This window comes from Bufo bufo, chromosome 8 (assembly GCF_905171765.1).
Source record: "Bufo bufo chromosome 8, aBufBuf1.1, whole genome shotgun sequence".
Taxonomy (NCBI): Eukaryota; Metazoa; Chordata; class Amphibia; order Anura; family Bufonidae; genus Bufo; species Bufo bufo.
This window is the reverse complement of record NC_053396.1, coordinates 25042934-25164829: the sequence shown is the minus strand read 5'-3', so window position 1 is coordinate 25164829 and position 121896 is coordinate 25042934. Positions and strand designations below refer to the sequence as shown.

General features: G+C 46.7%; 1 protein-coding gene across 7 annotated transcripts; it reads left to right on the top strand.

The window, feature by feature from the left end:
- The first annotated feature begins 4824 nt into the window (after window positions 1–4824).
- AKNA (AT-hook transcription factor) lies at window positions 4825–62425 on the top strand. Of its 7 annotated transcripts, none has more exons than XM_040405179.1 (22): window positions 4825–4843; window positions 13802–14181; window positions 14586–15484; window positions 18234–18308; window positions 20121–20277; window positions 24281–24417; window positions 25184–25243; window positions 25961–26073; window positions 27755–27935; window positions 28085–28224; window positions 28625–29143; window positions 36538–36757; window positions 37750–37847; window positions 42467–42666; window positions 43572–43707; window positions 51848–51952; window positions 54213–54304; window positions 54397–54486; window positions 54567–54668; window positions 56483–56584; window positions 58731–58857; window positions 60922–62425. In XM_040405179.1, exons 2-22 carry the CDS (start codon window positions 13851–13853, stop codon window positions 61160–61162), a joined length of 4125 nt encoding a protein of 1374 aa, XP_040261113.1. In that variant the 5' UTR covers window positions 4825–4843; window positions 13802–13850; the 3' UTR covers window positions 61163–62425. The 7 variants fall into 7 exon arrangements, with proteins under 7 accessions (XP_040261113.1, XP_040261114.1, XP_040261112.1 ...); XM_040405180.1 differs by having other exon boundaries at window positions 4829–4843; window positions 13805–14181; XM_040405178.1 differs by lacking the exon at window positions 4825–4843 and adding an exon at window positions 13365–13450.
- Window positions 62426–121896: the final 59471 nt, after the last annotated feature.

Below are 121896 nucleotides of genomic sequence, written 5' to 3'. Positions count from 1 at the left end.
AGAGGGAGCAAAACCATTCATGTAATGCAAAAATAAGAGCAAGACGCCGCTGCAACGTAGGCCGAAACACAAAAATGTTGCAGTGCTTTTAGGATATCAATAGCCTATCCTTAGGATAAGCCATCAAACCAGATGAGTGGGGGTTCAGCTCTCGGCACCCCTGCTGATCCGCTGTGAAGCCCCTTCACCTGCAGATCATCTACATATTAGCAGTGAGATGACAGCTTCATCCACTTCACTAGAATGAGTGGAAGCTGTAGATACTCTGCACTGCTGACACGGAGGCTGCGGGGCTAGTACGAGCACCGCACCCTCTTCGAACAGGGGTGCCAGGAGTCATACCCCCGCCAACCTGATATCCGTGGCCTACCCTGAGAATAAGCCATCTTTTGTAGCTGGTGCATTATGTTTATATGTGGTTTACCGTTTCTATATAATAAGCTTGGCCCGCTCCCCTATGCTGTATGTAGTATGTATGTGTGCCCGCTCCCCTGTGTTATATGTAGCATGTACTGTGTATGTGTGGCCCGCTCCCCTATGTAGTTTGTATGTGTGGCCGCTCCCCTATGTTGTATGTAGTATGTATGTGTGGCCCGCTCCCCTATGTAGTTTGTATGTGTGGCCGCTCCCCTATGTTGTATGTAGTATGTATGTGTGCCCGCTCCCCTGTGTTATATGTAGCATGTACTGTGTATGTGTGGCCCGCTCCCCTGTGTTATATGTAGCATGTACTGTGTATGTGTGGCCGCTCCCCTATGTAGTTTGTATGTGTGGCCGCTCCCCTATGTTGTATGTATGTGTGGACCGCTCCCCTGTGTTATATGTAGTATGTATGTGTGATGTAGTATGTATGTGTGGACCGCTCCCCTGTGTTGTATGTAGTATGTACTGTGTATGTGTGGCCCGCTCTCCTATGTACTGTATATGTGTGGCCCGCTCTCCTATGTACTGTATACATGTGGCCCGCTCTCCTATGTACTGTGTATGTGTGGCCCTCTCTCCTGTATATGTGTGGCCCTCTCTCCTATGTACTGTATATGTGTGGCCTGCTCTCCTATGTACTGTATATGTGTGGCCCGCTCTCCTATGTACTGTATATGTGTGGCCCTCTCTCCTGTGTATGTGTGGCCCGCTCTCCTATGTACTGTATATGTGTGGCCCGCTCTCCTATGTACTGTATATGTGTGGCCCGCTCTCCTATGTACTGTATATGTGTGGCCCTCTCTCCTATGTACTGTGTATGTGTGGCCCGCTCTCCTATGTACTGTATATGTGTGGCCCTCTCTCCTATGTACTGTATATGTGTGGCCCTCTCTCCTATGTACTGTGTATGTGTGGCCCGCTCTCCTATGTACTGTATATGTGTGGCCCTCTCTCCTATGTACTGTATATGTGTGGCCCTCTCTCCTATGTACTGTGTATGTGTGGCCCGCTCTCCTATGTACTGTATATGTGTGGCCCTCTCTCATGTATATGTGTGGCCCTCTCTCCTATGTACTGTATATGTGTGGCCCTCTCTCCTATGTACTGTGTATGTGTGGCCCGCTCTCCTATGTACTGTATATGTGTGGCCCTCTCTCCTATGTACTGTATATGTGTGGCCCTCTCTCCTATGTACTGTGTATGTGTGGCCCGCTCTCCTATGTACTGTATATGTGTGGCCCGCTCTCCTATGTACTGTATATGTGTGGCCCGCTCTCCTATGTACTGTATATGTGTGGCCCGCTCTCCTATGTACTGTGTATGTGTGGCCCGCTCTCCTATGTACTGTATATGTGTGGCCCTCTCTCCTATGTACTGTATATGTGTGGCCCGCTCTCCTATGTACTGTATATGTGTGGCCAGCTCTCCTATGTACTGTGTATGTGTGGCCCTCTCTCATGTATATGTGTGGCCCGCTCTCCTATGTACTGTATATGTGTGGCCCTCTCTCCTATGTACTGTATATGTGTGGCCCTCTCTCCTATGTACTGTGTATGTGTGGCCCGCTCTCCTATGTACTGTATATGTGTGGCCCTCTCTCCTATGTACTGTATATGTGTGGCCCTCTCTCCTATGTACTGTATATGTGTGGCCCGCTCTCCTATGTACTGTATATGTGTGGCCAGCTCTCCTATGTACTGTGTATGTGTGGCCCGCTCTCCTATGTACTGTGTATGTGTGGCCCGCTCTCCTATGTACTGTATATGTGTGGCCCTCTCTCCTGTATATGTGTGGCCCGCTCTCCTATGTACTGTATATGTGTGGCCCGCTCTCCTATGTACTGTATATGTGTGGCCAGCTCTCCTATGTACTGTGTATGTGTGGCCCTCTCTCATGTATATGTGTGGCCCGCTCTCCTATGTACTGTATATGTGTGGCCCTCTCTCCTATGTACTGTATATGTGTGGCCCTCTCTCCTATGTACTGTGTATGTGTGGCCCGCTCTCCTATGTACTGTATATGTGTGGCCCTCTCTCCTATGTACTGTGTATGTGTGGCCCGCTCTCCTATGTACTGTATATGTGTGGCCCTCTCTCCTATGTACTGTATATGTGTGGCCCTCTCTCCTATGTACTGTATATGTGTGGCCCGCTCTCCTATGTACTGTATATGTGTGGCCAGCTCTCCTATGTACTGTGTATGTGTGGCCCGCTCTCCTATGTACTGTATATGTGTGGCCCGCTCTCCTATGTACTGTATATGTGTGGCCCTCTCTCCTATGTACTGTATATGTGTGGCCCTCTCTCCTGTATATGTGTGGCCCTCTCTCCTATGTACTGTATATGTGTGGCCCTCTCTCCTATGTACTGTGTATGTGTGGCCCGCTCTCCTGTATATGTGTGGCCCACTCTCCTATGTACTGTATATGTGTGGCCCACTCTCCTATGTACTGTATATGTGTGGCCCTCTCTCCCGTGTATGTGTGGCCCGCTCTCCTATGTACTGTATATGTGTGGCCCTCTCTCCTGTGTATGTGTGGCCCTCTCTCCTGTGTATGTGTGGCCCGCTCTCCTATGTACTGTGTATGTGTGGCCCGCTCTCCTATGTACTGTGTATGTGTGGCCCGCTCTCCTATGTACTGTATATGTGTGGCCCGCTCTCCTATGTACTGTATATGTGTGGCCCGCTCTCCTATGTACTGTGTATGTGTGGCCCGCTCTCCTATGTACTGTGTATGTGTGGCCCGCTCTCCTATGTACTGTATATGTGTGGCCCGCTCTCCTATGTACTGTATATGTGTGGCCCTCTCTCCTGTATATGTGTGGCCCTCTCTCCTATGTACTGTATATGTGTGGCCCTCTCTCCTATGTACTGTATATGTGTGGCCCACTCTCCTATGTACTGTGTATGTGTGGCCCGCTCTCCTGTATATGTGTGGCCCACTCTCCTATGTACTGTATATGTGTGGCCCACTCTCCTATGTACTGTATATGTGTGGCCCTCTCTCCTGTGTATGTGTGGCCCTCTCTCCTGTGTATGTGTGGCCCGCTCTCCTATGTACTGTGTATGTGTGGCCTGCTCTCCTATGTACTGTGTATGTGTGGCCCGCTCTCCTATGTACTGTGTATGTGTGGCCCGCTCTCCTATGTACTGTATATGTGTGGCCCGCTCTCCTATGTACTGTGTATGTGTGGCCCGCTCTCCTATGTACTATGTATGTGTGGCCCTCTCTCCTATGTACTGTGTATGTGGGGCCCGCTCTCCTATGTACTGTGTATGTGTGGCCCGCTCTCCTATGTACTATATATGTGTGGCCCTCTCTCCTATGTACTGTGTATGTGTGGCCTGCTCTCCTATGTACTGTATATGTGTGGCCCTCTCTCCTATGTACTGTATATGTGTGGCCCGCTCTCCTATGTACTGTGTATGTGTGGCCCTCTCTCCTATGTACTGTGTATGTGGGGCCCGCTCTCCTATGTACTGTGTATGTGTGGCCCGCTCTCCTATGTACTATATATGTGTGGCCCGCTCTCCTATGTACTGTATATGTGTGGCCCGCTCTCCTATGTACTGTGTATATGTGTGGCCCTCTCTCCTGTATATGTGGGGCCCTCTCTCCTATGTACTGTGTATGTGTGGCCCTCTCTCCTGTATATGTGTGGCCCGCTCTCCTATGTACTGTATATGTGTGGCCCTCTCTCCTATGTACTGTATATGTGTGGCCCTCTCTCCTATGTACTGTGTATGTGTGGCCCTCTCTCCTGTGTATGTGGGGCCCGCTCTCCTATGTACTGTGTATGTGTGGCCTGCTCTCCTATGTACTGTGTATGTGTGGCCCTCTCTCCTATGTACTGTGTATGTGTGGCCCGCTCTCCTATGTACTGTATATGTGTGGCCCTCTCTCCTGTGTATGTGGGGCCCGCTCTCCTATGTACTGTATATGTGTGGCCCTCTCTCCTATGTACTGTATATGTGTGGCCCTCTCTCCTATGTACTGTATATGTGTGGCCCTCTCTCCTGTGTATGTGGGGCCCGCTCTCCTATGTACTGTATATGTGTGGCCCTCTCTCCTATGTACTGTGTATGTGTGGCCCTCTCTCCTATGTACTGTGTATGTGTGGCCCTCTCTCCCATATACTGTATATGTGTGGCCCTCTCTCCTGTGTATGTGGGGCCCGCTCTCCTATGTACTGTGTATGTGGGGCCCGCTCTCCTATGTACTGTATACGTGTGGCCCGCTCTCCTATGTACTGTGTATGTGTGGCCCTCTCTCCTGTATATGTGTGGCCCGCTCTCCCGCTGCCGGCGCCGCGTTGCCATGGTTACACCCAACCAGTGAGTGACTCTGCTTTGTACAGCGCTGCTCCTGGCAACCTGACGGGATCCGGGCACAGAGAGGCGGCGGGGAGCTCAGCGCCCGGTACAGTGCTCTCTTCTCCCGGAGTCTCTTCTGTTCCTCTCCGGTCCTTCTACTCTTCTTTTGCTGCTTTCCTGCCGTCTCCCTGTCAGCAGCTTCCCCCTCACTCCTTATTATCCCGCTGCTGCACGTCTGAGCTCACACTCCTTCTCCCCTATCGCTGTCCCCCTCTCCTGTCTCCTTACTTTTCTATATTATGTAGTTTTCTCTGCTTCCGTTAGCGGAGCTGATCGGTTTGCCTGCTGTTGTGTTGTGTACTGCTACTGACCGGCTCTGATCCACACAGAGACTACTTGTGAGGGAGCAACCAATCAGAATCCAGCTGTCATTTCCCCAGAACAGGTTAGAAAATGAGAGCCAAGTGCTGATTGGTTGCTAGGGGCAGCTCCTTCACTAGAGCTGTTTTTATATGGGAAAATGTAGGGAATCTAGAGCAATGCTTTGTGATTGAGCAACCAATCAGAATCCGGCTTTCATTTTCCTATACCTGGTTAGAAAATGAAAGACAATTGCTGATTGGTTGCTAGGGGGGCAGCTGCTTCACTACTGTGGCTTTTATATGTGGGAATATAGTAAATTTATAGCAGAGCCTTGTGAGGGAGCAGCCAATCAGAATCCAGCTTTAATTTTGCCAGAACAGGTTAGAAAATGAAAGACAAGTGATGATTGGTTGCTAGGGGCAGCTGCCCCATATTTTTTTTGATATGGGGTAATATAGTAAATCTATAGCAAAGACTTGTGAGGGAGCAACCAATCAGAATCCAGCTTTCATTTTCCTATACCTGGTTAGGAAATGAAAGAGAAGTGCTGATTGGTTCTAGGGGCAGCTGCTTCACTACAGTGGTTTTATATGGGGGAATTTAGTGACTCTTGAGTAATTGAAGAAATGGTCACGTGACTGGGTTCGCAGGGTTCATTATTCAAGAGGTCACGAAATATGATTTCTACGGGCAACTAGTCATGTCTATGGTCGGTAATACTGTCAATATGGAGGCAACAACGTATCTGCTATCCATAGGAAAGGTGATCAGTGGGCGTCAGACCCCCACAATCACTTATCCCCTGTGCTGTGGATAGCGGATGAGTTGTTGTCATGGCTCTTAAAGGGGATAGGTCATCATTTGTAAAGGGTTAAACAACCACTTTAAGGACCCTTTCACATGAGCGTGACAGATTGGGTCCGGATGTGTTCAGGGTGCATTCAGTGAAACTCGCACCATTTTGCAAGCAAGTTCAGTCAGTTTTGTCTGCGATTGCGTTCAGTTGTTCAGGTTTTTTCCGCGCAGGTGCAATGCGTTTTGATGCATTTTTCACGCACGTGATAAAAAACTGAAGGTTTACAAACAACATCTCCTAGCAACCATCAGTGAGGAAAAACGCATCGCACCCGCACTTGCTTCCAGATGCAATGCCAGGGCTGCGTGAAAGACGCAGAATATAGAACGTGCTGCGATTTTCACGCAACGCAGAACTGATGCGTGAAAAACAACGCTCATGTACAAAGCACCATAGAAATAAATGTGTCAGTATTCTGTGCGGGTGCTGTGTGTTCACGTCACCCATTGCACCCGCGTGGAAAACTCGCTCGTGTGAAAGGGGCCTAAAGCTGAGTTCACACAGGCGTTGCGGGAAAAGGTGCGGGTGCGTTGCGGGAACATGCACGATTTTTCCGTGCGAGTGCAAAACATTGTAATGCGTTTTGCACGCGCGTGAGAAAAATCGCGCATGTTTGGTACACAAACCCGAACTTCATCACAGAAGTTCGGGCTTGGGATCGGTGTTCTGTAGATTGTATAATTTTCCCTTATAACATGGTTATAAGGGAAAATAATAGCATTCTGAATACAGAATGCATAGTACAATAGCGCTGGAGGGGTTAAAAAAAAATAAAAAATTATTTAACTCAGCTTAATCCACTTGCTCGCGCAGCCCGGCTTCTCTTCTGTCTTCATCTTAGCTGTGTGCAGGAAAAGGACCTGTGGTGATGTCACTCCGGTCATCACATGGTCCGTCACATGATCTTTTACTATGTTGATGGGTCATGTGATGGACCATGTGATGTCAGGAGTGATGTCACCACAGGTCCTGTTCCTACAATCAGCAAAGAAGACAGAAGAGATGCCGGCTGCGCGAGCAAGTGGATTTAGGTGAGTTTAATTATTTTTATTTATTTTTTAACCCCTCCAGCCCTATTTTACTAAGCATTCTGTATTCAGAATGCTATTATTTTCCCTTATAACCATGTTATAAGGGAAAATAATACAATCTACAGAACACCGATCCCAAGCCCGAACTTCTGTGAAGAAGTTCGGGTTTGGGTACCAAACATGCGCGATTTTTCTCCTTCGAGTTACTTTTTTTTTTTAACCCCTCCAGCGCTATTTTACTATGCATTCTGTATTCAGAATGCTATTATTTTCCCTTATAACCATGTTATAAGGGAAAATAATAATGATCGGGTCTCCATCCCGATCGTCTCCTAGCAACCGTGCGTGAAAATCGCACCTCATCCGCACTTGCTTGCGGATGCTTGTGATTTTCACGCAGCCCCATTCACTTCTATGGGGCCTGCGTTGCGTGGAAAACGCACAATATAGAGCATGCTGCGATTTTCACTCAACGCATAAGTGATGCGTGAAAATCACCGCTTATGTGCACAGCCCCATAGAAATGAATGGGTTCGGATTCAGTGCGGGTGCAATGCGTTCACCTCACGCATTGCACCCGCGCGGAATACTCGCCCGTGTGATCTCAGCCTAAGGGTATTTCCACATGTAAAAATATATAGGATAAACCAGGCACTCAAGTATGGAGTAAATTGATAAGGATATTTATTCCTACAATGACAATAGAATATAACAATAAAATTCACCAGAAAAAAATCGCACCCAGTGGTGCTGATTCGGCGCATATTTTGCTCTTTGCATTGAAATGGGTGAAATTCGCAATGAAAATCCACAGCATACATTGACATGCTCAAGATTTAGGGTCCAGCTACACAGCGGCCAGGTGTCGCCCCCCAGGGATCTCAGTGTAGCAGGGCAGCCATAGAAATGAATGAGGTCGCATGTCCCCAGAATAACAAAAAATATGACAAGGCTGTTTTTCTTTGACGATTCTGGGGTTGTGTGAGTCGGAATGCGACCCCATTCATTTGTGAGGCTACACTGCGATACTTGGGCGTGACCCTTATCGCTCGACCAAGATCACCATGAAGCCGTACCTCTAAACCAGGCATGCTCAACCTGCGGCCCTCCAGCTGTTGCAAAACTACATCTCCCAGCATGACCGAACAGCCTACAGCTATCAGCCTACAGCAGGGCATTGTGGGAGTTGTAGTTTTACAACAGCTGGAGGGCCGCAGGTTGAGCATGCCTGGACTCTAAAGTGTTTTATCAATCAGTATCTGAGCGATTATAAGGTCAGAGATAAGGAGCCGTCAGCTGAGCTGCCTGACGGAACAGAGTGCAAAACATACAGAAGGGTAATAGAGAATCTCAAGGCTGCACAGAGAAAAGGGTTTAACATTTTTAACATTTTTAATACAGCAGTGCTCCAGACTAAAAAAATAAATAAACAGGAGCCATTGGCTCCTAAACTAAAAAAAATTTAGTCGCCAAATTTAATTTTTAGTCGCCAAATTGAAAATATATATAATTATAACTAAAAAAAAGACTTTTTTTAAATTTTTATAAATCTTTATTTAAATTTTACCAATATTACAAAATGTATACAGTATACAGTTATATATACATATACTTGAGTCCCCCCCCTTTGCGTGACGCTTGTTCCCTCTCTAGAAGGAGAAGGAAGGAAAGAAAGAAAAAAAAAAAAAAAAAAAAATATATATATATATATATATATACGGTATATACATATATACCCATACATACAATTGGTCTCAAGAATATATCAATGCTTGTTACACCAAAAGATTAAGAGAAGAGCAGTCGATAGTCTAATGAACAAATGGCAGAGGGACCTAAACCCTTCAACGGGAAGATTTTTGGGAACTGGCCATACAGGCAAAAAATAAGGTCTCAAGGAATTTTTCACATAGAATCATTCAATTTAATATATTGTATCGTCTATACTACATATATATATATATATATATATATATATAAATAAGACTTTGAAGAAGATGAGACACAGGTCGCAGTAATGAACCAGCACTACTTATCGAAGAATACAGCACCACATACCATTACATCCAGTGACATCTCCTGTCATGTAGACCTTCTCTTTCCACTTCTCCTCTGTTGGACCCAGACCTCCATGACAAATTCTTTAAGCCGCATCTCGTCTCTACAGAGTTTGTTACGGACATGTTAGATTTTTTAATTTTTCCATCAACCCCACCATCCTAGTGTCTCAACAATGTCATCCTGCTGCCATTCCCAATACTGTGCCCGTGGTGCTCCCCAATGCCCCAGGTACTGTACTGCTGAAAAAATAGTAATCCCACTAGAAATAATGTCCCTATATTGTCTACAGCAATTATAAATGCCACCTAGAGTGCCCCCAGTAATAATAATAAAACCTTAGATTAATTGCCCACACATAGTAATTTCCCCCCACACTGCCCGCACAGAAGTAACTTCCCCCCAGACTGCCCTCACGTAGTAATTGTCTCCCACACGGCCCCCATATAGTAATTACTCCCCCACTGCTCCCACAGTATAAATATGCTCCACAGTAGTAATTTCCCCCCATACTGTCCTCTAGTGCCCCCCTTTATGGCCAGCAATGTCCGCCCAGTGCCCCCCTTATGGCCAGTAATGTCCCCCCCAGTGCCCCCCTTATGGCCAGTAATGTCCCCCCAGTGCCCCCTTATGGCCAGTAATGTTCCCCAGTGCCACCCTTATGGCCAGTAATGTCCCCCCAGTGCCCTGCTTATGGCCAGTAATGTCCCCCCAGTGCCCCCTTATGGCCAGTAATGTCCCCCCAGTGCCCTGCTTATGGCCAGTAATGTCCCCCCAGTGCCCCCCTTATGGCCAGTAATGTCCCCCCAGTGCCCCCCTTATGGCCAGTAATGTCCCCCCAGTGCCCCCCTTATGGCCAGTAATGTCCCCCCAGTGCCCGCCTTATGGCCAGTAATGTTGGCACTTGATGAAAAAAATGGTGTGACGCAGACGGGCACACCTTACTGCTGTGCGTCCCAGCACAGGCGGACGTGATGATGTCATCACGCCCGCCTGCGCTGGGATTTCATTTCCAAATAGACCTCAGGCCTGTAGTGTAGGTGATCGGCTGCGGGGCAAGGAATTATTGGTCGCTATCTGGAGCGCTGTACAGACCAACTGAAAAAAGGATTTTAAGTTCAATACAGTAATAAATAAAAAATTCCCCCGAGGGTGTCCATAGCCTTTAAAGGGGTTGTCTGGGCTTTTACTATTGATGACCTATCCTCAGGATAAGGCTACTTTTACACTAGCGTTAATGTTTCCCGGTATTGAGATCTGTCATAGTATCTCAATACCGGAAAAAAAAAACGCTTCTGTTTTGTCCCCATTCATTATCAATGGGGACAAAACGTAACTGAACATAACGGAGCGCTCCCAAATGCATTCCGTTCCGTTCCTATACCGGAAAGAAAATTCCGTCCTGAGATGCAGAGCAAGACGGATCCGTCATGACCCACAATGCAAGTCAATGGGGACGGATCCGTTTTCTCAGACACAATCTGACACAATAGAAAACGGATCCGTCCTCCATTGACTTTTAATGGAGTTCATGACTGATCCGCTAATAACAGATGCAGACGGTTGTATTATCAGTAACGGAAGCGTTTTTGCTGAACCCTGCCGGATCTAGCAAAAACGCAAGTGTGAAAGTAGCCCTAGTCAGATATCAGATCGGCCAAGCCCATAGACCGTAGCAGTGAACAGGGAGAGATAAGGGAGACAGCACGTGCGCACTGCGCATGCCGTCCCCTCTTACAGCTGGGTGGCGGACCCCCGCCGATCTGATATTGAAGACCGAACCTGAGGATAGGTCATCAAAAGTAAAAGCCTGGACAACCTCTTTAAGGGAGAATTATTTGGATGCTGCATAGTATTTGGGCACTGTGTTATGTAGGCTATACTCTATGTGGCAGTATTATCTAGCATGGTGTAGCGGTATTTTTTGGCAGTACACCTCTAAATGCGCTGTTTTATCGCAGATCCCCTCAGTTAGCACAGGTGTGGCTCTTGGAGACCGTGGCAATCCATGGTAAAACCTCATCCGTTTTTTGCCGTACAGGCAGCGCCCCTGGTTTTATAGCAGCTTACCCGCTATATGGAGAGCGCGCCAGCCTGATGGATATTAGCCGCTAGAACCGGCAATGTGTTTTAATAGGTCATCGGCAATGTGCTAATGCCTCTATTGTATCTGCCGGACCCATATGGCGCTATAGTGGGGGGGGGGGCATGAGCAAATCCTACTGAGCCAGATAGCAGTTTGTCACACGTGTGGAGACTATGGGGGCAGCTGGTATCCCAGTCACTGCTTTATCTGATTTATTATGTACAGCACTGCAGTTACTCTGAGGCGCCCGTGCAGCATCATTTTGCTGGTCGCCGCAGAGGAATGGTTAAGTAATATATGGCAGACGTATTAGAGCGCCCCCCACCCACTTCAGACCATGGCAGGTAGTAACAGAGGGACCCCCCCGAAATCAGCAGTTTTCAAGGGCTGATCTCAGAGATAATAGGCTAGCTGCAGGGGGTGACTAATTGCCTGTCACCATGCTACTTGCCCGTGCAGCGACCAGCAGGGGAGTGTGTTTAGGAGGATAGGAGTGGTAGTTATGGCTCTCTCCGGCTGTCCCTGGGGCTGAGCAGTGAAAGGAGGACACCCCTGTTCTTTTCCCCCGGGGCACTCCCTGAAATTGGGGCTCCTGCCTAGTGGTAGTTGGGGTGCCCTTGATGTTAGGTGTTTGTCTGGGTGCAAGGCAGGAGGGCAGGCGACAAGGACGGTGAATGGTGGCGTCAGTAACCAGGCCACTTGTCAATAAATAAAAATAAGTCTTTCTTTACTAAAGTGCAGAATGGGAGTAGTAGTACATCCAGCGGTAACAAGGCACAGTTCCAAAGCATATCAAAGTAAAATCCTGTCCCAATAGCAGCATGTGGACAGCAGCGATGATGGAGGTTGTAGTACTCCTTCTCTCTCTCTAAAGTCTCTCAGCAGAAGCACAGGCATGTAATGAGCTTCATGTTACATGCTTCTGCAATTCCCCGACTGAGGCACTGTGGACAGCTTTGTGGGCGAGAGTGTGGGGTTTAAAGGCGACGTACACCATCAGAGGCAATTTTTGTTTATGATTGCATTTTACTCATTTTTGTCTAAAAACGATTTTTTCAATTGGCCTTTATTAAAAATATCGAGCCGTTCTGTCACAAAGGGTTAACTGTTTTTAGCTGTGTGGCTGGTTCTTTCACTTTGTGCCCGGTCATCTAATAACCCTTATCTCTAAACTCCTAAGAGGTCATAAACACTTATTTAAGCCACATTCTTATCAGTAAGATAAGAACTGAGCTATAATGAGTGTTCAGGAGGTCAGAGATGAGAGATATGGAGTCCGTCAGCTCCTGGTCTGAAGGAAAAGATCCATAGGCTTTTACTAGAGCATCTCGGCTCTGTACAGAAAAAAGGGCTCCATATTTTTAATAAAGACCAATAAAAAAAAGATTTTTTATCACAAAATGAGTACTATGCAATAATAAAAAAAATGTGTCCAAAAAACTCCAAAATGACGCTGATTTCATTTGCCCTGCACAATTCAGAGGGGGCGATTTTTGCGGGTGTCTTATTGCTGATAGATTCCCTTTAAAATCCCCAATCTATAGGGAACATTAATTAAGAGCGGCATATTACACGCCGGTCTTACTCCATCCCCCGCACTTATCAAGAAGTGCACACGTCGTAATAATTGTGGATTTTATATGCAGGTCCGTGCACCAAAACAAAATACAACCCCTGCAAGGGAGCTGGTGTCGATTATAATAAATGTGCCAGGCTGGCTATTTCCATCCCATTCTGCTCCCTTATTGAAACGCGGAGAACGAGGCTCTAAACCCCCAAATATCACAAAGTTTTTGTGCACCAAATTTACCATGAAGGAAGCCGCTAACAGGGGGTTGCTTATTACTTTGATTAACGTCTGCTGCAGCTCGTACAACTGCGCGGTACTCGACCGCTACCGCGACACGACCGCGGCGTGCGGCCGTAGCCTTAGAAGGAAATAAAACGTGTCAGTGCGATTAAGTAATTTCTTCCAAGCACAGGAAACTCTGAGCCCACTTCACTATAACACTGCGGCTGCCAGTAAACTACTGGTTAGTAAATGGGAGGGCGTATGTGTCAAAAAAAACTCTCCGGTCCGCACAAAAGCAAACACGTCTCAGGATGTGGATTTTGTAACTGCAATCTGCGCAGGTCAGCCATAAGGTTTTTGGTGGGTCTCGTAGTCTTACATCACATGCGGAGGGGAAGTGAAGGGGGGAAGCTGGCGATGTGGTAAGGAGGGGGAGGAATGCTAAGAAGAGGCTTTTCTTTTGGTCAGCTGACTTAGCCGGGAGAATCAACAGAAATGGCTGTAAGCTGGACCGAGCACACGCAGAGGTACGCGAGACCGAAAAAAAGAGGAGAGGAGAGCTGCAAATAATCTGCTGCAATAAAAAAGAAAAGAAAACTTTGCAAGAAAGGAAGTAGATGCAAGACAGGCAAGTGCATGAAAGAAAGCAGAAGAGAGTAGAGAAAGAAAGGCAGCGAGGACTGTGAAACAGAGCGATCATACAAGCAAATAAAAACTAAAAGGAGAGGAAGAAGCAGACAGGAAGGTTAGAAATAGTGGAGGCGAGAAACAGGAAGGCAAAAACGAAAAGGGGAGGTTGCGCTTCTGTTAGAAGAGCCCTCATCTCACTTCGATGAAGTTACTTCCAGCTTATGGTGTTTTCGATAATTGTGTCCCAGCAGGTGATATGGTGGAGGACGTGAGCTGCCCGTCTCACTCCCCCTGACCATGGACAGTCATAATCGACAGCAGCCGAGCGACAGCAGCGATGAGGAAGATAATCGTTTTTCCCAGTACATGGATGAAAATGGAGTCATTGGAATGGACGAAGAAGAGCTGCTGGAGGTGGACAGTCAAGGCGATCTAGAAGGAGATGAGGAGCAGGTGCTGGCTTTTGATGAAGAGGGCATGATGGAGATTTATAAAGATGCAGGAACCCCATCAGAAGATGAAAGATTTGGGGTCCCTAGCTGGCAAGAAGATTTCAGTTTGTCTGGGGGGGCAGAGGAAAGAGCCGAAACGTTGAGGAATGGCGATGGTATCGTCAGTCACGATACAGGTAAGCGAACCTTTGGCTGAGCAACCTATTTCTGGAGGTGCTAGACCCACCCGGCGAAGACTGTCGGGTCTTTGTGGGATGGGTCTAATGTAAGTGCATAGGAAATAGAGTAGCAATTCTACATTTCCAGTCTATTTGGTATGCAGGTATGGCCAGAAGCCATAACTGTAATGTTGGGATATTGACCGATGCATGGGTCAGCCAGCTGGTTTCGACCTGTAGATTAGTATATTAAGCTGAAATGAAACCTGGAGTACCTTGTCTGCCGAACCATGTAATCAGATTTCTTATGGCGACCAATATGTATGGCCAAACCAAGCATAAGTTCTACCTAAAACATAGTCATTTGGCATTGAATAGATTGTGACCACCATAACAAAATGGCGTCTTTTTCGTTCTTACAGAGGTGTACAGCTCAGTGGACAACCCGAGTAGATCAGTTACATTGCCATCTGCATTAGATCGTCATCCCCCAAGCAGAGACCAACAATTGGATATGACTGAAGATGAGGTGGATCGAGGGAGTTCGCTGGGAGCGTGGGATGAAGATGATAATTGGAATCAAACACAGTCAGAACTTCTGGATGAAAGTCCCGGACATAGAAGGTATGAAGAATATGACCAAACATCATTGAGAGAAGAGCACTTGGACGAAAACCCTAAAGATGAGGTGGATTATTCTGAAAGCCTAGACGATCAGGAAGATCATGGTATCGCCGAATCCCCATCTCCATCATCCCCTCCCGTTCCCAGCACTTGGGACACTAGACTCATGAGTCGTTTCGGTAGGTTAAGCATTACCCCTAGGATAGAAGATGAAACTTTGCCAGAGTCTTCATGTACAGAAAGTGGGGGAATCCCAGAAGCCATCCCGGGTCAAATCCCTACAAATGTCTCCAAACTTACTAGGGACTCTAAACAGGCCAGGAACGTAAGATCTAAGCCCATGTCAGCACCTACCAGGACACAACATGTGGACCCCTCCACTGTGAAGAGAGGCAAACATTCAACCACACCTCTGTATGGAAGAGGACAATTGAACTACCCCTTGCCTGATTTTTCCAAAGTTGGGCCCAAAGTCCGATTTCCCCGTGATGAAGAGGGATATCGTCCTCCTCAGCCTCGCAGACAAGAAAAGCAAAACCTAAGAGCTCCTGTGATCTTCAAGTCTCCAGCAGAGATAGTGAGGGAGGTTCTGCTTAGCAGTACAGAAAGGCCTGCTCAAGAACCTGTGGTACCGCCTGCTGTACCACAAGAATTCAAGACTCCGCAACAAGCCACTGTGCTGGTCCATCAGCTGCAGGTCGGTACTATACAAGTTCATTTTTTTAATATTTTTAGATGATTTTACAGCCTTATTATATACTTAGGATAGGCCATCAGTCTCAGATTGATGGGGGTCTAAGTCTACTTTCACACTGGCGTTTTGGCTTTCCGTTTGTGAGATCTGTTCAGGGCTCTCACAAGCGGTCCAAAACAGATCAGTTTGCATTCTAATGCATTCTGAATGGGAACGTATCCGCTCAGAATGCATCAGTTTGCATCAGTTCAGTCTCCATTCCGCTCTGGAGGCCGACACCAAAACACCGCTTGCAGCGTTTTGGTGTCCGTCTGATGAACCTGAGCCAAACGGATCCGTCCTGACACACAAAGTAAGTCAATGGGGACGGATCCGTTTTCACTGACACAATCTGGCACAATAGAAAACGGATCCGTCCCCCATTGACTTTCAATGGTGTTCAAGACGGATCCGTCTTGGCTATGTTAAAGATAATACAAATTGATCCGTTCTGAACGGATGCAGACGGCTGTATTATCTGAACCGATCCGTCCATGACGCGAGTGTGAAAGTAGCCTAACTTGCACCACCTCCACCGTCAGCTGACTCAATTGTTTACTAGGCACAGCGCTGCACATTTTGTAGTGGCTGTGCCTGGTATTGCAACTCAGTCCTATTCACTTGAAGAGGACTCATCACCACAAAATGCAATGCAACATGAAAGCACCATGTTGTAGAGCAGGAGAAGCTGAGCAGATTGATATATAATTTTGTGGGCAAAGATTCAGTAAAACCTGTATTATATACATTTATATCATTGCTTTTTAAACCTCCTGCGAACAGCTATAGGTACAGGAGGGAGGTGTTATCAGTGACTGACAGCTATCTCTGTATGCAATGCTATCAATCACTGATAACACCTCCCTTCTGTACCTATAGCTGTTCGCAGGAGGTTTACAAAGCAATGATACGAATGTATATAATACAGGTTTTACTGAATCTTTTCCCACCAAAATATATATCAATCCACTCAGCTTCTCCTGCTCTGTAGTGTGGTACTTTCAGATTGCATTGCATTTTGTGGTGAGAGGTCCTCTTTAAATGGAACTGAGCTGCAGTACCAGGCACAGCCACTGCCAAATGTACAGCACTGTGCCTAGTAAACAATCAGACAGTGATGAACCCCCAGCAATGTGATACTGTAGGGATGAGCGAACTGAACCTTACGGATCCGTCTGATTTCCGTTATGCAGGACTTTGTTTTCCGTCCTGCGTAATGGAAACCAGGACGGATCCGTTATGTTTGGCCATAGACTTCTATTATGACGGATCAAAACGGAATGTCGCTTCTGTTTTGCATTCCGTCTACGAATCCCATTATAACGGAATCCATAACGGAATTCCTACACCACCTGAACCTGTAAAGTTCGGGTTCGCTCATCCATACTAATGGACCCCTTTAAAGCTAAAGTATAGGGCCTTGTGCATCTACCATAGATATGTTTTATACAGCGCCATAAAAAGCAGCAGTTCTCTGGAGACCTACAGTACCGCCATATGTCTCTGATTTTATACTGATTTTATTTTCTGGTGGATTCCTTATGAAATGATGTGGCATGGATGCCTTATTACAGGGGTGTGTGGCCTTACAGGCTCCGTGTACCAGGCTCTGCGTGCACATAAGGCATTAGCCTGTGCAATGTCCTTTTCAGTGACGTAACTAGAACTGATTGGGCCCCACAGCAAATTTTTCAACGGACTCCACCCCTGCAGATCTCAGACCGGGCCAAAAAACCCTTACCTCTCTTCTCCTCCTGTGGGCGGCTTCCGCTCTTTGTGCACACACTACACTGTGACCTGACATTGCACAGCGTCAGGTTGTAGCGCACGCCTACACACACACTATGTCCTGCCCTGAAGCTGTGCGCTGCCAGGACTTAGTGTAGCACAGGCGCCTAGAGAAGAAGACATGAGTATAGTGCTCCTAGCACTGGTATTACTCACCGCTTCCTGGCCCTGAAAATAAATCTAATTGTCCTGCACCCAGGCCCTTCCTGAGTTTGGGCCCCGTACCAGCCGCTTCCCCTGTTTCCATGCAAATGAGCCTCTAGGAGCAACGGGGGCGTTCCCATTACTCCTAGAGGTTCTGCTCTCTCTGCAACTGCTGTGCCCTCTGCACTTAGATTGACAGGGTCAGGCGTTATGATATTTTCCCTGTCTGGCCTTGTCAATCAATGTGCAGAGGACGCGGCAGTTGCAGAGAGAGCAAAGCCTCTAGGTGTAATGACAACGCCCCCGTTGCTCCTAGAGGCTCATTTGCATATATTAAAACATCATTTTTTTTCAGCAATGCGGGCACATATGAACATGGGACCAACACAGATGTCTTCAGCTGCCAAGTGCACATGTAACAGGTCAGCCAGTGTCATGGGTACAAAACTGCTGACAGATGCACTTCCTATGGGAAACAAGGCCAATTCTTATGTTACACTATTTCGATAAATGAGGATCTAGGTCTTTTGGGTAAAGTCACCCTTCAGTATATCAGAAGAGAATCACTGGGTATTTGTTTTTTATTGATAATATTTTATGAGCATTATATGGGAATGAAATAAAAGAGATGCATTCGGAAAAGTAAGATTTATACAATTTAGTATGTCTCTGCTCCATTTCCTCCGTACTCCTCCGTTGCCTTTTAGATTTTGTATCTATTTTTAATTGTCTATTACCCTTAATACTTAATCACCTTCCCGTTTCTCTTACTTCTTAAAAGGAGGATTACCACAAGCTGCTCACTAAGTACGCCGAAGCTGAAAATACCATTGACCGCCTGAGACTGGGAGCTAAAGTAAGAAATATAGCACATGCTCGTAAGTGGTAAACACCCGAGGCTATGTGAAATGTTTTAAAGGGAATCTGTCAGCAGTTTTTTGCTGCTAGGTTCTAACAGTTCCAGCGCATGACAATGAATCCTCATATTTATGCGCTCATGGCTCTCCCGCCCACCTGCCTCTGATTGACAGTTTTTTCCCCCATATGAATCGGCAGCAGGTGGCCGGGGAATGAATATGGGGACTCGTTCGGCATGTAGTGATCCAGCATTTTGCTAAGAGGATCTGTCACTAGTTTATGTTGGAAAGTGATCTTTTTCATGAAATCAGTTCTGTACATGTGGAGTACCCCAGTACAGGGGGCATCTGCAAATGGTTTGTTCCTATTGTTATCTAATGTTATGTACACCCAGCATGACCCGGTATGGTTGGCTGGCAGGGACATAGTTAACCACCCTGTTCCTCCCCTCTTGGCAGGAGTGGGCTGGTCCGACTTCCTGTCTGGATGGGGTGTTCTAGTATAGTGAGTGAGGAGGGAGGAAGTAAGTCTTGTGCTCCTTCTGCTTAGGCCTCAGGATGCAGAGACTAACCGATCTCTGTGAAAGATACTGTTTCTGCTAAAGAAAGAAGGAAAGGAAAGAGCTCAGAATCTACATTACATTAGAGTATGTAAGGTAACCTGCGACTACAGATAACCAGATTTTTCTGCTTTTGAGGGATTGCAGTTAAGACACCCATCACACTTAACCACGTACTGGCCAGACGTGCCTCTAAAGCCTGTATACTGCAGTGGACACTACAACCACAATTTCCAGATTACAGTTACCAGCCAATGATTCTAGATAGAGAGACTTTAGCAAGATAGCATACCAAGAGTACCATTATTTGCCACTGTGGCAGCCTCCATACGTCGCCATCTGGGAAAATGATTTTCACTGTGTACAGATTGTTGTTGCATGTACTATAACTCCTATTTTGCACTCAAGTAAAAAGAGACGTTTATTCTTTACTCTGGCCTAGTTTTCTGACTCCTACCACACTATACACTGGCCATTGCACTACTACACCTCCTGCCAAGAACCCATACAAACAACAACATCAAGGGCACCCCAAACTACCATCAAGCAGGAGCCCCAACTGCAGGGAGTGCCCCGAGGGAAGAAAGGGTGCACACTCCTTACGCTGCACTGGCCCTAGGGAGCGACAGCCTGAGGGAAAACACATCCTATAGTCAGAGCCACTACCACTCCCATCTTCTGTTTCGGCTCCTCAAGGGCTTGCTACGCACATAGTGCCATAATGTAAAGGGTTAGAATCAACTTACTAATATTTTACATGAAAATGGCACTGCCAGTTTACAATCACTTCAGTGAGGAAAACTAAGGGTCCATTCACACGTCAGTATTTTGTAATCCGCATACGTTCTGCAAATTTGCTGAACGGAATGCGGACCCATTCATTTCTGTGGCCCCACAAAAAATGCAGACAGCACTCAGTGTGCTGTCTGCATCCGTTGTTCCGTTCTGTTATGTGGATCCGCAAGAAAAATAGAGCTTGTCCTACTATTGTCCGCAAAATTTGGTCCGTGGTCCCATTTTAGTCAATGGGTCCGCAAAAATGCAGATAACATGCAGAATGCATCAATATGTCATCCGTATGTCATCTGCAATTGCGGATCCATTTCCAGGAAATAGAAAGAAAAAAAGAAAAAAAAATTGCTGAAAAACGGAATGGATGCGGATGTACAATTGGTAAAAAACAGAATGAAAATCTGGAAAAAAAAATGCTGACGTCTGAATGGACCCTAAAACGTACTGTTTGTTTTTCAGGTACATCTCTACTCGGACCCACCGCAACCAAGTCACAGTATTGAGATGGGAACAGTCACCCAGGGCACAAAAGTTATGGAGTTTTCCATACCACACGCTCAAGCTGCAACTTTCAGCTCAGTAAATGATCATCATGGGGCAACTGAAGTGGACTTAGGTTAGTAAAAGGATTTTACAGTATCTTCACACAGGGCGGGTATGCTAGCTGCGGATTTTCTGTCTGGATTTTGTGGGCAGAACATCTGCAGCGTATTACAGGGTTTTTAACAAATCTCATCCACGTGCTGCAGAAAAATGTGCGCGGCATCCATTCAGAAATTCACTCATGGTGCAGTTTTGAAATCCACAGCTCCGTCCACTGTGTAGTGGATGGACCTGGATACCACAGGACTAGTGTTGAGCGAACTTCTGTTTTAAATTCGGCGTCTAAAGTTCGGCTTCCGGTTAGCGGAGAATCCCGATATGGATGCCGAATTCCGTTGTGGTCCGTGGTAGCGGAATCAATAATGGCCGATTATTGATTCCGCTACCACGGACTACAACGGAATTCGGAATCCATATCGGGATTCTCCGCTAACCGGATGCCGAACTTTAGACGCCGAACTTAAAACAGAAGTTCACTCAACACTACACAGGACTACTCCCACTGAAGTGAATGGGAGCAGTGCTGCAGTACCCTGCCCATCCACTACACACTAATGACTGAGCTGTGTAGTTCCAGAGCTACTCCTGAACAGTTGATCTGGAAGGAAGTGCTGGGCGTCAGGACCCTGACAGTCTAAGGCCCCTTTCACACGGGCGAGTATTCCGCACGGATGCGATGCGTGAGTTGAACGCATTGCACCCGCACTGAATCCTGACCCATTCATTTCTATGGGGCTGTGCACACGAGCAGTGATTTTCACGCATCACTTGTGCGTTGCGTGAAAATCGCAGCATGCTCCTCTTTGTGCGTTTTTCACGTAACGCAGGCCCCATAGAAATGAATGGGGTTGCGTGAAAATTGCAAGCACCCGCAAGTGCGCGCAGCCCGGCTTCTCTTCTGTCTTCTTTTTTTGCTGTGTGCAGGAAAAGGACCTGTGGTGACGTCACTCCGGTCATCACATGGTCCGTCATATGATCTTTTACCATGGTGATGGGTCATGTGATGGACCATGTAATGACCGGAGTGACGTCACCACAGGTCCTTTTCCTGCACACAGCAAAAAAGAAGACAGAAGAGATGCCGGCTGCGCGAGCAAGTGGATTAAGGTGAGTTTAATTATTTATTTATTTTTTTTAACCCCTCCAGCGCTAGTTTACTATGCATTCTGTATTCAGAATGCTATTATTTTCCCTTATAACCATGTTATAAGGGAAAATAATACAATCTACAGAACACCGATCCCAAGCCCGAACTTCTGTGAAGAAGTTTGGGTTTAGGTACCAAACATGCGCGATTTTTCTCACGCGAGTGCAAAACGCATTACAATGTTTTGCACTCGCGCTGAAAAATTGCAACGCACCCGTACCTTTTCCCGCAGCGCCCGTGTGAAAGAGGCCTAAGGGCTTGTTCACACGAACGTGACGTATTTTGCAGTCCGCAAATTGCTGATCCGCAAAACACTGACTGTTTGCCTTCCGTAATTTGCGCAACGGACTGCCCTTTATAGAAATGCCTATTCTTGTCCGCAACACGGACAAGAATAGGACGTGACTCATAATTTTTTTGGGGCCACAGAATAGAGCTAGGATGCGGACAGCACATGGAGTGCTGTCCGCATCTTTTGCGGCCCCATTGAAGTGAATGGGTCCACATCCGAGTCGCAAAAAATGCGGCTCGGATGCGGAACCAAACCATGGTCGCATGAATGAGCCCTAATATTGATGACCCATCCTGTGAATATAAATATATATGATTACTTTCATTACTGGATTGGATCTTATTTGGCAAATTTTATACTTTATGCTTTTACTTTTCCATCCAGATGTGATCCGTTTTGTTAATGGACATCATCTGGACTGAATCTTGACCCATTCATTTCAGGCTACTTTCACACTCGCGTTTTAGCTTTCCGTTTGTGAGATCCATTCGGGGCTCTCAAAAGCGGTCCAAAACAGATCAGTTTTGCCCTAATGCATTCTGAATGGAAAAGGATCCGCTCAGAATGCATCAGTTTGCCTCCGTTCAGTCACCACTCCGCTCTGGAGGAGGACACCAAAACATTGCCTGCAGCGAAGCGGAGCCAAACGGATCCAATGTAAGTCAATGGGGACGGATCCGTTTTCTCTGCCACAATCTGCCACAATTGAAAACGGATCCGTCTCCCATTGACTTTCAATGGTGTTCAAGACGGATCCGTCATAGCTATAGAAGACATAATACAACATTTTGCTGTCCGACCTGGGATGCGGAGCGAGACGGATCCGTCCTGACACACAATGTAAGGCAATGGGGACGGATCTGTTTTCTCTGACACAATAGAAAACGGATCCGTCCCCCATTGACTTTCAATGGAGTTCATGACGAATCTGTCTTGGCTGATCCATTCATGACGGATGCATGCGGTTGTATTATTGTAACGGAAGCGTTTTTGCAGACCCATGACGGATCCGCAAAAAACGCTAGTGTAAAAAGTAGCCTCAATCGGTATGTGCACATTAGCCTAGTTTTTCACGCATCATCTTTGCGTTTTAGGGAAAATCGCAGCACGTTCTCTATTGTTCATTTTTCACGCAGCTCTGGCTCCATAGAAATGAATGGGTCTGCGTGAAAAATAGAAGGCATTTAGATGCAATGCGTTTTTCACTAATGGTTCCTAGGAGATGTTGAGAGTTATTCTTTTGTTCACGGATAAAACCTGTCCGGGAAAAAAAAAAAACGGAAAAACTCATTGAACTTGCATGCAAAACTCTCAGTCTTTTCACTGAACCGACCCAGACACATTCTGTACCGCTCATGTGAAAGGGGCCTTTTTGGGTGTGTTGTAAAGAGAGGAGGAAGGATTTATATGTTTTCTTCCTGATGGATTCACTGGCTTTGGCTCAAAACAACTGCACCGAAAATTCGGAGTCTTCCCTAATATGAGACGCTTGTCGCTTGTTTTATACATTTAGCCACCTGTTTCACATCTCCAAATCTCTACTAACTTTTTTGCTCAACTTCCTCTTCCTGATTATACATACTTAGATTAGTCACAGCTCAGACAGAGAACATTTGCATTGCAATATGTAGGTCAGTGTATCATAGGTTTATCCAGGACCCTTCCTGAGCAAATGCGCTGACCAGCTTCCAGGATCAGATCAGGAGTGCAGTCCATTCTCGGGATCCCAAAGCTGTGGATTATTCTCTGGATAGTGACAGATATTTCATATGATGAATGTTGTATTTAGGTTACGTTAACCCTATGTCTGGATTCTGCATATAGCAGATATGCTGGAAATTCTCGTATATGCCTGTCTTTAGTCTGCCATTAGCCAAATGTGTGCCGATAAGTGTCCTTTTGGCATACATTTGGCTGGTATACTTTGGTATAGCCATGTCTGTTAACTGCACTTTTCAATGTAACTGTATGCAAAAAATGGGAGTCAATGGGCTTACAATTGCCCAGGTCTGTGACACAAGCTCAGCAGACCTTCTCGGAGGTTTCGCTAGTATCATCCACCTCTGGCCCCGGCATGTAGTCGAAACAGGGTTGGGAGGGTGCGCATTCTAGAGATAGATACTGGTCCCAGAGGTGAAGCTGAGACAGATGTATGTTGGCTGAACCTATCTATGTAATGTATATGGGAGCCCCCCGACTCTCTGCCATTGGGGGAGAGAAGAATCAGGCTGTTGGATTTTAACATGCTGATCCCTTTGCTATCTAGGAGATAAGCCGCTGCCAGGGGTGTCCGGTTATTCCCCTCTCCCCATTCAGAATACACGCATGCTTGGCTGAAAGCTATCTGAAAAGTACAGCCAGATTTAGGAGGACAGGCTCAGGCTTGGAGCCTCTAACTTGAAGTGGTCATCTTTTATCATATAAGTAATGTGTAAAAAAGTTTTTCACATTCTTGATGGACAATAGCGAACATACATAAAGCAACTGATATCATATCAGATGTTTGATCTTTCGGGTGTAGTTTCCAGTAAAGTCAAGGAAACTTAAGGGTAATCTTGGATCTGTGTTTTGATGTAGGTTCCTCTGAGCATCGGAAACCCTCTGTGACACCCCCAGTCTATACCTTACCAGAACCCTCAGGTTCCTCCTCTCTTCATCCACCTGAAGACGTTGCCTCCACTCTGATGTCACACTTAGAGACCCTTCACCAAGAGGTTGGTGTCACATTCATTACTTTACAGTATTTGACTGCAGTCATTTGTGTGGCTTTATGTAGCACTTCTCTTAAAGAGCATCTGTCAGCAGTTTTGTACCTATGACACTGGCTGACCTGTTGCATGTGCGCTTGGAAGCTGAAGGCATCTGTGTTGGTCCCATGTTCATATGTCCCCACATTGCTGAGAAAAATTATGTTTTAATGTATGTAAATGAGCTTCTAGGAGCAATGGGGGCGTTACCATTACACCTAGAGGGTCTGCTTTCTCTGCAGCTGCCGCACCCTCTCGATTTTGACTGACAGGGCCAGACAGTGAAAACATCATAACACTTGTCAATCAAAGTACAGAGGGTGCAGCAGTTGCAGAGAGAGCAGAGCTTGTAGGTGTAACAGCAACTTCCCCGTTGCTCCTAGAGGTTCATTTGCATATAATAAAACACAATTTTTCTCAGCAATGCAGGCACATATGAACATGGGACCAACACAGATGCCTTCAGCTGCCAAGTGCACATGCAACAGGTAAGCCAGTGACATAGGTACGAATCTGCTGACAGATGCCCTTTAAAGTCACATTTACATATAGTAATATAACGGAAGTCATCTCAGGGACTGGGATTACAGTGGCTAGAAGTGTAATGTAACTCTAATAAGGCATTTCTAATGAGCTAATATGGATGTTATATTTTATACATATCACTGAGTGGGCCATCGTAGAGTGGGCACTTTAAACTACAAATGGTAACTCATATGCACTAATCTGACAGGTCGAACTTTTTGAAGAATTGCTGCGCAGCGAGAACCTGACTCCTGAAGAACAGCGGCAGGTAACATTTCTGTTTCCAAGCGATCTGAAGGAACATACTACTACATCTGCACAAAAGAATTATTTTACTACTAGAAATGACTTCTTACAGAGCCACAACCTTTACATGCACTGTACATTACTAATATAATCTTCAGTTCATTGCGATCCGCAAGACCTTAGCTCAGGGACCACATGTGTCCATAGTGTAGAACTTCTGCATGTTGTGTTCATTCAGGGGCGGACTGGCCATAGACCCTACAGGGAACTTTCCCGGTGGGCCTATGCCTTGGTGGGACCACCCAAGCTCTCTTCATGGCCACCGGCTGAGTACATAACGATCTGATTCTCTCCTATGCACCTGGCCAGTGGCCGCAGGTGCCCTTCTGAATTTAACTGTATTTCTGTCCTCAGGACAGCGATACAGTTGAAGACTGTGGCACAGGTGGCAGCATTTTGTGCTGCAGTGTGGTATTTGGTTGTGCTGGGGTGGTATATTGTTCTGCATTATGGTATTGCTGCCTCTACCTACATGCGTTATCCCTACCCACTTGTGTTGCCCCACCTTCTGTGAATTTGGACCCACCTACAACATGGTGCCCAGTCCGCCCCTGTGTTCATTTATTTCATCATTACATGTGGAAACTACAGAACCCTTATGAATTGACTCTTCTTGATTTTATAAAACTTAGAATAATGAAATAAAATCTTAATTTTCTGAACTATGATACCATTCCAGGCAGTGCAGGAATTGTGTGGTTCCCTGGATGTGCTGGAAAGAAGATATTTAAAGGCTCAAGAACAGCAACGTACTGGTTCTGGGAACCTGACTGGCGAGCTAGATCCACAAAGGTAAATGCAAAATATGAATATTACTACCAGCGTAAGGCTCTGTGCAGGTTTTCCTTTTCTGCCACATCATTGCTTCAATCAAAACTACCTTTACCTAGATGGGGCACAAGGTATTTATCACACAACAGTGGCATGAAAAAGTTGCAAATTATGGCACATGCCATATTTTACGACTCTTAGAGGTTCTCGCCACTTTTCTAAGGTGGTGACAAGGTGTGGATGGAGATTTATACGGCCCACATGATTTACTAGAACTTATGCCAGAAACTGGCAGAAGTTATAGCTGAAGTCTCTGCCATCCCCTTTCTAGCGTAGACTTCAGTTTCTGGCGCACAGGCTGCCAGAAATGGGATTAATTTGCTAAAAATTAATAAATAAAGGCACATGTCACTCCAGCGTACAGGGATCAAGACTGGCGTTTGGGAACTTCAGTCTTGATAAATGCCCCTCATTGAGTCAGTTTGGGATTTGCCGGTCTCCATTTGGAAGGAAGCTGGCTTACATTTAGACTGGTGCTGGATACGCCAAAGTTATGTACAGGCCTGCGCCTCTTCATGACTTCAGCGGATCCACCGCCAGCTATAGGTCTAAAACGACGGTATTAATAAATTACCCCCTATATCTTAATCTACTCTGCTCATTCTGTTAGGTCTCTTTCACACGGGCCTGTCCGGATTAGGTCCGGATGCGTCCCGGTGCATTGCGGCAAACCTGCGCGAGTAGGAACGCAATTGCAGTCAGTTTTGACTGCGATTGCGTTCCGATGTTCAGTTTTTATCGCGCGGGTGCAATGTGTTTTGCACGCGCGTGATAAAAAAACCGACTGTGGTACCCAGACCCGAACTTCTTTACAGAAGTTCAGGTTTGGGTTAGTTGTAGTGTAGATTGTATTATTTCCCCTTATAACATGGTTATAAGGGAAAATAATAGCATTCTGAATGCAGAATGCATAGTACAATAGGGCTGGAGGGGTTAAAAAATAATAATAATAATTTAACTCACCTTAATCCACTTGTTCGCGCAGCCGGCATCTCTTCTGTCTTCATCTGTGAGGAATAGGACCTTTGATGATGTCACTGCGTTCATCACATGGTCCATCACATGATCCATTACCATTGTCAAAGGTCCTATTGCTCACAGATAAAGACAGAAGAGATGCCGGCTGCGCGAACAAGTGGATTAAGGTGAGTTAAATTATTATTATTATTTTTTTAACCCCTCCAGCGCTATTTTACTATGCATTCTGTATTCAGAATGCTATTATTTTCCCTTATAACCATGTTATTTTCACACCATTCATTTCTGTGGGGCCTGCGTTACTTGAAAAACGCACAAAGAGGAGCATGCTGCGATTTTCACGCAACGCACAAGTGATGGGTCAGGATTCAGTGCGGGTGCAATGCGTTCAACTCACGCATCGCATCCGCGCGGAATACTCGCCCGTGTGAAAGGGGCCTTAGACTCATGATGCTAGGAGATTGGACAGCATTTTCATAGTGACAGGTTCCCTTAAAATCCCTTTTTGAATTGAGGTGCACCCGAGGTATTTTTTAATATGTCGATTATAAAGATTATAAATCCAGTTCCACATAATCATGTATCAGTAACATCTGCTGTCATTCACCTCTTTGTAACCAAGGTGATGCTTTGTGATGTATAATCTGAATATTGTATTTTACAGGGAACTCGAAGAAGCCATATTCCAACTGGGCGTCCAACTGGAAGAGATACAGGAACGAGTAGAAAACTCTTCACAATCAGAAAATAACTTGGAAGACAACCTTACAGCTCATCATTTAGGAGGTGCTCCAGTTCCATCAGCCTCAGTGCCTATGCCAGCCCTTCAAACCCCATACCCTCAGGTGAGGGAATGAAAACATATATATTTTTCATATTATATATTAATTATGCATCATTTAATAATAAACCTATTTAGAATCTAATACTTTCTGTGCAGTACGCTGCTCACTGATACCATCATCCAAGACTTCTCAAACTGCTGTCCTTTCAGATCTCATCTCCAGAGCCCCCTGGAATGTCTAAAGCAGATGCTGAGACATTAAGTAAGGAAGATCCAGCAGAATATCTACCTCAGCCTCTACTCTTCAAGCACAAGCAGGTGGAGCGAGACTACGGCACCTTGCTATCTACGTGAGTTCCTTTATGTTTCTTTATATGGGAAGCCAAGACATAGTGGCGGATCCCTCGCACAACGCTTGCTAGCATCTGACGGCCCCACTGAATTACAATGGGGTCTGTAAGGTTCTGCGGTGGTGTCTGTCATTGTGACAGGAAGAAATAGTGCTGCCTGCATATTCTTCCTGCAGAAAACAACACAAACTGCTACTTAGACTGATGGAGCTTCCAATGCATACGTTAACAGTGGTGAGACGCTGGACAATTTTGTTGGTATGTCCTAATTCGAACATATAAGGCACTATTTGAAACAATACTGCCGTCATCATCTTGCAGAGATGATTACCTCCAGTACTGCGATCGCATCCACCGTCTTCTACCAGAAGTAATACCCACTTTTTTTTTTATTTAACAGATACAGTAGCTTCAAGTCTCTTCCTGAAGCTCTTGGATTAGAGCAAGAAGAGTGGCCCCAGCAGCTTCCTCAGAATGCTAAACCACATAACCACCCCCAGGATGTCAATACTCAGGGACGCTCAGATCCAGTTAGATCACAGGATGTCGCACAAAAAGGAAGACCTGCAATTCACTCAACATCGGTCAGACCACAGGAAGCCAGGCAAGATACAAGACCGTTAGATCCTATCACATCTGTTAAGTCACGGGATCATGAGGACCATTTGCAGACTGTCAGTCTGCCTGACCAACCCCTTCACAGGCTGGAACAGCACCCAGGTGGTCACCAAAACCATCCATTAACGTCTACACCTCAGGCGCATCAACCAACAGAGCGCTCCTTCAGCAACCTGAATGACGTAGCCCGCCGGACCAGTGCCGGACACACACCATCACGTACAGAGTTACGCAGAGCGTCTTCTGTATTAAGTGGACAAAGAGTCTGTCCCGATGAAGAAAAACCATCAGCCTTGAGAAGGTATATGGCTAAACAATGAGGGATGATCATAGATCCTTTCTTACTAAGACTGGGTTCACACTGCATATAACTCTACGCTGGGCTTTCAGTCTGGGGTATACATTTCAGATTTATACCGTGACACATCCATTCACTTCAGTGAGGCAAACAGAGTGCAAAGCATTCATCTTTGGACTCTGTTGACCTACTTTGCATTCATTTCCTTTTTTTATTTTATTTTTTTGTGGATAGAGTAGCATTTTCTACCAAGCTGTTCCATCCAGCAAAAATGCTGCCAGAAATTTTGTAAATGAACAGCAAACTTGTCAAATTGAATCCAAAGATGAACATTTGTTTTATTGAAGTGAATGGATCTGCTGCAGTATACTTTTGCTCAGCAGAGGGCTAAAATGCTGTGTACCTGAGTTTTCAAAAAGAGGTTGCATAATGGCTATGCTTCTTTATACAATCATAATTATGAAGGAACAGGTCTTTTTTGGGCTTCCTTAATGTCTTCCTCAGCCATATTATTCCACGTGTTTACTTGCACAGCTAGATGCATTTCTCTCACAGCAGGCACATCTCCCTTCTGTGGAATCTGCCGGTACTGAATGCAGTGACCTCACTATGTTTGTTTAACGGCGGCTGCTGACCGCCAATGTTCCCTTACTGACCACCGCGGTGCCCGGCAGCACTGTCCTCCCTGGCTGCCTCTGTCATTGTCCACGTCTGGCAGCATTGTGGGGCAGGTAGCGGCGGTGATCAGCTGCCGGTGTCTTCCCATTCACTGCTGCGATCCAGGGGTCTGTCCTTACAGACACCATGCTTCCTGGAATCTGCTTCACGGTTTCCTTCTAGCCCTGGACGCAGCATGCCTTCCAGCCTGTTCCCTGTAGCAACTCATTAAAGAGGACCTTTCATCTGTTTAGCCCTAGTCTAATTAGGGTCTTACCTTATAGGGCAGCCCCCACTAATGTCATCGCACTTTCTTTTTTTTTCAAAGACCCCCTCGTTCGTCCGCTGTTGTCCACCCGTTGATTTCGCCGCCTTATTCGAATATATAATAATGAATGAGCTCCTCCCTGGCTATGTGCGGTGCGCTCTGATTGGATGCTCTCACAGCCAGGGAGAAGAGAACCGCTCCAGTCTCTGCCTAGTATAACCAAGTCGGCTAATTAGAATATAGGGCACCAAAATCAACGGGGGATAACAGGGTTCTTTGGGGGAAAAAAAGTGCGATGACATTAGTGGGGGCCGCCCTATAAGGTAAGACCATAATTAGACTAGGGTTAAACAGATGAGAGGTCCTCTTTTTTTTTTTTTTTTACTCGTTTTATTAAAGGAATATAAGACAAGTATGGCACACAAGATATCACAGTGACCCACGCAGGGGCCATTCAGAAATGCAGATACAATGCTTATTAGAAGCACGATAACATGCAGCTGGAGTCACATATGTATGATTTACATAATAGTTGTACAGGTGATGCATTTATAGAACATAACTATACAGGTACGTGACATACTCAAATGATCATTTAAGTGTGAGTAGTTTACGCAGGACTACCCATCAAACCCCACCTCGTGTGTCAAAAGGACTCCTAAGGGTCGCCAGCCGTCGAGTGCAGGCGCAAATCATGCATAGTAAGTGGAGATGAACACCAATCACCCCAGACCCTATCTAATTTTTGCGGGCATCCTCTATGTTTATAGACTATGTTCTCCATGGAAACCGCACTATTCACTAAAGAGAGCCATTGTCCCTTTGTGGGGGGAGTATCTCCCATCCATCGCAGGGCGATCGCCTTTCTGGCCATAAACAGTGTTCTTTCTAAGAAAATTCTGTGGTAATGTGACCAAGACTCTTCATCCACTATGCCCAGGATGCACATCTTGGGGAACAGTTGCAATGTCGGAGGTACCAGGGCCTTGAGAATCTCCAATACCGATACCCAGTACTGATGAATAGTTGGGCAGTCCCATATCATATGCCAAAAGTTGGCGCCCTCCGCACTGCATCTGTGACACCTGGAGTGATCAATCCTGCCCATCTTGTGAAGTCTAGTGGGAGTTAGATAGCTGTAGTGTAGAATAAAGAGCGGAATCATTCTGTTGTTAATAGAGGGGGACACTCTAGTTGGAGCTATCAGAGCCTCTTCCCACTCCTCAGAAGTCAAGGAGGGTATGAGCATTTTCCACCTGCTCTCGACAGCCAACGGGGTTACCAGCATACGGCGATCGAGCAAATGGGTGTAAAGAACTGATACTATCCCTCTAGGGCCTTGAGATCTCAGAATCCCAATGATAGGGTACTTAGATATGCTTCTATTTCCACCTCGAAATTGGGCTTGAAGTGCATGACGCAGCTGAAGGTACCTATAAAAAAGGGTACTCGGCACCAAAAATTTGTCTTGGATTTGAGAGAATGTGATCAGCTGGCCTCCCTCATATATATCCCCCAATACTTGAATCCCGTATATCCTCCACTCCGATACCCCTTCTAACCTTGATAAATGGGGGAACATGCAGTTATCCCAAATGGGGATCTCACTAGGTAGATCTTTATACGTACTCAACTTGGACGCCTGCCATATCTGGTGGGCTAGTTTGTGAATTGGAAGAGTGCACTTTTGTAAATGTCCCGAGCCTTCTAGTACGGGCCATAATGTGGAAACCTGCAGATGCTCGTGCAAGTAAGATTCCGCATTGGGCCTTGGAGCCTCAGTAACCCAGCACCTCAAAAATCTTATCTGACTAGCTATGAAGTATAGAAAAAAGTCAGGAAGGGCGGCACCCCCTTGCAGTTTTGACCTTTGAAGAACCGGGAGTGAGAGCTTCCTTCTGGCCTTACCCCAGACAAAGGCAGTGATCAAAGCGTGAATGCATTTAAAGAATCCTTGGGGAATCGGGGTGCAGGCATGAGACAACAGATATAAACCCTTGGGTAACAGAACCATTTTCACCAGGTTTAGTCTACCCATAACTGACAGAGGAAGGGACTCCCACGTTTTCATTTTATCTTGAAACATTGTTTCTAGGGGCTCACTATTCAAGGTATAGGAGAGCTGTGGTAACTTAGTGATCACTACCCCAAGATATTTGAACCTATCAACTACAGGTAAATTGTGATGGCAATTCGGCCAGTCATGTTCCCATAGAGCAGTGCTTCTCAATTATTTTCTGTCATGCCCCCCCCCCTGGGAAGAAGAAAACATTTCGCGCCCCCCGCGAGACTGTAAATAGTATCATTTGTCGGGGGCTCCCTCTCTCCAGCCGTAGAGTTGCTAGGCAACCGACGCCGCGTGGGACGCCGCTTGTGGATGACGGACACTTATGGATGACGGACACTTATGAGGGGATCTGTGGATGACGGACACTTATGGGGGGATCTGTGGATAACGGACACTTATGGGGGGGATCTGTGGATGACAGACACTTATGGTGGGGATCTGTGGATGACGGACACTTATGGGGGGGATCTGTGGATGACGGACACTTATGGGGGGATCTGTGGATAACGGACACTTATGGGGGGATCTGTGGATGACAGACACTTATGGTGGGGATCTGTGGATGACGGACACTTATGGGGGGGATCTGTGGATGACGGACACTTATGGGGGGGATCTGTGGATGACGGACACTTATGGGGGGGATCTGTGGATGACGGACACACACTTATGGGGGGATCTGTGGATGACGGACACTTATGGGGGGATCTGTGGATGACGGACACTTATGGGGGGATCTGTGGATGACGGACACTTATGGGGGGGATCTGTGGATGACGGACACTTATGGGGGGATCTGTGGATGACGGACACTTATGGGGGGGATCTGTGGATGACGGACACTTATGGGGGGGATCTGTGGATGACGGACACACACTTATGGGGGGATCTGTGGATGACGGACACTTATGGGGGGATCTGTGGATGACGGACACTTATGGGGGGATCTGTGGATGACGGACACACACTTATGGGGGGATCTGTGGATGACGGACACTTATGGGGGGATCTGTGGATGACGGACACTTATGGGGGGATCTGTGGATGACGGACACTTATGGGGGGGATCTGTGGATGACGGACACTTATGGGGGGATCTGTGGATGACGGACACTTATGGGGGGGATCTGTGGATGACGGACACTTATGGGGGGGATCTGTGGATGACGGACACACACTTATGGGGGGATCTGTGGATGACGGACACTTATGGGGGGATCTGTGGATGACGGACACTTATGGGGGGATCTGTGGATGACGGACACTTATGGGGGGATCTGTGGATGACGGACACTTATGGGGGGGATCTGTGGATGACGGACACACACTTATGGGGGATCTGTGGATGACGGACACTTATGAGGGGATCTGTGGATGACGGACACTTATGGGGGGATCTGTGGATGACGGACACTTATGGGGGGGATCTGTGGCTGGCACTGTTATATATGTGCCATCCACAGACCCCCCACCCCATAACAGTGCCATCCACAGTGCCCCCCCAGCCCATAACAGTGCCATCCACAGACCCCCCCCCCCCCACCCCATAACAGTGCCATCCACAGACCCCCCTATTGCCGTTCCAGTACAGTTATAGAATGTGTAAAATTAATAATGATTCTATTCATGAGGCGCCCTCTGTAGTAGAACATTCAATATATCCATCCTACTCACAGGGCTGTTATCGTAATCCAGGCCGGCCGGGCAGACGAGCGGCAGCGTCACTGACTGACGTCACGTGCCTGCGCCGCCTGCTTCATTCATAAAGTATGCCGGGCAGGCACGTGACGTCAGTCAGTGACACTGCCGCTCGTCTGCCCGGCCGCCCTGGATTACGATAACAGCCCTGTGAGTAGGATGGATATATTGTATGTTCTACTACAGAGGGGGCCTCATGAATAGAATCATTATTAATTTTACACATTCTATAACTGTACTGGAGCTGGGGGCCGGGGCACAGTGAACGCACCGGCCCCCAGCTCCTCCTCCCAGTCCCTCCCCGCTGATACATCGCAGCCTGCGATGCTGGAGCATGGCAGGCTGCGATGTCAAAAGGTGGCGGAACGCCGTTCCGGTGCGTTCCGCCAGAAAAAAAGCCCTGCATTTTATATTAATATACCGGAGGGAGCGGTGGGGCGGGGCTATAGTACAGTGACCGCACCGCCCCACCGCTATTGCCGGCCCCCAGCTCCAGGCCCTGAACGAGCCCCCCTTTACGGAGCCTGGCGCCCCCCCTGGGGGGCGCGCCCCACTATTTGAGAAGCACTGCCATAGAGGCATGATGGCAGACTTCCCCCAGTTTATGTGTAGGCCCGAGTATCGCCCGAAGGACGCAATGACCTCGATCGCTCTTGGAAGGGACACTTCCGGGTCAGACATAAACAGGATCAGGTCATCCGCATACAGTCCTATTCTATCCTCTCTGCCTCCTACCGACATCCCTGTGTATACTGGATCCTGTCTAATTCTTATTGCCAGGTGTTCTATCGCTATTGCGAACAAAAGAGGTGCGAGCGGGCATCCCTGCCTAGTTCCCCTATGTAAAGAGATCTTTTCAGAGTATGAGCCATTGAGCTGGATACTTGCAGAAGGATTATTATAGAGTATACTAATCCATCTAATAAAATTGGGACCGAAGCCAAAGCTTCTCAGTACAGCTATTAAGAAGGGCCACTCTAGGGAATCAAAAGCTTTAGCCGTGCCTAGAGAGGCTAAAGCCCACCTTTCTTTTTCTGCAACGCCCACCTGCGCAATCGCTCTCCTGATGTTATCCGAGGTGAATCTCCCTGGCATAAAACCTGATTGGTCAGCGTGAATCACGGATGTTATCACCTTGTTCAGTCTGTTAGCTAGGATCCTAGTCAGGATTTTATAATCCAAGTTCAGAAGCGAAATTGGACGATAAGATCCACAGTCCAGCGGATCCTTGCCAGGTTTTAATATCACAACAATGGAGGCATCGTACATCGATTACGGCAGTGATCCGCCGGAGTGCACAGCCCTATACAGCCTCAGCAACTGCGGGCTCGAGAGGTCCTCTTTAAGAGCCGGCACGTGTCACTTTCTGTGATTTAAGGCTTTTGCACATGTGACCTGTGTGACCAATCCCAGCCATCCTGCACCTATATAAGTGGTCCAGCCCTCTTCTTAGGTACCTGAGCGTCAAAGGTCCTTGTGTCCTGTTTTTGTGCCTGTTGTTTGAACAGCCGAATGCTTCCACTGCTTATGGGAGGATTTCTGAAAATACGATTTTATTAATATCTATGTATTTTCTCTAAAATGAAAGGCACAATTGTAGCTCTGTGCAAACTCTTCATGACATGTCCACTCTTGTTGCTTGGAATTTATATTCAGTATACCAGTACCTAATAAATAGCCCGCAATGGCATGCCTGCCACAAGAATCCACATGTTACTTATAGAGAAGGCTCGGCGTGAGGCTTTTACACAGTGATCCCTATTTGGCTCCCACGTAGCGGACATGCTGCAGATTTTCCATCGGAATTTGCTTGTGGGAAAAGCCAAAGAATACAGTAGCGGCAAAGTGGGTGAGATTTTAAAGGGGTTTTCCCATCTCAGACAATGGGGGGGCATATCACTAGGATATGCCCCCATTGTCTGATAGGTGCGAGTCCCACCTACACTGAGAACGGAGGCCCAAAAGCCGCACTGTTGGCTCGGCTATTTTCGTCAGCCCCTTAGCAATGAATGGGAACGGTGGCCACGCAATCGCGGTGCCCTCCCATCCAGCACTTGGTGGTGGCCAAACCCGGCGTCCTCCGGGCACCACTTTCCCTGCTCCGTTCTCTGTGTAGGTGCGGGTCCCACCTCTGGAACCTTCTAGCGATAGGCCCTCATTGTCTCAGATGGGAATACCCCTTCAGCAAAAAATAATAATTCCAAGCAGAAATTGACGAGGTACAGATTGTGTATATATCCACAGCATGTCAATTCTTTCTGCAGATTTCATTGCAATGCGTAAGGTGAAATCCAAGGCAAATTCACTACAAAATCTGCATTTCATACATGCAGATTTTGCAAGAGATCCACGACGAAACTAAGGTTTTTTGTAGGTCCTGTGTGGACGTATGTATAGTAATACTTTTCATTTAGTTGACCCAGCCTTCACTTCAGTCCCTCCATTTTTAATCATTACTCCTGACACGGGGGATGCTACATCTGCCTAACTGGCGTGAGGAGTCTTATAGGCCAGGCAACGCTCCTGTGGAACTCTGGGAAGATGGCATGCTAATAGGCGCTACTAGATGCCATTACCCCTGACATCACCTTCCATAATGGTAGGAAGGCATACCCTAGTATGGAAAGGAATTTGCAGCTTCAGCTGCATTCATCCTTCATTCTGCATTTACGCTGTCTACATATAACCACATCTGTGTTCTTTCAGGATGTCGCATGGCTCCAAAACTTTCCCACAGCGTGTTTCTCTGAGTTCTTCATTACCCCACGCAAGAGAGCAGCAGCACTCCAGGATCCCCACAGCCGTGCCTTCTGTCACCGAGGAGAGCGCACGCAGCCGACAGTCACCTAAAAGTAGCAGCAGCAGCAAAAGTGTTAGCCCTTCGGCCCAGAAGAGACCGCTGAGGGCTAACGGAAATATTGCACAGGTAGGTGGCTTCATTTATACACATAGGGCATAACTGGATTTACCACTGAGCTGGTACTTTCTTGGTAATAGTAATAGGTCTCCCATGGACACGGGGACAATAGAATGAATTCCACCGCTCAGCAGTGGTGGATATCATATGTTTAAAGTCAATATACAATACATAAATTGTTAATTTGTTAGTTAAAGGGGTTGTCCCACGAAAAAATATTCTACAGTTTTCAGACCAGCACCTGGATCTGAATACTTTTGCAATTGCATGTAACTCAAAATTTAGAATAGCCACTGAGTTATTCAATAAAATCTATCTGTATAGCGCCACCTGCTGTTTGCTCTTTAACTTATATCTTTGACCTTCTCACTGAGATGGTCGCACATGCTCAGTTCCATCCTTTAACTGCCCCCTGATCTGTAATAGGGAGAGCACAGACACGCCCCCTGAGCTGTGATAGGCAGAGCATGGGCACGCCCCCTGAGCTGCAGCAGAAAAGACACGTCCCCTTGAGCTTTTAGCTTGATATACATCTAGCAGAGCAATGAATGGGGAGATCTCTGGATCCATGTGAGGTTCAGGGCTGGTTCTGGCTTTGTTAGAAAGAGATCGTCATGTCCTATATGATGTCTGATTTTCATTTTTTACATAAGTCTCTTTAAGGAGGTTGTCTCACCATAGACTGCCCCTCTGATATGTGAGACTGTCGCACAGCAAACAGCGGATTTTGCCGGGTGCTGCTGCAACCTGTTCCCAGGCAAATGACATTTTACATGGTAGTCTTTCAGATGAATGAATGACCATGTAGTACATGGATGGAATCAGTCCCCCTGCTTGGTAGAGGCTCTTCGCTCTGAGGGGTTCCCAATAGAATACCCCGTTTATGACATCTATAAGCCCGATTAGGGGTTGTACTGATGCCTTTTTGTGCTTTCAGTCAAATTTTAATGATTTTGTTATTGTTATTTCTAAATTGTCTTTTTTTTTCTGTTCTGCAGAAGAGAATTTTGTCCCCAGAAACTGACAGCGGGTTTCTAGGATCAGAAAGTGGTCGGTCCCAACTCATCCGAAAGCAGAGAGATCAGCTCAGCCTCACGCGGTAACCAGTCCCATCTCATTTCTGCCCTCCGATATCTTTCTCATTAACACGTCCACATGAATGGGTCCGTATTGCGAAACGGGTGCGGACCCATTAATTCGGGTGCGGACCGCGTGCTGTCCGCATCTATAGTTCCGTTCCGCGGCCTAGATAGAGCATGTCCTATTCTTGTCCGCAGCCACGGACAAGAATAGGCATTTCTATCCTAGTGCCTGCCATGTGCGGTCCGCAAAATGTGGAACGCACATGGCCAGTGTTCGTGTTTTGTGGATCCGCAATTTGCAGGCCGCAAAACACTTGCGGACGTGTGAATGGCCCCTTAAGTAAAACCTGAAATCTATTTAAAATGATCTTTGCAAAATCTTTGTACTACACATCTTTTATTATATCATATGTTATTCTCTAGTACATTGTGAGCGCTCAGATGACAATTGCATAGTCAGAGCTCGGTTGTTAGGTCATATGGCATATCTGCGGAGTGTCTGGCTTATCTTTAGGATAGGCCATCAGTATTCAATCAGCGGGGGTCTAACTCTCGTTAACCCCAGGGTCCTCTGGGGAGCGCCATGTTCCCTTCATTGTAGTAACTGGGCCTGGTGTTACAGCTAAGTAGCCTGTGTCCCCTTCTAACAGCCAATAGGGGTGGATTGGTCATCAACTTTAAAGAACTGTATAACTCCTTAAAGGGCTTTTCAAGGCTTAGGATATTGATGGCCGATGCTCAGGATAGGCCATCAATATTACATTGGTGGGGTCCAATTCTCAGCACCCCTGCCAATACGTGGTTGGCCTCTTGTGCAAGCACCGTGGCCTCTTTATTGTTTACCTTGGTCCATCTACCTGCACAATGTGTGCATAGTAGCAGCTGTGCTGCAGGGTATTGCAGTTCCATCCCATTCAAGTGAACAGGGCAAGTGGACAACATGCAGGTAGACAGCTCCAGGTAAACAGTGCTTGCAAGAGGACCACAACCCTTTCAGACAGTTGATCAGCATGGGTGCTGAGAGTCCCACCCCCAATATTCTGATATTGATAGCCGAACCCAGAAAAAAACCTTTAAAGGAGTTATCCAATAGTAGTAGAAATACCCCCCCCCCCCCCCCCCCCCCCACACACACACAAATATATAATATTTATATAATGCCCAGGCCCCTCCTTACCTGGTCCCCGGGACCTGCGTCCCTCCGGATCCCTGCGTGGTCACGGCTGCATCTGCCCGTCGCACAAATCAAAACATCCGGCGACAAGGGGAGCAGCCAACAACAGGCCGTGACAGTGACCAGCCTCCTTAGCGTCACCTGTGATGCTAGGGAGGCTGGTCAACATCGCGGCCTGCTATTGGCTGCTCCCCCCGTCGATTGATGTTTTGATCCATGCAATGGGGTGATGCAGCGGCGGCCAGGCGCGGAGACCAGGTAAGTATCATCTATAGGAGGGGCCCGGGCATTGTGTGTGTGGGAAAGGGGGTATTTCTACTATTGGATAACCCCTTTATGTGGTGCATCCAGGTTTTGCACAGGGGTCTAGGAGCTATCGTATGTTCCGAATGTCGATTCCTTCCAGTATTGACCACTTCTGACTTCTTATTGGATCAGTATCTGAGGTAAAGGTAAGAGGTGAGAAATGTGATTGCAGCTTTGTAAACCCATATAAAAAAAAAAACCCAGAAGGATCAGTTTCATTAAATGGAATTTTACAATTTGTTAGAAACTATTCCATATCTGATTTTGAGTTCTTCCATCTGGATCATTAGTAGTGCCTGCTATTCCCATAGAGAGTGTAATCTATACCAGATCACAGAATTTGGCTATTTGTGGCGTATGACCTCCGCTGAGACAAATGATCTCCAGATGTTGATGTTTAGATCTGTGGCAGTGAGGACATTTCTAAAATAGAAAGAAAGGATAAAAACGGTGTGGGGTGCCTACCCTGCTCATTGTGTGTTTCCCTTTGAAGGTCCTCTTACACAGCATGATGTCGGGCCAACAACAAGTGATTGATGATATACAAGTTGGTCTGCACTTGTATAACCCCTTCGCTACCAGCGCTGTACATGTATGGCGCTGGCGTGATGGGCAAAACATGGCGCTCGCGCGTGCAGCGGGTGCCATTGCTAGGGGGTCTCCTCTGTTTCAAAGAGCAGAGACCCGCGGCTAATTACTGCGACCAGCAATAATGCTGATCGCTGTCATTAAAGCCTTTAGATGCCGTGATCAAGTGTGATCACGGCATCTAAGGCTAGGTCTACACGACGACATGGGTCGCGCAACAATAAGTCGCGCGACACATAGGGCACAACTACACTGCAACATTTGTCGCACCAATGTCGCGCGACAATTTTTATAATAGTACTGCATCTCGAATTGATTTTTTGAGACTGTCGCGTTGCAGTCGCAGCATGTCGCAGTGCGACACCATAGACTACCATTATAAAAATTGTCGCACGACATTGGTGCGACAAAATGTCGCACGACAAATGTTGTCGTGTAGACCTAGCCTAAAGGGTGAAAAACCCAGAAGCTCGCGCTTCTGGGCTTCTTACCGGCATCCTCTGCGGCTAATGAGGATGATGGTAATTGATTTCAATATGCTGGGTCTCTCTGAAGAGACCCAGGGTATTGAAGATGCAATTGTTATTTTGGCCAGCAGGTGGCAGGCCAACATAAGAAATGAGCAATTCTAGTACCAATATGGATATATAATAAACATAATGGTACAGAATAAAAAAAATAATAATATCGTTTTGTACCCTCAAACATGAGCTACAAACCCCTAAAAAAGTTTTTAAAAAAACTGTTAAAAAATATATTAAACAATTAAAAAAATATAAAAGTTTAAATCAGCCCCCTTTACGTAGAATAAAATAAATAAATACATAAATTACAAAAAATCACGGGCATCACCGTGTCCGAAAACGCCCATACTAATATAAAAATATTTTTTCAATACGGCGAATGGTGTAACAGAATAAAGGGTCAAAATGGCCGATTGACCATGTTTTCATCGCTTCTCTTGCCCAAATTTTTTTTAATAAAATGGCATTAAAAAGTCACACACACTCCAAAATGGTATCAATAAAAACTACAGATTGTCCCGCAAAAAATGAGCCCCCACACAGCTCCGTAAATATAACTATAGCAAAACCCGTAAAATGGTGGAGGAATTGCGTTTTTTTTCCATTTCCACCCCATTTGGAATTTTTTTCCACTACATTGTATGCCATATTAAATGGTGGCATTAGAAAGTACAACTTGTCCCGCAAAAAGTAAGTCCTCATATGGCTGTATGAACGGAAAAATCAAAAAGTTCTGGCTCAATGAAGATAGGGAAGAAAAATGAAAACGCAAAAATGAAAAAAACTCCGGTATCCTAAGGGTTAAAGTGCTCAATGGGACATTGCAAAATGAACGGGGGACAAATGCTTATTATTACGATCGTTTGTCATCCATTCACTTTGCATATTCTCTGCGCCATATCCGCCGTTTACACAAGGCGATGTGCTGCAACATGAGGGCTCACCCGAAAAACAAGCAATTTCCTCATTAGTCGCGCGATCGGCAGCACCTTTACACAGGCCAATTATTGGAAGGAGCATTCATACAAATAATTGTCCTGACCCGTGGCACATAATACAGGACCCTAATACAGTGTTGGCTGAGTGCTGCGTCTCCTCTTAAAATAAATTATTAAAGTAACTGTATTAAGAATATCAGCCTTAAAGGGGTTCTGCACTTTGTTTAAACTGATGATCTATCCTCTGGATAGATCATCATCATCTGATCGGCGGGGGTCCGACACCCGGGACCCCTGCCGATCAGCTGTTTGAGAAGGCAGCGGCGCTATAGCAACTCCGCGGCCTTCCCACTGTTTACAGTCGGCCCAGTGACGTCACGACTAGTATCAACTGGCGTGGGCGGGGCTAAGCTCCATTCAAGTGAACAGAGCTTAGCCGCGCCCAGGCAAGTTGATACTAGTCGTGACGTCACTGGGCCTGCGGTAAACAGTGAGAAGGCCACGGCGCTCCTGGAGCGCCGCTGCCTTCTCAAACAGCTGATCGGCGGGGGTCCCGGGTGTCGGACCCCTGCCGGTCAGATGCTGATCATCTATCCAGAGGATAGATCATCAGTTTAAACAAAGTGCAGAACCCCTTTAAGGGGTTGTCCCACAAATAATATTCAGTAGTTTTCAAACCAGCACTTGGCTCTGAATACTTTTGCATGTAATTAAACATTTGTTATAGCTACCGAGTCATTCAATGAAATCTATCTGTATAGCGCCATCTGCTGTCTGCTCTTTTGTCCTGCTCACTGAGATGGAAGGAAGCACATGCTCAGTTCTATCCTTCAACTGCCACAAGCTGCAGCAGACAGGACGCACCCTCCTGTGCACGCCCCCTGAGCTGGCAGCTTGAAATAAATCTAGCAGAACGATTAGGGCAATGACTGGGGAGATCTCTGGATCCATGTGAGGAACAGGGCTGGTTCTAGCTTTGATAGAAAGAGGTTGTCATGTTACTAGACTATGTATTGCTTTTGTTTTTTCATTGATCTTGGGATAACCCCTTTAAGGCAATATTTGATTTATCTAATATTCATAATCTTATTATTTTCACCTCCCAGAGAAGATCCAGAAGAAGTGCCAGACTCCAACTCCAATTTGCCAAGTAAAGGCGAGAGACGGTCGTCTGGTGACTGCAGAACACGCAAGGCATTATGGGACAAGAGAAAACCAAAGAACCATTGGACAGGTCCCTCAGAAGCTAGCTCGCCTTCTCCAGGCCCCAAGAGCCTCACTGAAAGTGAGAGTAGAGAACACACGGGTGAGTCTTATATTTCATATAGGAGTTCAGGATATCGGGTTTTTTTTTGTATTTCAGCAGCCATGTCATTATTAAACCTCATGCACACGGACGTTGCCCGGCTGTGTCCGTATTGCGGCCCGCATCACGGATGCAGACCTATTCACTTAAATGGGTCCGGAAGGTCCTGTGCAGAACCGAGGCATGGAACCCCACAGAAGCACCATGAAGTGCTTCTGTGGGGTTTGTGTCCGTGCCTCCGCACCTCAAAAAAGTAGTTAAATGGGTCTGGATCCGTCTGCGGAATCCGCACAGCTGTTGCCCGTGCATTGGGGACTGCAAATTGCGGTCCCCAATGCACGGAACGGCCGATCAACAGCCATGTGCATAAGGCCTTACATGTAGTGTTGAGCGAACTTCTGTTTTAAGTTCGGCGTCTAAAGTTTGGCTTCCGGTTAGCGGAGAATCCCGATATGGATTCCGAATTCCGTTGTGGTCCGTGGTAGCGGAATCAATAATGGCCAATTATTGATTCCGCTACAACGGACCACAACGGAATTCGGAATCCATATCGGGATTCTCCGCTAACCGGAGGCCGAACTTTAGACGCCGAACTTAAAACAGAAGTTCGCTCAACACTACTTACATGCTATCCTGCGGTCTCCTTTAAGAAGAGCTACAAGGCAGATGGCATTGGAAATACTGGATCCTACTTGATCATTTAAGAAATACCAAGTCTTTATTGTTTCTATAGAAATGTGAAACTCCATGCATACAAGCAGCATCTCAGAGGAGATGTAGTCCTAGCCTTAGGTTATTTACAACTTTTTACTTAACATTTACTTTAATTATATACATTACAAAATTTTCCCAGACTGAAAAAGTACCACCCGACATTACTGTACCTATCTTTCCCTTAACCTCAGATGAATCGGGCTCTGAACAGGAAGCATATAATGATGTCAGTGCTGAACCTTCTCCTGGTGCCTCCCAGCTGCTCTCACCTATGGAAGACCTGACCCAGCCTCTTGAAGATGTTCTGCAGTCCCGTACAGCAAGAGAGTAAGTCTGGGCAGAGTCTTATTGTCCCTGCTCTAATTGACCTTTACTTTAGTGATATCTTTTATGAATCCCAACTTAGGCCCGGTTCACATCTGCGCTGTGAATTCCAGCAGTCTGTTACGGAAGAGGAACAGACGGCCGGAGTTTACCGTATCTGCCACAGCCGGATACCACTGCGCACCGCCAGACCCCCATTTACTGTAATGCTTTCTGGCATATATGCCGGCTTTCAGCCGGACATAAAGTGCTGCATGCAGTATTTTTTTTCAGCATGTACGCCGGTTACAGTGACCAGATTACAGTACCAGAGTTCACAACACAGATGTGAACGCGGTCTTAAAGAGATTTTCTAGATCATCAATATCAGATCGATGAGGGTTGGGCACCCTACTGATCAGGCTTAGTGCTGGAAACTATAAAGTGTATGGAGCGATAGCAGAAAGCTGCATGGCCACTACACAGTGTGTGGAACTGTATGCTTCCAGCCAGAGGGCGGACTGGGAACTTAACTCTTTCCCGACCAGCACCGTAATAGTACAGCACTGGCCGGGTCTTTAAAGATGGCGCCCGCTCCTGAGCTGAGCAGGTGGCCTGCTGTTTCTTATAGCAGACACCTGCGGCTAATGTCCGCAACCGTCAGTAATGCAGATTGCGGACATTTAACCCCTCAGATGCCGTGGTCAATCCTGACCACGGCATCTGAGCGCGTGAAACACCGGAAGCGTGCGCTTCTGGTGATGCTCCGGCTCCCCCGTGTGGCGATCGGAGGAGCCGGAGCTTGTGTGCAGCTGCCCCTGTCTTTGTGAATGACAGGAGGCTGCTGCATAGTATTCCCTTGCCTGTAATAGGGCTCCATAGGAAACTAGCAATTTTCTCATAGACTCCAATACTAGTGCATTGGGGTCTATGAGAATAGCAATCTAATGATTGCTTGTTATAGTTCCCTATAGGAACTATAAAAAGCGTCCAAGAAAATAAATAAATAAATAAAGTAAAAAAAAATAAAAAAAAGAACATAAAAATTAAAATCACCCCCTTTTCCCAAAATAAAAATAAAATAACAAAAAAATTTCAAAAAATACACATCATGGGTGTCGCCATGTGCCAAAACACCCATATTATAAAAATATATCCCCCATACGGCAAACAGCAAAACGAAAAAAAAAGCGTCAAAATGGCCAATTCGCTGTTTTTGGTATTTTTTTTTTATAAAAAGTGATTAAAAAGTCATACACACCCCAGAATGGTATCAATGAAAAGTTCAGATCTCTCCACTAAAAAAATTCTCTGTACACATAATGATACAAAAGTTCTAGGGGTCAAAATATGGCGGCGAAAAAATAAAACTGATTTTTTTTCCCCACTTTTTTATTATTTTATCACTATCAAAATGCAAGAAAAACTATACATATAAGGTATCGCCAGATTCGTACTGACCTGTAGAATAAAAGTTTTATCGTACATCGATTGTCGTAAATAAAAAAAATGTAAAACTGTGGTGGAATTGCTTTTTTTTTGCAATTTCACCCCATTTGGAATTTTTTTCCCGCTTCCCACTGCATCACATGCAATATTAAATAGTGGAGTTGGAAAGTACCACTTGTCCTGCAAAAAAAACAAGCCCTCATATGGCTATGTGAACACACAAATAGAAAAGTTATGGCTCTGGAAAGGCAGGGAGCGCAAAACGAAAACGCAAAAACAAAAAAACCTCCGGGGTAGAAAGGGTTAGAGTGGCTCTGGAAAATAAAACCTAAGCATGGCCCCATGCTGTAGGCAGGTCCAAATTGACAAAAGGTGGAGCAACGCAAGTAGGCAGGGACAACAGAAGTAGGCGGGGCCAGTAATACCATAGCGCAGGACAAAATACTGCCGCTAGGGTGGCCACTGGCTTCACTCAATAAAGCCGAACCTCACCGTCCATGCCCCCAAACTGATAAACCTCTGTGAAGCCACGCCCCCAACTCCGTGAAGCCGCACACCCCTCGCCACCAGGGAAAAAAACGGAAGAGGGGGGGAGAGGGAAGAAGTTTCTGAGGGGAAGGTGAGCGGGGGCAGCCGGGTCGCTTCTCTCCCCCTCAGTCAGCTACAGAGCCATGTCTGCGGCTCTAGTGACTGGGGGGGGGGAAGCCTCAGTCAGTTGCTGCAGCTCATGCTCAGACAGCGCAGTGCTGCTGTCTGAGTGTGAGCTACTGAAAGGGTGGACATCCCTGTGTCCGTCCAGACCCTGCGCCGGACGGAGGACAGGGAGCTTGAAAACCGGACTGTCCAGCCTAAAACCGGACGTCTGGCCACCCTAACTGCCGCCCCCGCTGTAATATTTAACTATATCATCATCCTGAGGATGGCGATACAGCTGAATTCAGTAGGGCACCTGCAGCCGCCAGCCATGTACATAAGTGCCTGATGCTCCTAGCATTAATTAATGCTTACAGCATCAGATTGTTGCATACCTGACTGGCAGCCACAAGCATCAGCCCACCAGGAAATTTTCCTGTATGGTCTATGGCCAGTCCGCCGCTGCTTCCTGCTCCAAAGTAGAATTTCGGGTGACAATATAGTCGCTGCTGGAATGCAGGACTTTGTTAGGCACAGATGCGAGTGATGACTCCAAATCAAAACTAACTTAAAGCTGCTGTTTTTATCGCAATCTTTAAAAATACTGTGTTTTTTTAAGATATACCTGCTCTCCTGTAACTTGAAAAAGGCTCCTTGGATCCCTGAAACGCGGTGTAAACAGGGCACATGACACCGACAATATGCAAACTGTATGGGGATGAATGATCGTACGTAGCAAAGGTTCATCCCCCTTTCCAGTTTGCACCGGGCTGTGTTATATCGTCGATCTGCACTCTGCAGGGAACTCGACCCATGTTAAAGAGCCCTTATGGTAAGGCCTATTTTACACAGGCAGATGAATTGCTTGAATAGGCAACGATATATAGGAAGTCAGATGGTTATTGTTTGCTTTGAGATGTACAGTACAGACCAAAAGTTTGGACACACCTTCTCCTTCAAAGAGTTTTCTTTATTTTTATGACTATGAAAATTGTAGATTCACACTGAAGGCATCAAAACTATGAATTAACACATGTGGAATTATATACATAACAAACAAGTGTGAAACAACTGAAAATATGTCATATTCTAGGTTCTTCAAAGTAGCCACCTTTTGCTTTGATTATCGCTTTGCACACTCTTGGCATTCTCTTGATGAGCTTCAAGAGGTAGTCCCCTGAAATAGTTTTCACTTCACAGGTGTGCCCTGTCAGGTTTAATAAGTGGGATTTCTTGCCTTATAAATGGGGTTGGGACCATCAGTGGCGTTGAGGAGAAGTCAGGTGGATACACAGCTGATAGTCCTACTGAATAGACTGTTAGAATTTGTATTATGGCAAGAAAAAAGCAGCTAAGTAAAGATAAACGAGTGGCCATCATTACTTTAAGAAATGAAGGTCAGTCAGTCAGCCGAAAAATTGGGAAAACTTTGAAAGTAAGGGCTATTTGACCATGAAGGAGAGTGATGGGGTGCTGCGCCAGATGACCTGGCCTCCACAGTCACCGGACCTGAACCCAATCGAGATGGTTTGGGGTGAGCTGTACCGCAGAGTGAAGGCAAAAGGGCCAACAAGTGCTAAGCATCTCTGGGAACTCCTTCAAGACTATTGGAAGACCATTTCAGGGGACTACCTCTTGAAGCTCATCAAGAGAATGCCAAGAGTGTGCAAAGCAGTAATCAAAGCAAAAGGTGGCTACTTTGAAGAACCTAGAATATGACATATTTTCTGTTGTTTCACACTTGTTTGTTATGTATATAATTCCACATGTGTTAATTGATAGTTTTGATGCCTTCAGTGTGAATCTACAATTTTCATAGTCATGAAAATAAAGAAAACTCTTTGAACGAGAAGATGTGTCCAAACTTTTGGTCTGTACTGTACATGAACAAGACAAAAGACTGAGGACTGCTATCTGATCTGTTTATCCTGAGTCAGTGTATAGTGCTGGTACAGTACATCTAATTAGCACCGCTGCGTATGACGGCTGCCGCTGTGTGAGTTCTCCCATTGGATTTTCTCCTGCAAGACCATATATACAGGTAAGTGGCTTCCCCGGAGTATACGCAGGATTTATTTTTGTTGCTGTTGTCTTATAATAAATCCTCGGTACAGGGATGTACACCATTCTATATACTTACATTCTGAGGCCTCATGCACATGGCCGTTCCGTGCATTGGGGATCGCAATTTGCGCTCCCCAATGCACGGGCAATGTCCGTGCGGCGGCTGGGACGGATCGAGACCCATTCAACTTGAATGGGTCCGTGATCCGTCCGCACCGCAAAAAAAATAGAACATGTTTTATTTTTTTGCGGTGCGGAGGCACGGACAGCAACACCACAGAAGCACTACGTAGTGGGTCCGCATCCGTGATGCGGGGAGCACACGGCCGGTGTCCGCATTATAGTCTATGTGGTCCTAAGGGGTCCGTTCGGCTCAGTTATGTGCCTTTTCCGTCCTTTCCGTTCTCCTGCTCCTAAACAGAGCAGGAGAACGAAAAGGCTGAACGGTGATGTGAACGGAGCCTTAGTGAAGCTTAGAACTGGCTCGATCTGTATACCAGTAAGCTAAGGCCTCGTTCACATCTCCGTCAAGCAGATCCAGCAGAGAACAGCCTGCCGAATTTCATCCGATTCAGCATTTCTGGATTCTCTACCGCCAGATCCCCATTGACTGTAATGAGGTCCGGCGGTTATCAGGGTTTGCTGGGTTTTGGCTACACAAAAACAGTTGCATGCAACTTTTTGTTTTGTTTTGTCGAGCCGGCATTTGTGCCGGATCAGGCAGCCAGATCTGCTTGCAGGAGATGTGAATGACCCCTAATAGGTGCGACTGCACTCAATACTTGGCCTGAGTTCCCAATGAGGGAAGTAGTAAGAGGGTGCCTATGCTATTCTATAACAGCTCATCCAGAGAGGGGTCACTTGACCAGGTATCCTTCTTGAACAGTGGGGTGAACTTACAAGGGCCCCTCAATCACGATTTGGGGCAGGGGGTGCATTCATAGGGTACAAGAGCACCCACTGGCTCCCTTTTATTTGTTTTTAGATACCAAGAGAACCTCATTGAGTGGGTCTAGTAAGCCCAGGACATATCATGAGCACTGACCATGATGTCTTACAAGTCATATACATTGTGTAGAATGAACGATCTGGTGTATCTGCATCATCTTCACACTTCTAGACAGCCCTCCTCCATAATCTCCCCTCTCCGTCCTCTGCCTGCGGGTGTGTGCTGGTAACCAGGCGTATCTGTGTTGTAGAGACGGGAGCGTTGCTGTGCCTCCTATGGACGTTTGGCATTTATGATAATGCTAGGTATTCCTCCGCCGTATGTTTGTCAGTGCCCATGAGGGTGATTGCATATAACATAATCTTCCTAACACTACGGGGATATGGAAGACGTTGATGATCTTGTCCCGTGAGTACACTGGATGATTAACCCTCTGCTCTTCCTCTTCTCCTACTACCAGGACCCTGTATTAATGCAATATTACTCCAGGGTTTTTACATGTGCCACTGGGTACGAGTATGACCATGTACCCTTTCCTGTCTACCTACCGTATTAACAGCTACGTGAGGTGTCAAAAATAATACCAACATTGGCTTTATCGTATAAAACTGTAACTAAAACTCTCAAAAATACCCTTTGGCGACAGTTTGCTGCTAATTTCCCGAAAAATTATTGTCTGCCAGTTACTCAGGGGTTAATGTTAGTCAGGTACCACTCGGAACTGAAGCTGAGTTCGGATCCAAGTTTTAAAGTGTTTTTCCACTTAAAAAATCAAATACCAAAGTTATTCAATGAAGTCTTGTGCAACTTCACCTCATCTGAGCCCATACATTTTAATACTGTGCAGAAACGGATTTCCGTACAGCATTAATCCGAAGTTTTGGACGAAGCGACTTTTGGATTTATGATCCGAAGCTAGCTTCGCTCATTACTAGTTAACATGTATGCATAGCTGAACAGAGCAAGCGTGTTAGCCTGGGGGCCGGGTGTAACCAAAAGATTTTTAGGTCGAAGCGACGTTTTTTTTTGTCGGGCGAATGATACCAGAAACAGGCCGGATCTCTGCCCGCTGTTCACTTACATTACTTGCAGAGTGTCGTGGAGAAAGTCCACCTTAGGACTCATGCACATGACCACATGGTGACTCTGTACAACAACCTCCAAGTATAAGGCGCCTATAGGAGTCTGTGGGACCCTGATACTCCTCTGTAATGCCTGTGAAGCATGACTTTTTTTCCGTTGAATTCCATATGAATCAGACAGACGTGGTCCAACAGATGCATTTTCTGGTTGCAGACTTTTCAGAGTAAGCCTCCAGGAGTAATGTTGAGCGAACTTGTGTTTTAAGTTCGGCGTCTAAAGTTCGGGTTCGTTGGGTTTCAATAAACACAAATTGAACCATAAAGTTCGGGTTCGGGTTATCGAAGAATCGCGTTTTGGATTCCCCTACCACGGACCATAACGGAATTTAGAATCCATAACGTGATTCTTCGATAACCCGAACTTTAGACGCCGAACTCAAAACATAAGTTCGCTCAACACTATCCATGAGCATGCATTTCTGACCATGATATGACTTGTATAGTTTTAGGCTCTGTTCACATCTCTGCTTCTTTCGTGGAACATCAGTTATATTAGCTGGAAAAAGTAGCGCAGCATGTAGCACAATTTTTTCCCAGTAAAATAACCAACACCGTGGTAAAACATTAACTTATACATTAAAAGGGGTTTCCAGAACTTAGATATTGATGGCCTATCCTCAGGATAGGTCATCAGTATCAGATTGGTGGGGGTCAGACACCTCGCATCTACACTATTCGGCTGTTTTAGGCAGCCGCCAGCACTGGAAACTATATAGTGGACGGAGCTGGAAGCGCAAGGTTCCGTCCACCATGTAGTGGTTGTGCCGGCGTGACATAGCTCAGCCCCATTCAAGTGAATAGGAGCTGCAGTACACCAGCTCTGGGAACTACACAGTGGACTCGATCCACCATATAGTTTCTGAAATCAGCAGCTACCCAAAACAGCTGATCGGTAAGAGTATGGGGGTGTCAAACACCCCCTTTGCAATCAATTGGGGTCTATCAGGAGCCGTTGGTGTCCATCATTCATTTTTCTGCTCTTTTGACGGAAAGACATATAGAATTCTTAACAGAGATGTAAACTTAGCGTTACCCCTCTGTGTACTCCATTTCTAATTGTCAGATGTCCCTGACCTCAGCTCCTGGAAGGGCAGAAACTAAAGGGTGTATTCGACACCCCAATTCTGTCAGGCATTGTCGGGAGGAAAGCTAGTTAGATAGCTAGTAGAGGATAAAGGGATGTCCTCCGTGGCATGGGGAGGAGCAATCGTTGTGCCATCGCTCGTTCCCATGCAGGGTGGCGTGTCCCAGCGGCAGATCGCTATTACACAGTGTGATCTGCCGCGGGCACCATTGTGATTTTTAAGCATTGATTACACTGCAAGATGATCTCTAATGAGCGTCCAGAAAATCTGGCAGTCTAATACACCCTTAACTGCTGTAAAGTCCCATACACTGCAGATAGAAGAGAATATACTGCTCCTCTGTCTCTCGCATACACAAAACCAGCAGCAGTACTCAGCAGTGTAGCTGTGAATCCAGCTCTGGATGGGACTTACTGTCAGCCTTTATGTATGTCTGCACCTCTTTCTCACTTGGCAGCTGCTCCTCCTCCACTTTCCATCGCCGTAGACTTTTTTTGGCAGCTACTGTAACCTGATCTCTCAGTGAAGCTGATAATCTGTCTTTATCTCGGTAATAAGATATAGTACAAAATTTAATATCATCGCTTGTACTATTATTTCTTGAAAATAAATTGTAAGGACCATTAGTCCTTAGAATAGCTCCAATGGCACTATTATATGCGCTGTATAGATTGTCTGTTGTGATTGTTACTGTAGTTATGGTATCTGTACAATTTGGGTTCTTTAACTCTAGCTTTAATTTTTGTGCAATTTATCCATCCTTGATGATTTTCCGAGGCCTCAACTGACTTTCATAAAACTATTTAGCATTTTCTGTACCTGTGTTTGTTCTCTCCTTTCAGCCAGGCGATCCACAGTCTGCAGAAGGAAGTCAGTCAGCTGCGCAAGCATCTTGAAAACAGCTTGCATCGCTCACCAATCCGAGGGAAACAGACAGCGGCAAATCAGTGAGTGGTAGTTGTTGCTTAGGATGTGCTCTACATGCATTTGAGATCTCCAGCAATATTAATGATCACTATCTACTCTGACCTCTCTGAGGGTTACTGTATGCTATCTAGGATTCTGCACTTTAGTTTTTCCTTTGCAATAGCCAGAGGCGGACTGGCCATAGACCCTACAGGGAAATTGCCCAAGGGGACGCCCAAGAACTCCTCATGGCAACTAGTCAGGTACATAAAGATCTGCTGGCGCAGTATTTTATACTGCACTGGGCTAATTGACTCTGATGGCGCAGTATTTTGTGCTGCACTGTGGTATTTGGCACTGATGGGACAGTATTTTGTGCTGCACTGTAATAATTGGTTCTGCTGGGGCAGTATTTTGTGCTGCACTGTAGTATTTGGTTATGCAGAGGCGGTATTTTGTGCTTCACTGTGGTATTTGGTTCTGCAGGGGCAGTATTTTGTGCTGCACTGTGGTACTTGGTTCTGTTGGGGCAGTATTTTGTGCTGCACTGTGGTATTTGGTTCTGCTGGGGCAGTATTTTGTGCTGCACTATAGTATTTGGTTCTGTAGAGGTGGTATTTTGTGCTGCACTGTAATATTTGGTTCTGCAGCGGCAGTATTTTGTGCTGCAATGTAGTATTTGGTTCTGTTGGGGCGGTATTTTGTGCTGCACTGTGGTATTTGGTTCTGCAGGGGCAGTATTTTGTGCTGCACAGTGGTATTTGGTTCTGCAGGGGCAGTATTTTGTGCTGCACAGTGGTATTTGGTTCTGCAGGGGCAGTATTTTGTGCTGCACTGTAGTATTTGGTTCTGATGGGGCAGTATTTTGTGCTGCACTGTAGTATTTGGTTCTGCAGAGGCGGTATTTTGCGCTGCACTGTGGTATTTGGTTCTGTTGGGGCGGTATTTTGTGCTGCACTGGGGTATTTGGTTCTGCAGGGGCAGTATTTTCTGCTGCACTGTGGTACTTGGTTCTGTTGGGGCGGTATTTTGTGCTGCACAGTGGTATTTGGTTCTGCAGGGGCAGTATTTTGTGCTGCACTGTAGTATTTGGTTCTGCAGAAGCGGTATTTTGCGCTGCACTGTGGTATTTGGTTCTGTTGGGGCGGTATTTTGTGCTGCACTGGGGTATTTGGTTCTGCAGGGGCAGTATTTTCTGCTGCACTGTAGTATTTGGTTCTGCTGGGGCAGCATTTTGTGCTGTACTGTGGTATTTGGTTCTGTTGGGGCAGTATTGTGTGCTGCACTGTGGTATTTGGTTCTGTTGGGGCAGTATTTTGTTCTGCACTGTGGTATTTGGTTCTGCAGGGGGAGTATTTTGTGCTGCACTGTGGTATTTGGTTCTGCAGGGGCGGTATTTTGTTCTGTACTGTAGTATTTGGTTCTGCAGGGGGAGTATTTTGTGCTGCACTGTGGTATTTGGTTCTGCAGGGGCGGTATTTTGTTCTGCACTGTGGTATTTGGTTCTGTTGGGGCAGCATTTTGTGCTGCACTGTGGTATTTGGTTCTGCAGGGGCGGTATTTTGTTCTGCACTACAGTACTGCTGGCCCCGCCTACTTCTGTTGTCCCTGACTACTTGTATTGCCTTCTCTGAGTTCGCACCCACCTACAACATGGGTCCACTTTAAGATTTTTTTCCCAGGGCCACATTAAGTTTCCAGTCCGCCCCTGGCAATAGCCATCAAAAAGCCATTTTGTAAATACTGTAAAACATTTGTAATCTATTGCTAAGGAGGAACTGAAGAGCAACTGACAGACTTTAAAACCGCAAAGGGTTAAAGGGGCTGGCCCAAATTTGAGGCCTATGACCTATCCACAGGATAGGTGATAAGTGTCTGACTGAACTAGGTAGTTTAAAAAGATGAAAAATGGGATCTGCTGGCGGCGCTACTAGTGGTGACGACCCAGGAGATGGGTGAATACAGGCTCTACTGGTGATAACACAACGCGTTTCGGGATCGAAATTGGACTTTGCTGGCAGATCTAGCCACATTTCAGTGGAGTCTGCCAACCATTCTATATCTTTGAGGCCATTGTGAAGGTTGGATTTTCTACTGCTCATCCCTTTCTTTCACCCAGAGGTAAGTGGTGTCCAATCTGCATGGCTGCCGCTTATGAAGGTACCCTTCCCGTTTCACCCTGCCATCACGTTCATGGGGAGTCTAGCTAGTCGTCAGTTGTCAGTTATGTGGATGACTGGTCGACCTAGGTAGTCCTCCATCTTGTGTTCATGCAAACTAACCATGGTTATTACTCTGCAGGAACCTGCATGAGGGGAGAGTTCCTAATTTCGTCTCTGACCTGGGTAGCCCTATCTCTAGACGTGGGCCTCCAGTGAAGGAATCAAGGGAAGGTAAGTGACGTCCTTGGAGGAACAGAGAAGATGTGGTTGCAGATGGACTCTTTCTTCCATGAAACTTCACTATTTTCTCTCCCGCCACCCAGAACACCTGTTGGGCAGTTTTGTGCCACGTGACCACGACCCTTCTTCTTCAGACGCACAAGGTGGACGAAGCGTCCGGGGAGCTTATACAGGTGCCCTCTGAAATATCACGTATGACACACATCTCCTTGTATTTTTTTATGTCACTAATACAGTCTATTACTGTTATTAGGGACTCAATATCAAGTCTCAAGATCCCCTCCTCCTCATCACACTGAGCGTTTTACTGTGCCGCCATGTCAGAGATGTCAAGAAAATGAAAGGAAGAATACGGGTATGGGCAGTGCCACTGTACAAATATGGTTAGAATAGAAGGATATGCCAGGTGTGAATGGCAGCTTTCAAACTCGGTCAATTGGCTTTTCATGTTAAAGTCTGGTGCTAAAAATTCTGGGGGTCATTTACTATCCAGAAATAAGCCTATATTAGGGTCCATTCACACGTCCGTATGTGTTTTGCTTATCCGCAAAACACGGACACGGCATTGTGCGTTCCGCATTTTGCGGACCGCACATCGCCGGCACTCTCATAGAAAATGCCTTTTCTTGTCCGCAATTGCGGACAAGAATAGGACATGTTCTATTTTTTTGCGGAACGGAAGTGAAGACAGCACATTCCGGCCCCATTGAAAATGAATGGGTTCGCACCTGTTCCGCAAAATTGCAGAACAGATGCGGACCCATTTTGCGGATGTGTGAATGGACCCTTAGGCGTATTTCTGGCGCAGATTGTGGCGCATAGGTTATTTGTGCCGCAATCTGCGACTTTTCGCCTCTCACGCCATGTCTTAAAAAGTGGGCTGGCAGGCCCATCTCATTTACTATTTTCTACGCCTGTTTTAGGCAAGGAAGCTGTCTTACATTTAGACTGGCGCTTGGGATACGCTGAAGTTATGTAGATGCCGGCACCTCTTCATAACTTTGGCGTATCCACCACCAGCTATAGGACTGGCGTCTAAAGCGCCGGTCTTAATAAATGACCCCCTCTGTTTTCAGACGAAAAGCAATGGTTTATATAGTGCGGATTCAAACAATGTACTGAGGTTTAGTATCACTTGATCCATTTTAGGGCTGCTCATTGACTAAGAGGGATCATGTGACGCACCATGTGACTCCCCAGAATCGGGACACGCTTCCTTGTAAGATAGTTGGCGGACATCATACCGATGTTCTTTTAATAGGTCCTTTTTAAAGAGGATCTGTCAGCTCTCCCCCGATTTATCTGTTTCAATGTATTCTCCAAGAAACGACAATTCAGGATCAGTGATGGTCAGTCCGCCAGCAAACACATGCGGGCTGCCATCTTTAGTAAGGTAGACTCACCCGTCCGGCGATGCACAGGTAAGCCCTTACCTGTGCCTGTGGCGGGAGCCTGTCTGAAATCAAATGCGGTCACCGGGAACAGGCAGTTCCGAGAACAGCCCGATGAAGGCCCCCGGCGGCTGTTCTCGGAACTGCCTGCTCCCAGTGACTGCAGACCCGCACCGGCACAGGTAAGGGCTTACCTGTGCATCGCCGGACGGGTGAGTCTACCTTACTAAAGATGGCAGCCCGTGTCACAACTGTACACAAACAGAATCTTCAAAAGCTTTGAACAACTGAAGGAAGAGTTTCAGCTATTACTAATACAAACTTTTATCAGTACTTACAATTATGGCTGTTACCATGGGTGTGTCCCTAAAGAGTCTCGTACTGGCAGCACTGATTGGACAGTGTAGGTCGCGCGGCACTTGTGACATGGCCGTGCTGCGTTCTTCGAGTACCACCCACAGCGGACCCTAATTAAACCAATGAGATGGCACTGTCCTGTATTGTTAATGGCAGCGCGGCACATTCAATACTGTTCAGCTTTTAACAATACGGACCGGCTAAATAGTGGGGCTTCATTGAGCTAATAAAGCCACACGGTGCTCGATCATAGTACAGGGGTCACAAGCGCCGCACCACCGCACCAAACCAAGAGTTTGTAGGGACACAGTTGTTGATTTATTCATGATTTTTTTTCTTTAGGAATAACAGAGGAATTAGCAAAACACAGAAATATGACTGCAAAATATTTACACAAGATTGCTTTTTTTACTGCTTGCAGAATCCTCGAAACCATCAAAGAAGGAGAAAACCCCTCCACTAACACCACCAGACTGTCCGCTCTGCCATGGGAATGATGACTCTGATGACGCACCGAGAACTGGTCAGCCTTTTACTGTGTGAACCCCTCACAGGCATTAAACATTGACCCTCAGATAGAAATGGGCCCTGTGGGTCCAGACTACACGTGGAATATGGCTGTGTGTGTCCAAAGTTAGAACGTCCCACATTCACTTATGTCATCGTGCCCAGACCTTGTTGTGAAATTCGCCAAAATCTGGCACATTTAAATTCTGGCACATAATGTTGAATCTAGTTTTAGACCCAAAAGAACAATCCACTGCATATCTCTTGGTGAGGAGACGTGGCCTTGCCAGGCTGTGGCTTAGTGGACAATGGTGTGGCTTATGATGTCACAACGTGCACCAAAACTTAGCCATAACATTTTGGTGCAACTATCAGACATTGATAGTCAGTCATAAGCCAAATTGCTATCCAACATGGGCCACTTTGATCAATTTGGAACATATTTAGGCCTCGTCCACATTTCTGTGTCAGTGTCACGTCCGTTAAAAAAAGTGTACGTGTTTCATCCGTGAAGGATCCGTGGTTGGTCTGTGTGTCCGTTTTTACCATTCGTGTGTCATCCGTACTTCACAGACGTTGCTCAGCTGAAAATAAATTTCCCAAGAATCTCCTATCAGTCTTCAGTGAAAAACAGACGCACCACGGAAGCAAGACTTCTATGGCGTGCTTGGTCCGCATCACAGATCAAAGTAGTGCATGTCTCCGTCATTTTTTTACTGACCCACGGTCAGTAAGAAAAATACAAAAATGTGAACAGACACATTTTAAATAAATGGGTACGTGTGCTGTCTGTGGAAAATGCGGACGGCGCACCTCAGTGAAAAACGGAAATGTGGACGAGGCCTTAGACTGCCTAAACCCGGCCATACATGTGAGACCATTCATTTCTATGGGTCCGCAAAAATACTCCGCATCCGTATTTCCGTTCCGCAGTCCCCCAAAAAAGATAGAACATGACCTATTCTTGTCGGCTTTGCAGATAAGAATAGGCATTGTTACGATAGGTCCACAAAAAAAACTGATGCAACACGGACGTCACACCGGTGAAATTTGTTTTTTTATGCAGATCCGTGTTTTTTGCTGACCGCAAAATAAATGACCATATCCGTTGGGGATCGGATCGTCTTTCTCCTGTGTAACAATGCCTAATCTTGTCTGCAATTATGGACAAGAATAGGACATCCTATATTTTTTTGCGGGGCCACGGAACGGAATTTACACGATGTTCTGTCCGCATCTTTTGTGGCCCCATTTAAATGAATTGTTGCGGAACGGATGTAGACAGAAATATACGGTCATGTGAATGTGCCCTTAGACTGACATCTATCTCTTAATGCATGTGTTGTAAATGGGAGAGGGGAGACACTTCTGGCAGACAGCTTTACCTCCACGTTAACAAAAGGATTGCGCATGTTAAAATCCAATATGCACAACCCTTCTCTCCTCCTACACATCTGCTATCAGAGACGTGTCGGGAGGCCCCCATACACATTAAATGGTTGGTTGATCCTGCCAGTGGGTTCAGCTGACATACATTTAAAGGGGGTTTCCAGGCTCGTGATATTGATGACCTACTGTCAGTACCCGATCAGGGGTGGTCCCACACCCCGCACAGTGGTGGTCCGACGTTGGCTGCTCCCTGCTGCCTCTGTTGCTGGAAGTAGCACTTTGAACGGAGCAGGAAGCACAGCTCCATTCAAAGTGTAGTGGCCATTCCAGCAGCCTAGCTCCCACTCAATTTAAAATTCCAGCTGGAGCCTGGACTAACCCAAAGGCCTCATGCACACGACCGTTCTGTTTTTTGCGGTCCGCAAACCGCGGATCCGCAAAAAATGGAAGCCCCCCGTGTGTCTTCCGCAATTTCCGAAACGGAACGGGCGGCCCATAGTAGAAATGCCTATTCTTGTCCGCAAAACGGACAAGAATAGGACATGTTATATTTTTTTTGTGGGGCTATGGAACGGAGCAACGGATGCCGACAGCACACGGAGTGCTGTCCGCATCTTTTGCGGCCCCATTGAAGTGAATGGGTTCGCATCCGAGCCGCAAAAACTGCAGCTCGGATGCGGACCAGAACTACGGTCGTGTGCATGAGGCCTAAGAATGTATCTGTATATACTCAGATTTTTAGTAAATTGATATCTGACCTTTTTTGTGTACAGGAATGTTTACTTGTGATTATAACCGGCGTTCTCGGAGACGTCCACACTGCAAGCATTGGATCGTGAGCCACACACCACCAGTGAGCTATGTACAGACCCCTGTTGTGCATTACAGCCCTCCAATAGTGTAAGCAACCATAAGCTATCATACAGATAGGGGGTCACTAGGTGCCAGGCACCCTTCTCCCATAGCACCCAACACTGTCTGTGCCAACCCTTAGTAAAGTCATAGATGGTTCAAATAATTTAGCTGCTAACCTCTGCTTATTTAGGGCTCCTGCAAGCGGACATATTTTCGCTCCGCATCCGCATTTTTTGCGGATCGAATGCAAACCCATTCATCTTAATGGAGCTGCAAAACATGCGGACAGCACACCGTAAGTCCGTGTAGAACGTGTCCTATTCATGTCCGTTTTGCGGGCAAGGATAGGTCATTTCTGAAGGAGTAAAAAAAAAATATGTCGGCATGCTCTCAGCCAGTATCTGTGTTTTGCGAATCCGCGATTTGCAGACCAGAGAAACTGCAACAGCTGAGTGCATCAGCCCTTATTGTACCAAACTGATAATACTGCATGCGCCACTGTGATAACTGTCTAAATATTACGCCCCTTTCAGACAAGTGAGTCCCACGCATTGGACTTGCAGCGTGTGTCAGGGAGAGCACCTGTCCTGACCTCCCAGCACTGATGGGTCACGTAGCATTATATTGATTTTATGATGCTATGTAACCCTTAGGCCCCTTTCACACGGGCAAGTTTTCCGCGCGGGTGCAATGCGTGAGTTGAACGCATTGCACCTGCACTGAATCCGGACCCATTCATTTCTATGGGGCTGTGCACATGAGCTGTGATTTTCACGCATCACTTGTGCGTTGCGTGAAAATCGCAGCAAGCTCTATTTTGTGCGTTTTTCACGCAACGCAGGCCCCATAGAAGTGAATGGGGTTGCGTGAAAATTGCAAGCATCCGCAAGCAAGTGCGGATGCGGTGTGATTTTCACGCACGGTTGCTAGGAGACGATCGGGACGGGGACCCGATCTTTATTATTTTCCCTTATAACATGTTTATAAGGGAAAATAATAGCATTCTGAATACAGAATGCATAGAACAATAGCGCTGGAGGGGTTAAAAATAAATAAATAAATAAATAAATAAAAATTAACTCACCTTAATCCACTTGTTCGCGCAGCCAGCATCTCTTCTGTCTTGTTCTGTGAGGAATAGGACCTTTGATGACGTCACTACGCTCATCACATGGTCCGTCACATGATCCATCACTTCTGTGAAGAAGTTCGGGTCTGGGTACCACATTCAGTTTTTTATCACGCGCGTGCAAAACGCATTACACCCACGCGATAAAAACTGAACAACGGAACGCAATCGCAGTCAAAACTGACTGCAATTGCGTACCTACTCGCGTGGGTTTGCCGCAACGCACCTGGACCTTATCCGGACACGCTCGTGTGAAAGAGGCCTTACAGTTCTGGAATGTATTGGATAACACTGCCAGCATTATGTCTGTGTTATCCAATACATTCCAGAACTGTAAGGGTTACATAGCATCATAAATCAATATAATGCTATGCGACCCTCGTCAGTGCTGGAAAGTTCAGGACGGGAGCATGACATTCGCTCGTGGGAAAGGGGCCTTAGATAGAATTAGTAAATCTGAGGTCTCATGCACCGGAACGTATTTTCTTTCCGTGTCCGCTCCGTTTTTTTGCGGACCGTATGCGGAACCATTCATTTCAATGGGTCCACAAAAAAAACGGAAGTTACTCTGTGTGCATTCTGTTTCCCTATAGCCATACTTCCGTTCCGCAAAAAAATTTAACATGTCCTATTATTGTCCTCATTACGGACAAGGATAGGACTGTTCTATTAGAGGTCAGCTGAATGTCATCCGTTTTTTTTTTTTTTTTTTTCGGATCCGTGTTTTGAGGACTGCAAAATACCTACGGTTGTGTGCATGAGCACGGGGTACTGTCCACGTTTTTTTGCGGACCCATTGAAATGAATGGGTCCGCATCCTATCCGCAAAAAAAGACGGAACGGACACGGAAACAAACAACGGTCGTGTGCATGAGGCCTTACTCCTATGAGCCAATGGGTAGTCAACTCCTCAGTATCTGCATATGCGACCGACATTTATAAAATGCGTGTAAGCTAAAGTCTTCTCTTTCTTTCTTTAGATATGGTACGCCGGCCAGTTTGTACCCCCCTATGGTATATAACCCGCCTGAGCTACGTCGTCCACATTCTGTCACTCCTCCGCCGAGCTCAGATATCTTACAGCTCGTTGATTTAATGTGGCCTCTTAACAAGGCACTCGAAGCAGCCAAAGAACTGAAAAGCACCAGCAGGCGGATGTGCCGATCTCTTACCATGGATCTCAGCGCGCAGCGGGACATTCGGGGCTCCTGCCTTTTCTAGATTGGAGAAATTACCGTTACCTAGTGCCTGGAACTGAAGTTAAATCTGTGAATCAGCTTTATGGCTATTTTTTTTTTTTACTTAACAATGTATGTACTTGCGTCTGATGATTAAGAAAAATCTCTAAAAATGCAGATTACTCCTCAAAAAACCTAATTCCAAATGTATCCATGCCCTCCCAACCAGTCACAAGAACGGGGGTCCTCCTGTGTCCCCCTGGTGGTCAAGCATGCGCACTGCCACTCTATTCGTCCCATAGAAAATAAATGAATAAAGTGGGAGCGTGCACTCCTGACCGGCGCTGCATTCATACAGGACCTTATTCTTGTGATTGGTGGGGGTCCCAGTGCTCAGACCACCCCTGATCAGACAATTATCCTCACGATAAAGAATAGTATAAACCTTGGCACGATCCCTTTAAACTGGAACAAATGAAAGCCACTCTGTGATTGGTTGCTACGGCCAGACAGCTTTGATAAATACTGGCCGGGTTTTCCGGGAGGTTAATGTTGATGGCTTTTTATCCTCAACATAGGTCATCAATATCTGATCAGTGGGGGTCTGACCCTCTGCACCCCGCCAACCAGCTGCTTGAAGACAACAGAGCGCCATGGCCTCCTCACAGCTTACCAAGCACAGCGCCATCCATTGTATAGTGGCTGTGCTTGGTATTGCGGCCGAGGCCCATTCATTTGAATGAAACTGAGCTGTACATAGTCCATGTGACCACTGAACGTGACATCACTGGCCTAGGAAGAACCCGCGGGGTTCACCGGAGCTCCACAACCTCTTCAAACAGCTGATCAGTGGGGGTGCCAGGATTTGGACTCCCACCGATCCTATGGATAGGCCATCACTATTAAACACTCGGAATGCCCCTTTAATACATGTTACATAGCGTGTTTCTGGGAGAGCTGGGAGACCACTTCTATGGCAGCTATTACATCTTTCACCAATGTTGTCACCAATGTCTCCTGAATGACAGACCCGTCTATGTAGCAGTATAACCGTCTTTTTTGCTGGTTTGAGGACTCAAAAAATTTCAGGGAATTATGCTTTTAAAAATATCATAATGACTTTTTGGACAAGTACTAAGGAGTAATCAGGTTCTTATCAGATAGTAAAGAGCCTTTTGCACATGAAGGTCCAAGATGTTGGCACCTACTAAGAACAAACCTGTATGGTCTCGATCTCCTCATTCCTTACCTCTTGGAATTGTCATCAGGCCCCTGCTACAGTTTATTCTTGTCCGTTTTGCGGACAAGAATAGGCATTTCTACAATGGGCCGCCCGTTCCATTCCGCAAATTGTGGAAGGCACACGGGCGGCTTCCATTTTTGGCGGATCCGCGGTTTACGGACTGCAAAAAACGGAACGGTCGTGTGCATGAGGCCTTAGGAAACCCATACTTACCATGTATGCACATTAAATATGAATTGTCTACTCTCCTGACATGTCTGTTTAGTAAGTACTTGTTTTTTTCCCCATAAAATATCAATGCACTTTTTATTAGAACTCTGCATTGTAATGTCCCTCTGTTATTCCTCCTGGAGATGTATGAATACATGTACAACAGGATGTTACCATTACCCTTAGGGTAGGGTATGTCATACATATACTGAGACTCGGACAGTGTCGGCCTATATAGGGACACACCTCATTGACAAGGTAAATGGTAGCATCCAGTTGTTCATACATTGCCAGGAGGAATAATCAAGGGTCAGCACAATGCATAGTTCTAATAAAAGTATTTACTGAAACAGACATGTCAGGAGAAGGTGACAGGTCCTGTTTAAGTAAACTAGCAGGGCGCCTGCTGACGGGTACTGGTTAACCCTTTCCTAATGTGTTTCAATGATTTACTGTAGTTATTTCCCAAGTTTTCTTATCACTCGAGCACTGATTGTTGTTTTCTACAAATCGCTTTGAAGAATTTGTACTTTTATAATATTTATATTTTTGTATCCGGAACGTTGGTGGTACGAAAATGATAACGTCTATTTATATGTATGTGGTGAAGCGCCTGATAAAGTGCCCTTAAAGGGGTTACCCAATTTCAAGAAACCCCCCCCTTCACATGTGCCGGGTGACGCTAGGGAGGCTCGTCTCCACCTGCCATTGGCTGCTCCCCCCCGACACCGGATGTTTTCATCCGTGTGCAGGGAGAAGCAACAACGGCGGTGTGGGGAGCGGGGTAAGTATATTACCGGTGAGGGGCCCGGCACATGTGGGGGGGGTTTCTTGAAATTGGATAACCCCTTTAATCTGAAGAACATGAGCTGTAATAACCTGATAATGCGGCTGTAATAATGTGAAGATCATCCAGAATATGGCAGAAGTGAAGACGCAAACTGAGCCACATGTCCTTCAAATGATTTCTATTGTGTGTTCACTCTCTGCAGTCATAATAATTTATATGTTAGAATTACGTTACAAAATGTATTGTCTGTTTCCTTGTGATTTTTTAGCTTCCAGTTTTTAAGATCCACTTTTTGGGTTTTATTTCCAATGCAGGATTTATTGGATGGGTATGTTCATATGCAGCAGATTTGTTGCCGAAGTTTCTGTGGCTAAAAAAATAGAAAACTTATCTTACCTGTAATTTTAATTTCCTCGAGTCCAAAGGCAGCACAGAGCGGAATGTACGTGCTGCCTGGTGACAATGAGGTAATAAAAAATTTGCCTTACCAGTAATTTTACTTTCCTCGAGTCTGAAGGCAGCACAGAGCGGTATGTACATGCTGCCTGGGGACAGTAAGGAAACAGAAAATTTGTTTTACCTGTAATTTGACTTTCCTTAAGTCCTCAGGCAGCATCATACATACCGCTCTGTGCTGCCTAAGGACGATGAGGAAATCTATTTTAAACACGTGAGGTGGATGTGAGAAGTTTGAGGTGGATTTCTCCCTGTAGTCGCAGAAATGTCTAATTGGCAACGTGTGAATTTACTCTTAAAGGGGTTATGCCATAATTGATGCAAAAAAAAATATGAAAATCAGACATCATATAGTACATGACAATCTCTTTCGAACAAAGCTAGAACCAGCCCTGCACCTCCCATGGATCCAGAGATCTCCCCATTCTCTACTTTTATTGTTCCTAATTCTTTTCAGCCTGGCAGCTCAATGTGGCGTGTCCTTTCTGCTGCAGCTCTCTTCCTGTAACTGCAATAGCTTCTAACAGAACATATGGCAGGTTGCAGTTGGAGATTTAAACTGAGCATGTGCGACCAGCTCAGTGAGACGGACAAAAAATAAGGAAAAGAACAAACAGCAGGTGGCGCTATACAGATACATTTCATTGAATAACTCACTGGTTATATTACATTTTTAATTACATGCAACTACAAAAGTATTCAGATCCAGGTGCTGGTTTGAAAAATGTAGAATATGTTTTGTGACCCTTTAAATAGTATAGGACTCAAAGTTCAAAGCCATTGCGCTGTTTTCATGTCTCATCTCCTTATTGTGTAAAGCTTTTATACTAATCTATTTTTTCATTAAAAGATTTTTTTTCTTTTGTTAAAAATTATAAATTGTCTTTCTTTAAAGCGAAGGTTATCTGATGATCTTATAGGATATATCAGTATAAATAAGCAGTCTGTGCCTTTAGTGTGATTGCACTGTAGATATGGAGAACTTACAGTGTATTCATTCCAGACAGGAAGCATTCATGATATGTAGGTTCCCCCTGTAACAGGGAGAAGTCTGTCAATCAGGAATACATTAGATTCCTGTTGCTGGCATTGGCCTGAAACAAGTAAACTGTATGTTTTCATATATGCAAATGAGCCTCTAGGAGCAACAGGGGCGTTTCTGTTACACCTAGAGCCTCAGCTCTCTCTGCAACTGCCGCGCCCTCTGCACTTTGATTGACAGGAGAAGGCAGAAGGGTCTGGGATCCAAGGAGTTATTGTGATTGCCTGGAGCCGGGAAGGAATTTTTACCCCTAAAAGCATGAAAATTGGTTTCTACTTCATGGAATTTTTTTGCCTTCCTTTGGATCAACTTAGAGGATAACAGGCTGAACTGGATGGACGGATGTGTTTTTTTCAGCCTTATTAATGTATGGGGGTAATACTGATCTTCCTACAGTGGTCTGTTAGTAACAGTACGGTGGTAATATTCAGTCACTATTTAGCTGTATTACTAGTAGTCATGGTGCGGCATTATCTGGATTGGGGGCCACTCAGGTGACAGGTGCTGACCCCCTATCTATGCCCCAGAGTCATGCCACCGATGACATCACAGATAGTGTTTCTAAGGAAACAAGAAGCGTTATCGTGCCAGGATTCTAATGATGACATCACAAAGGGTGGCTTAGCATCAGAGCAGCCATCTTGAATGTACTTTATTAACCTACCCTTAATGGAGTATTACCTGGGGGGATCATTTATTTTGAGACTTGTACTACTTTTCCGGCTATAATAACAGTCACAAACTTTAGCACATGCAGATTGTGTGCAAAAATGGGTGACTTTAAATATTACGCTTTTAAATATTGGTCACTCGCCCCTTCAGGATCCAGCTCTGAGCTTACTTACTATACCCTTAGGATACCCATAGAAAATAGGGGCTGAGTACGATTTGTGCAATTTGATAATTAAGAGAAATAAAACACAATTTTTAAAAACATTTAAAAAAACACTATGTTTATTTATAAAAGGTTTTAAATGAATTTTCTGCAGCTCAGGCTCCGTCTTCAGGATTGGCTGGATTCAGGTCCGCTAACTTGTAGAGAGGAGGTCGGGGGTCGCACCTCTGGCAGATTTTCAGGGACAGAATATTGTCACCAGAGGTTCCTGATGTTATTTTGTAGTCGGATCCTAGAAGAGAAAATACCTAAATAAAAAAACGGTTTACAAAAACACAAGGAAAAGACGGAGGGAAGCGGCTAAACTTACCGGACCTGGTGGTGCTCTGCTCATCTTCATTGGAATTTCAGATGGTTTGGATGGTAAAACCATCTATAGATGGTAAGTGGGCCCCAAGGGATAGATGGTATGTGGGCCCCAAGGGGTAGATGGTAAGTGGGCCCCAAGGGGTAGATGGTAAGTGGGCCCAAAGAGGTAGATGGTAAATTGCCCCAAGGGGTAGATGGTAAGTGGGCCCCAAGCTGCAGATGATAAATGGCCCCAAGCCGCAGATGGTAAATGGCCCCAGGCGGCAGATGGTAAGTGGGGCCAAGCAGCAGATGTTATATGGTGGCCAAGGGGCAGATGGTATACTAAGGGCCTATCGGCAGATGTTACAGCCGGCGGCAGATGTTACAGGATGGCCGCTTTCTCTTCCGGGTACTTTTGGCCCTGATGTTAGTGGTGTTCCCCGGAAGGTCCTCCATCTCCACGTCGTCCGGATACTGGCGAGGGCCGACATCCATTTTGTCATCATCGCCGTGATCGGACTTCATGTCGACGTCATCGGCATACTGGCGAGGGCCGACATCCATTTTCTCTACAGCAGTCATCACAGGAAAAGTCTTCGGCATCAACCTCCTCTTCTTCCCCATGATGAGAGCCAGCTAGAGATACTGACACTGCTGTCAGGGCGTGACCCCAATTTATAGGATTAGGCCACACCCCCTGATTATTATGTCATAAGTAAATGAGTCATGCCCATTATGACATCACAAGTAAAATGGTCATGCCAGAGGAGGGGGGGGGGGCAGGGGGACAAGCATCTATTGATGACATCACAAGAAGTGCCTTAGCATGAGAGCGGCCATATTGGATTTACTGAACTCACATTTTTAATATCACATCATGTACATACATGTTCTTGTCTAAAATTTTCTTCATGTTTGTTCATTCTCTTCACATAGATTTTGGGATAAGGGGTGGGATATATGACCCCAGGGGACTTTGGTCCCTATAGAAGCCAATCACATCACAGCTTTCATTTCGTATTTTTCTCTTGGAAAATAAAAGCTGCGCTGTGATTGGTCGCTATGGGCAACAAAGACAGTTTAACTGTTAATCTGACCCGATGTGTTAGATGATGGGAGTGATATAATGTGTAAGAGATGGTGGGAGTGATGAATTATGTATAAGATGATGGGAGATATGCATTGTGTGTGACATGATGGGAATAAAACATTGGTTGTATGATGATGGGGGTGAAAAACTGTGTATGAGAGGATGGGAGTGATACATTGTGTGTGAAATGATTGGAGTGCTTACAGATATTTATCTATAATGTAATATTTTCACAATATTTTTTTTTTTTTAAAGATATTTCTAATACTTTACAGTGGATTATTGTGTAATATACAGGACTATACATGGGGTGCAGTATAATATATAGGACTATACATGGGGTGCAGTGTAATATACAGGACTGTACATGGGGTGCAGTATAATATACAGGACTATACATGGGGTGCAGTGTAATATACAGGACTATACATGGGGTGCAGTATAATATATAGGACTATACATGGGGTGCAGTGTAATATACAGGACTATACATGGGGTGCAGTATAATATACAGGACTATACATGGGGTGCAGTGTAATATACAGGACTATACATGGGGTGCAGTGTAATATACAGGACTATACATGGGGAGCAGTATAATATACAGGACTATACATGGGGTGCAGTGTAATATATAGGACTATACATGGGGTGCAGTGTAATATACAGGACTATACATGGGGTGCAGTGTAATATACAGGACTGTACATGGGGTGCAGTATAATATACAGGACTATACATGGGGTGCAGTGTAATATACAGGACTATACATGGGGTGCAGTATAATATACAGGACTATACATGGGGTGCAGTATAATATACAGGACTATACATGGGGTGCAGTGTAATATACAGGACTATGCATGGGGTGCAGTGTAATATACAGGACTATACATGGGGTGCAGTATAATATACAGGACGATAAATGGGGGGCAGTACAATATACAGGACTATACATGGGGTGCAGTGTAATATACAGGACTATACATGGGGAGCAGTGTAATATACAGGACTATACATGAGGTGCAGTATAATATACAGGACTATACATGGGGTGCAGTGTAATATACAGGACTATACATGGGGTGCAGTATAATATACAGGACTATACATGGGGTGCAGTATAATATTAAGGACTATACATGGGGTGCAGTATAATATACAGGACTATACATGGGGTGCAGTATAATATACAGGACTATACATGGGGTGCAGTATAATATTAAGGACTATACATGGGGTGCAGTATAATATACAGGACTATACATGGGGTGCAGTGTAATATACAGGACTTTACATAGAGTACAGTGTAATATAGAGGACTATACATGGGGTGCAGTGTAATATACAGGACTATACATGGGGTGCAGTGTAATATACAGGACTATACATGGGGAGCAGTGTAATATACAGGACTATACATGGGGTGCAGTGTAATATACTGGACTATACATGGGGTGCAGTGTAATATACAGGACTATACATGGGGAGCAGTGTAATATACAGGACTATACATGGGGAGCAGTGTAATATACAGGACTATACATGGGGTGCAGTGTAATATACAGGACTATACATGGGGTGCAGTATAATATACAGGACTATACATGGGGTGCAGTGTAATATACAGGACTATACATGGGGTGCAGTATAATATACAGGACTATACATGGGGTGCAGTGTAATATACAGGACTATACATGGGGTGCAGTGTAATATACAGGACTATACATGGGGTGCAGTATAATATACAGGACTATACATGAGGTGCAGTATAATATACAGGACTATACATAGGGTGCAGTGTAATATACAGGACTATACGTGGGGTGCATTATAATATACAGGACTATACATGGGGTGCAGTGTAATATACAGGACTAAACATGAGGTACAGTATAATATACAGGACTAAACATGGGGTGCATTATAATATACAGGACTATACATGGGGTGCATTATAATATACAGGACTATACATGGGGTGCAGTGTAATATACAGGACTATACATGGGGGGCAGTATAATATACAGGACTATACATGGGGTGCAGTGTAATATACAGGACTATACATGGGGTGCAGTACAATATACAGGACTATACATGGGGTGCAGTGTAATATACAGGACTATACATGGGGTGCAGTACAATATACAGGACTATACATGGGGTGCAGTATAATATACAGGACTATACATGGGGTGCATTATAATATACAGGACTTTCCCATTTCGTCCTACAGCAGCACAGAATGGGTTAACCTTGTCGTCATCTTTTCCCAGGACCGACCACCTAGAACATATTAATCAATAATTAATCAATTCACTCACCCTATAAGGTCCGCTCCCCCATAATGCCTCCTTGTGGTTTTTTTGGTCCTCATCTGAGGATGAAGCCCGCCTATGTCTCTTGGCCGTGATACCTTGTTGTGTCAAGGTTTATAGGCCTCAGAATGGAAATAGCCATGTATTCTCCCTGGCTCCACTTCTGACCCGCTAACGCCATCTCTACACCGATCGGGGGCTTAAGCTGTCAGGCGGCGCGTGTTACATGCGAGCCGCAAGATACCTTACTCCGGAAGCCGCGATGTACCCGAACTTCCGGCATGCTGGAACGCACTGTGGAACGCAGGCGCAGTGCGTCTGACGTCACTGGCCCGCCGCCTCACTCCCGATTTGGCGCCGAATTCAAAGTTAAGTAGCGGTGTTTGCTGAGCTCCGGTTCCTGTTGTGCCTGGCAGCCGAGCTCTAGCATTTTTAAGGTATAGGCCTGTCCTGTTGTCAGGCAAACCTCCTGTTGAATATGTTTACCTGCATTTTTTTCTCACTGCCCTTTCTTTATACAGATCTCCAGTGTATCCAGCAGAGGAGAGGAAAAATTCTTACCTGGGATTTTACTTTCCTTGAGTCCGTAGGCAGCACAGAATGGGTTAACTTTGTTCTCATCCGATCCTAGGACCGCCCACCTAGATAATAGGCACAGATTAAAACAATTAACTCATTAGTAGTGACCTATAAAGGTAGCCTCCTCCAGAACCTCCTTGTGTTAATACAAATAGACTCAGACCAAGAATTATGCCAAAAAACAATATAAGAAATTTATTAGGGAGGGTATACTTGTGCTGCCTACGGACTCAAGGAAAGTAAAATCCCAGGTAAGAATTTTTCCTTTCCCATTTCGTCCTACGGCAGCACAGAATGGGATTTTCATAGATCACAAGGGGGGGTATCCTCACTCAGAGCTGCAGACAGAACGCCGGTACCAAAGGCTGAGCTCCTAGCGTTACCATCCAAACGATAATGCTTGACGAAGGTCAGGGAGGAAGACCAGGATGCTGCATTGCAGATTTCTTCAATCGAGACCTGTGCGACCTCTGCCCAAGAAGTAGCCGTGGCCCTGGTGGAATGTGCTCTTACTGGAAATGGAGGTGGTATCTCTTCCAGAGAATAGGCTTCCATTATTGTGGCTTTGATCCATCTTGCAAAAGTATCCTTAGAAGGAGAAGAACCCTTTCTTGGCCCAGAGAAGAGGACAAAAAGGTTTTCCACTGCTCTGAATTCTCTTGTTCTTTGCAAATAGATAAGTAGAGCTCTTTTAACATCCAATGTATGTAAGAGTATCTGGTTCTCGTCCATAGGCTCAGGAAAAAATACTGGGAGGAACGACTCTCTATTTTTGTTTGCTGTTGAAGGGACTTTAGGCAAAAAGGCTGGCATAGTACGAAGTAGAACCCCATCAGGCAGGAAACGTAAGTATGGGAATTTTGACGACAATGCCTGGAGTTCCCCCAGTCTTTTGGCAGACGTAATTGCTGTGAGGAATAGAGTCTTGCAGGAAAGCCATTTGTAGTCCACTTCTTGTAATGGCTCAAACGGGGGAGCTGCAAGCCTTTTTAGTACCAGAGAAAGATCCCAGATGGGTACTGGGTCTCTATGAACAGGTTTGAGCCTCTTGATTGCCTTGAAAAACCGGAATATCAAAGGATGATGAAGGAATTCATTCTCTGTTACCGAGTTTATTGCCGTCATGTGGGATCTTAGCGTATTTGGCTTGGGCCCTTTCTGGAACCCATCTTGGAGGAACTGCAGGATGGCAGAAATATTGATGGTTTCATGGCTGGTCTGTGACATCCAGGATAGAAATTTTCTCCAGACTTTAGCATATTTTCTGTTGGTAGAGTCTTTCCTAGATGCCAGCAGGGTGTTCATTACCGATTGTGACAAGCCCATTCACTCTAGTCTACTTCTCTCAGCCTCCAGGCCGTAAGGTGTAGACGTTGTAGATTTTGATGATACAGGTTGTTCTGCAACAGGAGATCTGGCCGCAGGGGGAGTTTCCAGAAGTTCCCCTTGGACAAGTGAAGAAGAAGGGGAAACCACGACCTTCTCGGCCAAAATGGCGTGATCATAATGGCCTGAGGCTTCTCCTCTGCTATCTTCCAAAGAACTCTCGGGATGAGAGGTACTGGGGGAAATATATAGACGAATAGGCGTTCCCAGCTCATGGAGAAGGCATCCACCACTGTTGGACTGTCGAAGCTGTTCAGTGAACAAAACCTGCTCAGTTTTCTGTTCTCTGCTGTCGCCATCAGATCCCATGCAGGAGAGCCCCACTTCTCTGTAATTTGGTGAAAAACGGATTGATTGAGCTCCCATTCGGCTTGGTTCACAGTCTTCCTGCTCAGATGATCCGCTTGCGTATTGCAGCAGCCCCTGATATGCGCTGCTTTTAGTTCCAGCAGGTGTGATTCCGCCCAGCTGAAAATAGTTTTGCACAGCTCCAGAAGAAGTCCGCTCCTCGTACCTCCCTGTTTGTTCAGGTAGAATACGGTAGTCAAGTTGTCCGAACGGATCAGAACGGATCTCCCTACTATATCGGACTTGAAGTGGCGAAGAGCCAACAGGACCGCCTTCAGCTCTTTGTAGTTCGAGGATTTCATCCTGTCCTCGTGTGTCCAGAGGCCTTGCACCCACTTGTTCAGAAGAAGGGCTCCCCATCCTTGGCCGGAGGCATCCGTAGTTATGATCACTGGAGACAGGAACTGGAAGCTCTTCCCTTTGACTAAATTTTCTGTGCATAACCACCATCTGAGGGACTGAATTGTCGCTGGATTCAGCCTTATTCTCGCGTCCAAACGGAGTCTGGAGCGTCGCCAAGCTCGCAGCATGTTCATCTGAAGATCCCTGCTGTGGATATTTGCCCAAGGAACAGCTTCTGAAACTGACGTCATATGACCCAGAGTCTTCATCACCCTTCGTACTGAAGGAGAGTGGAGGGACATCAGAGTTTTCATTTCCTTCTTCAGTGCTTCCACCTTTGACATAGGAAGATAGAGCTTCATGGTGACAGTATTCACTAGGAACCCTAGGAAGATCTTGGACGTTGCTGGGACCGTGTCTGATTTTTCCCAATTTATTAGGAAACCCACAGACTGTAAGAGGTCCACCGTCTGCTCCAGATGTTGATGCAGGAGTTTCTCCGTACTGGCTACCAGCAAACCAGTCGTCTAGGTATGGGAAGATCTGGATCCCCCTCAGGCGAAGTTCTACTGCAATAAGTACTGCTATCTTTGTGAAGATCCTCGGGGCTGAACATAACCCGAAGGGAAGAGCTTTGAACTGGAAATGCAAAACTTCTCTTCCTCTTTTGATGGCAACTCTCAGGAATCTTCTTGACTGTGGATTTATAGGAACATGCAGATAGGCGTCTTTGAGATCTAAAGAAGCCATGAACAGGTTCTTCCTGAGGACAGCAGCAATGGATCTCATTGTCTCCATTTTGAAATGGATTTTCTTTAGATGATGGTTTAAGTAGCGCAGGTCTATGATCAGCCGACTCTTCCCATTCCCTTTGGGTACGCAGAAAATTCTGGAGTAGATTCCGGAGTTTTTTGAATCGTTTGGAACTGGTTCCAAAGCTCCCTTTTCCATGAACTCCCTTAACAAAAGAAAGATCTGTGGATCTCTTGGTTTGTTCACAGTAAACCTGTCTTTCGGTGCGCGACTGAACTCCAGATTGTAGCCATTTTGTATGATGTCCAGAGCCCAGCTGTCTGATGTAATTTGAAGCCAGCTCCGGTGAAAAAGGGATAATCGACCTCCTACCCTTACAATTCTGGCGTCAGAATTCCTGCTTCTGAGGCCTATTCTCTTCCGTTTTCCTTTTAGGTTTCTCCAACGAACCCCAAGTTCTACGGTCAGTTCTTCCTCGGCTTGAGCGACCTCTATAGCCTGATCTTCTGGGATCCTGTCTGTAGGAACGAAAACTCCTGGGTTTCTCCTTCCGCTTGGCTTGAGGAAAACTTAGTACTTTATCCTCCATATTCGCCTTCAAGAGTTTATCCAGGTGAGACCCGAACAATTCTCCTGGCTCAAAAGGGAGGGAACATAAATTGTTCTTAGAAGATGGATCCCCAGACCAGAGTTTCAACCAGAGCGATCTTCGTATGGAGTTGGTGAGAGCCATGTTCTTCGCCGTAAACCTTATCGTGTCTACTGGGAAATCGCAGAGGAATTCCGCCGCCAGCTTCAGGTTAGGTATTTGCTTCAGGAGGTCTTCTCTGGGGACACCGTCTTCAATGTCCCTGCCAAGATGGCTTAACCATACTCTAAGAGCTCGCGCCACTGGGACAGACGCCATGGCCGCTTTATTAAGAGACGCTAGATAGGTGTGAGACCTCTTAAGGAGGCCATCCGCCTTCCTCTCCATAGGGTCCTTCAATAAAGCCGAGTCATCTGATGGAAAGAATGATTTTCTGGCTAATCTCGTCACTGCTGGGTCTACCCTAGCAGGGCCTTCCCAGCTCGAGGATTCCGCTGGATCTGTTTTATAAACTGCTCTGAATCTGGAGCCTAAGTTCAGCCTTGCCACTGGATGTTCCCACTCCTTACGCATAACTGCATCAAGAACAGGGTGACCTGGAAACACTGACGCCTTCTTCTTCGGAAAGTAGAAGAGATTATCCTCGTCATGGCTACTGGCCTTTTCCTTACTGGTTTCCATGATACTCTTTACCTCCTTAATAAGATGATTCGTGTCAGATTTATTGAATAGAAAGTTATCTTCTAGAACCGGCGACTCCGAACTAGAGGAGACTTCGCCTTCTGACCGTGAATCCACAGAAGAAGAAGATGGAGACCGACGTCTCCTCTTTTTTGATGACTTTTTAGATTTAGTTTGTTTGAGGAAAGCCTTGAACAGAGACATCATCTTGGTGGTGTCGTCATCTGATGTTTCATTTGGATGGGAACACTACTCGCAGATGTTAGAGGTATGGTCTTCCAGTAAGGGCTGCAGACAGGAGATGCAGAGTGCAGGTTCAGCTCTCTGTTTCTTCTTAGCAGGTGCAGTTCCCTGTGCGTCCTGGAAACACCTGAGGCAGAGATCCTGCAGGAAATCATCAGGAAGGGGTTGGTCACAACCCTGACACAATCTGTGTCTGCTCTTGCGAGCCCTCTTGCTGGATGTGGAGGACATCTGTAATAAAAAATGAAGGTATAATCATTCAACATAACAGCAGGGCAATGAGGGGTTAACTGCCTGACAATAGGACAGGCAAATACCTTCAAATCGCTAGAGCTCAGCTGCCTAGGCACCAGGGCAGCTGAGCTCTGCATAGTCCCGCTTTTTATACCTGACATTTGAATTTGGCGCCCAAAGGAATGGGCGTGCGCCTATGACGTCAGACGCCGCCGCGTCTGCGTTCCACGATGCGTTCCACCTGCGAAACCGGAAGTAGAAGATAGCCGGCAATACCTGAGGCGGCACAGCGCTTATCAGCCAAACCAATGGCCGGACGCTGAAGGGACGCAGGTGGGAGGTAAGCGGGACGAGAGTGGAGCCAGGGAACCATACATGGCTGTAACCACTCTCCGGCCTGGACCTTGGAAACAACAAGGTACAAACGGCCATATCCAAGGTGGATCCATAGGTGGGCTTCATCCTCCGATGAGGACAATAAAAAAACACAAGGAGGTTCTGGAGGAGGCTACCTTTATAGGTCACTACTAATGAGTTAATTGTTTTAATCTGTGCCTATTATCTAGGTGGGCGGTCCTAGGATCGGATGAGAACAAAGTTAACCCATTCTGTGCTGCCGTAGGACGAAATGGGAAAGAAGAGTTCCCGCAAGAGCAGGCACAGGATATGCCAGTCGTGTGAACAGCCACTCCCAGATGATTTCCTTCAGGATCTCTGCATAAGGTGCTATCGGGATACTCAGGAACCTTCCGCGCCAAGGAAAAAGCGGAGGTCTAGTTCTCCCCTCTGAATCTCCTGCCTTCAACCCCTACCGGATAATCACTCCACTAATATTTGTGAGCAATGTTCTCACCCTGATGTTTCATCGGATGATGAGACGAGTAAGATGGTATCCCTCTTTAAATCCTTTCTCAGAAAATCCAAGTCCAAAAAGAGGGGTACTAAAAGGAGACCTTGTTCCCCATCCACCTTTGAGAGATCGTCACGTTCAGAAGGAGAAATCTCCTTAGTTTCTGATTCTCTTATTATTGAGGACAATTTTTTTTTGATAAAGGGGACACGAATCATCTGATTAAAGAAGTCAAGAATATTATGGAGGCCAATAAAGAAAATTCCAGCAAACATAATGAAGAAGATTTTTTTTATTTTCCTAAAAAGAAGGCATCAGTGTTTCCTGGACACCCAGTTCTGGATGCCGTAATGAATAAGGAATGGGAACATCCGGTTGGAAGAATAAATTTGGGTTCCAGGTTCAGGAGCGTATATAAAACGGATCCATCAGAATCATCATCCTGGGGAACTCCTGCTAAAGTCGATCCGGTTGTAACTAGATTGGCCAAAAGATCGTTCTTTCCCTCTGACGATTCATCTCTTCTGAAAGATCCTATGGAGAAGAAGGCTGATGGTCTCCTCAAAAGACAACATACTTACCTCTCCTCTCTCAATAAGGCTGCTATGGCGACCGTTCCTGTAGCTCGAGCGCTTAGAGTGTGGCTCAGCCATCTGGGCAGGGACATTGAGGACGGGGTATCAAGAGAAGAACTTCTCAAGCTGTTGCCTACCCTCAAATTGGCAGCAGAATTTATCTGTGATTTCCCGGTTGATACCATAAGACTGTGTGCCAAGAACCCCCTCAGAGAAATCTAAGAAAAAAGGGGAGGATAATAGACCTCCAAAATCATAGTCCTGATGCCAGAAGGCAGAAAGTAGGAGGTCGTTTAACTCTCTCCTACGAAAATTGGTGCCACATCACTTCAGATATCTGGGTCCTGGAGATTATACGAAGAGGTTATCGACTAGAACTCGATCACTTGCCAAAAGACAGATTCGTTCTCAGCAAAGGGGAACATCCACAAATTTTTCTACTATTAAACGAGTTTCTAGATAAAGAAGCTCTGGAGAGGGTTCCGAATTATCAAAAAAATTTGGGCGTATATTCCAGGATTTTCTGTATTCCAAAAAGAGATGGCAAAAGTCGGTTAATTATAGACATCCCCTACCTGAACCATTATATGAAGAAAATTCATTTCAAAATGGAAACAATAAGATCCATCTCGGTCGTTGTCAGGAAGAATGTGTTTATAGCGTCTTTGGACCTAAAAGACGCATACCTTCATGTCCCAATATGTCAAGAATCGAGGAAATTCTTAAGAATTGCCATCAAGAGAAATGGGGAGATACTTCACTATCAGTTCAAAGCTCTTCCGTTTGGGCTATGTTCAGCCCCAAGAGTCTTTACAAAGATAGCGGTCGTGATTGCAGTAACGCTTCGCCTCCAAGAGATCCAGATCTTCCCCTACCTGGACTACTGGCTAATTGTAGCCGATTCGGAAGCCCTACTACGACTACATTTAAGGAAGACTATAGAACTTCTACAATCAGTGGGATTCCTGATAAACTGGGAGAAGTCGGATGTCATCCCCGCTACCGCCAAGACCTTCTTGGGCCTCATAATAGACACGATGGCCATGAAGCTCTATCTCCCTCCTGGGAAAATAAAGGCACTAAAGAAAGAAATAAAAATATTAATGTCTCTTCATTTCCCGTCGGTCCGCAGAGTGATGAGGATGCTCGGACATCTCACATCGGTCTCGGATGCTGTTTCCTGGGCAAATATTCACAGCAGGCGTCACAGCAAATTCAAGTTAGACGAAAGAATGAGGATGAGACCTCTACTATCCAGAGCCTCAGATGGTGGTTACGCACAAGACATCTAACTATAGGGAAAAGTTTCCAGTTCCTTATCCCAGAGATCATCACCACGGATGCTTCTGGTCGAGGAGGGGGGGCTCACCTCCAGGACAAATGGGTGCAGGGCCTCTGGTCTCCCAGGGAGAGGAAGCAGTCCTCGAACTACAAAGAGATGAAAGCAGTCCTGTTAGCCCTCTACCGATTCAAAACCTATGTAATGTAACGGACCGTTTCAGCAAACAAGGGGTTAAAATCCGTTTAGGCGATAAGCCCCTTTCTGAGAGACAGGCACAGCTACTGCAGGATACACCAAACTCCCGAACTGGATACAAAGTAGCACTCCAAACTGGAACCTCACGAATAGCTGCTAGCAGACGAACAGGGATCAGCTTACACTTCTGGCAATCGGTCCTCTAACAGCATACAGTGAATCCCCCCCAATAACGAGACAAGGCTCCGTGTTGAGGGTCAAGCAGTGGTCTGACTGTACTTCACGTACAGCCTCTTTTATTCATAAACCACAAACATAGTACTGCCCACAGGGGTTTGAAATATAACCAATCAGTAATTTACAACTCATACAATGATACAACAGCAACCAATCGTTCACGCCCCCAGAGGACCAGAATGAAGACTGTGACATAGGACAACATATCCCCACAATGCATCATGGTCTCCTCCTCTCCGTCCCGGAGACAACCTGAGGAGCAATCCAATTATCTCTGAGGACAAAGGGAGATCGCCAATACACATGTGAGGACAACAGAACAGACATCACCATTTAAACACACAATGGGACAATGGCACAATAGAAACACACCCAGCATTTTCCTCCCAAGCTGACAAGTTACACTTATTATAAATTGTTACAACTTTGTGAGTTTACATTGGCCATACATATAACTTACATCAATTTAAACAGTATAACTTGGGGACAAACCTATCCAAAATTCACTTGAATAGGTTCAGGGGTTTAAAAGTTAGTATATGGCCCATAATCCAGGGGCAAGAGGCCAGCAGTCAGTCCTCTCCAAAACCCAGTGGCGAGGTTGGTTTCGCCACACATCTCCCCCCCCCAGGGAAGACTAACCAGATACCTGACCTCACGCCGGTCGGTACCTGAGTTAGTCTGGCAGCCCACCCACAACCCAATACTGGACCTGTTGCATTTGGTAGCCTGTCTCTGTCCAGTGAGTCCACCAAGGTTATGCTGTTAGCTGGTACTCCCGGTCTCTGTGTTGCTCCCTGGCTTAGAGTCTGGTTGTTGGAGGGGGAGACCGACTGTCTCTACCCCCTGTGCTGTAAGTGCAGAGACCACGGTCCCATCTGCATGGTTGTGGGTTTTACTGTCTCCCCCTGGTGCGTTAAGCTGCCGCTGGGGAGAGGGGGTAACGAGCTCCTCTCCCATACATACTTCCAGCCGCTGGGGAGGGCGACCGACCGTCTCCGCTCTCAATACAGTGTCCTGCTGCTGGGGAAAGGAGACTGGGCTCTCTATTCCCTGCTGGACACTCTGCCCCTGGGGGACAGGACCGACTGTCTCTGCCCCCTGTAACTCCGCCTGCCGCTGGGGAATGGAGACTGGGATCCCAATTCCCGGCACATCACTCGGCCGCTGGGGAATGGAGACTGGGCTCCCAATTCCCAAAAAATCATGCTGCTGCTGGGGGACAGGAACAACTACCTCTGCCCCCTGTAACTCAGCCTGCCGCTGGGGAGGGAGGACGCTGCTCTCCTCTCCCTGCATTTCACACTGCCTTCCCGGCATATCACTCTGCTGCTGGGGGGCAGGAACAACTACCTCTGCCCCCTGTAACTCAGCCTGCCGCTGGGGAGGGAGGACGCTGCTCTCCTCTCCCTGCACTTCACACTGCCGCTGGGGAATGGAGACTGGGCTCCCAATTCCCTGCAGGACCGGTGGAGAGACCTCGGTCCCATCTCTACCGGCCACCTGGGGTCCTTCCCAGTAACACTCTACAATATCTGCCCAGCTGAATGGGTCTGGATCTGGGTCTGTCACCTTACCGTCCTGCTGAGCCTTCTCAATGGAGTGGAAGAGATCTCGGTAGTCCTGCTCCGGTTCCCACTCCAGGGTTGCTAGGTGAGCCAGGTCTTGCTCTACCTCATGGGGGTCATCCCACTCATGCCTAGCCTCCCTCTCATAGAAAATGTCCTGAAGTCTGGACTGTGCAGGGCTCCCGAAGTCAGGCTCTGCAAAGGACTCCCATAACAAGCCAGGACCATAAAACTCCTCTCCCTCTGGCTTGTCATGTTCGGCTGTCCAGGGTATATACTGTGCCATATACCACCAAAGCGCCTGGTAGGCATCCTCCAGCCATAGCTCCTGCCATACCCGGTGCTCTAGATCCTTCACCCATTCCTCCAGGGGCTGCTCTCCCAGGAAGGGCATCCGCAGGGCCACTTGCTTCTGCAACCGCTGCTCTTCACTGGGGAGACTCTCACCCCGCTGGTATTGTAGATTATCCAGGGCCTGGTACCAGATGCCTTTCCTTAATGCATCCCGGCCATCCAGGTCCTCCTCCTCGTATAACACTGCTGGTTCCATCCTGCTGCTGTCAGGGACGCTGTACTGGGACATGCGTTGTCCTTAAATTGAAGAATCCACAGAAATGGTGTCTCCTGTAGCTGTCCTTCTGGCTGTAGGAACGATCCCGCTGCTTGCCACCAATGTAACGGACCGTTTCAGCAGACAAGGGGTTAAAATCCGTTTAGGCGATAAGCCCCTTTCTGAGAGACAGGCACAGCTACTGCAGGATACACCAAACTCCCGAACTAAACACAAAGTAGCACTCCAAACTGGAACCTCACGAATAGCTGCTAGCAGACGAACAGGGATTAGCTTACACTTCTGGCAATCGGTCCTCTAACAGCATACAGTGAATCCCCCCAATAACGAGACAAGGCTCCGTGTTGAGGGTCAAGCAGTGGTCTGACTGTACTTCACGTACAGCCTCTTTTATTCATAAACCACAAACATAGTACTGCCCACAGGGGTTTGAAATATAACCAATCAGTAATTTACAACACATACAATGATACAACAGCAACCAATCGTTCACGCCCCCAGAGGACCAGAATGAAGACTGTGACATAGGACAACATATCCCCACAATGCATCATGGTCTCCTCCTCTCCGTCCAGGAGACAACCTGAGGAGCAATCCAATTATCTCTGAGGACAAAGGGAGATCGCCAATACACATGTGAGGACAACAGAACAGACATCACCATTTAAACACACAATGGGACAATGGCACAATAGAAACACACCCAGCATTTTCCTCCCAAGCTGACAAGTTACACTTATTATAAATTGTCACAACTTTGTGAGTTTACATTGGCCATACATATAACTTACATCAATTTAAACAGTATAACTTGGGGACAAACCTATCCAAAATTCACTTGAATAGGTTCAGGGGTTTAAAAGTTAGTATATGGCCCATAATCCAGGGGCAAGAGGCCAGCAGCCAGTCCTCTCCAAAACCCAGTGGCGAGGTTGGTTTCGCCACACTATGTATTAGGGAAGCCTGTGTTGATCAGGTCAGACAACCTATTGACTGTGTTTTACTTGAACAAACAAGGTGGAACAAGAAGCTCTCGACTTCTGAAATTATGCAAGAAAATATTCAATTGGGCAGAATTACATCTGTTGGAATTAAAAGCGACGCGTATCAGAGCTTGCTTCAATACTCGAGCGGACCATCTGAGCAGGAAGACAATCAATTAAACAGATCAACCTGATCATCTTTCATCAGATCATAGCCAAATGGGGGTCACCGACCTGGGATCTGATGGCGTCAGCAAAGAACAAGAAGCTGGACAGGTTCTGTTCTCTAAACAGTTTCGACAATCCCACCGTAGTGGACGCATTCTCTATGAATTGGAAACACCTGTCGGTCTACATCTTCCCTCCAGTTCCTCTTATCCCGAGGGTCCTGAGGAAAATAGTAGAGGAGAAACCTCAAGCCATAATAATAACTCCCTTTTGGCCAAAAGGTCATGGTTTCCTCTCCTAGTCCAGCTGTCCAAAGGGAACTTCTGGAAACGTCCTCTACGTCCGGATCTTCTGATTCAGAACGGGCTGTATCACCAGAATCTAGACCGTCTACACCTTACTGCTTGGAGGCTGAAAGAATTAGATTAGAAGGAAAAGGTCTTTCACAATCGGTTGTCAATACTCTGCTTTCTACTAACAGAAAATATGCTAAAGTCTGGAGAAGGTTTATGTCCTGGATGTCAGAGACTGGCCATGAAAATATTAATATTTCCTCCGTCCTTCAGTTTCTACCAGATGGGTTCCAGAAGGGGCTGAAGCCCAATACCCTAAGATCGCATATGACCGCTATTAATTCCATGACTGAGAATAAATACCTCCTTCATCCGCTAATTTTTAGATTTTTTAAGGCAGTCAGAAGACTTAAAGGGGTTATCCCATCTTAGACAATGGGGGCATATCGCTAGGATATGCCCCCACTGTCTGATAGGTGCGGGTCCCACCGCTGGGACCCGCACCTACAAGGAGACCGGAGCGGAGAAAGTGGAGGAGGGCGCACTGCGCATGCGCAATCGCCCTCCATTCATTTCTATGGAGCCTCATCGGCCCCATAGAAATGAATGGGAGCGGTGGCCGCGCATGCGCGGTGCGCTCCCATTTACTTCAGTGGGAGAGGCCGGGAGCTGTGCCTGGTGGTGGACGGACCCTGGGAAACCCGGGGTCCTCCAGCCACAACTCTCCCCGGCTCCGTTCTCGTTGTAGGTGCGGGTCCCAGAGGTGGGACCCGCACCTATCAGACAATGGGGGCATTTCCTAGCGATATGCCCCCATTGTCTAAGATGGGATAACCCCTTTAAGCCTATACAGAGAGACCCTTTCCCTGTTTGGGATCTTTCCTTGGTTCTGAAAAGACTGACTTTCTCTCCATTTGAACCATTGGAAGACGCTGACCTTAATTGGCTTTCTTAGAAGGCACTTTTTCTCACAGCTATTACTTCCGCAAAGAGGCTTGGGGAACTCCAAGCCTTATCATCTAAGTTTCCATATTTACGCTTCCTGCCGGACGGAATATTGCTTCGCACCATGCCGTTTTTCCTGCCTAAGGTCCCGTCTTTGGTAAACAAAAATAGAGAAGCGTTTCTTCCAGTATTTTGTCCTGAGCCGCTTAATGAACAACAGAATCGCTGTCATACCTTGGATGTGAAAAGAGCGCTACAGATTTATCTCCAAAGAACAAGGGAATTTAGAAGCAGTGAGAACCTATTTGTCCTTTGTTCTGGTCCGAGAAAAGGACTCTCGCCTTCCAAAGATACTCTCGCGAGATGGATAAAATCCACAATTCTGGAAGCTTATTCCCTAGAGGCCGTACCTCCTCAATTTCCTGTTAGAGCACATTCCACCAGAGCCACAGCTACTTCTTGGGCAGAGATGGCACAAGTTCCGATAGAAGAAATTTGCAATGCAGCATCTTGGTCTTCATCTCTCACCTTCGTGAAGCACTACCGTCTGGACATCAATGCTAGGAGCTCAGCCTTTGGTACTGGAGTATTGTCGGCAGCTCTTTCTGAAAATCCCCCCCTTTGAGATCTATAAAATCCCATTCTGTGCTGCCGTAGGACGAAATGGGAAAGGGAAAATTCTTACCCGGGATTTTACTTTCCTTGAGTCCGAAGGCAGCAGAAGTACACCCTCCCTAATAAATTCTTTTTTTTTGGCATCTACTATTTGTCGGAGTCTATTTCTTAAACACAAGGAGGCATTGTGGGGGAGCGGACCTTATAGAGTGCAGTATAATATACATGGGGTGCAGTATAATATACAGGACTATATATGGGGGGGAAGTACAATATACAGGACTATACATGTGGTGCAGTGTAATATACAGGACTATACATGGGGTGCAGTGTAATATACAGGACAGTACACTGGGTGCAGTGTAATAAACAGGACTATACATGGGTGCAGTATAATATACAGGACTATACATGGGGTGCAGTATAATAAACAGGACTATACGTGGGGTGCAGTATAATATACAGGACTATACATGGGGGCAGTATAATAGACAGGACTATACATGGGGTGCAGTATAATATACAGGACTATACATGGGGTGCAGTATAATATACAGGACTATACATGGGGTGCAGTATAATATACAGGACTATACATGGGGTGCAGTATAATATACAGGACTATACGTGGGGTGCAGTATAATAAACAAGACTATACATGGGTGCAGTATAATATACAGGACTATACATGGGGTGCAGTATAATATACAGGACTATACGTGGGGTTCAGTGTAATGTACAGGACTATACATAGGGTGCAGTATAATATACAGGACTATACATGGGGTGCAGTGTAATATACAGGACTATACATGGGGTGCAGTATAATATACAGGACTATACATGGGGGCAGTATAATATACAGGACTATACATGGGGTGCAGTATAATATACAGGACTATACGTGGGGTGCAGTATAATAAACAGGACTATACATGGGTGCAGTATAATATACAGGACTATACGTGGGGTGCAGTGTAATGTACAGGACTATACATAGGGTGCAGTATAATATACAGGACTATACATGGGGTGCAGTGTAATATACAGGACTATACATGGGGTGCAGTATAATATACAGGACTATACATGGGGGCAGTATAATATACAGGACTATACATGGGGTGCAGTATAATATACAGGACTATACATGGGGGCAGTATAATATACAGGACTATACATGGGGTGCAGTATAATATACAGGACTATACGTGGGGTGCAGTATAATAAACAGGACTATACATGGGTGCAGTATAATATACAGGACTATACATGGGGTGCAGTATAATATACAGGACTATACATAGGGTGCAGTATAATATACAGGACTATACATGGGGTGCAGTGTAATATACAGGACTATACATGGGGGGAAGTACAATATACAGGACTATACATGGGGTACAGTATAATATACAGAACTATGCATGGGGTGCAGTGTAATATACAGGACTATACATGGGGTGCAGTGTAATATACAGGACTATACATGGGGGGCAGTATAATATACAGGACTAGACATGGGGTACAGTATAATATACAGGACTATACATGAGGTGCAGTGTAATATACAGGACTATACATGGGGTGCAGTGTAATATACAGGACTATACATGGGGTACAGTATAATATACAGGACTATACATGGGGTGCAGTATAATATACAGGACTATACATGGGGTACAGTATAATATACAGGACTATACATGGGGCAGTATAATATACAGGACTATACATGGGGTACAGTATGATATACAGGACTATACAAGGGGTGCAGTGTAATATACAGGACTATACATGGGGTGCAGTGTAATATACAGGACTATACATGGGGGGCAGTGTGATATACAGGACTATACATGGGGGCAGTGTAATATACAGGACTATACATGGGGTGCAGTGTAATATACAGGACTATACATGGGGTGCAGTGTAATATACAGGACTATACATAGGGGCAGTATAATATACAGGACTATACATGATGTACAGTATAATATACAGGACTATACATGGGGTGCAGTGTAATATACAGGACTATACATGGGGTGCAGTGTAATATACAGGACTATACATGGGGTGCAGTGTAATATACAGGACTATACATGGGGTGCAGTGTAATATACAGGACTATACATAGGGGCAGTATAATATACAGGACTATACATGATGTACAGTATAATATACAGGACTATACATGGGGTGCAGTGTAATATACAGGACTATACATGGGGGGCAGTATAATATACAGGACTATACATAGGGGGCAGTATAATATACAGGACTATACATGAGGGGCAGTACAATATACAGGACTATACATGGGGTCAGGGCCGGCTCCAGGTTTATGTGGGCCCTTCGGCGATAAATCTTTGTGGGCCCCCTTGTGGCATTTGTCAAATGTCACCAAGGCATCTGAGAGTGTTAAAAAACGGAAGCGCGGGCTTCCTGCTCAGATGCGCCTTCCCCCTGACGAGATCAGGCAAAGCACTCTGTTCTAAAAATGAGCCGCAGCCTGTACTAGACTTCCAGGCTCATTATTAGTATAATATAAAAAATGTAAAAAGTTAAATCACCCCACTTTCCTAAAAATAAACAAAAAAAGAATAACATTATGGGCATCATCGCATGCGAAAACACCCATACTATTAAAATATTTTTTAAAAAGTTAGCCCATATGGTGAAGGATGTAACAGAAAAAAAAATGGCTGAATTGCCGTTTTTTCATCACTTTATCTCCCAAGAAAATTTAATAAAAAGTGATCAAGTCATACACACCCCAAAATGGTATTGTCAAAAAAGACAGATTTCCCTCAAATGAGCCCCCACACATCTCCGTAGACATAACCATAAAAAAATGTTATGGGGGTCACCGGGGAGCAGGGGTTCTGTTAGGGTTGCCACTAGAGATGAGCGAATTTCATGTTATGAAATTCGTTCACGCTTCGTTTGGTGGTTAAAGCAGAATTGCGTTATGGATTTCATTACCACTGATCATAATGCAATTCTCCGATGGAATGCATAACGGAATGTATTTAGAGGCATTCCGTTATTCATTCCGTCATAATAGAAGTCCATGGGCTGCAAAATGCATCTGTCCCGTTTCCGTTATTCAGAAAGTCCTCTCCTGCATGACAAAGTGCCCTTACAGGGTTTTTCCAAATTCAAGAAAACCCCCCCACATGTGCCGGGTGACGCTAGGGAGGCTCGTCCCCGCCATTGGCTGCTCTCCCCAACACCGGATGTTTTCATCCGTGTGCAGGGAGAAGCAGCAGCGGCTGTGCGGGGACCGGGAGCGGGGTAAGTATATTACCGGTGAGGGGCCCGGCAAATATGGGGGAGGGTTTCTTGAAATTGGATAACCCCTTTAATCTGAAGAACATGAGCTGTAATAATCTGATAATACGGCTGTAATAATGTGAAGATCATCCGGAATATGGCAGAAGTAAAAAAGCAAACTGAGCCACATGTCCTTCAAATGATTTATATTGTGTATTCATTCTCTGCAGTCATAATAATTTATATCTTAGAATTACGTTACAAAATGTATTGTCTGTTTCCTTGTGATTTTTTTATCTTCCAGTTTTTAAGATCCACTTTTTTTTTTTTTCCAATGCAGGATTTATTGGAAGGGTATGTTCATATTCAGCAGATTTGTTGCCGTGTTCCTGTGGCTGAAAAATAGAAAATTTGTTTTACATGTAATTTTACTTTCATCGAGTCCAAAGGCAGCACAGAGCGGTATGTATGTGCTGTCTGGGGAAAATTAGGATATAGAAAATTGGTTTTGACCTGTAATTTTACTTTACTCGAGTCCTCAGGCAGCACAAAGAAGTATGTATGTGCTGCCTGGAGACAATGAGGAAATTTCATTTTCATATCTTCTTACCTGTAATTTTCCTTTCCTTAAGTCCTCAGGCAGCATCATACATATCGCACTGTGCTGCCTGAGGACGATGAGGAAATCGATTTTAATGTGAGGTTAATGTGAAATGTTTGAGGTGGATTTCTCCCTGTAGTCGCAGAAATGTCTACAACAAATTGGCAACGTGTTAATTAACTCTTAAAGGGGTTATGCTATAATTGATGTAAAAATCAGACATCATGGGGGGGGCGTGGCCAGCCACAGACATGAACGGCCGTGTCTGAGTGAGCTCCGCTCTTGAATAGCTCTAACAACTATTATCCTGAGCAGTATTTTTCCGCCATCATTCCTCAGCCCAAGGAGAAAAGATCGGGGAAACCTCGAGGACGAAGCATGTCTAAAAACAAACCCCAACCCATACTGAAAAACTCAAGGCGTTCGCCAGAACGAGCGACCAAGATGGAGCTGACTCTGTCTCAAGGGCTTCCTAGTTGGATGCTGAAAATGCAATGTCGAAAGAACCAGAACAGGAGGAAGAACTCACATTGACGCAGGTTACTAACAAATTCTTGCACGCCATCACTACTTGCAGATCCACATTTTTGGGCAAGTTGGAAGAAGTTAAGGTGGCCCTGGGGTTGCTCCGGCAAGGTATGCATAATCTGAGAGACAGAGTTAAAGAGGCAGAAACCCGGGTCTCCGAGCTGGAAGACCGCACCGCCACTCTGCCTATGCAAATCACCGCCCTGGAGGCAAAGGTTAATTTCTGGCAGCAAAAATGCGATGACTATGAGAACCGCCAGAGAAGGAATAACCTGCGAATAATCGGGTTACCCGAACGGGCCGAAGGATCGCATCCTAGCGAATTTGTCTCGAAATGGCTGGTGGACACCTTCCCAGGAGCTAAATTTTCTCCAGCATTTGCCGTTGAGCGAGCACATCGGGTTCCCGCCAAACTGCCTCCCCCAGGCGCTCCACCCAGACCGCTTCTTTCTAAATTCTAAATGACCGGGATCTGGTATTGCAGCTGGCCAGGAAGCAGCAAGAAATACGCTATGACAATACTATCGTTATGGTATTCCCGGATTTTTCTGCTGATTTACAGAAAAGGAGGGCCACTTATATTGGAGTCAAAAGACGCCTCAAAGAACTGAAATTCCCATATTCTATGGCGTACCCCGCCAGATTGCGCGTCGTTGATGGGGAACATACCAGGTTCTTTAACACCCGTTACCTGGCTGGATGGCAGAAGATGACAGAACAGACCCTGAGATCTTCTCTCATATAAAGTTCGACTTTACTTATCCGGTATGCTGGGACTTTAAATTTACTCCGAAAGTCTGTCTGTGAGACATCTCCACAGTATGGTTCTATATAACCTTTAGTGTACTCAGCGGCGGTATGTTTGACCTCTCCTTTTTTTAATTTACTCATGTGTTTAGCTTTAGGCTATTCAGTCCTGCTTCTTTATGCCATCTTATTACCTTTGTGTATTCAGCAGGGGACTATTCAGTCTTCCTTACCTACCATATTTTGCATTTAACCATTTACTTAACACCTGGTTATTTAGCCTTGCTCCCATTTGTTATTCCGTGACCATCTGTGTATTAATGGTGGGAGGATTGGCCTTTCTCTTTTCTATAATACCTTATGATTATGTGTGTACTCAGCGCGGCCCGCTTATATAAGATACTTCAGGCTCACCCTTGTACTCAGCAGCGGGCCGCTCATTCCAGCTTTGGTAAAGCTTTCCCAGAGTTACTTGTGTATTCGCTGGCGGGATATTTGACCTAACCTTTTCCTTTTATACTCCCTCTTTTTCGCTCATGTCCCTTTCACTTCTCCCTCCCCCTCTACCCTGTCTACCCATTTCCTAATACAGGTATTTTCTTATCCCGGCAGTGACTCCACATGGTTAAAACCTATACCAAAATATATGGAATCTGGGCCTTAACTCAGAGTCAAATTCAAAGGCGGCTATATTCCCCAAATAGAGTTCCGACATAGACCTCTGTCCTATCTCGTGGCTCTGTTAGTGCAGACACTGACTTTAGTTATCTGCACTCCCTGTACAGCTTTTATCCACGGCTGTTAGATCCCTAAACTGTCACTAGTTAGCGTCTGCTTAGAGTTTTAATCAAGTCGCACTTATGTGCGATAGTTTATATGTTAGTTGTATTTTCTCAAAGTTTGGGCGAATTATGATTACTATTCAGATAATAATATCTTGCTATATGCACTCGTACATGTCTCAATTTCCACAATTATATATGATGTTCTATGTGGTAGGATGTGTCACACGATACATACTGGTTGCATACCCCTATCTCACATTGCTGGTTGAATTATTCATTGTAACGAATCTCCTTGCACCCCGACCGGGTACCTCCGTCGATAGTGGCTCCTAGTGCTTTCCTAGCTTGGTTGAGGTCTCACCGTCTCCTACCCACCCTGGACCTACGACAAGGCTCCAGGCTCCAGTGGGTGAACCTCTCCTAAATCCAGAGAGCAGGAACAGCTCTTACAAGAGCTAATAGTATGGCCAGGGGAGAATAGCAAATCTTCAGCGTATAGCAATCCCCAGTGTCGATCAGTTACCCAAACACCAGCCTCAACATGATGAAGGGTAAAACAGGAACTCTTTATTGAACACACAAGCATTGATTTATACACATTTTCCAACAAGGTTACCACCCATAGGGTTTTGTAAAAACAACCAATAAACACGTACAATACACAGACACTCCCCCACAAAATCCTCCCCCCTGCCTGTGATACAATTACCCCACACAATGGGTTGATGCAATTGTATCACAGGCAGGAGAATACACAGTGTCTTCTGTGCTGGAGACAACCGATGAGTAAGTCAATTATCTCTCAGGACAAAGGGAAATCGCCAATACACACGTGGGGACAATAGGACAGACATCACTACTCAAATATACAATGTCCCACCCTTTACAGTACACATAGATATTTAACATATCCCAAAATGGCACGAATTAGACCAGGGGTTCAAAAGTTTGTAAAAGTCCTTTGTGAACAAAGGAAGCATGGTTGATGAGAGGGCCCATAATCCTGGGGCAAGAGGCTGGTAGCCAGGCTTCTCCACCACCCAGTGGCGAGGTTGGTTTCGTCACATTTCTCCCCTTTTCCAAACAGACTAACAGGGTCTCTGACCTTCTGCCGGTCAGTGCCCTTGTTAGTCCAGCAGCCCACCCACAAAACAGAAACAGCAGTACAGCCCACCCACAATAAATGGTTACTACACCTGAGCAAGGGATAAACCTGTCCATGTCCATGTGCCTCACCACGGCTGTGTGGGGGACTGGTAGACTGCCTTGGTGGGTTGCTGAGTGGGCAGAGACCAGCGGTACTTTGCCCTGGTGCCAGCGCTACCACGGAAGAAGCCTGGTTGTAGCCTGGTTGTTGTAGGGGGAGACCGACTGTCTCCCCTTTAGATACACCGCTCTGCTGTTGTAGGGAGAAACCGACTGGCTCCCCTTTAGATAGACCACCATGCTGCTGTGGGGGGAGACCGACTGTCTCCCCTTTGGCTAAACAGCCCTGTTGCTGGGGGACAGGACCGACTGTCCCTACCCCCTGTGCTGTGAGTGCAGAGACCATGGTCCCATCTGCACTGTTGTGGGGCTTACTGTCTCCCCCTGGTTCGTTAAACTGCCGCTGGTGGATGGAGACTGTGCTCCCAATTCCTTGTAGGTCACACGGCCGCTGGGGAATGGAGACTGGGCTCCTAATTCCCTGTAGATCACACGGCCGCTGGGGAATGGAGACTGGGCTCCCAATTCCCTGTAGATCACACGGCCGCTGGGGAATGGAGACTGGGCTCCCAATTTCCTGCATATCACACTGCCGCTGAGGAATGGAGACTGGGCTCCCAATTCCCTGTACATCACACGGCCGCTGGGGGATGGAGACGATGCTCTCCTCTCCCTGCAAAACATACTGCCGCTGGGGAGCAGGACCGACTGTCCCTACTCCCTGAAACTCCGGCTGCCATTGGGGATCTGGGCCGACTGCCCAGCATCCCTGTAGGGGCGGTGGAGAGACCTCGGTCCCATCTCCACCTGCCATATGGGGTTCCCTTCAGGACCAGTCTATGAGGTCCCCTACCTGTGTAGCTGGTACTGAAGCAGGGGATACTTCAGTCGGGTCTTCCCAGTAAACCTCCACAATATCCTCCCAGCTGAAGGGCTCTGGACCTGGGTCTGACACTCTGCTCTCTTGCTGAGCCCTCTCAATGAAGTGGAAGAGATCTCAGTAGTCCTGCTCCAGTTCCCACTTAAGGGTTGCTAGGTGAGCCAGGTCTTTCTCTACCTCGTGGGGGTCATCCCAATCCTGCCTAGCCTCCCTCTCGTAATAAATGTTCTGAAGTCTGGACTGTGCAGGGCTCCCGAAGTCAAGCTCTGCAAAGGTCTCCCATAACAAGCCAGGACCATCAAACTCCTCTCCCTCTGGCTTGTCATGCTCAGCTGTCCAGGGTATATACTGTGCCATATACCACCAGAGCGCCTGGTAGGCCTCCTCCAAACATAGCTCCTGCCATACCCGGTGCTCTAGTTCCTTCACCCATTCCTCCAGGAGCTGCTCTCCCAGGAAGGGCATCCGCTGGGCCACTTGCTTCTGCAATCACTGCTCTCCACTGGGGAGACTCTCACCTCGCTGGTATTGTACATTGCCAAGGGCCTGGTACCAGATGCCTTTCCTTAATGCATCCCGGCCATCCAGGTGTTCCTCATCGTATGCCACTGCTGGTTCCATCCTGCTGCTGTAGCCAGGGGCGCTGTACGGATACTAGCGTTGCCCTCAATATTGTCAATCCACGAACGATGTCTCCGAGCTGCTTCTCCTCTCACTAGGACGCCATCCCACTGCTTGCCACCAATGTAACGGATCTCCTGGCACCCCGACCGGGTACCTCCGTCGATAAATGCTCCTAGTGCTTTCCGAGGACTCCAAGCACTTCACTTGACACCGTAAGTGCTGCAGACCCCACGAACCGCCGAAGCTTGGTTGAGGACTCACCGTCTCCTACACACCCTGGACCTACGACAAGGCTCCAGGCTCCAGTGGGTGAACCTCTCCTAAATCCAGAGAGCAGGAACAGCTCTTACAAGAGCTAATAGTATGGCCAGGGGAGTATAGCAAATCTTCAGCGTATAGCAATCCCCAGTGTCGATCAGTTACCCAAATACCAGCCTCAACATGACGAAGGGTAAAACAGGAACTCTTTATTGAACACACAAGCATTGACTTATACACATTTTCCAACAAGGTTACCACCCACAGGGTTTTGTAAAAACAACCAATAAACACATACAATACACTCAGACACTCCCCCACAAAATCCTCCCCTCTGCCTGTGATACAATTACCCCACACAATGGGTTGATGCAATTGTATCACAGGCAGGAGAATACACAGTGTCTTCTGTGCTGGAGACAACCGAGGAGTAAGTCAATTATCTCTCAGGACAAAGGGAAATCGCCAATACACACGTGGGGACAATAGGACAGACATCACTACTCAAATATACAATGTCCCACCCTTTACAGTACACATAGACATTTAACATATCCCAAAATGGCACGAATTAGACCAGGGGTTCAAAAGTTAGTAAAAGTCCTTTGTGAACAAAGGAAGTCTGGCTGATGAGAGGGCCCATAATCCTGGGGCAAGAGGCTGGTAGCCAGGCTTCTCCACCACCCAGTGGCGAGGTTGGATTCGTCACATTTCTCCCCTTTTCCAAACAGACTAACAGGGTCTCTGACCTTCTGCCGGTCAGTGCCCTTGTTAGTCCAGCAGCCCACCCACAAAACAGAAACAGCAGTACAGCCCACCCACAATAAATGGTTACTACACCTGAGCAAGGGATAAACCTGTCCATGTCCATGTGCCTCACCACGGCTGTGTGGGGGACTGGTAGACTGCCTTGGTGGGTTGCTGAGTGGGCAGAGACCAGCGGTACTTTGCCCTGGTGCCAGCGCTACCACGGAAGAAGCCTGGTTGTAGCCTGGTTGTTGTAGGGGGAGACCGACTGTCTCCCCTTTAGATACACCGCTCTGCTGTTGTAGGGAGAAACCGACTGGCTCCCCTTTAGATAGACCACCATGCTGCTGTGGGGGGAGACCGACTGTCTCCCCTTTGGCTAAACAGCCCTGTTGCTGGGGGACAGGACCGACTGTCCCTACCCCCTGTGCTGTGAGTGCAGAGACCATGGTCCCATCTGCACTGTTGTGGGGCTTACTGTCTCCCCCTGGTTCGTTAAACTGCCGCTGGTGGATGGAGACTGTGCTCCCAATTCCTTGTAGGTCACACGGCCGCTGGGGAATGGAGACTGGGCTCCTAATTCCCTGTAGATCACACGGCCGCTGGGGAATGGAGACTGAGCTCCCAATTCCCTGTAGATCACACGGCCGTTGGGGAATGGAGACTGGGCTCGCAATTCCCTGTAGATCACACGGCCGCTGGGGAATGGAGACTGGGCTCCCAATTTCCTGCATATCACACTGCCGCTGAGGAATGGAGACTGGGCTCCCAATTCCCTGTACATCACACGGCCGCTGGGGGATGGAGACGATGCTCTCCTCTCCCTGCAAAACATACTGCCGCTGGGGAGCAGGACCGACTGTCCCTACTCCCTGAAACTCCGGCTGCCATTGGGGATCTGGGCCGACTGCCCAGCATCCCTGTAGGGGCGGTGGAGAGACCTCGGTCCCATCTCCACCTGCCATATGGGGTTCCCTTCAGGACCAGTCTATGAGGTCCCCTACCTGTGTAGCTGGTACTGAAGCAGGGGATACTTCAGTCGGGTCTTCCCAGTAAACCTCCACAATATCCTCCCAGCTGAAGGGCTCTGGACCTGGGTCTGACACTCTGCTCTCTCGCTGAGCCCTCTCAATGGAGTGGAAGAGATCTCAGTAGTCCTGCTACAGTTCCCACTCCAGGGTTGCTAGGTGAGCCAGGTCTTTCTCTACCTCGTGGGGGTCATCCCAATCCTGCCTAGCCTCCCTCTCATAGAAAATGTTCTAAAGTCTGGACTGTGCAGGGCTCCCGAAGTCAGGCTCTGCTAAGGACTCCCATAACAAGCCAGGACCATCAAACTCCTCTCGCTCTGGCTTGTCATGCTCAGCTGTCCAGGGTATATACTGTGCCATATACCACCAGAGCGCCTGGTAGGCCTCCTCCAAACATAGCTCCTGCCATACCCGGTGCTCTAGTTCCTTCACCCATTCCTCCAGGAGCTGCTCTCCCAGGAAGGGCATCCGCTGGGCCACTTGCTTCTGCAATCATTGCTCTCCACTGGGGAGACTCTCACCTCGCTGGTATTGTACATTGCCAAGGGCCTGGTACCAGATGCCTTTCCTTAATGCATCCCGGCCATCCAGGTGTTCCTCATCGTATGCCACTGCTGGTTCCATCCTGCTGCTGTAGCCAGGGGCGCTGTACGGATACTAGCATTGCCCTCAATTTTGTCAATCCACGAACGATGTCTCCGAGCTGCTTCTCCTCTCACTAGGACGCCATCCCACTGCTTGCCACCAATGTAACGGATCTCCTGGCACCCCGACCGGGTACCTCCGTCGATAAATGCTCCTAGTGCTTTCCGAGGACTCCAAGCACTCCACTTGACACCGTAAGTGCTGCAGACCCCACGAACCGCCGAAGCTTGGTTGAGGACTCACCGTCTCCTACACACCCTGGACCTACGACAAGGCTCCAGGCTCCAGTGGGTGAACCTCTCCTAAATCCAGAGAGCAGGAACAGCTCTTACAAGAGCTAATAGTATGGCCAGGGGAGTATAGCAAATCTTCAGCGTATAGCAATCCCCAGTGTCGATCAGTTACCCAAATACAAGCCTCAACATGATGAAGGGTAAAACAGGAACTCTTTATTGAACACACAAGCATTGACTTATACACATTTTCCAACAAGGTTACCACCCACAGGGTTTTGTAAAAACAACCAATAAACACGTACAATACACTCAGACACTCCCCCACAAAATCCTCCCCTCTGCCTGTGATACAATTACCCCACACAATGGGTTGATGCAATTGTATCACAGGCAGGAGAATACACAGTGTCTTCTGTGCTGGAGACAACCGAGGAGTAAGTCAATTATCTCTCAGGACAAAGGGAAATCGCCAATACACACGTGGGGACAATAGGACAGACATCACTACTCAAATATACAATGTCCCACCCTTTACAGTACACATAGACATTTAACATATCCCAAAATGGCACGAATTAGACCAGGGGTTCAAAAGTTAGTAAAAGTCCTTTGTGAACAAAGGAAGCCTGGCTGATGAGAGGGCCCATAATCCTGGGGCAAGAGGCTGGTAGCCAGGCTTCTCCACCACCCAGTGGCGAGGTTGGTTTTGTCACATTCATTATTAGGATTACTTTTAACCAATGTTATGGCTGAAATACGTATTCTGTCATGGAACGTTAGAAGTTTGGGCTCCCCAGGGAAAAGATCAATGGTTTTCTCACACATCAGGCGTTACAACCCTCATATTTTGTGTATCCAAGAAACACATCTCATTCCAGACCATTCTAGCAGACTAGAAAAACCTTGGGTCCAGTGGGCGAGACATGCTTGTCACACTACGCCCTCCAGAGGCGTCTCCCTTTTGGCACACAAGTCTGTCAGATGGGAGGTGGAGAGTTTGGTTGTGGACCCGGAAGGACGATATATTTTCGTCTCAGCCTTTATTAATTGCATACATTATGTTATTAAAGCTGTTTATATCCCCCCACTAGCTAATATGGCGATACTCAACCAAGCAGCCGCGTTCGCTGCAGCGCATCCACAAACCTTGACTCTATGTATGGGCGACTGTAATATGCAGTGGCGTAGCTATAGGGGTCGCAGCGGTCGCACTTGCGACCGGGCCCCTAAGTCAGGGGGTCCCACGGGGCCCCCCAGGAGAGACAGAGTAAAGCCCTGACTCATGGAGGGCTCTGACGGGGCCCGGCATGAAGTACAGTGACAATGCCGGGCCCCGTCTGAGCGCTCTTCAAACATGTACTGACACTGTGCCGATTTGATGGTGTCGGCTATGAGGTAGGAAGGAGAGGAGAGACTACTTTCTGGAGGAGTTCGGAGAAACAGAAGAGTTTGGCATGCCTGTCTGGACGAGGAGGGGGGAAGGAGGTTGGTGCAGAGGAAAAGGGGGGCGCGCGCACTCACACACCCAGCAGTTCTTGTCACTGCCGGGCTATATCCAGAGTGAAGCAGGGCTCCAGCGCTCCCCCTGTTGGCCGCACATCACGCTGCTGGCTGTGGGAGGAGCGCTGAAAGACCGGGAATGAGTGTGGGAGCACATCATCAAGAAAGAAGGTAAGCATGTTTTTTTTTTTTTTTCTGTTTTTTCCCTAAAGCTGCAGACTGGGGGAGGGGGCAAGGAAGGCACTGATGATTATGCCCCCTGTGCAGTGTGTGGTTCCCTCCCTGGTACTGATGATGATGATGGGGCATAACTACTGTGAGAGGGCACATATCTGGGAATATCTTCAGTGAGGGGGCACATATCTGGCTACAACTACTGTGAGGGGCACATATCTGGGCATCGCTACTATGAAGTGACACATATCTGGTATAACTACTGTGAGGGGCACATTTCTGGGCATAACTACTGTGAGGGGGCACATATATGGGCATCGCTACTATGAAGGGACACATCTGGTATAACTACTGTGAGGGGGCACATATCTGGATATAACTACTGTGAGGGGGGCACATATTTGGGCATAACTACTGTGAGGGGACACAAAAGTGGGCATAACTACTTTGACAGGAACAAAGGTGGGCATAACTGCTGTGAGGGGCCACAAGAAGGACATAACTTTTGTGAAGGGGCCACAAGGTGGGCATTAGTACTGTGAGTTGCCACAAGGTGGGCATTAGTACTGTGAGTGGCCACAATGTGGGCATTAGTACTCAGTGGCGTCGCCAAGAGGGGGCCAGCGGGGCCACGGCCCCCTACATCACGCTGTGCCCCCCCATGTGCCCCCCAACTGAGCGGCCGCAGGGCACAGGGAGATGAGCGCTTCCATTGCGCTCATCTCAATAGTCATCTGTATCGCCGTCCTCAGAACAGCGATACAGATGCCTGTGCTGTGGGGCAGGGGAGGGAGAGGCGGGTCCCTTACTCTGATAGGCTGCAGGCACTAGGCCGGCAGCCTATCAGAGGCCGTCGCAGGCGGCATGATGACGTCATCGCGCCGCCTGAGCCATACAGCGCGGGACACAGGCCGGAAGAGGCCTACATCGCATCGCTGACATGGAGGTAAGTATACAGCTGCAAGAAAAAGTATGTGAACCCTTTGGAATGATATGGATTTCTGGACAAATTGGTCATAAAATGTGATCTGATCTTCATCTAAGTCACAACAATAGACAATCACAGTCTGCTTAAACTAATAACACACAAATAATTAAATGTTAGCATGTTTTTATTGAACACACCATGTAAACATTCACAGTGCAGGTGGAAAAAGTATGTGAACCCTTGGATTTAATAACTGGTTGAACCTCCTTTGGCAGCAATAACTTCAACCAAACGTTTCCTGTAGTTGCAGATCAGACGTGCACAACGGTCAGGAGTAATTCTTGACCATTCCTCTTTACAGAACTGTTTCAGTTCAGCAATATTCTTGGGATGTGTGAATCGCTTTCTTGAGGTCATGCCACAGCATCTCAATTGGGTTGAGGTGAGGACATTGACTGGGCCGCTCCAAAAGGTGTATTTTCTTCTGTTTAAGCCATTCTGTTGTTTATTTACTTCTATGCTTTGGGTCGTTGTCCTGTTGCAACACCCATCTTCTGTTGAGCTTCAGCTGGTGGACAGATGGCCTAAAGTTCTCCTGCAAAATGTCTTGATAAACTTGGGAATTCATTTTTCCTTCGATGATAGCAATCCGTCCAGGCCCTGACGCAGCAAAACAGCCCCAAACCATGATGCCCCCACTACCATACTTCACAGTTGGGATGAGGTTTTGATGTTGGTGTGCTGTGCCTCTTTTCCAAACAACTCAACTTTGGTTTCATCTGTCCACAGAATATTTTGCCAGTACTGCTGTGGGACATCCAGGTTTTCTTGTGCAAACTTTAAACGTGCAGCAATGTTTTTTTTGGTCAGCAGTGGCTTCCTCTGTGGTATCCTCCCATGAAATCCATTCTTGTTTACTGTTTTACGTATAGTAGATTCGCTAACAAGGATGTTAGCATATGCCAGAGACTTTTGTAAGTCTTTAGCTGACACTCTAGGATTCGTCTTCACCTCATTGAGCAGTCTGCGCTGTGCTCTTGCAAGAGCCCCCCATCACGTGTTACTGGCACGTGATGGGGGGCTCTTGTTACTAGCACATGGGGGGGGGGCTCTAAGCTCTTGTGACTAGGCTGGCACATGATGGGGGGGCGCTTTTACAGGCACATGGGGGCTCTTACTGGCACATGGGGGGCTCTTGTTACTGGCACATGGGGGGGCTCTTGTTACTGGCACATGATGGGGGGGCTCTTATTACTGGCACATGGGGGGGCTCTTGTTACTGGCACATGATGGGGGGGCTCTTGTTACTGGCACATGATGGGGGGGCACTTATTACTGGCACAGGATGGAGGGGCTCTTATTACTGGCACATAATAGGGGCTTATTACTGGCACATGATGGGGGGCTTATTACTGGCACATGATGGGGGGTTATTACTGGCACATGATGGGGGGGCTCTTGTTACTGGCACGTGATGGGGGGCTCTTGTTACTGGCACGTGATGGGGGGGCTCTTGTTACTGGCACGTGATTGGGGGCACTTATTACTGGCACATGTTTGGGGGCACTTATTACTGGCACATTATTGGGGGCACTTATTACTGGCACATTTTATGGGAGCTCTTATTACTGGCACAGTATTCGTGGGCACTATAGGGGCATCTACTGAGGCCACAAAGAAGGGGTATTTTATATGGGGGGCTCTGTACAGTAGCATTTTATACTGGGACACATTATGGTGGGTACTATGGGGAAGGGGGGAGAGGAGTACTTTGGAGTCATCTATGGGGGGCACTAAGAAGGGGTATTTTATACTTGCAAATTATGGGGGACACTGAGGGCATCTACTGGGGCACGATATATGGGGCATTTTATACTGGTACATTATGGGGGGCACTAGGAGGAAGGGGGAGAGGAGCACTATGGGGGCATTTACTGGGGGCACTATATAGGGGTATTTTATAGTGGCACATTATGGGGGGCACCATGGGGACATTAGCTCAACTGGGGGCATTACAAGGGGGTATTTTTTGTACTGTCACATTATAAGGAAAATTATTTCTACTGGGGGGGCATTATGGTGGGCTTTATAACTCCCCCATGGTATGATCCCCTAGTAGCAGCACCAGCCTCTCCCTGCTCTGCTATCCCTCTGCCCCTTCTCCAAATCCTTATTATGAAATCTTTCTCATTAGGATAAAACACAACATCAGCTCCACCGAGCCCCCCGGCCAAAGTGTTGAAGTGGTGTCCGAGATCCCCAAGGGCCAAGCCAAGTAATTGTAAGTTTTCATGTGAAATATGTTTATGTTATACACATATAGCATACACTGTGCTATACAATATACAGTATACCTCTACACTGTGCCACACAATATACAGTATACCGCTACACTCAGGGGCGTAACTAGAAGTGACTGGGCCCCACAGCAAATATTTGTAAGGGCCCCCTCAGCGCGCTTCGCACCTCCCTCCTCCTGTGTGAACCCCACTCCTTTGGCACAGTGTAGCGGTATACTGTATATTGTGTGGCACAGTGTATGCTGTATGTGTATAACATAAACATATTTCATATGAAAACTTAGAATTACTTGGCTTGGCCCTTGGGGATCTCGGACACCACTTCCACACTTTGGCTGGGGGGCTCGGCGGAGCTGATGTTGTGTTTTATCCTAATGAGAAAGATTTCATAATAAGGATTTGGAGAAGGGGCAGAGGGATAGCAGAGCAGGGAGAGGCTGGTGCTGCTACTGGGGGGTCATACCATGGGGGAGTAATAAAGCCCACCATAATGCCCCCCAGTAGAAATAATTCTCCTTATAATGTGACAGTGCAAAAATACCCCCTTGTAATGCCCCCAGTTGAGGTAATGTCCCCATAGTGCCCCCATAATGTCCCAGTATAAAATACCCCTATATAGTGCCCCCAGTAAATGCCCCCATAGTGCTCCTCTCCCCTCTTCCTGCTAGTGCCCCCCATAATGTACCAGTATAAAATGCCCCATATATAGTGCCCCAGTAGATGCCCCTCAGTGTCCGGCCTCTGATAGGCTGCCGGCCTAGTGTCCCCCATAATGCCCCCCAATAATGTGCCAGTATCAAGTGCCTCTCTCCTCCCCCCCACATGTCCCAGTATCATAGTGCCATCTCCCCCCCCCCAATGTACCAGTATCAAGTGCCTCTCTCCTTCCCACCCTCCATGTGCCAGTATCATAGTGCCAAACCCCCCCATGTGCCAGTATCAAGTGCCTCTCTCTCCCCCCCATGTCCTAGTATCATAGTGCCATCTCCCCCCAAAAAAAGTGGCAGTATCAAGTGCCTCTCCCCCCCATGTGCCAGTATCATAGTGCCAAACCCACCCATATGCCAGTATCAAGTGTCAAACCCCCCCTCCCACGCCAGTATCAAGTGCTTCTCTCCCCCCCCCATGTCCCAGTATCATAGTGCCATCTCCCCCCCCCCAAAAAAAAAAGTGCCAGTATCAAGTGCCTCTCCCCGCCCATGTGCCAGTATCAGGTGCCAGCCAACCCCTCTTCCCACCCCCATGTGCCAGTATCAGGTGGCTCTCTCCCCCCCCATGTGCCAGTATCAGGTGCCAACCTCCCCCCCATGTGCCAGTATCAGGTGCCAACCCCCCTTCCCCCATGTGACAGTATCAAGTGCCTCCCACTCCCCCCATGGCAGTAACAGTCGGGTATTAAAAAAAAATAAACACTTATACTTACCTCCATGTCAGCGATGCGATGCAGCCTCTTCCTGTGTCCCGCCCTGTATGTCCATATATGGAGTCAGTGCTTGTATTTCAGAAAAGTTTCTGCTGGGATTCGAACCCACGACCTTCTGTATCAGAGGCAAAGCACCTAACCACACGGCCATAAGAGCTGTCTTGCTGCTGAGTGAAAAAATATGAGCCTTCTACTGTTATAGCAGTTATAGTCATCTATACACATGACAGCTGCCCCAACACACCCAGCACTGCTATATCTCTATATGAGACAGCTGTCCCAGCACACTCAGCTCTGCTATATCTCTATATATGATAGCTGCCCCAGCACACCTAGCTCTGCTACATCTAATACACATGACAGCTGCACCAGCACTCTAAGCTCTACTATATCTCTATATATGACAGCTGCCCCAGCACACCCAGCTCTGCTACATCTATATATCTCTAAGTATTGCTATACAGTAGATAGATATATAGGGATATAGCAAAGCTGAGTGAGCTAGTGCAGCTGTCATGTGTATAGATGTAGCAGAGCTGGGTGTGTTTGGGCAGCTGTCATGTGTATAGATGTAGCAGGGCTGGGTTTGCTGGGGCAGCTGTCATATATAGAGATATAGTAGAGCTGAGTGTGCTGGTGCAGCTGTCATGTGTATTAGATGTAGCAGGGCTGGGTGTGCTGGGGCAGCTATCATATATAGAGATATAGCAGAGCTGAGTGTGCTGGGACAGCTGTCATATAGAGATATAGCAGTGCTGGGTGTGTTGGGGCAGCTGTCATGTGTATAGATGTACACTTAGCCAGCTATAACAGTAGAAGTCTCATATTTTTTCAATCAGTAGCATTGCAGCCCTTATGGCTGTGTGGGTAAATGCTTTGCCTCTGATACATGGTACATGGAGGTTGTGGGTTCGAATCCCAGACACATCAGGAGACAGTAAGATTAGATCACATTAGCGAGGGGGCCTGGTCCGCTGCTGTAAAGGGGCCCTGAACATTAAGACAAGAATTGATCATATTTAACTAATTTGAAAATAAACTGTCACACACCTGACCTGCAGAAATCAGCGCTCGCTCGGTAACAACTAACAGGCAGTGCCTGTAGGCAACTAACAGGCAGTGCCTGTAGGCTGTAGCCTGGCCCTGTTACCGAAGCTAGCCGAGTGGTGTAAGGTTAAGGTACTAGTAGAGATGAGCGGCTGCTGAATCCTGATTTAAAGTTAAAGTTACTGCAGGATATGGATTACAGTTTAGAAATGTCAAATGTACACTCCTGTGAGAGGCAGGGAGGGAGATCTGTGGATGACACTGTTATAGGGAGGGGGATCTGTGGATGACACTGTTATAGGGAGGAGGATCTGTGGATGACACTGTTATGGAGGGGAAAATGGGGATGACACTGTCATGGGGTGGGTCTGTGGATGACACATATAGCATAGGATGCTATATACGGTATGCGTCATCCACAGATCCCCCTCCATAACAGTGTCATCCACAGATCCCCCTCCATAACAATGTCATTCACAGATCCCCCCCACTAGCAGTGTCATCCACAGATCCCCCTCTATATAAAAGTGTCATCCACAGGCAACTCGGACATGTTGAAATCTGAGTGATTGTCACCATCCTTCCTTATGTGATTATTCTTTTTTCTCTATCACCGCAGGGACCTTGTTTTGGATCCAGTGGACATCACGCCGACGCCAGCGACACCCTGGATGAGGTAGGACCAGATTTTATTAGGACTGGGTAAGTGTCATCCACAGGCAACTCGGACATGTTGAAATCTGAGTGATTGTCACCATCCTTCCTTATGTGATTATTCTTTTTTCTCTATCACCGCAGGGACCTTGTTTTGGATCCAGTGGACATCACGCCGACGCCAGCGACACCCTGGATGAGGTAGGACCAGATTTTATTAGGACTGGGTAAGTGTAGCCTTGCTGTCACGAGGGTGTCAAGAGCCACGTCTGACTCCGTTATACCCGGGGTCAGGAAGTCGCAGCGGGTGGCTGCGCGCTCTATGTAGAAAGATAGAGCTGTTTCTTTATAGTAGCTTTCTGGGTTTGCCTTGCAACCCTTTTTGGCTCACTCAGGGATCCGTAGCTCCTTTTCCTCAGCTGTTTCTTGTCCAGCACTCCCAACCTCCTTATATTCCCCTCTCCCACTTCTCTGGTTGCCAGATATAGAGCTTCCTGCCTGGACTTCTATACTGACCCACTGGAGCTGTGTAGCTGTGTTCCCTGGTTGTTGTTCCAGAACGTTACCCTCCGGATCCCTGTTGGGCCTTTGTGGTCTGCTGTGGTCGCCCACCTGGGATTATATGTTTGTCTGTATTGTCTGTCCTCTCCTTGGTGTTTTCCTCTTAGTGTCAGTGGTGCGGAGTAGTGATCCCACCGCCCCGTTCACTACATAGGGCTCATCTTAGGGAAAGCCAGGATTTAGGCACATGATCGGCGTACGGGTGAGGAACCCGTCTAGGGACGTCAGGGCAGTCAGGTGCCAGCCGCAAGGTGAGTCAGGGGTCACCACCTTTCCCTCTCCCTTGGACAGGGCCTTCCCATTTCCCTCCCTCTGCGTGACGCCGATCATTACACTTGCATTGGGCTTAGTGTAAAAAAAAATTGGACTGGGGCCCATAACAGTCTAGTTACGCCCCTGATAATATGGTACTTGACCCCTTGTTGGATAGATTTACACAGGGGGCTCCGACAGACCATCCTGCCGCTCCCACTCCACTGGCAGGCTTGGTGCGGGAGATGGGATGTATGGAGACACAGATACCCGCATGACCGCGTCTATTACTGCCATTCCTCTTCCCACCAAACTCTGTCTCGCATTGACTATGTATTCAGCAACTCATCACTATATAATCATATCTCCCAGGTCGAATTTGGGGTTAGAGGTATCTCCGACCACTCCCCTTTATACTTAGTTGTCGCTGCAACTACACTGAGTCCCTTTGGTAGTATGAGAATCCACCCTTTTTGGTTGACCCTGTTGAAGCCACATGATCGAATTCCTGATCAATTATCAGTGTTCCTGGCTTGTCAGGACCCCTCCGAGAATCCCCTTTTACTTTGGGAGACACTGAAGGCTTGTCTGAAATCTTCTATAGCATACGTTAAAAGAGCTTCTGCCCGGGGCGTGGCCTGAGAGCAAGATGGACGGACGTGTCTAGCTGAGCTCCGTCATTGTTGCCCTAACTTCGCCATTATCCTGAACTTACCAACCGCAATCATAACATCCATGGAGGAGAGAAGACCGGGACGTTCCCGCAGAACCGGGATGGCACGAAACAAGGCGCTGTCAGCGGCTGAGAAGCTCAGAGAGTTTGCCCGGTGTGATTTCCAAGATGGGGCAGGGCCTGTGCCGCGCGCGCAAGCCGCGACCTCCCCGAGTGCCTCTCCTGCTCCCAGTGAGGACATCGTGCCAGACACCGAACCCTCCCTCAAGCAGGTAACCGATCAACTGCTCCAGGCAATAGCTACCTGCCGCTCCTCTCTCTCTGGGAAGATGGAGGAGGTTAAGATAGAAATCGGCATGACATGCAAAACATGCGTGACCGTATTGCGGAGGTAGAAAACCGTGTGTCCACGGTGGAAGACCAACTAAACCGATTACCGGCCCGCTTGGCTGATTTGGAAAAGAAAGTAGAATATTGGCAGCAAAAGTGCGACGACTACGAAAATCGCACACGTCGCTACAACCTACGTATAGTGGGACTTCGTGAACGTGCAGAGGGTAATAACCCTTGTGATTTTGTGTCTACATGGCTGCGAGCCACCTTTCCTGATGCCACCTTCTCCTCTGCCTTTATTGTTGAGAGGGCACACCGGGGACCGGAGAAACCGATGCCTCCTAGAGCGCCACCGCGGCGCGACTACTGACGTCTGCAGATGGAGACCTCATACTACAACTGGCCCGTTGCAAGCAAGAGCTTCGCTTTGAAAATGCAAACATCATGCTCTTCCCAGTTTTTTCAGCAGAGCTTCAGAAGCGCAGAGCGACATTCACAGTGATAAAGAGACGTCTCCGGGACTTAAACCTCCCATACTCAATGGCCAACCCAGCCAGGCTACAGGTAGTAGATGGGGAGTTCATCAGGTTCTTCAACACCCCTGCGGAAGCTGCAGCCTGGCTGGAGGGCAAGCCGCATCCAGCGAGATCCCCGAGATGAACACTCGTTGCAACTTCTAGATGTTATTGCCTGTCAAGGTTTTCTCCGTTGATCTCAGGGGGATTATTGAAGATATGCTATGCCAAGTGTGTGCCTTACTCATCTTATATTTCGGTGCCACTTATGTTTTGTCCTCCTAGCACCTGATATTTAATGTTCACTGCATAGCATTTGGTTTCCAGTATTGCATTATTGCACAATGTTGTTGTTCTGCATTAGCTGTTGTAAAGCAGCACCTATAACAAGCATAACCTGTGATACACCGCAGATTAACTGCTATAGGAGGGCAGAAATACAATTGTTGGTATAGGGATGGGGGGCTCTTCCCTTAGATAGGTGTACTTACATACTATGAAGTTAGGGTACAAGCTCTTTACGTGCTACTTAAGTTCGTTATAGTGCGAAGGGTTAAGTTAACCAATAGCACACCCCGTACACTGTTGTGCCACACAGGACCTACCACCGAGTATCCCGTTGCATATATGTAATGCCCCGGATACCTGGTGCTAGATCTGTCTCTTAGATGACTCTTAATGAATCAATGTTAAATGTTTGGATTTTCTAAGTTCTTAACTACCATTGCATACTTACCTATGTACTATCATATCATGTGAGTGGTATGAAGATGTATAACCGGAGGTGGGCATATGTAATAGAGCATAGGGAGCGACATGCATGTTTTATGATGTTACAATGGCAGACATAAGGTTAATGTCTTGGAATGTCAGGGGCCTTGGGAGTGTTAGGAAACGCACCATGGTGTTCTCAGTGATCGGTCAGTTTAACCCTCATATCTTGTGCCTACAAGAGACCCATCTTGGGTCCAATGGTCTCGCCATTCATGCTACTCTAATCTGGCTAGGGGAGTTTCTCTTATGGTGCATAAATCCCTAAGATGGGAGGTGGAGAAACTACAGATAGACAATGCGGGAAGGTATATTTTTGTGGCAGCATATATCAATTGCATACTATATGTTATATTGGGGATCTATGTCCCTCCTCCTTCCTCCCTCCAAGTAATACATCAGGCAATATGTTTTGCGGCCACTTTTCCCTCAGCATGGATTATATGTATGGGGGATTTTAACATGACCCTACACCCTCTACTGGACAGGTTTCATGGTGAGGAGCAGCCACGAGGGGGTGCTCAATCGGAATCACCATTGTCCAAATTGATGACGGAGGTGGGATGGGTGGACTTATGGCGCCTTAAGCACCCTGATGATCGGGCTTACTCATGTCAGTCAGCTAGTCACAACTCCTTTCTTCCGCATTGACTATGTATTTGGTGGTTCCACTGTGTGCTCACTCCCTTATCAAGTGGAGTATGGAGCTAGAGGGGTGTCGGACCACAACCCTATCCTACTGTCTCTATTGATGAATGTGAGGGGTATGGGGCGCTCCATGAGGGTGCACCCTTTTTGGCTTACACTGTTCCCGCCTTCGGACCGTATCCCGGACCAACTGTCTGTGTTTTTGTCCGACCACGCTTCTTATAATGATAGGTCAATGGTGTGGGAGACGCTGAAGGCATACTTGAGAGGGTGCTCTCCTTCATCAAACGTAACTCTGCTAAACAAGAAAAAGACCTGGCTGAGGAATGTGCTGAGATGGAGAGGCTGTATGTTGCAGACCCAACGCCCCAGAATAGGGAGAAGTGGTTAGAAATCGGTAGACGATACCTTACTTTATTACAGGAAAAGGCCCAGAGCATAATGTTTTTTACTAAGCAATCTTATTTTGAACTCGGCAACCAGTCTAGTAAGTTTCTGGCACATATAGTTCACCAGAATCAGGCATCTCCTGCTATCTTGCGTATTCGAGATGGTGAGGGCAGTATAGTAGTGGAACCAGAGGCCATAGCTCACCGTTTCCGGGAGTTTTAGCAAGACCCGTATGAGGCCCGAGTAGACTATACCAAGGAGACAGTTAATACCTACCTGCAGGAGTCAGAATATCCCAAGCTCTCTCAGGAGATGGCTCAATCTCTGGAGGGCCCTATATCGGATCAGGAGATATTAGAGGCCATTAAGTCCCTGGCGAATGGGAAATCTCCTGGCCCAGACGGGCTACCCCTAGAAGTGTACTCTAGATATATTGACCAATTAGCCCCTCCTTTACTACAAATGTACCATGACTCCTTCTCGAAAGGTACCCTGCCACCTTCACTGTACGAAGCTACCATTGTGATACTCCTTAAACCAGGCAAGGATCCAGTTGATTGTGGATCATATAGGCCCATATCGCTATTAAACCTGGACTACAAAATCTTGGCACAGCGGTTGAATGGGGTTATTCTAAACCTTATTCACCCGGATCAGTCTGGATTCTTGCCTGGCAGGTCCACAACGAATAATATCCGTAGAGTACAGGTTGTCACTCAAATAGGCCTTCAATGGGGGAGTCAGTGGGCCCTGGCGTCTTTGGACACTGCCAAGGCCTTTGACTCAGTGGAATGGCCATACCTACTGGCTGCCTTGGAATGCTTTGGGATAGGTCCTGCATTTATTAGGTGGATATCAATACTGTATAAACGACCTTCAGCTGGTATCCTGGTGAATGGTATGTGTTCCGCGAACTTTGATCTGGGTCGTGGGACCAGGCAAGGATGCCCGTTGTCGCCACTACTATTCTCCTTAGCGATCGAACCTTTAGCTATCCGTATTAGATCCGATGCTCAATTTAAGGGGGTATCTATAGGTGATCAGGAGGACAGAGTGGGACTATACGCGGATGACATGGTACTGTTTATGTCAGATGTGGAATCCACGTTACCTCGAGCTACTGATCTCATTGAAACGTTTAGTAAATTTTCCGGTCTTAGGATAAATTGGTCTAAATCTGTTCTATTTCCGCTGTACTCCTTACCCTCGTCCTCTCTTAATACCGAGCTACCTATAGTCTCTGAATTTAAGTACCTAGGGATCCATATCACCAAAGATGCGGCCTCTTTCCATACTCTCAACAGATAGCCTATCCTGAACTATAGTGCAGACAAATTTAGGGTGTGGGGTGGTCTCCCATTATCCGTCCCGGGTCGAATAAATCTGATTCAGTTAATTATACTACCTAAGTGGTTATATGTGTTAGAGCATGCACCTTTCATTGTCCCCAAAAATATATTCCAGCGCTATAAGTCACTAATGTCTCCGTTTATCTGGGGCAATAATAGACCTAAGTTATCCATTGACGTGCTATGTCGCCCTAGAGGAAACTGAGGTATGTCCTTGCCTGACTTATATTTATATTATCTGGTGGGACAATTAAGACAGTTGAGATCATGGATCTCCTCGGGGAACGATCTGGTTACAGCAGAAAGGCAGCTGGCTGCATTTTTGGATATCTCCTCGTTGTGGCCAGTACTGGAACAGCCAAAACTTTTCAGTCGAGCACTCTTGCCCGTACACAAACTAGCTATTCAGGTGTGGGATGCTGGCAAGAGGATGCATTCTTATGTAGGACTGACCCCCAATATACCCTTATGGGAAAACCCTATGTTTCCTTCTCTTCAAACTGGGATGGATAAGCAGTTTTTGAAGGATCATGGGATTACCGTCCTGGGTGACCTATATACCATCAATGTGATCAACACCTTTGAACAACTAAAAGACCGCCATAATCTACCTAGAACCACATTTTTTAAATACCTTCAAATACGACATGCTATGAACACTCACTTTAGGGATATCACAATAGCAATCCCTGATTACCCACTGATCGGTGTTATGCGCTCCCAAGGCCCCAGGTGATTTATCTCTGCTCTTTACACTCACTCGCTGAGCACCAAGATGCATAAGGCCCCCCTCTTAGTACTATTCAAATGGGAAACTCTAATACCGGGTATCACGAATGAGGAAATTAGTGACCTATTAGAATCTCCTGTACTGGTTTCCCCGTCCATTACCAATAAATTTATACAGCTATGTATTATCCACCAAAGCTATCTATCTCCCGTCCGGTTACAAAATATGGGCAAATTGGCACACTCTAGGTGTCATAGGTGCGACTCGGAAGGGGCAACTTTCTGGCATCTTATATGGGAATGTCCGTCTGACATCACAAGCTTTCTTTCTATGCTTACGCATCTCCCGGTAGCACTAACCCTACAAATATGCCTGTTTGGTATACTTGATGAAGAGGTATATCCTCAGAATCCTCTTACGAGAGACATTGCTTCTCGCATGGAAAGCAATTGCAATCCGTTGGATGGGTGAGAGACGCCCTTCTCTTAACCAATAGAAAGTACTTGTGAATAATGTGGTATCCTTTTAGAATATTGTATTCAAGAATCGGGGATCAGTAAAGTATGGGGATCCTGGTGTTCATCTGTGCAAACTATGCATTCAGCTCCTAGATTCTCTGACAATCTTAACGCAATGTTAGGATAAGATGGATATGTACTCACCACACGTATGTGTTTTGTCAAATATGATTGCTTTGACTTGTTTTACAAACGTGAATTGTCATCTCACCTTTATTGATATTGGTATGTACTGTATATGGTACTGTTTATGTATTTGAATGTCTTATTGACCTTCATGTATATTGATGTTCTTTGAACTTCTCTGATGATTCGTTCAATAAAACGAGTTAAAAAAAATTAAATAAAATAAAGAGCTTCTGCCCGACAGGAGTCTGATATGGCGCGGGACTGCATCAGTCTGGAGGCTGCATATGTCGCTAACCCTTCTGATTCTAACAAGCATGCATGGCTTTCCCAGGGCCGCCAGTACCTCAACCTCCTGAAAGAAAGACTCAACATAAACTTTTCTTCACTAAGCAATCATATTTTAAATTAGGTAATTAGTAAATTATTAGCACACATAGTACACCAAAACCAACGTTCTCCTGCGGTGTTGAAAAATCTATAGCATCACAGGATCCACGTTGATCGAAACCGCTTCCATGAGTTTTATCAAGATCTTTATAGATCTCACTTACAGGTCCCCATAAGTGAAATAGAGGTAAACCTTTCTGCATGGGCTTTACCTCAACTTTCTCCCCAAGATGTGGGCTCTCTGGACGCCCCTATTACGTCTGAGGAAATTAAATTGGCAATCTCATCTATGTCCAATGGGAAGTCCCCAGGGCCTGATGGCATTCCATTGGAAGTGTATACCAAATATATGGACCCACTTATAGAGCCCCTCAAACAGATGTATGCCAAGGCGCTTTCCGAAGACACCCTACCCCTGTCATTGTATGATGCTACTATAATAGTTATCTTAAAACTGGACAAAAATCTGCTAGAATGTGGGTCGTATAGACCAATATCTCTGCTTAATATTGAATAATATTATAAGATTTTAGCAAAAATACTTGTGAACAGATTGAATAAATGTATCCCGAGTATCATCCACTCTGATCAATCTGGCTTTATGCCGGGGAAATCGACATTGGAAAACATTAGAAGAGTCCAGGTTTTGGCACAAATAGGTACCACACAACAACAAAGATGGGCCTTTGTGTCTCTTGACGCAGCTAAGGCTTTTGATTCGGTTGAATGGCCATATCTTCTGAAAACTCTCCGAAGATTTGGTTTTGGCCCGGTCTTCATCAAATGGGTATCTATTTTGTATAAGAATCCCAGGTCTAATGTTAACGTGAATGGTATCCCCTCCTCTTACTTCACTCTCGGTAGGGGCACTAGACAGGGGTGCCCATTATCACCCCTATTATTCGCGTTGGCCATTAAACCATTGGCAATTAGTATGAGACAAGATGAAATGTTTTGTGGCATTGTCCTGGGAGACAGGGAGGACAGAGTATGGCAGATACTCTGGTCTTTGTATAAACTGGTCGAAATCTTTTTTCTTTCTACTATACAAGGTCCATGATAGAACCACTTTTTTGAGCTGTCTATCGTTCAACATTTTAAATACTTAGGAATTACAATCACCAAAGATTTAGGATCTTTTCATTCCTTGAACACACTTCCATTGTTGACATATTGCAGAGATAAGTTCATACTTTGGGGATCACTCTCACTGTCAGTTGCGGGCCGCATATGTAATGAGCAGGACCGTGGTACGGTTACACGGACGCCAAAATATGCAATGGGTCCGGATATTGGTATAATAGTCTATGTTTTTTGTTTGTGACGCCAATTGCAGCGTGCGCAGGGTACAGTCTCAGGGCCCTTTAAGGTGTTGCAACTCACGTACCAGGTGAGGAATGCCAGAGTGGGGTAATGTCTCTGTGTGGTAGTAGGTATAGTGTCAACGGTGTCTCCTACCTTGGTACGGCTGGACTCCTGGATCCTTGCTCACTTGCAATAAATGAGTGTGTTGCTAGTAGGAGTAATTGAAAAACTTGGTAGTAATGAATGAGATCCAGACTTGAAATATAATTCAACTTGTCTTTACTGGAGGCAGCATTAATCCATATGAGGTACAGCAATAGTCTTGGGTCACAGCAGGTATTGGCAATGTATGGCAGGGATCAATATCTCTTCTGCATCTATCATGTGCCTGGAGAATCTGGCAGGAATCTGTCTTCTGCTCTGTCTATCTTCTGCTGTGTATGGGACTGACTAGCTGAGGAGGAATTTGGCTTCTCCTTGTCTCTGGATAGTTACTCACAGTTCTGCTCACAGGGAATGGTTCGTCCTGGAGGTCTGGAGGTGCTGCTTGCTTGTCAACCAACTGAGGCTGAAGGCTCAGACTGGGGATGAAGATCTTTGGTCTCAGCCGAGACTCGATCCTGGGTTGGGATCCCTTTTTCTGGGAGCTCCTACCAGCACAGCCTTCCCCTAGCAGGGGTAGCTGGCACACTTACTGTAACTTCCTTTCCTCCCCATGAGGCAGGATGTGGGAATATTCCACACCTCCTCAAAGAGGGGGGAGCTAAACTGGAATGTACTATTCCAGTCTAGATATGCTAAACTGTTGCTAAAGACCTGGTAACACATTGCTGCCACCTGCTGGTGAACATGAAAATTACAGCAAATACATTTAACAGGCTTAGAAAATGCACATTTGTGAGGAATGTGAAGTTAAATTACACAGGACAATGCAGATACACTTAACAGGTTGCAGATAAGTAAAGAAAGGTCCCGGAGACAAATAGAGTTCCTCTGTCAGCTCTTCTTTATTATTCACGTATGGTTGACAGACATAACCACCAAGTACACGGCAGGAACATTGACGCGTTTCGGGTGAGTACCCTTAGTCGTACCTTTCTTTACTTATCTGCAGCCTGCTACGGGAACACTCCCCTAGGGCCTCTGGAGCCGGGACTACACATTTGACCAGGAAGGTGAGCTGGACTAAGTTTTCCATACACTTAACAGGTTGTAGCGGGGTAAAAGAGTTTAGTAACATAACTCTGGGATGTTACATTCCCCCTTACTTTGAATTAAGCCGCCCTCGGCTTATGCTTAGGAGGGAGAGGAACCAGCTCTGGGGTACCCAAATAAATACAAAGTGCTGCGTGAATTACATATATAGACATACATAGACAAACATGAAACGGCTCTCCCCAGGTTCCTGCCCGCTAGAGTAAGGTGTCCAACACACAGTTTCCTTCTCTTGGTATAACTAGGTAACCTAAATACTGCACAAAGCAAAACCTTACCGACTGACTTTGTAGTGTCCTGAGCTCTATAGACACCAAAGAAAGCATGGGGGTGTCTTTACTCTGTAGTCCCACCATTGTGTAATGAAATGCCCGCAAATGAAAGGGTGGCTTTATCCTGTATTCCCTTTCCTGCAACAAAGCCTGAGAAATTTGGCTTAAAGCATGATCACTATGGTGACTATGGGGTAGCTAAATTGTGGCTCTAAGGTTTGAGGCGCCTTACCTTAGGCAAAAGGCTCAGAAGGGGAGGTATTTATCGTCTCCATGCGCTTCTGGCAATGTCATAGGAGGAGGGTATTACAATCCCATGGATCTCCTGGAAATAAGACACCTCAGGATGGGAAAAATCCTGAACATATAACAAACGGGAAGGAGCGGTCTATGACTTCTAACGATTCCCGAAGCAGCGGGGGTACCTGTGTAGTTACTGGACCTGCCAGGACTTACCACTTGGTGCTAACTGGGTACCTATGGATATATATCACCGGGTGTAGGCCATTAGTTTTAAGCGTCCACATGAAGGCAGTCCGTATAAAGAGGGGAGAGAACAAGAGCTGTTAAATAAGGCATACAATAGTAAGTTGCTACATTTTAAGTTAAGTGCAATGGTAAGTGCAATTATCACAAATAGTGCAGAAAGGTCACATTGCGGCACCTGGAAAAGAATACACAAAATGGGCATAATATCTTGAACGTTGCATAACCTGTAACCTTGAAATGAAATTAGTGCAAAAACATTATGCAAATATCAGTGCAATAATACGCTCAAATAACTTGATTCCTTTTTCTTGAAATGCTTGACTGTGGACAGGAATAAAAAGTCCATAAGTCACTTGTAATTCTCTGGGCAACAATGGAGTTAATTGTAATCCACACAAGGTAGTGGGTAATTTCCACAATGGGTAGTTTTCCTCACAGGAAAGTCTGGAAATCTTCCTCCTGGATCCCATATTTGAGGACGCAAAAGTTCTTCTTTAAGCTGTCTGGTGCTCTCAGCAGCTGTAATGGTGCACCACTGCCCTCTTGTGGTGTCTTTTGGAATTGGCTGAGCAGTCAGCCTGGAGAATGCAGCTGTAACATGCTGCAAGCCGGGATCCCTAGCCGGTGCAGAGGTGGACAAAACCTCTGGCTGAAGGGGCTCTGGTAAGCAAACTGAGGGTGCCTGGGACAGCTTCCAGGGCAGTACGTAGGGTTGCACTCTGGGATTGAAAGTCAGGACAGAGTTATTTATTTGCCCCACCTGTAGAGCTGGAGCCGCAGGGATTTCAGGGCTCACTATGGGGACCTCAGGATTGAGGCGTCCTGCTCTGGAGGTGTTGATTCTGAGGGGCGGAGTGGAAGTTCCGACCGCCTCCGCCGCACTAGTATGTGTGCATGGCGGAGCAGGCTTGGGCCTATCAGGGGTATCGGGACCCACAGGGAGCGGTGCAGGGGCAGCTTTGGACCGGCCTGGGCCTCAGGGAGCGCGTCTGCTCCTACCTGATGTCGCGGCCGGTTCCGATGCCTCCTGGTGGTGTGCGGGGACCTCCGTGGTAGGTGACGTCATCGCGGCTGTCTCCGAAGCTGTAGATGCCGTCGTCAATGCAGGTATGTTCGGGGCCTGGGCAGCTTGGCTGGCGGTGGTATCCGCAGGAGCAGGCTTGATGCTGGCGGCCATCTTTGGGGATGTCTTGTCTGTGCGTTCGGCCATCGCGGAGGGATCCACAGCCTCCGGGGTCCAGACTGGAGATAGGACGTCTTCATCCGCGGGAGCGGGTTCAGGAACGGCGGCCATCTCTGTTTGAGCAGCGGCAGCCATCTCGCCACCAGTTGAGGAACTCACAGCCTCCGGGGACACTCCAAAAGCGCTGGGGCCAGCTCTCTTCACAAGCTGGGAGACCCGGATTTCTGGTGGGTGAGCCTCGTACACTGGTTCTTCTGGTATCGCCATCTGGTCCCACTTTGGCTTTGGGGGCTGCGCCATCTTCCTTGGCTCCTCTGTCACAATCAGTGCAGGAAATGCAGGAAGTGAGGGTGGAGCCCAGAGGGAGGAGTCTGCACTCCCTTGGCTCACATTTCAAAGTTCTTGGTGGGCAGGCTTTAGATTTCCCGCTTCTAGGGTTGGCGTAGTCATAATTTTCGTGCTCTTGAAAGCCATGAAGACACTGCGCCATGAGGGAAAAATGGCTGATTAACCCTTGAAGTGCTGACACGCACAATGCAGCGTTTTCTGGTCCAGCAATGAAAGTAATAAAGTCTATTTTCAGGGTTTTTGCACAATCTGTAGATCTTGCAGTACTGTGAAACACGCAATTTGATCCAGTTGAGCACACAATTGGATCCGGTTCTGTTGGCACACAATTGGATCCGGTTCTGTTGGCACACAGCTCGATCTTGTTCCAGTGACGCCAAAAATGTAATGAGCAGGACCGTGGTACGATTACACGGACGCCAAAATATGCAATGGGTCCGGATATTGGTATAATATAGTCTATGTTTTTTGTTCGTGACGCCAATTGCAGCGTGCGCAGGGTACAGTCTCAGGGCCCTTTAAGGTGTTGCAACTCACGTACCAGGTGAGGAATGCCAGAGTGGGGTAATGTCTCCGTGTAGTAGTAGGTATAGTATCAACGGTGTCTCCTACCTTGGTACGGCTGGACTCCTGGATCCTTGCTCACTTGCAATAAATGAGTGTGTTGCTAGTAGGAGTAATTGAAAAACTTGGTAGTAATGAATGAGATCCAGACTTGAAATATAATTCAACTTGTCTTTACTGGAGGCAGCATTAATCCATATGAGGTACAGCAATAGTCTTGGGTCACAGCAGGTATTGGCAATGTATGGCAGGGATCAATATCTCTTCTGCATCTATCATGTGCCTGGAGAATCTGGCAGGAATCTGTCTTCTGCTCTGTCTATCTTCTGCTGTGTATGGGACTGACTAGCTGAGGAGGAATTTGGCTTCTCCTTGTCTCTGGATAGTTACTCACAGTTCTGCTCACAGGGAATGGTTCGTCCTGGAGGTCTGGAGGTGCTGCTTGCTTGTCAACCAACTGAGGCTGAAGGCTCAGACTGGGGATGAAGATCTTTGGTCTCAGCCGAGACTCGATCCTGGGTTGGGATCCCTTTTTCTGGGAGCTCCTACCAGCACAGCCTTCCCCTAGCAGGGGTAGCTGGCACACTTACTGTAACTTCCTTTCCTCCCCATGAGGCAGGATGTGGGAACATTCCACACCTCCTCAAAGAGGGGGGAGCTAAACTGGAATGTACTATTCCAGTCTAGATATGCTAAACTGTTGCTAAAGACCTGGTAACACATTGCTGCCACCTGCTGGTGAACATGAAAATTACAGCAAATACATTTAACAGGCTTAGAAAATGCACATTTGTGAGGAATGTGAAGTTAAATTACACAGGACAATGCAGATACACTTAACAGGTTGCAGATAAGTAAAGAAAGGTCCCGGAGACAAATAGAGTTCCTCTGTCAGCTCTTCTTTATTATTCACGTATGGTTGACAGACATAACCACCAAGTACACGGCAGGAACATTGACGCGTTTCGGGTGAGTACCCTTAGTCGTACCTTTCTTTACTTATCTGCAGCCTGCTACGGGAACACTCCCCTAGGGCCTCTGGAGCCGGGACTACACATTTGACCAGGAAGGTGAGCTGGACTAAGTTTTCCATACACTTAACAGGTTGTAGCGGGGTAAAAGAGTTTAGTAACATAACTCTGGGATGTTACATTCCCCCTTACTTTGAATTAAGCCGCCCTCGGCTTATGCTTAGGAGGGAGAGGAACCAGCTCTGGGGTACCCAAATAAATACAAAGTGCTGCGTGAATTACATATATAGACATACATAGACAAACATGAAACGGCTCTCCCCAGGTTCCTGCCCGCTAGAGTAAGGTGTCCAACACACAGTTTCCTTCTCTTGGTATAACTAGGTAACCTAAATACTGCACAAAGCAAAACCTTACCGACTGACTTTGTAGTGTCCTGAGCTCTATAGACACCAAAGAAAGCATGGGGGTGTCTTTACTCTGTAGTCCCACCATTGTGTAATGAAATGCCCGCAAATGAAAGGGTGGCTTTATCCTGTATTCCCTTTCCTGCAACAAAGCCTGAGAAATTTGGCTTAAAGCATGATCACTATGGTGACTATGGGGTAGCTAAATTGTGGCTCTAAGGTTTGAGGCGCCTTACCTTAGGCAAAAAGGCTCAGAAGGGGAGGTATTTATCGTCTCCATGCGCTTCTGGCAATGTCATAGGAGGAGGGTATTACAATCCCATGGATCTCCTGGAAATAAGACACCTCAGGATGGGAAAATCCTGAACATATAACAAACGGGAAGGAGCGGTCTATGACTTCTAACGATTCCCGAAGCAGCGGGGGTACCTGTGTAGTTACTGGACCTGCCAGGACTTACCACTTGGTCCTAACTGGGTACCTATGGATATATATCACCGGGTGTAGGCCATTAGTTTTAAGCGTCCACATGAAGGCAGTCCGTATAAAGAGGGGAGAGAACAAGAGCTGTTAAATAAGGCATACAATAGTAAGTTGCTACATTTTAAGTTAAGTGCAATGGTAAGTGCAATTATCACAAATAGTGCAGAAAGGTCACATTGCGGCACCTGGAAAAGAATACACAAAATGGGCATAATATCTTGAACGTTGCATAACCTGTAACCTTGAAATGAAATTAGTGCAAAAACATTATGCAAATATCAGTGCAATAATACGCTCAAATAACTTGATTCCTTTTTCTTGAAATGCTTGACTGTGGACAGGAATAAAAAGTCCATAAGTCACTTGTAATTCTCTGGGCAACAATGGAGTTAATTGTAATCCACACAAGGTAGTGGGTAATTTCCACAATGGGTAGTTTTCCTCACAGGAAAGTCTGGAAATCTTCCTCCTGGATCCCATATTTGAGGACGCAAAAGTTCTTCTTTAAGCTGTCTGGTGCTCTCAGCAGCTGTAATGGTGCACCACTGCCCTCTTGTGGTGTCTTTTGGAATTGGCTGAGCAGTCAGCCTGGAGAATGCAGCTGTAACATGCTGCAAGCCGGGATCCCTAGCCGGTGCAGAGGTGGACAAAACCTCTGGCTGAAGGGGCTCTGGTAAGCAAACTGAGGGTGCCTGGGACAGCTTCCAGGGCAGTACGTAGGGTTGCACTCTGGGATTGAAAGTCAGGACAGAGTTATTTATTTGCCCCACCTGTAGAGCTGGAGCCGCAGGGATTTCAGGGCTCACTATGGGGACCTCAGGATTGAGGCGTCCTGCTCTGGAGGTGTTGATTCTGAGGGGCGGAGTGGAAGTTCCGACCGCCTCCGCCGCACTAGTATGTGTGCATGGCGGAGCAGGCTTGGGCCTATCAGGGGTATCGGGACCCACAGGGAGCGGTGCAGGGGCAGCTTTGGACCGGCCTGGGCCTCAGGGAGCGCGTCTGCTCCTACCTGATGTCGCGGCCGGTTCCGATGCCTCCTGGTGGTGTGCGGGGACCTCCGTGGTAGGTGACGTCATCGCGGCTGTCTCCGAAGCTGTAGATGCCGTCGTCAATGCAGGTATGTTCGGGGCCTGGGCAGCTTGGCTGGCGGTGGTATCCGCAGGAGCAGGCTTGATGCTGGCGGCCATCTTTGGGGATGTCTTGTCTGTGCGTTCGGCCATCGCGGAGGGATCCACAGCCTCCGGGGTCCAGACTGGAGATAGGACGTCTTCATCCGCGGGAGCGGGTTCAGGAACGGCGGCCATCTCTGTTTGAGCAGCGGCAGCCATCTCGCCACCAGTTGAGGAACTCACAGCCTCCGGGGACACTCCAAAAGCGCTGGGGCCAGCTCTCTTCACAAGCTGGGAGACCCGGATTTCTGGTGGGTGAGCCTCGTACACTGGTTCTTCTGGTATCGCCATCTGGTCCCACTTTGGCTTTGGGGGCTGCGCCATCTTCCTTGGCTCCTCTGTCACAATCAGTGCAGGAAATGCAGGAAGTGAGGGTGGAGCCCAGAGGGAGGAGTCTGCACTCCCTTGGCTCACATTTCAAAGTTCTTGGTGGGCAGGCTTTAGATTTCCCGCTTCTAGGGTTGGCGTAGTCATAATTTTCGTGCTCTTGAAAGCCATGAAGACACTGCGCCATGAGGGAAAAATGGCTGATTAACCCTTGAAGTGCTGACACGCACAATGCAGCGTTTTCTGGTCCAGCAATGAAAGTAATAAAGTCTATTTTCAGGGTTTTTGCACAATCTGTAGATCTTGCAGTACTGTGAAACACGCAATTTGATCCAGTTGAGCACACAATTGGATCCGGTTCTGTTGGCACACAATTGGATCCGGTTCTGTTGGCACACAGCTCGATCTTGTTCCAGTGACGCCAAAAATGTAATGAGCAGGACCGTGGTACGATTACACGGACGCCAAAATATGCAATGGGTCCGGATATTGGTATAATATAGTCTATGTTTTTTGTTCGTGACGCCAATTGCAGCGTGCGCAGGGTACAGTCTCAGGGCCCTTTAAGGTGTTGCAACTCACGTACCAGGTGAGGAATGCCAGAGTGGGGTAATGTCTCCGTGTAGTAGTAGGTATAGTATCAACGGTGTCTCCTACCTTGGTACGGCTGGACTCCTGGATCCTTGCTCACTTGCAATAAATGAGTGTGTTGCTAGTAGGAGTAATTGAGGAATTTGGTAGTAATGAATGAGATCCAGACTTGAAATATAATTCAACTTGTCTTTACTGGAGGCAGAATTAATCCATATGAGGTACAGCAATAGTCTTGAGTCCCAGCAGGTATTGGCAATGTATGGTAGGGATCAATATCTCTTCTGCATCTATCATGTGCCTGGAGAATATGGTAGGAATCTGTCTTCTGCTCTATCTTCTGCTGTGTATGGGACTGACTAGCTGAGGAGGAATTTGGCTTCTCCTGGTCTCTGGATAGTTACTCACAGTTCTGCTCACAGGGAATAGTTCGTCCTGGAGGTGCTGCTTGCTTGTCAACCAGCTGAGGCTGAAGGCTCAGACTGGGGATGAAGATCTTTGGTCTCAGCCGAGACTCGATCCTGGGTTGGGATCCCTATTTCTAGGAGCTCCTACCAGCACAGCCGAGAAGGCTGTGCTGGTAGGAGCTCCCAGAAATAGGGATCCCAACCCAGGATCGAGTCTCGGCTGAGACCAAAGATCTTCATCCCCAGTCTGAGCCTTCAGCCTCAGCTGGTTGACAAGCAAGCAGCACCTCCAGGACGAACTATTCCCTGTGAGCAGAACTGTGAGTAGCAGGGGGAGCTGGAACACTAACTAAAACTTCCTTTCCTCCCCATGAGGCAGGATGTGGGAACATTCCACACCTCCTCAAAGAGGGGGGAGCTAAACTGGAATGTACTATTCCAGTCTAGATATGCTAAACTGTTGCTAAAGACCTGCTAACACATTGCTGCCACCTGCTGGTGAACATGAAAATTACAGCACATACATTTAACAGGCTTAGAAAATGCACATTTGTGAGGAATGTGATGTTAAATTACACAGGATGACAATGCAGATACACTTAACAGGTTGTAACGGGGTAAAAGAGTTTAGTAACATAACTCTGGGATGTTACACATAAATCTTATAAAGATGATCGTTATTTTGGAACATGCCCCCTCTACTGTCTTTAATAGATTTTTTCATCAGCTGAACTCATTATTCTCACCATTTATTTGGGGAGCAGAAAGACCCAAATTATCACCATCCTCTAATTCGTCCTAAACCCAATGGAGGTATGTCTTTACCCGACATGCATCTGTACTACATGGCAAGCCAACTGAGATATTTGAAATCCTGGTTACTTCCTAGGATCCAGATGCCAAACTCAGATGCCCATTTGGCTTTCTACCTAAATATCCAATACCCTTTGTGGCGAAACCAACCTCGCCACTGGGTTTTGGAGAGGCCTGGCTACCAGCCTCTTGCCTCAGGATTATGGCCCATACTAATTTTAAAGGAGAAGACAGACCGGCCGCACAGCCTAAATCTGTCTTTGGAATTGTATTTTGTTATGTGAGGGTACCCAGATAGCTCATTTTATTGTATTTGTGTATTCTGAGTGCCATTCACCTAATGATATGCACTCAGACTTGAGCTATCTGGGGATATGCTAAATGTCTGTGTTTGCTGTGGGGGTGTGACATTGTGTGTTTGGGTGGTGATTTCTGTCCTGTTGTCCCCACATGTGTATTGGCGATTTCCCTTTGTCCTGAGAGATAATTACATAGAAACATAGAATGTGTCGGCAGATAAGAACCATTTGGCCCATCCAGTCTGCCCAATATACTAAATACTATGGATAGCCCCTGGCCCTATCTTATATGAAGGATGGCCTTATGCCTATCCCATGCATGCCTAAACTCCTCCACTGTATTTGCAGCTACCACTTCTGCAGGAAGGCTATTCCATGCATCCACTACTCTCTCAGTAAAGTAATACTTCCTGATAATACTTTTAAACCTTTGCCCCTCTAATTTAAAACTATGTCCTCTTGTAGCAGTTTTTCTTCTTTTAAATATTCTCTCCTCTTTTACCTTGTTGATTCCCTTTATGTATTTAAAAGTTTCTATCATATCCCCTCTGTCTCGTCTTTCTTCCAAGCTATACATGTTAAGGTCCTTTAATCTTTCCTGGTAAGTTTTATCCTGCAATCCATGTACCAGTTTAGTAGCTCTTCTCTGAACTCTCTCCAAAGTATCAATATCCTTCTGGAGATATGGTCTCCAGTACTGAGCACAATACTCCAAATGAGGTCTCACTAGTGCTCTGTAGAGCGGCATGAGCACCTCCCTCTTTCTACTGGTAATTCCTCTCCCTATACACCCAAGCATTCTGCTAGCATTTCCTGCTGCTCTATGACATTGTCTGCCTACCTTTAAGTCTTCTGAAATAATGACCCCTAAATCCCTTTCCTGAGATACTGAGGTTAGGACTGTATCACTGATTTTATATTCTGCTCTTGGGTTTTTACGTCCCAGGTGCATTATCTTGCACTTATCAACATTAAATTTTAGTTGCCATATTTTTGACCATTCCTCTAGTTTTCCTAAGTCCTTTTCCATTTGGTGTATCCCTCCAGGAACATCAACCCTGTTACAAATCTTTGTGTCATCAGCAAAAAGACACACCTTACCATCGAGGCCTTCTGCAATTTCGCTGATAAAGATATTAAACAATATGGGTCCCAGAACAGATCCCTGAGGTACCCCACTGGTAACAAGACCTTGGTCTGAATATACTCCATTGACTACAACCCTCTGTTGCCTGTCCCTCAGCCACTGCCTAATCCATTCAACAATATGGGAGTCCAAGCCCAAAGACTGCACTTTATTGATAAGCTTT

What these genes read in the sequence shown, in the direction of transcription:
- AKNA (XM_040405179.1), top strand. Translation starts at nt 13,851, where the DNA reads ATGGACAGTCATAATCGACAGCAGCCGAGCGACAGCAGCGATGAGGAA. An exon ending in AAACCATCAGCCTTGAGAAG is followed by an intron (nt 29,144 to 36,537) that starts GTATATGGCTAA and finishes GTGTTCTTTCAG; the next exon opens with GATGTCGCATGGCTCCAAAA. An exon ending in TGATGACGCACCGAGAACTG is followed by an intron (nt 56,585 to 58,730) that starts GTCAGCCTTTTA and finishes TTTTGTGTACAG; the next exon opens with GAATGTTTACTTGTGATTAT.